Below are 136,872 nucleotides of genomic sequence, written 5' to 3' on the forward strand. Positions count from 1 at the left end.
AAAATACAGAACCGTGTACCCCTATCTCAGCACTGACTGTCATCAGTATTTTGCAATTTGCTTCATAAATATTTATAGAGAAAATAAAACAAGTATTATAACATCTTCTTATGATTGCTGTCTCCTTTCTCCCTCCCTCCTTTCCTTCATTTGTTTATTTATTATTTTTAGTTTTTCGAGACGGGGTTTATTTGTGTAGTCCTGGCTGACCTGGAACTTGCTCTGTAGACCAGGTTGGCATCAAACTCAGAGATCCACCTGCCTCTGCCTCCTAAGTGCTGGGATTAAAGACATTTGCCACCACTGCCCATCTTATTTTGTTTTGTCTTTTTTGAAACAGGATCTATGTAGTCCTGGTTGCCCTGTAACTCCCAACATAGGCCAGGCTGGCTTTTAACTTATGGAGATCCTCCTGTCCCTGCTTCCCAAGTGCTAGGCCCAGGAAGGTAAGTCTTGCACCACATGCATTCATTGCCTGAGAAGGCCAGAAGAGGGCATCGTATCCCCTGGAACTGGACTTCTAAAGGATAGTGACCTGTCATGTGGGTGATGGAAATTGAACCCAGGTCCTCTGCAAGAGTAGCTGGTGCTCTTAATTACTGAGCCATCTCTCCAGCCCCCTCCCTTAATTTTTAGACCATGCTAATACCTCCTACACGCTAGGCAAGTACTCAACACCTGAGCTACATGTCTAGCTGCCTACTTCCTTCTTGGTGTCAGACTGTCATGAATCTAACATGAACCAATTCTCTTTAACTTTTTTATCTTTTGCATAAGCATGTGTCCTTAAGCCTCAATCCTTCAGGGAAGGAGTAGGGAGAAAGCCATTAGATCTTCACTGAAGATTTTCCATTCCCTCCCTCCTTCCCTCTGATACCCACCCCAAGCTGCACATGGCCCTAGGAGATGCTAGAGCATATAGAAGGGGGAGGCAAGTGAAGGAGAACTCCACTTATGTCGCTTTTGGCAGGTCATCATCCATGCTGGGAATGAGTAAGACCAATAAACTCATTGGTTCACCAAGCTGGGCTTGGACGGAATTGTGTCTTTGATCTGTTGTTGGCGCCCTATTTTGAGTGAATAGACGTTTGTTCATGTCTCCTCAGGCAGTCACTCAAGAGTGGGGCTTAAAAATACACACTGTGCGTAATGCTGTATTCTGCAGCTTGCTCTTTTATTCTACATGTTTTTGTGTTCTTTTCATTGTGGGTACAGTAGAGATAACAGTCCTTTTACCCATTGTGTACTATTCCACCAAGCCTCGCTCTATTTGCTAGTCCTAACAAATAAATGTGAGGATGTTGAGCAATATCAGAGGTGACCATCTCATAAGAACGCTCATTGAGTTTATTTGTCCGGTCCTTGGAATTGTTTGTGAATGCCTCTGCAGCCTAGAAACACTGGAATAATTTACTAACTAACGAGGGCTGGAAATCGACCCAGTTGACAAAGAGCTTTGAATCCTCAGTGAGTTTGATGTCTCAACTCGATTCCCTTTTGGCTGCCGGCAGGGACTTGTGGACAGCCACTGGTGAACATCCAAGTCTAGTTCACTGACCCTCCCCCCCGCCACCCCCAAGGCCACAGGGTCAGCGAGCCCTTGAAATACCCTTTTACTTCAACGTTGTTATCCAACTGGGAGACTAAAGGATCTTAAGGCTTCTGCAAAGTCAAATGCCAAAAAGGGTAAAGAGTGTTTGGCCAGAATAGGATGTGTTTCATCACAGGCATCTAAGCAACCTTATGGAGAGACCCAGAACTTCACTGGGCCATACGGAGTACAGATGCATTTTAGGGCGAGCCTAGAGCAGTGGTCAGTGGGGAGGCGGCTGCGGAATGGGCTTCCCCATAATGGGCGTTGCCCCGAAATCCAGGGAGGTAACCGCCAGACAGGCTCCTGGGTTTCCCCGCCGCCTTTGAGGAACTTCTCGACGCTCAAAAACAAAGCGGCGTGGAGCAGCTGGCAGGAACCGAGACCCACTCACAAACTTGCGGCCTCTGCGCCCCTGCGCGGGCCGGGCCTCGCTTCCTGCCGCCGGACGCCTCCTTCCCCCCACCAACCTCGCCTCCGCCCCGGTGCTACTTAAGTCCCCGCGGGACCCGGCGCGCGTCCGAGGCTGCGGCGGGCACGCGCTCTTCCACGCCGGCTCCTTGGCCAATCAGCGCGGAGCCCGAGGCGCCGCCGCGCGCGAGCCGAAGCCCGGGCGGCTCCTCCCGCGGAGAGCCGAACCGGACCGAGCCGAGCCGAGCCAAGCCGAGCCGGGGGCGCAGAGCGCGGGAGGCGGCGGCGAGGAGCCCAGGTGAGCTGGCCCGGGGCGGGCCGGGCTGGGGGGGGGGGACACAAAGCCGCCCTGTGGGTCTCTGGGTCTGGAGCGCGCGCGGCGCCGGTAGACACAGCCCAGAGGCGGGCCCCGAGGGGACCCCACGTGCGCCGCCCTGCGCCCCGCCACGTGGAGGGCTGCGCCCCCTTCCCCAGGGCCTCCGGAGCGGGGCGGCGCTTGGGCCCGGGCGGTAGGGGCCGGCTGGAGTTCCGCACCGAGGTCGGCCGGCAGGGGCGGTCCCGGGTCCCAGCGACGGCCTAGGCCACCCTTGCGCGCTTGACAGGTGCGGAACCTGAGCGCGCGGGAGCGTCCCACCCCCGCAGCCTGCGGGGCGCGGGGCGACCCCTGCCCTAGGGGTTCGGACATAGGTGCCAGGACCCCGAGTCTGCCCTCTGACCACCCCGACCTCACAGGCCGGCTTGATCCTTTTGACCTAAATTTACCTCAGGGCTGCAGCTCGCGGGGCATGAAGAGTGCATGCTCCGGCCCCCCGGCTCAGCCGTGTCTGATGCCCCGGTGTCACCCAGATTTTGCCAAGGTTCTCCCCACCCCCTGGCTGCCCAGTTTGGGGAACGGGGTGTTTTCACAGCTCTGCCAGCCTCCTCCCGGGCTGCTCTCACTTGGAGACGAAGAGGTGGCACTTTGCAGAGGGATGGAGCTGGGGGTGGAGAACATTTGAGGTGCCATGGGCAAAGAAGCAGCCTTCTGATCTGGGGGTGGGTCATGCCGCGCATTCATTACCCTAGATGCAACTTTTACCTTCCTCAGCCTACTCTTTGATTTCCCCCAGTCCTGGAGCAGAAACTTCAGGTGCCCTGGGGCATTAACGATGTCTTCTCCTCCTCCTCCCAACTCTGCCCCCACAGGACTGAAGGGAGGATTGCTGTCTGTCCCCACAGCTCCTTTGTTCTTTGGAAGTGGCAGGGGATGCCACTGTTCCCAAGCCTCCCCACAGAAACTGTGCAGTTTCAGAATAGATTGGTATCAGTTTGCAAAAGCAGCTTCAGTTTGCCAGGTCCTCCTTCTGTACCTTCGGCTGCTCTTAACCAGCTCATCATGGCGATTATTTGATGAGCCCCTACCTTGTATAATCATAGTGACTCTTTCCATCCTTTCTGGGGGTAAGAACCCAGTGCCAGGAGCATGCTAAGAGCACCCTCTACCACAGGACCACATTCCTGCCCCCTAATTAGGACTTAATGAGTTCTTGCTATGTGGAAGATACTGTTTTGTTGCCTGCATTATCTTATTTAATATTTACCCCAAATACTGTTTGTCAGGGAGTTTTGCCACTTTGGTCGAGAATAGGAGATTGAGGTTCTTAACACTCCTTTAGTCTTGAAAGGCTCAGACAGGTTAGTTAACTTATCTGGGATCACATAGACAAGCAAAGCTTCCCTCACCGGCTTGGGGGAGCCCAGGCCTTTTTACTAAGCAGGTATAAGGCCACAGATCTCAGGAGGTCCTGTGGTCCTGTCAGAACTCCAGCCAGTCTTTCCCTCCAGTTGTTAGTGGGCTAATAACTAGGCTATAGTTCTCAGGGGGGCAATTCCATCCTCCTACCGAGCATTTGAAAACATGTGAGAGTAACTTTTGGTTTGTCAAAACGAGACTAAGCACTCTCGGTGTTTAGTGGGCAGGAGCTAGGGAATGCCAAATGTCCTGTAAGAATGTCACTACCCTAAATGCCAGTAAGAAGATGTTGAGAAATGCCATAAGCCTCAAGTGCTGGGGAAATGGAGAGATAGCCACAGGGTGCATTCTAGAGAAATCTGCCAAGCCTTTGAAGATGGGCTAAAAAGTGGAGGGAGTAGGTAGAGGAGATAAGATGGGGTCCAACTCAGCAGAGTTTGTGCATTGGGTTTAGACAGTGGCTCTCTGTTAGCTGGGAGGGGACATCTGGGTGGGGCAGGCCAAATGGCTCAGAATCTAACATGGCCCACTAGTCACCCTTGCCTTACGTGACCCCATCTTAGGAAAGGACTCAGATTGGGAGCCGGTGAGTCACTTGAGACCTCTCTTCCTTGACCTGCCTCCTTCCGGTGGCTCTAGGGCCTCATGGATCTCATTTCTTCTCGCTGTCCTGGGGGTTTGGGCCTGTGCTACAGCACATTTCTCCTTTAGTTAGAGTCTTGGACTAGTAGGCAAGAGAGAGCCCCAAGGTAGCTCTTGGGCTGCCATAACCTCTCTGATCACACCTGTAGCTCTTCCTTGGAGGTTGAGGGGTTTCTCTTTGAAAACTGACTTCTTAGATGGGATGTGACCCGGTAGAGTGCTTGTCTGGCACACGTGAAACCCGTGGTTTGGTCCCTAGCACTCTGTAAGCTGGGAGCGGTGGCGCGTGTTTGTAATCCCAGCACTTGGGAGGTGGAAGCTAGATCAGAAGTTCAAGGTTGTGCTCAGCCGGGCTAGGTGAGGCGCTGTCTCCAGATAAATAAGAGAGTCTAGAGTTCAGATTGTTTGTTGATAGAAATTTGTAAGGGTTCTGGTGGTTTTGACCTTGCTAGCAAGCACTTTACAAGCTGCATCCCTAACTCTGAAGAAAGGGAAAAAGGTGAAGTTCCCTCCAACAGTGTCTGTGTCTTTCCCTCGCTCCAGTGTCGGAGCAGGATTTGCATTGCCTCCCACCTGACCTAGCAGGATCTAGGTGCTGTCTGTAGGATCAGTGTGCTGTGTACACACGAGTTACATCTTATGTATATGGCCTCACTCAGTGTCACCTCTCCTTTGTCTGAGTGGACTGCATTTGGTTTATTCATCCAGTGATGGACGTGTGTGCTGTTTCTAGTTTAAGGCTTCTCTTTCTTTCCCTTTCCTCAGAGACCAGGGTCTCATTATGTAGCCCAGGCTGGCCTTCACCCCTTGGTCTTCCCGTCTCTGCCTCCTGCATATATACACACCACCATGCCTCGCTGAGTTTCTTTTTTCAATTATAGAACATTTTAAGCACAGAAATGCCAAGGTTTTTGTTTTGTTTTGTTTGTTTGGACTGACTTCAGAAGGCAGAAAGGAGGTCCTGGGCGTGACAGGAACTGGACAGGGCATGGGCGTGACAGGAACTGGGCAGCCTGGCTGTGTAGCCTCCATCCCCTGTTTGGGGGTCTGGGGACAGATGTACTCTAGGGAGCTGAGGGGTGCTGGGATTCACTCTTAGCTGCTGGGGAGCCCTGTGGAACAGATGAAGTATATTCTAGCATACATTTCCCTTTCAGAAAGGAGGGAAAGAAAACAAGAAGATTCTGTCGTGCCCCCACACCCACCCCATCCTGAAAGCTGCAGAGGGACTATTTTTGTGTTGCCTCTTTTTATCCTGGTGGCTGTAAATAGTTGAGAGATGGCAGTTACAGAGATAAAAATGCTAATTCCAACCTGGAAAGGAGGATGGATGATCCTGCAGGAAGTGGGGGGGAAGGGAGAGGCCAGGGTCTTGCCCTCTGCCCTGAGAGGTTGTCCAGGAGGCAGAGCTGAGGGAAGGCTAAAGGTGTTGCCCAAGTGTTTCTGTAAGGGAACACTTAAGGGGAGGCCGCGGTTAGATGGGGGGCAAGGCGGGGAGCACATTCCTGTCCCTGTTTAGGTTTTTTGTTTGTTTGTTTGTTTGTTTTTTGAGACAGGCTTTCTCTGTATAGCCTTGGCTGTCCTGGAACTCACTTTGTAGACCAGGTTGGCCTTGAACTCAGATATCTGCCAGCCTCTGCCTTCCTAGTGCTGGGATTTATCTGCCTACATGCCTAGCTCTGTTGCTTTTAAATGTACATTGAGGGCCAGGTGGTGGTGACACACGTCTTTAATCCCAACACTCAGGAGACTGTGGCAGGCAGATCTCTGAGTTCAAGGCCAGTTTAGTCTATAAAAGTGAGTTCTGGGACAGCCAGGACTACATAGAAAAAAACCTTTTCTCTAGTGCGGAGTGGGAGAACGTACATTGGAAATAGAATATTGCATTTAAAGCATCTGGCAAAGAGAGATTGCCTTTAGGTTCTTCTCAGACCTGGACACCCATTCTGGGTCCAGGTGTGGGGACAGGTGGCCCTGTCCTGGCTTCCTGACTTGTCCGTGTTTGGGAGGGCCTGTATGCTTGAGGTGGGAGAGGGAAAGTGATGGTTTAAACAGTCTGTAGACAAGGAGGGCTGAGGAATGGATGAATAAAGAGTGTGGATGGGGGAGACAGGATGCCCATGGTGCCATCTGGGCCCCGGGTCTCTGACTGGCCAGGCTGTGCATCCCTGGAGTGGATCTCTTCCCCTTACAGATTGAAATCTCATTTATTTCTCTGCCTCTTCCTTTGGTTCCGTGGAAGACGGGGAGGGAGTCAGTTGGAAACGCTCAAGGAAGGAAAAAGGTTTCTACTTCTCATCTTGTCTCAAGTTTTGCGGCCCTGAAACCCCCGCACTCATCAGGGGCAGTGCAGCCTGCCAGTTCGGATGGGAAGTTATGTTCATTTTTGATTTGGTAACACATGAGGCCTTGGACTACAGCTAGCAGGGAAGGTAGAAAAGGTTTAGTTACCGTGGTGAGATTAGGAATTCTGATTTGAAGCCTGAGCATTGGTGGCACACACCTTTAATCCTAGCACTCAGGAGGCAGAGGCAGGCGGATCTCTGAAGGATCTCTGACTTAAAGGCCAGCCTGGTCTACAGATCTAGTTCCAGGGTAGCCAGGACTCTGTAGAGAGACTCTGTCTCCAAAGTCCCACCCCCCCCCCCCCAAAAAAGAGAAAATTTCAGAATTGTTTTTAGTTTAAGTTAAAGCCAGTTAAGGAACTTTTATTTTCCTTTCTTTTTTGGGGGAGGGTGGTGTTTTGAGACAGGATTCCTCTGTGACCCTGGCTGTCCTAGAACTCTTTCTGTAGACCAGGCTGGCCTCAAACTCAGGGATTAACCTGCCTCTGCCTCCCATGCTGGGCTTAAAGGCATATGTTACCACTGCCTGCCTTTTATTTTCTTATTTTACATTTATGTTTGTGTGAATATATGCCATCTGTATGCCAGTGCCCACAGAGGCCAGGAGAGAATGTTGAATGCCCTGGAGCTGGAGTTATAGGCAACTGTGGGCTGTCATGTGGGTGCTGGGATCTGAACTCAGGTCTTCTGTTAGAGCAGCAAGTGCTCTTAACTGCTGAGCCATCTGTCTCTCCAGTCTGTGGCCAGGGGGATTGACTGCATACCTGTGGAAGCCTTTGCTTCGCTTTTGTTTAATGCATTCACACCTGTGCCCTCCCCCAAACCCCCTTAGCTGTGTGATCACGGGCACATCACGCAGACTGTCTGTGCTTGTCTCCTCGCTGGCGAAGGAGGAAGTAATAAGGTCGTCATGACATGGCAGCTCATGAGTTGATACAGGCTTAGTGTGATGCCAAGCAGCCAAGACTGCTGGTCTCACGTATTGCCATGGCAGCAGCTGTTACAGCTGTGGTTGTAGGGGTAAAGTGGCTTCAACAGGCTTCTTCTGAGTCAGCCAGCCCCTGGGTCTTCTCCAGCTCCGATTTACTTTTCTCTCTACGATAAACAAGCAAAACATTGACCTTGTAGGTGTTGCCTTCTGCCTAGCCATCAACGTGAAGTCTGCCTGGGTTATTAGGCTGCTGCATGAACGCCTTTGGGTGTAAGGAACTGGGCTTAGTAGAGAAGCTTTTGTCAACCTGTTTGTCACTTGTCGGTCTAAGTCTTTGGTCAGTAATGAGCTCCTTTGGCTCAGGTAGTTGAAAACACTGGGGTCTATGGGCTTCAGGCATAGATGAGCCTGGGTGCCAAATCCGTTTCCTATCCATTGCTCATTCTTGATTCACTTCATGCTAAAGCAGTGTTCTCCCCCTTGTAATACATATTCTTACAGCACTGTTTGACAGAAAGAACCTTTCCACGCTTAAAAAAAAAATCGCAGAGTAAGACCCAGTAGACGGCACTGGGTTACGTATGTTCTCTTGAATCCATCACTTGGCCAGAGTAGTTGATGCCCCATTGGGCAGTTTTGAGTCATAGATGAGACCCTGAAACTGGTGATGGGGTTGACTTTACAGGGCTGCCTCACATAGAAGGGTGTGTTCCCAGAATAAAGGTCTGCAGTTCTCAAGACTAAAGGAATGTAGACTGTAGGCCAGCTAAAGACAGCGTCTGACCTTCTGACTGGCCTTGGGATGTTTGAAATACACACCCTCCAGCTTACATTTGCGGAGTGCCAGCTGTGTTCTAGAAAGTTCTAGGCTTGAGAATTAAGTGATGAATTAAAAACCTCACTCTCCAGTTAGTCAAGCCATGTCTCTCTGCCAAGTCCGGGTACAGTGGGAGGCTGCTGCCTTTGGTGTCCCTCATATAGATTGAGTTCCTAGTAAGGTAGCGACATGGCCTATGCCAGCTTCTTTGTTAAGATTTTGACCCAGCCTGTACTTAACTAGGACACAGTTTGTGAACTTCACAAGGCTGTGTCTGTAAGTTTTTCCCTCCTTGGAAAATCCAGATGAGGACTGTTGGCTGTCGCACCATGGTCAAGTACTTCTCTTCATGTGCAGGAACCCTGAGTTACCCCGCGGGCACCTTGGGGAGACAAAAAACAAAAAACAAAACTGGCCCATTTTAGCTCTACTTGAACCTACTGTGATTCTAGGTAAATCAGCAACTTTTTAAAAAAATTTACATTTGGTGTGTGTGCATACATGTATGTGTGCATGTGTGAGTGCTCATACCATAGTATGAATGTGAAAGTTAAAGGACAACTTGGGAGTTGGTTCTCTCCTTCCTGTAGCCATCTACAGGTTTCTGTTCCACCCAGTCCCACAGCCATTTAGTCCCAAAGAAACACACGGAGGCTTATACTAATTATAAACTGTTTGGCGTATTAGCTCAGGCTTATTACTAACTAGTTCTCACAACTTAAATTAACCCATAATTCTTATCTATTTTTAGCCATGTGGCTTGGTACCTTTTCTCAGTAAGGCATTCTCATCTTGCTTCCTCTGCATCTGGCTGGTGACTGACTCTGTGTTTTTTTTTTAAAATTTATTTATTTATTATGTATACAACATTTCTTCCATGTATGTTTGCATGCCAGAAGAGGGCACCAGATGTCATTATAGATGGCTATGAGTCACCATGTGGTTGCTGGGAATTGAACTCAGGGCCTCTGGAAGAGCAGTCAGTGCTCTTAACCTCTGAGCCATCTCTCCAGCCCCCCAATCAGTGTTTTATTAAACCAGTATGAGTGACAGATCTTTGCAGTGTACAAGAGCATTATCCCACAGCACCTTCCACCATCAGGGTTCCAGGAATCAAACTCAGGTCATCAGACTTGGCTGCAGTCCTTACCCACTGAACCATCTTGCCGGCTCTAGTGAATCTTTTGAGCCTTTGTTTTCTATTGGTAAACTGGAGAATTTAGGGCAGGTAACCATGGAGATGTGTGCCTAGACTGCTAACATTGCCTGACTCTTAAAGCTAGGGTTGTAGGCTCAGACACTTGTGATGGTAAAGTAGGTTATGAGATGTGGGATGTGGGGAAGGGGAGGCCACGGAACATGGCCTTCAGCCTGACCTTGGCCGTACACTGGCAGTTGGCAGTCACACCCAGCTTTTTATGAGGTTGCTGTGGGGCTAAGAACTCTAGGTCTTCATGCTTGTATAGCAGGCATTTTATTGGGGAGCCATCTCCCTAGTCTCCTCCTCGTTTTTCTTTGCTTGACAGGGTGGTTGGTTGACTAACTGGTGGCACAGACCTAGAATCCTAACAGTCAGGAGGCTGAAGCAGGAGGGTCACAAAGCTAGCCTGGGCCACACAGTGCCACATGCTCTATCTCAATTTTTTTGAAAAAAATTTTAATTAAAAGGAAAAGGAAAGTATTTCCCAGGACAGACTTCCTTGATCCCCAGCTTCCTCCTTCTTCATCGTCAGCTGCCTCTCTTCTGTTCTCTTGTGTGCTAGTCTGGCTGTCTACTGTGCACTGTGGCACTGGGGCACCTCCTTTTAAATCTTGTGACAGAAGCCACACAGTAGCTCCTCCATGACCACTTGGAGTTTTTCTTTGACCATTTGGTTTTGTGTTTGTCTTTTGAGACCTGTTCTCGCTGTGTAGCCCTGGCTAGCCTCAGATTTGCTGTGTAGAGTGGTGGTGGTACACACTTTAAATCCAATCCCGGCACTCGGGAGGCAGAGGCAGGTGGGTCTCTGAGTTCAAGGCCGACCTGGTCTACAAAGTGAGTTCCAATGACAGCCAGGGCTACACAGAGAAACCCTGTCTTGTAAAAACTATGTCCTCCACTCCAAATTTGCTGTGTAACTGAGAATAAACCTTGAGACCTTGAACAACTTCTAATGCTCCTGCCTCTACCTCCATAGTATTAGAGCATGCTCTCCTATGCCTGGTTTATGCAGTGATGGGGATTGAAGACAGGGCTCTTACAGGCCCGGAAAGAATTCTACCAATTGAGCTTCAACCCTAATTGCTTATTAAAAGCACAAAGGAATGAATGAATTTCCTTTAGGGCCTCAGTTTCCCCAGGTGAGAGAGGATGTGGCTGTTTAGGTCCTTTTCTGTTCTGACTCCAGGACTGACATCATCCTTAGTCTCTTAGTCTTGGTAGGCTCTTGATCTCTATCCTTTTTTTTTTTTTTTTGGTCCTGGAGTGCTAGGGAAGAAGGGTCTGAGAACCCGGAGGGACTCTGAGGAAGATGTGTCTCTGATTTTGAGACCCACCGAGTTGTCTTACAGCCCTAGCCTCACAATGGCTCAGCTTAGCATTTGGCAGGTGGCAGTTGCTGGTTGGAAATGGCCCCCAGGAAATGGAAATGGCCAGGCATTTCCTGTAGGCCTGTGCCACTTGGCTTCCTGGCACAGGAAGGAACATTTCTCTCATCCTGGCCGGGGACTGGCTCCATCTGCTCCAGGAAGGGTCTGGTGGCGCCACTGGGTGCCCTGGAGTGAGGGGGGCCTTCTGGGCGGGGCAGTGCTTGTGATTTATGGGGAACTGCCAGGCCAGACTGCTGGTGCTTTGCCAAACTCGGGCAGCTTTGTGGGAATGTCCTCTTCAATCCTGTGTTCCGATCACTGCCCCTCCTTACAGAGGGTTTGTCCTGTGGGAATTACACAACCAAGCAGAGTTACTCTGTGCCTAGTGCCTGCTGGGCTTAGTGTGATTTCAGTAGTCTTTTATACTAAGCTACTGTCTTTATGTGCAGTTTTCTGCTAGAGGCATCTTGGTGGCTTCATTAGATTCCCATAGGGTCTCTGGCCCAACAATTCAGAATACTGGCTTAGACTGTGGGAACGGGACAGAATCCTTCTACACAGCCCTCCTGGCCTTTGTTCATCTCTTCCCTAGATCTGGGTCTGCCTGTCTTCACAGGCAGCCCTAGCCTGTGTCTGAATGCTTCTGTTCTCCTTCAGACCTTGAAGGCCAAGCCTGCGTCAGAGGCAGTGGCGAGGGAGGCCCAGGCCAGACACTGGCTGGCCAAAGAGACTTGATTAAAAGCAGCTTTGTTGGGGGTGGACGGCTTGGTGTCCTTGGCCTGGAGTAGAGATCGATAAGCAATTGTTTTTCTGTTGGCAAGAAAAAAAAATCCCCATTGACTCCCGCAGGCACTGCCAAGTCTGGTTTTCTTTTCAGGAACACTTGTAGTCCCAACAGAGGTAGCTCTTGGAGGAAGGTCAGACCTCCTGTCCTGAGCGTGGCTGGACCAGAGTGGTGGAATCCACACGAGAGCAGGTGGGCTCCCTAGGGCAGCAGTCACTCGGGAACATTCTGGAATGCAGCCCCACTGTATTTAGGAATTGTGTCGAAAGGATAGCTTTTCAGCACATTAGTCATGTATTCTGAGTACATGGCTCATCTGCTCTTCATTACCATCTTAAAGATGGGGAAACTGAGGCAGAGAGCGGCTAAAGCAAGCTAGGAAAAGCATAGGTCCAAACTATGGAGTCCAGGGTCCTGCCTTCTTCTTCTTAAAAGATTGTAGCATGAGGGCTGGCTTGATGAGGATCACAATAGTAGAGTAACAGCAGCCAGACTGCAGAGAATGTGGAACTTGGGTAGACGCATCCATTGGCAGGAAGGCCAGGGCAGGGGCAGAGCTAATGATGTCGTCCTTGGTGCTCTGAAGTGTGGCGTATCCGTTCCTATCATGGCTGCTTACTTTCTTCTGGAAATTCATTTTGGGGCCGGAGAGATGACTCCGCAGTTAAGAGCTCACTGTACTCTTGCACGGGATTTGAGATCCCACCTCCCAAGTCTGGTGGCTCACAACTGCCCAATACTCCAGCTACAGGGGATGCCATGCCCTTTCTGGTCTCTAGGACACCTGCACTTCCGTAACACAGACACACATATACACCATAAAATATATGCCTAATACACACCCAGTGAAAATGAGCCATATTCACCATGTACAACCCTGTGGCATTAAGCATGTCCACTGTGTTGGGCTCCTCCCATTCGGGACCTCCTTGTTCTCCTCTCCCCTCACTCTGCTGCTTTCTTTCCTTCCTGTTCGGCGTGCAGGCTCTCATGTAGTCCGAGCTAGCTTCAGACTCGCTGCGTAGCTGAAGTTGATCTTGCATTTCTGCTCTCACCTGCCTGTTTGCCTAGTGATGGAACCAGCGAACACCACCACCTGCAGTTTCTGCAGTGCTGGGGTGGAGCCCAGACCTCTGGGCATGTATTTTGGGCACTCCACCCACTCAGTCCCACCCCAGCCCTGTTCTGTGAATTTGACCACTATGGCGTCTGCTTACCGTTACCAGTTAGTGTTGGCTCATTTCACTTAGCATGTCTTCAGGGTGCTTCTCCACCACCTTGTAAGTCAGACTTGCCTTCTCGTGACACATACATGACCGTACCCCATTCTCTGTGTCCACGCATCCTTTGATGGACATAGGGTTGTTTCCAGAATTCGGCAGTTGTGACTGGTGACGCTCTCACTCTTGTTATGCAAGGGTCTGACTGAATCCCTCCTTTCCGGTTTTTGAGTGCGTACCATTGAGAGGAATTAACTGGCCACACAGGAATTCCATGATTCACTGTCTGAGGAACTGCCAGCGTTTGCTTGAGGTTTGAGTGTGTACTTTCTTTGCTGTTCACTAGGCTGAGTATCTTGTCACATGGTTGAGTTTGTTGTGGTTCTTTTGGGTGTATGGTATGTGCACATGTGTGTGTGCGCACGGAGAGGACGTTGGGTGTTCTGCTCTGTCACTCTCCTTATTCCTTTCGGATAAGACTGACCCTGGAGCTCGGTTGGCAGTCAGGAAGCCTCAGCCAGCCTCCTGCCTCTGCCCTCATAGTGCTGGGGTTACAAGTGCACGTAGGTGACACCTAGCTTTTAATGTTCATGACAGGATTGGAATTCAGGCCCTTGTGTTGTGTAGCAAGTAGTACTCTTACCTACTGAACCATCTCCCCAGCCCCTTGTTTTTCTTTCTTTATTAAAAATAAAGATGATACAATATATTTTTATCATTTTTTTCCTCCCTCAGTTCCTCCCATGTCCTCCATACCCACCCACCTTTATGTTCTTTCTCTCTCTCTTAAAACAAATAAACAGCTGGGCAGTGGTGGTGCACACCTTTAGTCCCAGCGCTTGGGAGGCAGAAGCAGGTGGATCTCTGAATTTTGAGGTCAGTCTGGTCTACAGATCAAGTTCTGTGACAGCCAGGGCTACACAGAGGAACCTTGTCTCAAAAAAAAAAAATAAACAATAACAAAAACAAACCAATAAATAAATAAGTAAAAATAAAAAGAGACCACCACTTTTTTTCTTCTAAATCATGAGAACACATGAACACGAATGGGAATGCCAAGGCTTTTGTGATTGGAGGATTCCCAGCCACCTTGCCTGACATAGTAGATGTTTTGCAAGTAATTCTGAATGGACACTTCCAAGAGGGCCCAGCAACATTATTGTGTCTCTGCTGGGTCCTTTAGGGAGTCCTGACTGTCTGACACTTTTACACCTTCCTCTCAAGATTCTCTTCTACCAGAGTGACCCAGGAGGCCATTTTATGCCTCTGCCAGTACCCACTGTTTTCCCAGCACCTCGAGATCCTCCTTGATTAGCACACAGCTGCCATCACCTTTGTGGATGCACTGACTTAGCTCCAGCTGTGCCTGGGACATTTGTCAAGACACATGAGCCAAAGCTCTGTCCCAGCAATGGTGAAGGTACGAGTCAGTCTGTTCCCTCTCTCTCTCTCTCTCTCTCTCTCTCTCTCTCTCTCTCTCTCTCTCTCTCTCTCTCAAATTGATATAAAAGTTCATGTAACATAAAATTGATTTTTTTGGGGGGGAGGCACAGTGCTGGGGGTAGAACCCAAGGATTCTCAAATCCTAGTTAGGAGGTTTGATGTCAAGCTTCATGCTGCACCCCAGCCTCTAATTAACTTTTTTTTTCTTTTAAATTTGAGACAGTTCTCACTCTGGCTTAGAACTCATTATGTAGACCAAAATGGCCTGGAACTCACAGACATTCTGCTTCTGTCTCTGAGGTACTGGAAATAAAGGTGTGCGCTACCATGCCCGGCAGATTAACCCTCTTAAAATCAATAGTTCATTGCATTTAGTATATACACGGGGTTGTGAAATTACCTCTGTCAGTTCGACGACATCTTCACCAAGATGAAGCCCAGCACCCATTAAGCAGTCACTGCATTGGCCCTAGAGTGCTCCATAGCCTCTGTGGATTTGCCTAGTATGGAAATTTCATTTCCATGGAATTCTGCAATACATATGGGCTCCTGGGACTGGCCTTGCACTTGGCATGCTGTTTTCATCTTTCATCTGTGTTGTAACCATTGCCAGTGCTTCTGGCCCTTTTATGGCTTTGTAGTTTTCCACTATTTGTGTGTGTGAACCACACTGCTCACCTGTTCATTGGCCACTTCCCCCTCTCGGCTGCAGTGACTGGTGCTGGTTGGGTGTGCTCTTAGGAATGGACCACATGGAAAGTCTCTAACTTTCTGAGAAACCACCTGCAGGCGGTTGTCTTGGTTTCTTAGGTGGTGCTGGGGCTTTGAACTCAGGTTCTCGTGCTTGAAGGGCAGTCACTCTTACCCCTGAGTCATCTCCTCAGCCTATTGGCTCGGTCTATAGCCTGGGCTGACCTGGAGCTCCGCCCACTTACAACACAGAGGTGTGACAGCATGTCCATAGTGCTGCCTGCTTCGGTCATGGCACAGTGCAGCGTGGAAGATACAGGCAGAAGGGTTTCATTTAGCCTGCCTAGTATCTCAAAGCTATTCAGTAATTACTAACTCTTAAGAAAAAAAAAACAAAACTGTGTGTGTATGTGTTGGGGGTGAGGCTAGCCATGTACCTGTGGCACCCAGAGGCATCACATCCCTTGGAACTGGAGTTAGAGACAATTGTGAGGTATCCAACATGGGTTCTGGGGAATCAAACTCGGGTCCTTTGCAAGACCAGGAGGTCTCTTAACTGCTGAGCCATCTCTTCAGCACCTGATAATTTTACGAGTTAAAAAAAAGTCAACCGGGCGCTTCAGAGATTTCGGAGCCAGCGATCTGAGTTTGACCCCAGTGCTCTCAATAGCACATGCTCACAAGCCCAGAGCAGGGGAGGTGGACATAGGCGGGTTTTGAGGGCTTGCTCACCAGCCAGCCTGACCTACTTGGAGACTCCAGTTTCTACTGAGAAACCCTGTTTCCAAAAACAAGGTTGAATGGCTTATTGGTTAAGAAGACCTGGGTTCAATTTTCAGCACTCACATGGCACCTCACAGCCGTCCGTAATTTCAGTTCCTATGATTTCAGTGTCCTCTTTTGGTCTCTTGGGCATCCATCTACCCCCCCCCCCACACACACAAGCAAAACAGGCATACACATAAGATAAAATAATTTTAAAGCTGGTTAGTGGTGGTGCACACCTTTAATCTCAGCACTTGGGAGGCAGAGGCAGGCGAATCTCTGTGAGTTCGAGGCCAGCCTGGTCTACAGAGCGAGTTCCAGGACAGCCAGGGCTACACAGAGAGACCTTGTCTCAAAACAAAGTAAAACAAAAAGAACCCTCAAAACCAATAATGCTATTCACCGTTGCTATTATTTAAAAAAATTAAAAACCACTACTACCACCACCAACAAAAAACTGTGGTGGAGAGGGTCTTTGAGTGTTTTGTTTTGTTTTCTATTGTTCAGCCCCTGTAAATCTTGCTTGAGGGAAGGAAAAGTGGGGATTGGGGAACTAGGCAGTGGTAGATTCAGATCCCTGCTGAGCATCACAGCAAGTAGCTGCCAATACTTAAGGACCTATGTGGGATCTCTTGGTGTTCCTTATGCTTGCTTCGTATAGGAACTAAGTTTGGATTCCTTGTTATGTTATGTGAGAAGGAATGCAAAGAAAACATTGCTTTTTTAACTTAAAAAATTATTTTATGTATGTGAATGTTTTTGCTTGCATATGTCTGTGCACCATGTGTGTGCCTGATGTTCTTGGAGATCAGAAGCGGGTGTCAATTCCCCATGGAATTGGAGTTACTGATGGTTGTAAGCCTCCATATGAGTGTAGTACTGGGAATCAAACCCAAGTCCTCTGGAAGAGTAGCAAGTGTTCTTTACCACAGAACATTCTCTCCAGCCTTCAAAGGATGCATTTATTATTATTATTGCATAGACTGGGAGATCACATCACATCCTGTTTTGCAATATTTTCTCTTTTCAAATATAGCTCTTGTTGTGTAGCCCAGGCAGGTCTTGAACTCCTGTTGGCTAGGATTATAGGTGTGGACTATCACAGCTGACTGCACGTTTAGTTTTTGCTTGTTTTGAGACAGAGTCTTGCTCTGTAGCTCAGGCTAGCCTGGAGCATGCTATGTAGCCCAGGCTGGTCTTTAATTCCTGATGATACTCTTGCCTCAACTTTCCAAGTCTTATACCACCATGCTGGGCTGCAGGTGTTAAGGATGTTCGACGTGTGCACAAATCAGATGCTAGCCTGGTCCAGCGGAGCAACTTGTTTTCCTATCCCTGCCTGACTGACCCCTTTTCTCTTTCTGCAGGCAGCTGTGCTGCCGATGGAAGTGCTCCGGTCTGGCGGATGAAGCTGGTACACACACCATGTCATCATGTGTCTCTAGCCAGCCCACTAGCGACCGGGTGGCCCCCCAGGATGAGCTGGGAAGCGGGGGTGGCAACCGGGAAAGCCAGAAGCCCTGTGAAGCCCTGCGGGGACTCTCATCCTTAAGCATCCACTTGGGCATGGAATCCTTCATTGTGGTCACGGAGTGTGAGCCAGGCCAGGGTGTGGACCTCAGCCTGGCCCGGGACCAGCCTCTGGAGGCTGATGACCAGGAACTGCCCCTTGATGCCTCAGAATCCGAGGCACGGCCCCTACTTTCTGGTCGTAAGATGTCCCTGCAGGAGCGATCCCAGGCTGGGCCGGCACCTGGCAGCAGCCTGGACATGAATGGACGCTGTATCTGCCCATCCCTGTCCTACTCGCCATCCAGTTCCCCACAGACCTCCCCGCGGATGCCCCGGCGGCCCACGGTGGAGTCACACCACGTCTCCATCACAGGTTTGCAGGTTTGTGAGCTGAGTGAACTGGGATGGGGCTGGGTGGGGCCGGGAGGATGAGGTGAAGGACAGTGGAGCTGGCAGGAAGTCTTAACAAATCAATCCCTTCGCATTTCAGCTGCACGAACACTAACTCTTCTCTTTGACTACTGCTGGTTGACTGAGGGGTCTCCATCAGCTGTTGAACCATGTTTGTTTGGTTTCTTTGAGACAGGATCACACTGTGTAGCCTAGGCTGGCTAAGCATGGCCCTCTCTCCTCAGCCTCCTGAATGGAATGACAGGTGTGCGCGGCTGCCGCCAGCATTCTGAACTGCTTTTTCTAACGTTTTAGATGAGTTTGCACGTTCTAGGATTTTATGGAAACAGGTCCACTGCCTGTGCACTCTCTTTTAGCTCAGTGTCTTCTCCAGCATAATGATTCTGAGATTCATCTGTGCTGTTGGATACGCTCTTGGCCCCGATAGCTACAGATCCAGCCAACCTTGAAAATATTCTGAAGAAAAAGATTTGCAACTGTATGAGCCTGTGCAGGCTATTTTTTTCTTGTCATTAAATGATAATTTAAATAGTTACTGCCTCTGAGCCGTAGAGTAGAATGACTTACATAACTACTGACATTGTATTAAATATATAAGGACCTTGGAAATGATTTAAAGTATGTGTTTGGGAGCAATGGGAGAGGAATGGCTGCTTTTACAGAGGCCCTGAGTTCTGTTCCCAGCACCTACATGAAGGCTCACAACCACCTTTAACTCCAACTCCAGAGAATCTGTGCCCTTTTCTGACCTGTGGGGACATCTTACACTGACACACACACACACACACACACACACACGCACACACACACACAGATGAACTGAAGAGTTAAGATGTGAGGGAACAGGGCTGGGTGTAAAGGGCTACACCTGTCATCCCGGAACTCCGGATGCAGAGACAGGAGGATCATTGCAAGATCAAGACCAGCTTAAGCTGTATAGTGAGCTTCAGACCAGGCAGGTTGTCTCAACTTTCTAGTGCCAAAATGTAAATGAGAAAGGCTGTATAAAGATTATATTCTGTATTGAAACAGCGCCGTGCCATTTTCTTTAAGGGACTTGAGCTCTCACGTGCCTGGTATTTTCAGAGTTCTGCAACCAATCCCTACAAACACTGAGGGACGTGTGTGTTAGCAATTTATTTATTTATTTATTTATTTATTTATTTTATTTTTGGAAAATGATCTCATTGCATCCTGACTGGCCTCACACTCACCTGCCTCTGCCTCCTGAGGGCGTGATGCCACCATGCCTTGCTGTTGTTGGCTCTTTTTATACCGAATCATTTTCATTTCTCTTGGGTGATCCTAGAAGCAGAATGCTGGGGCCTGTGAAAGGCCTGTGTTAAGAAACAACTGGGGGCCTGGAGAGATGGCTCAGCAGTTAAGAGCACTGGCTAGCGCCGGGCTGTGGTGGCGCACGCCTTTAATCCCAGCACTCGGGAGGCAGAGGCAAGTGGATCTCTGTGAGTTTGAGGTCAGCTTGCCCTACAAGAGCTAGTTCCAGGACAGGCTCCAAAGCTACAGAGAAATCGCGTCTTGACCCCCCCCCCCCAAAGACTACTGGCTGCTTTCCAGAGGTCCTGAGTTCAATTCCCAGCTCACAGCCATCTATAGTGAGATCAATTCCCAGCTCACAGCCATCTATAGTGAGATCAATTCCCAGCTCACAGCCATCTATAGTGAGATCAATTCCCAGCTCACAGCCATCTATAGTGAGATCAATTCCCAGCTCACAGCCATCTATAGTGAGATCAATTCCCAGCTCACAGCCATCTATAGTGAGATCAATTCCCAGCTCACAGCCATCTATAGTGAGATCAATTCCCAGCTCACAGCCATCTATAGTGAGATCAATTCCCAGCTCACAGCCATCTATAGTGAGATCAATTCCCAGTTCACAGCCATCTATAGTGAGATCAATTCCCAGCTCACAGCCATCTATAGTGAGATCAATTCCCAGTTCACAGCCATCTATAGTGAGATCAATTCCCAGCTCACAGCCATCTATAGTGAGATCTGGTGCCCTCTTTTGACCTATAGGCATACATGCAGGCAGAACACTTTATGAATAATACATAAATAAATCTTTTTTTAAAAAAAGAAGAAAACAACTGGTAGGCTGTGGCTTACCTGGTCGAGTACTCACTTAGCATGTGCCAAGCCCAGAGTTCCACCTCTAGCTCTTCGTGGTGATATAGGCAGATGAAGGCAAGAGTGCGCTTCAAGGGCATTCCAGCCAAGTATCAGTCGGGTGCTCGCTCTTTCTCTCTCTCTTTCTTTTTTTTCTTTTTCTTTTTTCTTTTTTTTTAAAGATTTATTACATATACAGTGTTCTGCTTGCATGTATACTTGCAGGCCAGAAGAGGGCACCAGACATCATTACAGATGGTTGTGAGCCACCATGTGGTTGCTGGGAATTGAACTCAGGACCTTCTGGAAGAACAGGCAGTGCTCTTAACCTCTGAGCCATCTCTCCAGCCCTCTCTCTTTCTTTTTAAATTTACTTTTATGTGCATTAGTTTTTGCATACATGTGTGTCTGTGTGAGGGTGTTTCAGACAGCTGTGGGTGCTGGAAATTGAGCCCGAGTTCTCTGGAAGAGCAGCCAGTGTTCTTAACCACTGAACCACCTCTCCAGCCCTGTACCAGGTATTTCTAACAGGATATCTTTTATTTATTCTTTGACAGTTTTATGCATTTCAACGTGGTATCTTTTTGTTTTTGTTTTGTTTTTGTTTTTTCGAGACAGGGTTTCTCTGTGTGACTTTGGAGCCTATCCTGACAGTTGCTCTATAGACCAGACTGGCCTCGAACTCACAGAGATTCGCCAGCCTCTGCCTCCCAAGGAATGCTGGGATTAAAGATGTGGACTACCACTGACTGGTTTAACATTGTCTTAATCATATCCTGAAGTGGCATTTAATTTGTATTTGAATAAATAAAGCTTGTCTGAGGATCAGAAAAGTAAAACAGCCCCACTGGTCAGCCTTACAGATCAGGCAGTGGGACGCACACCTTTAATCCCAGTAACCACACTAGTTGCTATAGAAACTGGGTGGTGGATGCCTTTAATATCAGTGGTGCACGCTTTTAATCTGAGCCCTAGAGAGGATTATAAAGTGGGAGGAGACAGCTCTCTCACTGTCCGATTTTGAGATTTCTGGAGGTAGGATCACCATTTTCAGACTGGTCGAGATAAGAGCCAGTGGCTGGCTGCTTTGCTTTTCGGGTCTTCGGGTTGAACCCCAATATCAGTCTCTGAGCTTTTATTAACCGTGTGTCAATATCCACCCAACATCCCCTTCCTCTCTTTTCATACACTCTCAACACATCCCCTGTTCCCTTCATGTCCCCCCGCTTTGGTAACCCATTAAGTCCAGTTAGTGCTGTCTTGTAGAATATTGACTGATCTTATTGGATTGATCTTGTGTGGGTAACCATGGCTACAGTCAGCTCATGAATACAGTGGCCATGTCATATCCTAAGGACAGCATTTCCTAGCAGTCCCCCCTGCTCTCCGGCTGTTACATTGTCTTCTGTCCCCTCCTGAGATACATTCAGAGCCTTGGTGGAGAGAGGCAGCACAGGTTTCCCATTCAGGGCTAAGCGCTCACGCCCAGCAGTCATTTACTCTCAGCACTTGGACCAGTTATGTGCTGTAGAGAGAAACGTCCCTAAAGTATACCAGGCTGGCCTTGAACTCAGAGACCGCCTGCCTCTGCCTCTCAAGTTCTGGGATTAAAAGTGTGCACCATCACACTATGGCTCTGAGCCATCCACTCTTCATCTAAATATCAGGTTTGAGACCAGCCTGGTGTATACGAGATGCTGCCTACTGACTCCCTTTCTGTTTGGCAGCCATGTGGGAAGTTGTGTGTCCTCTGCTTTCTTCTCAGCACCTGTCTTTATTAGCTGGCGTGATGTGGCTTTCATATGCATTTCCTCAGTGACTCTTCATGTTTATTAACCATTTATCCATCTTTAGAGAAACTGTTGTTCAGATCTTTTGCTCAATTTTTTTTTTCAAGACAGGAATTCTCTGTGTCACAGCTTTAGCTGTCCTAGAACTCGCTCTTGTAGACCAGGCTAGTCTCGAACTCACAGAGATCTGCCTGCCTCTGCCTCTCGAGTTCTGGGATTAAAAGTGTGTGCCACCACCACCTGGTCTTTTGCTCAGTTTTTAGTAATAATCCTCTCTTTAACCCCTCGCTTGCACCCCCAACCTTGCTTTCGCTCTGACTCATGGCCTCTTTTTCTTCAGTTGTTACATATATACATATTCCCAAATAGATAAATACAACCTGCTCAGTCTTTAATATATCATTTTTGGATTCCCTTCCTTGTCCCTCTTCTCCTTCCCCTCCCTCCCCCCCACCCCTCTCTTTCTCTCTGACACAGGACCTTAGCTATGTAGCTGAGGGTGCGACTTAGTGGTGAAGTGTTTGTCTTGCATGCACAATGTGCTGAGTTTGATAATATATATACTCTTTGTATGTTGATTTGTGTATTGTGTTCATGTGTGCACAGGTCCACATGTGTGTGAATACATGTGGAGACCAGATATTAACCTCCTCTGAAGTTACAGATGAGGGCCATCTTGTTTTTATAGAATAGTCTCTCACTGGGACCTAGAGTTTGTTGGTTAGGTTGGCTGGCCAGTGAGGCCCCAGGGATCCTCCTGTCTCCTCCTCCCCACTGCTGGGACTTCAGGTGTACAGCACCATACCTGCCTGCTTTATGTAGCTTCTCAGATCAAATTCGGGTCCTCATACTCGTCAGGCAAGCCCTTCACCACCCGAACATCTCCCCATTCCATGAACTCTTTGTTTTGGGTGGGAGAGCAGGGTTGTTTCTTGGTTTTTGTAGTCATAGCGTAGGTTACCTTCAAACTCGCTAAGTAGCTAGTGCTGGTCTTGAAGTCTGGATTCTCTGCCTCAGCCTCCCAACTGCTGCAGCTCCCTGTGAACTTGAGTCCTGATTGCATGTATGCATTTATTTGTGACATATGTATCTTTAGCTCCTGTGAGAGTCATCTCATTTGTGCCCTTCCTTGCTTTGCAGGACTGCGTGCAGCTGAATCAGTATACACTGAAGGATGAGATTGGAAAGGTAAATGTCCCAGGAGCTGGGCCACCTTAGTAACTTGACCAGGGATGTCCCTGACACTCCAGATGGAACAAGTAGAGCTGGGTGGGAAGAGGAGAGGGAAATTTGGAAGCAAGACTGGTGGAGTGAAAGGGTTTGTCAATAATAATAATTGTGTGTGTGTGTGTGTGTGTGTGTGTAGTATGTATGTATGTATGTATGTAGGCTAAAGGTTGATGTCAGATGTCTTCCTCAGTACCTCTTCACCTTATTCTTTGAGACATGATCTCTCACTGAACCTGAAGCTCATAGATTCTGCCAGACTAGCTGGCCATCAAGCCCCAGGTATTCCTCTGTTGTTGCCCACCCCGACCCAACACTGGGATTATAGGTGTGTGCTGCCACACCTGGCTTTTTATGTCAGTGCTAGGGGTTTGAATTCATGTTTTACCTAGTGAGCCATCTCACCAGCCTTATTTTAAAAAATACCCTTTTGAGACATAGTCTCGCTATGGAGTCCTGGCTAGTCTAGGACTTATTGTGTAGATCAAGATGGCCTCAGACTCACAGAGAACCACCTGTCTTTGCCTCCCAGGAACTGGGATTAAAAGTGTGCATCACCACACCTAACCTTATTTATTTCCTTATTTTAAATATAATGTTAAAATTAGATGTGTTTCTGCAAAAGTTCAGAAAACTTGCAGAGAAATCCTAAATTGTCATGGTGCTCCCCATCAAGAGACCTTAACATCTGTTTTTTGTTTTGTTTTATTTTGTTCTTTAATGTGCATTGGTGTTTTGCCACGGGTGTTGGGTCCCCTGGAACTGGAGTTACAGAGAGTTGTGAGCTGCCATGTGGGTGCTGGGAATTGACCTGTGTCTCCTGGAAGAGCAGCCAGTGCTCTTAACTGCTGAGCCATCTCTCCAGCCCCTTTTATTTGTTTTTGTTAGTATCATTGTAGGAGCTAAAACGTCAAATGCTAACAGAAGAAAGTTAGTGACCTCACTGGCTAAGGTATGCTAACTGTAAGACCGTAGGGAGCAGTGCAGACCAAAGCTTACTGTTAAGTGTGGAGCGTGGCTTCGTGAGGGATGTGGGTAGACATGAAAGCGGGGTGGGGAGGGTGGGGGGTTGGGGGGGTGGTAAATTCTTTTTGTATGGATGTAAGTTCTATGTTTGGACAGGTTATTTTCCAGGTTATTCAGACCTGGGTTTTTATGTTAGTTATATGTTAGTTATGTTAGTTTTATGTTAGTTATGATGTTAGCAGCTAATTTAGACTGCAAAAATGGTAAGTCCCACAGAATGCAATCTCGGGGTACAGTTGCCCAGTGAGCTGCAGTCTAGCTTGTCAGAGTCCTCATTGCACAGAACACCACTCTGGCTACTATGTCACGGGCATCTCTCTTTATGCAGGGCTCCTACGGTGTGGTCAAGCTGGCCTACAATGAAAATGACAGTACGTACTATGTGAGTACCTCCATCCAAAGGAAATTCTCTTTCCTAGCACACCGCTTCCAGCACAGTTTGGGTACTTGTTCTCCCATTCTGTTCTTAGGCCCCCATTTTACAGATGGAGATATGGGGCAGGGAAGGGATTGACCTAGCAAGTGTCTTTTATACCCTTGCTTTGAGCTGCCCTGTCTGCCCCTTCCATAGCAGTGGATGTACATAGTGCCCTGTAGTTGAGGCTTTGGAGTCAGTCCAGTATAGGTTCAAACCCTGATTCCAACATGCATTAACAACATGACTTTGGACAAGCAGCCACCAGAGCCCTTCATTGCCCATCTATCACTCTGGCTCACTAGTCTGACACTGTCCGTGGCAGGAGTCATGAGCTCAGGGTTCCCAGCTGGGTCTGCTGACCAGGAACCTCCAGGGTCGGCACTGTTACGGTTCCAGTACCAGCTTGCTCCTCTGGTGACTATGTTCTCACTGCCTTGTCCTAAGGCACCAAGTCCCGGGAGCTCAGTGAGAGGCTTGGAGAGAAGAGAGCCTAGTCTTCCTCCCTGCTGTCTTTGATTGAACTTGGGGGTCTTTCCTTCTGCAGGCGATGAAAGTGCTGTCCAAAAAGAAGCTGATCCGGCAGGCTGGCTTTCCACGTGAGTGTGGCGGGCTTTGTTCTAAGGTGTGGGAACTGAGGTGAAATCAGAGCCAGTGAATGTAATGTCCAGCAGAGCCACTCGGGGAAGACCACATCCCGCACAGAGCTTCCCCCGAGAGCAGTACTGAACTTCTTACTGTGGGTCCTAATTCATTTTTATTTTAAGAGTTTTAAAGCTGAATTTGAGGACTGGAGAGATGGCTCAACTGTAAACGCTCTTGCCACCAAACCCAGTGACCTGAGTTTGATCCCCAGGGCCCGTAGGGTGGGAGAGAACTGACTCCTGCAGTTGCCCTCTGTCCTCCACATTCATTCTGTGGCATATTCATGCCACAATAAATAATAAATAAATAGCTGAACATGAATATGAACAAAATAAACAAATGAAAAGCTTACCATATGTCTTAGTTTCTTTGCCTGGTGTTCTGACAAAAGGCTGACAAAACCACCTTTAGGCCGAAATCCTTTACTTTGACTGGTGTTTGGGATGTCAGAGAGGCAGGCGTCTGAGGCAGCTGACTACATTATATCCATAGTCAGGAAGCAGAGACAAATGAACGCCAGTGTTCAGTGCCTTTTCTCCACTGACATAGTGCAGGATTCCAGCCAGGGACTGGTGCCACCCACAGTGGGTCCTGTCTCAGTTAATGCAGTCTCAGGTGAGTCTAGATTTCCTAGTTAACAACAGTAGTAGTCATCACACCTTAGGACCCAGCAGCTTCTCTCTAGTATCCAGGAGAAAGAAAAAGAGACAAGGCTCATGCATGCATGTGGCCAGAGGCACTGTTCATGTTCTCCATTGAGTGGAAACATCCTTGGGGGCCCCGAACCGATGAGTAAGTAATTTGTACATGCATCCGGTAAATTCAGGCATCATAGGGTCCTAATTTTTGATATTACTTGGTTGAAAACATTTTAAATGAAAAAGACCAGACATAAGAAGTCACTTACTACTTCGTTATATAAATATAATATATATTTATATAATTTATGTTTATATTATATATATATTATATGTTTATTACAAACATATAATATATGTTTATATTATATAAACTATATATATTCATATAATATATATAGTTATATATATATATAATACTGTTTATATAAAATACCAAGAATAGGCAAATCCATGAGGAAAAAAAGTAGATCAACAGAAGAAAGAATCAGATTTTTGGAAAGAGCAATGAAAATGTTCTGCAGTTACCTAGTGGTGATAATACTAAAATAATCCGGTGCACATGCCGATAACACCAGCACTCAGGAAGTGGAGGGAGGAGGGTCAGAACACAAGGCCAGCCACAGCTCCGTGGGACCCTGTTTTGTAAAGCACACACATGATAAAGAATAAGTAAAAAAAAAGAAAGAAACTGACTGAGTGGTGGGTGGTCACATGCATCTTTGATCCCAGCACTCAGGAGGCAGAAGCAAGCGGATCTCTATGAGTTCTAGGCCTCAACTGGTCTACAGAGCAAGTTGTAGGACAGCCAGGGCTACACAGAGAGACCCTTTCTCAAAAAGACCAACTAACCAAACAAACAAAACTCCACACATTTAAAATATTGAATGTTTTTAACAGTTAAATATTGAACCTGACATGGTAGTGCACTTTTTTAAGCCCAGCACTTGGCAGGCAGAAGTAGGTGGATCTGTGAATTCAGGATTAACCTGGTCTACATTACAAGCTTCAGAAGAGCAAGACTTGCCTCACAAATAAAATAATACGGGAGGTGGGGAGATGGCCCAGTGGATAAGGAGCTTGGCATGGAAGTGTTAAGATGGAGTTCGGACCCAGAACCCACAGAAAAGCTGGGCTCAGGTGGGTGTGGCAGTCACCTGTAATCCCAGCTGCCCCGGGTCTGGCCCTTTTGGTTTGAGACAAGGTCTCTGTACAGGCGCTGGTAAGCCGGGGGTCCTCCTGCTCAGCCTCCTGTGGCCACTTTACAGGCGGAGGCTTCCCTCGCGCCCTTCCTTGCACACCCTTCCAGCAGCCGAGTCTGTGCGTTTCCTTCAGGCGTGCTCACGGGCGCGCTCACGGGCGCGCTCACAGCTGCATTTGTTCTGCTCCTCATCCCTCCAGGCTTCCTCACACAGGATGTGTGAGACAGCGGTTTCGACAGTTGGGCTTCACATTTGACAGCTTTCTGACTGAGAAACACTCCATCCTGGCAGAGTTGTCTCATTTTTCTCTCATTGACTCAGTTTTTTGTTTCTTCTCCTGGCTTTCTGGTACATCTGTACCATTTCCTGCATCGAGGAGAGGAATAATGTTTATGTCTGTTTTATCCAGTGGGCACTGAGCCCCATAGAGAAGTGATTTATTTACATGAAGATTTGTTTGTTTGTTTGTTTTGTTTGAGACAGTATCTCATGTAACCCAGACTGGCCTTTCCTTTCTGTGTAGTCAAGGGTTACCTTGAACTTCTGGGCTTCCTGCCTCTGTCTCCCAAGGGCAAAGATTTCAGGGTACCTCACCACATCCTGTTTTATGCAGCACTGGGGATCCATCCCAGGACTTGGGGTGTGCTAGGCAAGTGCTCTACTCGCTGAGCTACCCCCAACCACTTTCCCAGGATGTTGAGAACATTGAGATAGCTGAACCAGACCATTTTCCTCTGAGCCTTGGTGAACAGGGATGCCTCCCTGATTTCCAGTAGTGGGGAAAGCATGAAGAAAGGGAGCTCCCAGCTCCCAGAAATCCTTTATCCTTTTTTTAATCCTTTGTCCCATTAGCAACTCCCCTCCTCAGAAGGCCTCTGCCCTAACTCTGTGCTTCCTGCAGGTCGCCCCCCACCCCGAGGGACTCGCCCAGCTCCAGGGGGCTGCATCCAGCCCAGGGGTCCCATCGAGCAGGTGTACCAGGAGATCGCCATCCTCAAGAAGCTGGACCACCCCAACGTAGTGAAGCTGGTGGAGGTGAGGAGGGAGGGTGAGGCTGATGGTCTAGCCCCGGCTTTGTTAATATCTAAATACCTACTTGCTAAGATCTCAAGGCTGAGGAACTTGTGGCCTCACATACCCTCACACTATTGCCTCATGTTACTGTCACTTCCCAAGACTTTCTATCACTACCATTTTACAGATGCAAAAGTCGAGGCTGAGAGTTCCAAGGCTTGCCCTTTCCCTACTTCTTTGTCTTTGAAGTTGTCAGTTTTTCTCCTATACACACAGGTAGTTGGAACACAGAAGTAGTTACGCATACAAACAAGAGAAGTCTTGTGAGACAGCTCAGTGGTCTAGGCCCTCGATGAAAGTCTGGCCTAAGTTGGATCCCCAGAACCCACATAAAGGTAGAAGGGGAGAGCTAACTCCACAAAGTAGTCCTCTGACTTTAAACACACACACGATAGCAACAGCAACAACAATACTTTAAACAAAGCAAAACAATAGTTTTGAGTGTAGTGGTGCACACTTTTAATCCCAGCACTCAAGAAGGCAGAGGAGTCAGATCTCTGAGTTCGAGGTCAGTCTAGTAGATATGATGAATTCCAGACTAGCCAGGGCTACGTAGCAAGACCCTGCCTCAAAAACAAACAAAACAGAAGTCACAATTGTGCTCCAGGAGAACCTGTGTAAACACTGGGGGAGCTGGACGCACACTGCTGTAGACAGCTTTGCTTCAGCCTAGTAGGTCCCCCCCCCCCCCCCCCCCCCCCCCCCGCAGGATGGCTTGATGTGCTTTAAATCCGGGGAAACTTTGTGTTAGCTATAGTCATTCTAACATACCTAGAGAAAACAACTTCATTGGAGGAAAGGTTGATTTTGGCTGAAGGCTGTTTTCTGTTCACGTTTGCTGGTTTTGTTGTGTTGAGCCTGAGGCAAAGCAGAAATGTTGTGCCCAGGGAGGAGATGGGGGTGGGAGGAGAGAGAGGAGAGGAGATATCTTTAAGATACACACATTTGAATTCACCTAGCTTTACCACTACCCAGAACAATATACCAGTTGGGTGCAGGGCCTTGACTTCAGCAGACCTCAGAGTGCTGCTGTTCACATTGTTTACATTTATTCATGTGTATCCCATTAACATATAAAACAGAGCTGGACGTGGTGGTGCATACCTGTATTCGCAACGCTTGACGTGGAGGCAAGAAAATCCAACATTCAAGGTCAGCCCAGGTTACAATCGATTGCATCTCACACAAACAAACAAAACCCAAAAACAAAAATGTAAATTGGCAAAATTTTATTCATGTAAAAACAATAACCCTATTATATGTGATAAATAGTAATTTTTATTTGTTTGTTTATTTTTGTTTTTCAAGACATGGTTTCTTTGTGTAGTCCTGGCTGTCCGAGAACTCATTCTGTAGACCAGGCTGGCCTCAAACTCAGAGATCCCCCTGCCTCTGCCTCACAGGTGTTTGCCACCACTGCCCAGCAAGAGTAATATATTTTTTATGAATAGTAACTACTTGTTTGTATGTTTGCATGCGTGTATTTATGTAGGTGAAGGTACATGTGTGTACATGCTTGTGGAGAGCAGAAGTCAGTCCTGGGTGTCTATCCTCAGGAAGTGCTATCCACCTGTTTATTTGAGGCAGGGTCTCTCTCTGGCCTATAGTTCACCTATTAGGCTAGGCTGTTGGGCCAGCAAGCCCCAGACATCTGCCTGTCTCTGTCTCCTCAGCACTGGAATTATAAGCATGTACCACTGGGCTTCACTTTTTAAAAAAGATTTACTATTTCGTTTTTAGTTAATTCTGTGTATGTGATGAGCTGTGTGCGTGTACTTGCTGATGCCAGGGGTGTCAGATCCCCTGGAACTGGAATTAGAGGAGGTTATGAGCTGTATGATATGAGTGCTGGGAGCAGAACTGTCTTCTGCAAGAGCAGTATGTGCTCTTAACCCCTAAAGAGCCATCTCTTTGCCCTGGTACTTTCTTACATAGGCTCTGGGACTGGACTGAAGTCCTTGTGTTTGTAAAGCAATCGCTTTACTGAATGAGTTGTCTGTTCTCTGAAACAGTCAAAACAAAACAAATGGAAAAGGATGGATTTTATACTCTTGCTGCTGCTGGTGGTTGCTGCTGTTGTTATTATTGTTTTTCTTTTTTGTTAATGTTTGGCTTACTAAAGGTATCTGGATTCTCTATCTGTTTTGGCCTTTGCCCACTGTGATACCATTTTGTACCTTCTGGACACTGAATGCAGGTAGAGAAAGAGAGCGGGAAAGGCCAGTGTTGTCTTAGTCTTAAAGTAAGAATAGTTTTCTTCTCATAGCCCCCCTGGAGGTGATTGGGGGATCCCCAGGAGATCCAGATCTGAGTTCCTCTGGCCTAGCTTCTCACTGACCTGGTAAAGACAGTGTTGGCTCTCGGAATGGGGCATGAAAGACTTTGTGGAGAAAGTGATCTCTGAAGTGGCCCTAGCTATCTCCTGCTCAGCAAAGACAACAGAAAAGGACGTTACAGGGAAAGGAACATCAGAACCTCAGTATTGGGGAACATAGCCTTGCCTTCGGGATATGGGGGATACTGTTGCCAATCCTTGCCCGGAGTTCATGGCTACAGAACTTGCTCAGCTGTGCCTGCAGTCTTGTGTGTCTTGAGTGGCTGGGGAAGGTGGGTGATGTGGAAGAGATAGGAGTCCTGCTCGAGGCAGGGGTCTTGCTCATGCCTCTCTCTAAGAGAGAGAGTAGCTGCAAGCTGTTGCCCTCTTTCCTGATGCCATGCTGTGATCCTGATCTCAATTCTCCAATGCTGGAGTTGGCCATTTTAGCAGAGCCCCAGGGTGCATGGTCTGCAGGTACCCCTGAGTCCTCATGGGATCTCTTTTTTCCCTACACCGTGCATCTAATCTTTCCAACCAGTACAGCAAGACCATGTAGCCATTCTGTTTGTTTATCTATCAGGTGTTTCTTGGGTACCTACTTTGTGCCCAGCACATATGAGACATCACCAAGACAATCAAGGTGGACAAGCTTGGGACCTGCACATCGGACAGAGACAGGAGCAGGCATGGAGACATGTCCTGCTAAGGTGGGGAGGTGTGGGTTCACTTTTTGGAGGGGCTGCTTGAGTTCAAGTCGGGTTTAACTTTTCCCCCGAAGCCAGAACATGTTTCCTAGAAGATGAACTGGACTGCCATCCAGGTGTGGGACATTTCTGGGGAGGATTTACTTCTCCTTGCTGTTCTTCAGGATGTTCCAGACCTTGAAGACTGGCCTGGGCTTGAGGACAGGGGGACTTGGCTATCATACTCTGGGAATTTCTGTCTTCCCCCTTGACTGGGAAGAAGGATGGGAAGTGCACGCTCCCGTGGACACACACCATCACACACTCCTACTTCCTCTTGCTCATATCTGTTCTTTTTCTCCTTGCTCCTGACATTGGGCGGCTGTGCCATCAGGTCCTGGATGACCCCAACGAGGACCATCTGTACATGGGTAAGGGCTTTCCTCCATCCACTCTGGGGTAGCTGCATTTGCCAAGGCCCTGGTGTTCCCTCTACATAGCTGTAGCCCTGGAGTCAAGGACAGGTTCCTCTTTCCTGGTCCAGCTAGGCCCCACAGGAGCGCGCACACCTGCGAGGTAGTTCTTGCTGGGATTTAACGTCTAGATCGCCTAGGTCTTCATTTGCGGCTCTTTCGTGAGCACCTGCTGCATATGCAGAACTATTCCAGGTGTGAGGATAGTGTGATAAAAAGAGACCTTTACCGCTGATATCCCAGACAGGAAAGATAGTGTTGACAAATAAACTAGAACTTTCTATATTATAAGAGTAATTAGGGTGATTCAGAGAAAGTGGACAAAGCCCTTCATACAGGATATACCTGAATGTCAAGGATTTGGCCATGTTACATTGGGGCAGGGCATAGAGGAAGAGGGAAAAGTAGGTTGGAAGGCCCCAAGGCTTTAAGAATTTAAAAATGGGGGTGTTGATAAGTAGGGAGAAGAGTCAGGGGTAAGAATGATGAGTTTGGGAAGCCATGGTGGGGCAATCAAAGATCTGGGTCCTGCTCACAGACTAAAGCTCAGGTATGTCTTCAGAGACGTCATTTACAAATGCTGAGGACATCAGGAATGATGGTACATCCGTGAGGCAGAGACAGGAGGACCTGCCTGTGGTTTCTAGGCCAGCTGTCAGAGGCTACGTAGTGAGTGAGACCTTGTCTCAAAAAGGAAGGAAAAAAAATGATAAATTTGAGTCAACTAAGCCGGGCGGTGGTGGTCAAGCCTTTAATCCCAGCACTCGGGAGACAGAGGCAGGTGGATCTCTGTGTGTTTGAGGTCAGTCTGGTCTATAGAACTAGTTCCAAGACAGGTCCCAAAGCTACAGAGAAACCCTGTCTTGAAAAAACAAAAACAAAAAAAATCTCAAAAAAAAAACCCCATTAAATCAACACTAATTTACGTGATCTATAGAGAGAGCCAAATTGAATACATGGCAAGCAAGCAAGTGAAATCTAAATTTAATCAGAAAACTGGAAAATTTATTGGAGCCTAGAATGGTGCTCCTACAGTAATTTTCTCACCCTGAGTTCCAAAAGGCTGTGCCGGAGCAGGTGGTTCATTTATGAAATGCTACAGTATCCACGTCCCTTCTAGGTTTCTCAGGAAACATCTCAAAACATCCTCAGAGCAGTCACCTGAGTGTACTGCAAAGGTGGTGAAGGTAACAGCACTACACAAAAGGAAAATAAGAATAATAGGCCGTTCACGGAGGAAGAAACCGGAGTTCTGGGTTGGTAAAATAGGATGGAGTCCATACACTTGCCAGCCACAGCCATGTGTGCTAAGGACAGAGGGTGGGCAGTGTAGAATCTTTAATAGCAGACCAGAGGCTCAAAGGATAGAAAACATCTGTCTTTCTAGAAGTTAAAAGAAAACAGGTGTAGAGACATGACTTCAGTCAGAGGACTCAAGTTTGGTTCTCAACACCCACATCTGGTGGCTCACAAGTGCTTATAAACTCCAATCTCAGGTGATCTGATGCCTTATGGCCTCCACAGGCTCCTACACACAGCACACATAAACTCAGCCAGGCGCGCTTGTAGACGATGTCTTAGTGTTCTGTTGCTGTGAAGAGATACCATGACCATGGCAACAATTAATTGGGAAATGTTTAATTGGGGCTGGTTTACAGTTCAGAGGTTAAGTCCATTGTCACATGGTGGGAAGCATGGCAGTGGGAAGGCAGACATGGTGCTGGAGAGGTAGCTGAGAGTTCTACATCTGGATCAGCAGGCAACAGAAAGATAGGGAGACACTGGGCCTGAGCATCTTACACCTCAAAACCCACCCCTAGTGACACACTTCCTCCAACAAAGCTACCTCCTAACAGTGTTACTCCCTGTGGACCTGTGGGGGCCATTTTCCTTCAAAATACACAGACAACACTTGGGAGGCAGAGACAGCCACATTTCTGAGTTTGAGGCCATCCTGGTCAACATAGTGAGTTCTAAGCCAGCTATGGCTATATAATAAGACCCTATCATAAAACAAATCGAGAAACCCAGAAAAAAAGCTTGAACTGTTATTATAGAGTATCTGAGTGGTTCTTAGCACCCATGATGGGTGGTTCACAGTGCCTATAACTCTAGAGCCAGGGAACTACGATGCCTCTGGCCTTCAAGGGCACCTGCACACATGTACACAGATCCCACACACATACCCGTAATTAAAAATAATAAAAATTAGCAGAAGCTACAGCTCAGAGCACTTGTGTGGTGTGTATGTGGCCAGGGTTCAGTTGCTAATCACAAAAAAAACAACAGAAGTTTCTGCCCACCGCTCAACCCCAAGAGTGGCTGAACTGTCAATGTGCGAAATAGAGACCTGTTTCAATAGGGCAGCTTCCTCTGTGGCTGGTGGTTTGTGCTCGGATGGGAGAAAAAAGGTAGAGGAGTTTGTGAAGTTGTAAGGTAAGACATAAATAACCAAAGCAAGAAAGGCCAGCACTTGTAACCACAGCCCAAGGCAAGAGCAGATCTGCCAGGGTCCTGGGTGTATCTGGAGACTGTATTAGTCAGGTTTCTCTAAGGAACAGAGCCCATAGAGTGGAGGTATATATCAGCAGTAGATTTATCAACATTGTCAGTGACTTTCAGACTGGAGAGAGCGAGTAGTTGCTTGGCCCGTGAGGCTGGATTCCTCAGCAGCACCAGACTGGCACTGACCATCTGGAGGGTTCCTGTAGGTCAGCTGGTCTTCAGTCTGTATTGGAAGCCTGAACAAGCTGGTTCTAATATCAGCATAGGAATCAGCAGTGGCAGCAGCAGGTAGATGAACTCAGCATCGAGACTACAAGCCAGCAAACAAGTGAGGCACTCCTTCCTCTGTCCTGGTACCAAACAGTGCTGCGTATGTTTAGGTTGAGTCTTCCAACATCAGTTAAAGCAGCCAACACAGTGTTCCCGAAGTCATGCCCACAAGTCTGCTGGCTATTGACAGCCCCTCACTGATGTTCTTTCCAAGTGAGTCTAGGCTGTGTCAAGTTGATGAAGCTAACCCACCATAAGAGCATAGCATCAGTCCTCTCCTGGGTACAAGTGGAAAGATGAGAAGACAGCCTAGGATCCAGGCTTAGTTTCTTTCCCCCTGGTTTTATTTTCCTTCCTGCATCCTTGGCTCCGTGTGTGTGCACGTGTGTGCACATGGGTGCATGCATATACAGTCATCGCACCCTTGGCTCTGTGTTTATGTGTGTGTATGAATACATGCATGTATGGTCTTTCATTGCTGGTGCTCAAACCCAGGGCCTAGTGTATGCTAGGCAAGTACTATATCGTTGAGCTATATCCCTGACTCCCACCCACCCACCCCTGTTTTACTTTTTGAAACAGGAGCTCACAGAGTTGACTAGGCTAGTTTTGAACTTGCTCTGTAGTCCAGACTGGCTTTGAATTTGTGATTTCCCCCTGCCTTAGCCTCCTGTATAGTTGGGATTACAGGCCTTTACCACCAGATACAGCTTTCCAAGTTCAGGTGTAGGGTCCTATGGCTCTCAGGAGGTCCTTTGTCTCCCTGCAGTCCTAGTAACGCTGAGCAGCTTTGGTTCAGTAGACTGTATATGTGTCTACTCAGCCCTTCCAGGTTTCACTTCTGTGCTTGAAATGTCTAGAGGTGGCTAGAGGTGGGATGGAGGAGGAGTGAGGTGGATTTTCAGTGTTTCAATGTGACAGTTTTGCCTCCTTATCTTCCCACAGTGTTTGAATTGGTCAACCAAGGGTGAGTATCCATCTTCCGGGTGATATGCCAGGCTTCCCCTGCAAGCTGAGTGAGGGGAGCCGGGCTCTGAGGGAGACTGTGGGCCAGGGCTAGCAGGATCTGGTGCACACTGTTTACACATGTGTCAATCTTGCAGGCCTGTGATGGAAGTGCCCACTCTCAAGCCACTATCTGAAGACCAGGCCCGATTCTACTTCCAGGACCTGATCAAAGGCATTGAGTACTGTAAGCCATGCCTGTGGGGAACTGCTCTTCTCTGGGTGGTTAGTGACTCAGTTCGTGGGTGGAAAATGGAAAGTACTTCATTTTCCTGCTGGGAACATAGGAGTGTGTGAGCTGCAGGGGTCTCCACACGGTCCTGGGAATGGCAGACTGAGCCTTGGCAATGGAAGCCTTCTCCCTGCTGCAGAGAAAAATGAAGACCAGTGGCATAGTGAGATTTTGTAGATATGGCCGTATATGTACTCATGCATGTGGAGGCCAGTGTCTTCCCTCTGGAGCTCTCCACCTTGTCTTAACTTAATTTTTTTTTTATGTTAAGAACAGCCCTTTTTATTAATATATTAATTGCGAAAGACTACAGAGACAGAAAGACAAAAATATGTGTATATATACATTAATTTATATATATATATAAACTTTTTTATTTCATTATTTTATTATTTTGTAGACAGTCTTTCGTTGACTTGGACCTCACCAAGTAGGCCAGGCTGGCTGGCCAGTAGGCCTGGTGATGCCCTCATCTCTGCTTCCCCACACCACCATGCTCAACTCTTTTTTTTTTTTTCCTAATTGGTACTGGGGACCAAACTCAGACCCTCTTGCCTGTGGCACTTTACTGCCTGAGCCCTCTCAGTGAGCTTTAAAAGTCCAGCGCTCTCTGTGCAGACCGGGCACAGCGAGGGCTCTGCTTGCATCATCTTCCTAGTCCAGCAGCCTGGGGTGGGGATCGTCTTTCCTCCCGGCACCCTGGTTTCCTCATCCATGAAATAAAGTATCTCGCCAGGGCTGGGATCAGCATGTCGCTATCAGTAGTTCTGATGGGCTCCCGTTGGCTATTGTGCCTTTTACCCCTGCCTGCCATGGGCAATGGTCGTGACAGTTAATCGGGATAAATGAGAAGTATTTAACACAGAATGAAGTCCTGAACTATTACTCTTTTTACACCACCAAGTTCATCATTACCCCAGAATTGGCACTTGCGACTTCCAGACTATAGGATTGTGTGATACTTATATCCCCTGAGGAGCCAGGACCCCAGTTCTGCTTTGTGGTTCATACTTCAGATGAGCCTGCTCTGGCTTAGTTGACTTGCTGACCATGATGAGCATTAGCCATTGGTAAATGAAAGGCTGTGTTTGACTGTCACAAGTCTCAGTGTGCCTGTCTGAAAGTCAGACTCAGCAAAAACTGTTTATAGGCCATGACAGGTGGTTAAAAATTGCCGTAGTCAGTTGGTGTTTTGAAAATGCTGTAAACGTCCTTAAATTCACTTTCCCCGTATGTCTCTGAGCATGTATGGGCAGGGGGTCTGGGGCTTGGAAGATGAGGCATCAGAGTGACCAAGTGGAGATTCTCATGGAGTTTTCCTGCCCCCTCTCTTCCATTGTTGTCCTCTACATCCAGTACACTACCAGAAAATCATCCACCGGGACATCAAACCTTCCAACCTCCTGGTGGGAGAGGACGGACACATCAAGATAGCCGACTTCGGTGTGAGCAATGAGTTCAAGGGCAGTGATGCCTTGCTCTCCAACACCGTGGGCACACCTGCCTTCATGGCACCTGAGTCGCTCTCAGAGACCCGCAAGATCTTCTCTGGGAAGGTAAGGTTGGCTCTGCTGAGTTCTGCCTGTCTCAGGGTTCTTTGGTTCGAAGTAGCAAAAATCTGACAGAAGAGATGTACAGAAAGCAAGCCCACTGGGTGTGTAGCTGTTGAGTCATCAGCCAGTTAGAGGAACTCAAGCAAGGTCAGTATCTCCCCATCTTTGTCTCTGTTCTGCTGAGCTGGTTTCCCTGTGGGTGGGTCAGGCACCAGTACCTGCAGGCTACTTTCCATAAGGTAGTCAACTTAAGTAGCTAGACTGTCTTCTCGGAATAGCCACTGCAACGAACCTGTGACCAACCACTTTGGCTGGGGCGTTGTGATTTCAATGGTCATGCCAGAGTGCATGTCCCAACTAAAAAGGCTAGGATTCAGAGTTTGCTCTACCCCAAGAGTCTGGATTAAGAAAAGGTAGTTTAGCCTTTATTCCCAGCCCTCTAGAGGCAAAAAGGCAGGTAAATCTCTGTGTGTTTGAGGCCAGCCTAGTCTACTAAGCAAGTTCTAGGACAGCAGAGTAGTTGTACAGAGAAACCCTCTTGAAAAACAAAAACAAACAAAAAAACCAAGGGAAGAAAAGGTGGTTCCCAAGGAGGTTGGAGACTTGATTATTGGACCTGCAAAAGCAGGTGTTGAGTATCACACTGATCTCTCGTTTCCTTTCAGGCCTTGGATGTTTGGGCCATGGGTGTGACTCTGTACTGCTTTGTCTTTGGCCAGGTAAGAGGGTGGCGTGTTCTGTCACATGACTGCTGTGGGTGATGAGACAGTTCTTATGTGCAGATTGTATCTCCACAACTGAATGAATAGCTAAAACGGATCCTTTGTAACATACGCATCTCTGACGATAGTCTCATCTATATAAAAATGGTTGAATGGAATAGATCAGCAGAGGCTGTGTGTAGATTCTAGATAGTTGATGAGTTTAGGGCACAGAGAGCAAATATTCCACCTCTCTCCGTTCCTGAGCCTGAGACAGACATCACTAGTCAATCATTGTGTTCCTTGAAGCTTCCTTAGTACTGTGCTCTTTTCATCAGAGTGATCCTAGCCACTGTTGCTGGGGGTAGAATGGGAATGGGAATTAGTTCAAAGATAATTATTGATTTAGGGAATAGTACTTTTACTTCTTGTTATGTTTCTTTATTCTACTGTCCCAACATTATTCATGTTCAGAGGCACCTCTTTTTTTCTTATGTGTCCCCCACCCACCCAGACAGAGTTTCTCTATGTAGCTCTGACTGTCCTGGAACTCCCTCTGTAGACTAGACTGGCCTTGAACTCACAGAGATCCACCTGCCTCTGCCTCCAAGTGCTGGGATTAAAGGAGTATACCACTATACCTGGCAAGGCACCTCTTTTAACTGTAAAGTCTGTGAGCAATAAAAACCTGGCTCCTTCCCAATTTGAACTTGTGTTGCTGTGGAGGAAGGTTTAGGAGTCTTGTTTCAAAACCAGCCATAGACAGAGGCAGGTGAATCTCTGAGTTCGAGGCCAGCCTGATCTACTTAGTGAGTTCCAGGACAGCCAGGGCTACACAGAGAAACCCTGTCTCAAAAAACAAAAAAAGGAAGGAAAAAAAATCTTGTTCTATGTAGAAACAAAGGAGTTTTTTTGTTGTTTGTTTGTTTCGTTTTTTAACTATTTTCCTGGAGTGTTTATTAAATTTTTTTTTTTTTTTGAACTAGTGAGATGTCCTAGCAGTTAGGTGCACTCTCTGCTCTTGCAGAGAGAACCCAGGATTTGTTCCTGGTACCCAGTTGACTGCTCACAAAGGGCTGAAATTCCAGCTCCAGGGAATCTCACTCCCTCTACTGGTCTTCAAGGGCACTCCATGCAAACAGCACATACTATACTTACTTGCATGTACACATACACACAAGCATATATATATATACATGTAAAATCTTTTGATATATATAAAATCTTTTGACTTCTTCGGTCTTTCAAACAATTTTAGTTCAGTATAAAGTTGAGAGAATTCTACAGTGAAAAGTCAAACCCTGCCACCTGGAATCTACCATTGTATTATAGTAGTATCCTTCTATCAATTTATCAACATGCCTGCCCCCCAGCTAGCAATCAAACCCAGAGCCTTGTTTATAATGCTAAGCACTATTTGTACCACTGAGCTGCACCTCCAGTTCAATGCTTACATTTTACAACCCCTGAGAAGATAGAACCAGTTTCAATTTTCATTAGTTCAGCAGATCTTACTGTGCCAAGGACTTTCTGAGAAAGAGCCCGCCAGGAAGCCCTGAGCTGGTGTTGAGGCCCCAGTGGAAAGGAGTTACCACTGGGTTAGGGTCAGGTGCCCCGCTGAGGTATGGTGGTTGGCAGGAATGAGGTAGGTCTGCTGTAGGGAAGCCTGGGGAGGCCGCACATAGGTAGCTTTGGTCAGGTGTGACTGGGGAGAACAAGCCATGCTGTTGTTGATGGGGAGCTCATTCCAGGTAGAGGGCACCATGGATGGGTGACCGCGGGTCCTGAGCCAGACTAAACTCTCACAATCTTTCTCTCTCTTTCTCCCTCATGCACGCACGCGTCCACTCACGCACACCCAGACACCCGTACACCTGTTCTAGTCTTAGCTTCCTTACTGGTCTCTGGGTAGGAGAGTGGAGAAGAGTGTTTGCTTTTGTGTCAGTAGGAAACAAAGCAGGTCAGTGGTGCAGTTGGGAAGGGCTGGAAACAAGCTTGGCATTCCTGTTCCTTCGTAGATTTGGGGGCAGAGTGAAGGGCAGTGGTTCCTGCTTCCTCTCTAGCCTGGGCCACTGCTGTTCTTTTCTCTGCCGTGGTCCCTGAGGAGTGGCACAGCACAGACAGCCTCTGAAGGGTACAGGCGGCAGCCGCTGACCGCCATCCTCCCTGGCTTCTCCACAGTGCCCATTCATGGATGAGCGGATCATGTGTTTGCACAGTAAGATCAAGAGCCAGGCCCTGGAGTTTCCAGACCAGTGAGTAGAGCCTGTCTGTCCATCACCTCCTTCTGATTCCTTAGTGGTCAGGGTCCTGAGTTGTCTGTGACCTGTCCGTGATGTGTCACCACCCCTAGGCCTGATATAGCTGAAGACTTGAAAGATCTGATCACCCGAATGCTAGACAAGAACCCAGAGTCTAGGATTGTGGTGCCCGAGATCAAGGTATGTAACTGCTGCTGGCTAAGAAGGCTTGAACTTGAGGCCTGTGGTCTGTGCTTGGAAATGTTTGGCTCAGCCCTGTCCACAGCACCACACCCTCCTGGCATCTCTGCCTTCCCATGTCCTGGAGCCTCTGGGCTGCTGGGTGCTGCTGGGAGCAGGGGCGAGTGTTGATGGTTGTGAGCTGTGGAAGCTGTGACCATCAGCGGGGCTGCCTGCGCTTGCTCCCATTGGCTTGTGCTGATGGTGTCCACCCTGGAGAGCGATCCAAGGCCTCTGTGTGCTCCACGTTCTGGCTGCTGAACCTCAAGTCCTTTCTTTGGCCCAGTCAAAGATGTGGGCCGGTCCCTTCGAGAAACTGCGGAGAGGGTGGGAGGAAGTTCGTGGGCAGTTCAACCTCTGCCTGCTGAATCCGACCCTGGTAGAAAGTGCTTTCAGCAGAGGCCTCGTCCACCACTTCGCATTCCTGTCAGTGCCCAGTACACACTTCTGACCCTTAAAAAAATAAATCTCAGCATGATCTGGGGATATCACTCAGTGGATAGAATGATTGACTGGCATGCATGAAGCCCCAGGGTTCCGTTTCCAGTACTGTATAAATTGAACGTGGTAGTGCATGCCTATAACCACAGCATGTGTGTGTGTGTGTGGGGGGAGGGGGCCAGGATCAGAGGTTTAAGGTCATCCTGTACAGGCCAACTTGAGATGTGGTCATGTCGAAAGAAGGGAGGGAGGGAGGGAGGGAGGGAAGGAAGAAGGAAAGGAAAGAAAAGGAAAGGAAAAACAGACATTTCGAGATATGTTCAGGGTTTCTGAGACGCCTGACTCACTTGAACTGGAAGGGTGTCTTTAAGAGTGTTCAAAAGTCACAGATAAGGACTTGGACCCCAGAGAGAGGACTTGGGTGCTCTTTGGAGTGTGCCATTCCACCAGGCCCCTCCATAGCTCCTTGTTTCCTCTTCTGTGGATGGGAAAATGCACTTGTCCAGAGCACGGCCTCTTTGTTCAGGAAGAGTTGGTGGGGACCAGTGACTGCCCTGAACAGCGGGGCAAAGTTGGCCAGATTCTGGTTGCTCCTGCCATGACCAGGAACCAGACGGAGACCCGCCCCTGCACTCCACAGCTCTGCAGCGCTCCCACTCTGTCTCCACCCTTTCTCCTTTCCTCGCTTCTCTCTTGCCTGCCCTTCCTGCCGGGATCACTGGCTCTGCCGCATGCCTGACCCCCCGGCCCTAGCCTCTCCTTCCTGCATGCCCTCCTTGGCACTGCTCACTGGCAGGGCCTTGTGGGAACCAGCGGCGCCTGTCCCTCACCCCTCCTGTCATTCGTTGAAGCTGCACCCTTGGGTCACGAGGCACGGGGCCGAACCATTGCCATCGGAGGACGAGAACTGCACACTGGTCGAGGTGACCGAAGAGGAGGTCGAGAATTCAGTCAAACACATTCCCAGCCTGGCGACTGTGGTAAGGCGGGAAGGTCCACTGACCAAGAGCAGGAACTGAGAGCGCCTGAGGCAGGGCTAGAGAGGACAGGGCTGGACACACGCCAGATGCCTGGGAAGCAAGCAGATGTGGGATCTGAGAATCAGGATCCTGTTGGAGTTACTCCTGACTCATAGCCACTCATTGGGCCAGGTAGCCCTGGGGCTCCCAGATTTCTGTAGAGGTGAGCACCCCCCACCCCCAGGCATCTGGAACTGGTGCTTTCAGAGCATGTTAGGGGAGAGGAGCCAGGAAGGTGAGGACTGGGGCCTTGGAGTTCAAGGCAGGGTTCTCAGCTGCTGAGGGCTCCAGAGCAGCTAACTTGGCATGTCTCACATCTGCCACGTGGGTAGTTCTCACACTGCAGAAAGTTCTTCCCGATCTTGTGACATAGGGTTTCACGAGGGAGACACCGGGCTCTTTTTTGTGACCTTGAATCTGGGTCCTAGCTCTGGGAGAAGGAAGTAGTCTTCAAGCCTCAGTTTGGAAACTCTAGGAGCCACCCCATTGCCAGCCCCCAGGAGGGTGTCTGACTCCAGGAGGGAGATGGGAGGCTCAGGGGTTCAGGCTCCGAGCATCCACAGACTTCTCGGGAGCCCAGGTTATGTTTGGCCAGGCCCAGCCCCAGCAGAAAAGCAGCCCCGGTCTCAAGGGCCCTTTTGGGAGTCTGGGAGTTGGCCCTGCTCTCTTTGCTTGCCTGCTCTCTCGCTCACTCCACGCTGTCTATTGCCTCCTTTAGAACTTAGGCTCCAGGGCCGGGCACTCATCCATGCCTCCTCTTTTCCCACCCGGGGCTCTGCATGACCTCCACTCACAGACTCACCCACCAACTTCCCTCTCCTAGTCTACCCTTCACCCACTCACCCTGTCCCGTGCCTTTCTGTTTCCCCTGAACACTGGAGGGAGAGCGCCTGGCCCGGGGATCTGGAGTAGGTTACTATTTGTAAGTGGTTCCTTAGGGCGGGGAACAGCTGTGAGCACAGCACACGTGTTCTCTGGCTCCAGCGGGAGGCAGATGGTCATGCCAAGGAGCACGTGTCTGGTGTAATAGAGGGACTGACAGAGGGACAGATCCTGTGATGGGTCAGAGGGGGCTGGAGAGAGAGCTCGGTGATTACAGCACCTGCTCTTCTTCCAGAGGACCCAGGTTTGAGTCCCAGTACTCAGAGCTTATAGCTGGCTGTAACTCCGGTTTCGGGGGATCTGAAACCTCTTGGCCTCTGTGGGTACCAGGCATGCAAGTGGTGCACAGATATACATGTAGGCAAAACACTCAATCACATAATATAAAAATTGGAAAAAAGAAATGAATGAACACAGAATGGCAGGGTGTAACCTGCTGAGAGAGCGCACAGGGAGTGAGAGCAATATCAAACAAGAGACTCCCAGAAAGCCCACACTGCTGAAGGATGAAGGTAGAGGTTTAAATCTCCACCCCAGCAGCACAGGAAGAGAGGTAGCAGGTGCTGGGAAGTGTCTGTGTTGGGAGATACGTGGTTTGTCCCTGTCGTTACTGAGTACCTGTCGTTACTGAGTACCTGTCGTTACTGAGTACCTGTCGTTACTGAGTACCTGTCGTTACTGAGTACCTGTCGTTACTGAGTGCCTGTCACATGCCAGTCTTGAGATGACAAAGTTGAGCTGGTACCAGTTCTCACAAGCTCCAACCTTGTGAGAAAGATGGACCCAGAGAGCAACCTTCCCATGCAATCAGAGGCCAGTGCAGGGTGCTGAAGGGGAGGCTGACAGAAAGCGCAGCCAGGGCACACCACCTACCAAAGCCCAGAGGAAGGGGCCAGTCAGTCACTGTAAGCCTCTCTGGATTAGACTTCTAATCTCCATTGGCTTTCCTTGCCAGTCTTTGGCATTTGGGACATTGACAGTACCGCACAATCCTCACCACCCTGCTGTGAGATGTTCTTATCAAGTCAGAAGAAACAGTCATTCTCCATGTCGTTCCCCCCTCCCCCGTAGATGCTCCACTTTTTGCCTCTCTTGATCTGTGCTGGACATTTGGTGTCTGGAATCCTGCGCTGTGTGGCTTTTACTAGTGTCAGGTTTCTGAGGTTCACCCTGTGGTAGCTGTGTGGGTGCGTCATTCCTGAGTACTCAGCAGTACTGATGTGCTGCAGTTTTTACATTTTGCAATTGATGGACATTTGAATATTTCTACTTTTTTATTTTTCCCCTTACATTTGAAGATTTTTTAAAAATTCTGTGTATTTGTGTGTGTATGATGAATATGGATGCACATTCATGCATACATGAAGGCCAGAAGAGGGCATCAGATCCCTCGGAGCTGGAGTTAGAGGCATGCTTGGGATGCCACACAAGCCCAGCAACCCGAGTGCAGATCCCCAGAACCCATGTAAAATGTCAGACTAATCTCAGCACATCCTGACAAGAAGACGTGAGGCAGGCAGGAGAATCTTCTGGAAGCTTTCTTGCCAGCTAGCCCGGCACACACAGCAGTGAACAGCTAGAGAGACCCCTCTCACACAAGGTGGAAGGCAAGGCCCAACAGCAGGGCCTGTCCTCTACCTCCACACATGTGCGCCCTACATACACACACCGCACATGTGCACCCTACATACACGTACCACACATGTGCACCCTATATCTACACACACTGCACATGTGCACCCTACATCTACACACACCACACATGTGCACCCTACATACACGCACCACACATGTGCACCCTATATCTACACACACTGCACATGTGCACCCTACATCTACACACACCACACATGTGCACCCTACATACACACACCACACATGTGCGCCCTACATCATTTACACACACCACAAATAAAAAGTCTGAAAACCATTTCAGGGGCTGAAAAGATGGCGCAGCCATCTACACCCACATAGCAGCTCACAACTGTCAGTAACTCTTGTTCCAGGGGATCCACCACCCTCTTCTGGTCTCTATACATAGGAAATATTTAAAAACAAAACAAACCAGGCCATGGCACGCTTGCCTTTAATCCCAGCACTCAGGAGGCAGAGATAGGTAGATCTTTGTGAGTTCAAGGCCAGCCTGGTCTACAAGATCTCATTCCAGGACAGCTAGGGCTGTTATCCAGAGAAACCCTGTCTCAAAAAACAAAATAAAACAAAACACAACAACAACAACAAAAGAAACTCTTTTAGGGTCTGGAGAAGTGGCTAGGAATACTCACTGCTCTTGCAGAGTACCCAGCACACATGTGCAGTTTATAATATCTACCCTTAACTTCCATGGGAACTAGCACCTTCTTCTCACCTTCAGGTATGTAGACAGTGCACATACATACATACAGGAATCATTCATATACATAAAATAAAAAATCTAATTTAAAAACAATTAGACACAAAAGGCTAGTAACAGTATGGTTCTGTGTGTAGGAAATGCCCAGAATATGTATGTGTGTGTGTGTGTGTATAGACAGGAAGATTCGTAGTTACTAAGGGCTGTGTGGGGAAGGATTCGGGGAATGACTACTGAAACTGGATTAAGGTGATGTGAATATACTAAAACCCACTCAGTGTATACAGTTGGTTTCCACATCTATAAATTCAGCTAACCGCCGATCAAAAATACATGAAAAAAGAAAATTGGGTTTACACCAGACACATAAACCTGACTTGTTGTCATGCTCTAACTGATTAGCTTCAGCGATCAACAAAGTGTTTGTATTATGTTCTGTGTTCTGGATTAGCTCAAGATGGTGTAAAGTACACTGGATAATACGCAGACATTATTTACAAATACTGAACTCCTTTCTATAAGAGGCTTGAGCATCCATAGGTTTTGGTAGCTCTGGACTCTTAAAATGGTGAGTTTATCTTGTGTGAATTCACTCACAATTTTGAAAACACATCATCTCTTCCCTGAGAATTGTGATATAAAATAGCTTCTTTCTTGTGGGATGGAGTAGGATGATCTCAGGTGTCTTTCAGCGGTGGCTAAGGGACACATAGCCAGCTCTCTGGGAACACAGGGTCTTGGGCCTGGGTAGGCTGGAACTGGATCACGACAGCCACTGTCTGAGCCTGGACCTTAGAGCAGCCAGGGAGTGGGCTCCAGGAAGTTAGCTGCTCCTAGGCTCAGGACGGCTCTGGCTGGTGGCTCCTGTGTAGAAAGGGCCTGCAAGAGTCATGAGCCCTGGGAGCTGGCAGGGGCCAAAGAGAAGAGGGTGTGTGGAACTTCCTGTGGCCCAGCCATCACCGCCCCCTCTTCCTTCTCCCTCAGATCCTAGTGAAGACCATGATTCGGAAACGCTCCTTCGGGAACCCATTTGAGGGCAGCCGGCGGGAGGAACGTTCCTTGTCAGCACCTGGAAACCTGCTCACGTGAGTGACCCCCACCTTCTTTCCAGTCCTGGGGAGGGAGACTATAAGTTAGGTCTGGGCCACCCCAGGAGAGACATACTGGGGATGTCAGTCGACCCTGGCTTTGCTCGTATAGCCTCCTTAGCTCAGCCAGCATCCATCTGTTGGCAGTGTACACACCCTGAAACTTCAGCCTCCCCCAAGAACTTGCTCTTTCACTGGGGCATTCTGGGTTGCAGCAATCTGTGGCCCCGGAAACATGAGTATTTTGGGGCATTATGATGGATGCGTCACATGGTCTCACTCTGGGACTTTCTGTGTGAACACGTGTGCATTCACCTGCTCACATAGACTACCCTGGTATAGGTTCTGTGTCAGATGCTGGGGTCTACTGTCTCTGGGGTGTGGGGCATCCCCAGGGTCCCGTCTCACTTCCCTTTTCCCTTCCTCCGGCAATTCCAGCAAAAAACCAACCAGGGAATGGGAGCCCTTGTCTGAGCCCAAGGTAATGCCTGTCTGCCTGCCTGTGCCATCGCCTCCCCTACGCTGGGGCCTGGGGGCGGGCATCTGCAGAGCACGTGGGCATCTCCACCAGGCAGATGTGCCTTCAGCCTGAGCTGCTGTGCCTGGTTCACCGAGGGCCTCTAGGCTTACAATAAGGGGCATCTAGGGGCTTGGGTCCCATGGCGTGTCATGCATGTGGGCTGGGCTGCGGTGCATGGCGCTCCACCCGGAATGCCTGTAAACTTACCCAGGTCTTCAGGCCCAACTGGATAGCTGCGTAGCTCAGCACATCAATGCCATTGAAGGTCTACTGTGGCCCGGGACTGTGCTCTAAGTGTGCACACATCAGGCCTGCTGCACTCTGGCTCTTCGCTAGGGCTCTCTCTGCAGCTCTGGTGGGTTAAATCCTAGAACTAAATCCATCTGTCTGTGACCTTAGTCAGGTCGGAGCTTTCTCCTACCTGCCTGCATATCTATCAGGCAGTGTTACCTACAACTTCCAGAGCAGATGAACACTTTTGCTGGGTAGACCCGTTTGGTAACCCTGTTCCAAGTGCCTCCTTCAGGACACTGACCCTGATGAGGCTGCCTGACTCTGTTGGGAGCCCCTGTCAGCCACTTCTCTTGTTAAAAGTAACTTTATTGGAGACAGGGAGATCGTTAAGTTGTTAAGAGTGTTTTCCACACAAGCATGAGGACTTGAGTTCAACCAGAACCCATGTAAAATACCAGGTGAGGTAGCATGAGTTTTCTGGGGAGGTGGAGACAGGCAGATCCCTAGAGCTGACTGTTTAGTCAGCCTAGCTTCAAAAAACAAAGTGGATGGCACCTGAAGTTGACCTCTGGGTTCCATGCATTTGTGAGCATTTACATACACATACCATAGCTTTATCAAAGGTGGGACTGGAGCTCTTCAGTAGAGTACTCACCTAGTGTGCCCAGCGCCGTGCATCTCATCATCCCCAGCACTGCAAACAAATGAAGAGCTCAGTTTTACTAATGTAGCCCCATAGCTCATCACTGTAAACTGTGCAGTACAGTCCCTGTGTAGCCATCAGGACAGTTCCAGCCCAAGAAGGAACCTTCCTCCTTTGAGCTATCTCCACTCAAACCTCTCGGTTTCCGGTATCCACTGATGCACGTTCAGTTTTCTACAGATTTGCCCATTCTGGAGGGTTTTGTAAGTGGGATAATAGTACAGTATGTGGCCTTTCATGTCTGCCTTCTTTGTCTCAGCAGCATGTTTCCAAGGCCCATCCACAGGGCAGCATCTGTCAGTACTCCTTGCTGTTCATAACCAAGTAGTATTTATATGGGTAGTAATATTTGGGTCCATTGGTGGAAGGTGTTTCTCTCTTGGCTGTCACAAATGAGTGAGCCTGCTGTGAACTTTGTATGCAAGAACTATTTTCTTCTCGTTGGGTGTTGGTTTATATGAGGATGTTCATTGGCCACCTGTATCCTAGGAGCCAGGGGCTCGTGTGATGTAGGAGAACACCTGTTGTTTGGAATAGTGTTTTTGAGATGAGAGCCGGGGAGGTGTGTCCAGATTAGCATTAGACAGGTGGCTGCCTTGTCCCCACCTTGTTCCCAGATGACCTGCAGCCTCACCCTTGTGTTATGAGAAATGGACCTTGTCTTCTTTCTCTGGTAAGGCCAAAACCAAGGCTGCCTACCGACTCCGAGCAAAGTTTTCTCTACGTTTCTTTTTTTGTTGGTTTGTTTTTCACTGAGATCAGAATGGCGTGATATCAGCAGACTAAGACTGCTCGGTGCTCTCGTGCTCCTTCATTCCCTAGGCAGCAGACACAGCATCACCCTAGGGCTGCCTGCCAGGGCTGGGCATTTGTAGAACTTACTTGTGGAAGATCCTGAGCCAAGGTCTGTCTGCAGCGAGACCTGGCATGCATCAGTTGGCAGCTTTGAGGGCAGGCATTCTTCCCAGGAACCTCACCTCTGGAATATAAAAACCAAAGAGCAGATAATGTAATTCTCAAACATAAGTGTTTCTTCCTTAGGGACACAGGGACACCACAGTTTACCTTCCCTATGTAGGGACAGAGGCCTCTGTTTGGGTCGAGCATAGAGATCGTTGCTGAGAATGGACAGCAGCCCCGAGTGGCAAGGCCAGGGACTCTTCCTACAAGGGGCTCTGCTTGAAAGAAGCCTGGGGCCAGGTTCCCTCCTCAGAACCCCCTTCTGTCTGCTGAAACTCCATCCCTGCTGGCCTCCAGGCAGGTCTAGTGGCTGTAAAGGTTCTTCTGAGTGGGGAGCGGGTAGTGGGGATGAACTGGGTGTTGTAGGCTTTTCCTACAGTTCATATAGGCCTGGCGCTGCCCCAGCAGCTCACTGTGGAGTGACTGGGAAAAAGTGTCCCAGTGTCCGCCCTACAGCCACTTCTAGCCTAGAGTAAAGATGGACCTCAGAGAGCACGCCCCACTGTAGACCCTGCCGTGAATTGGGCTGTTCATAAGTAGTTTGGTACCAGTTTTATAGTTCTTTGCTTTTTGGGGTAAATCTTGCTCCTCCATTTATAGAGGAGGTAACGTCGGCTTTGAGATATTTAAGTGAGCCAGTAGAAATGGGGAGCACATCTAAGAGCGGATGTGACCCCCAGGGGTAGAGACCTGCAAAGGTGGGAGACCGGCCAGGGCCCCGCCATCATTTCTCCAAGTCTTAATGTTGATTTTCTGTTCGGTGAGCAGGAAACAAGGCAGCGAAGACAGCCTACGGGGCCCCGAGCCAACCCCTGTGGGGGAGGAGGAAGTACTCTTGTGAAAGGTGGTCCCTGCGTGGAAAGTTGGGGAGCTCCGGCCCCTGGCTCCCCACCACGCATGCCTCCACTGCAGCCTGAGGAGGCGGCGATGGAGCTGGAGTAACTGCCTGGATCACCCGACCTCGCATGCCTGGCTGTGTGGCCCTGCACGGGTCTGCTGCACCCTGCGTTTCCATAGCAGCATGTCCTACGGAAACCAAGCACGTGTGTAGAGCCTTGACCGTCATCTCTGGTTATCCAGGTTGTTTGTGTGTTTGTTTTGGGATTTTTGGGGGGGGTGTGTGTGTGCGTGCGTGTATGTGTTTGTGTGTGTATGTGGTTTTTCTTTTTTTTTTTTTCTCCTTTGTTGTCTAAGGGGACAAAGAAAAAAAAAAGGACATGACTCCATGACGTCGATTTTGGCTGCTGGTTGGCCGGACCGGCGGGTGAGGAGTTGCAAACCAACATGCATTTGGGGACAATTGCTTTTTAAAACATTTTATGCCAAAACAAAAAAAAAAACCTTCATTGAGAATTCAGAACCATGTCGGATGTACCAAGTGAATGTGTGTGGGGTTTGAGCTGCGTGGAGAATCAGGTGGAGAAACTCCTGCTGGCTGGGGCGGCACTTGAGAGGGAGTGGAAGGTTCAGCGTGACCCTTCCGGGACTATGGGAGAACAGGGCCGGCCTCAGGAGCTGCAGGGAACTTCAGTGTGATTTATTTGTAATGAGGACTTTTTAATTTTTTTTTTTTTTTATGGATAAAATTCTAGTCAGGAAAGCTAAAAGGGCTTGCAGTTGAAGTGCTTGAGGGGGTTCTGCTACCCTGAAAGAGCACTCGGCAGCTGTGGTGGCAAAGGCTCGTCTAGAGAACTGAACATTCCTTCACATTCGCTGCTCGCGGTGGGTCTCTGAGGTTATCAGCTCAGCTCATTTTCTTTGTAAACTGGCAAAGACCTCAGGGTGAAGGCCTGCACTTTCATGTACATTACATGGCTTAGACTCTGCAGATGTTCCCATGTCTCTAACTAGCCTGGACTCTGGAGACATCACAGGTTACATATTGGAGCTTCCAGGGTCTGTCACCTTCCGCCATGCCATTGTGTGATGGGGACTGAGCGCCAACGAAACCTGTGCCTGTATATTAGCAGCTTTGCTTGTTTGTTACCTGTGTATTCTAGAGACTGTAAGGTTTCTCCTCTCTTAAATACTGTCTGGTTGACACAGTCAAGGAAACATCACTTTCCCGTGGGCCACTTTCCTGTGGGCAATACTGTCACTCAGCTTAGGCACAGATGGCTATCCTTAGGATCAGAGCTTTAGTGTGACCCACACAGTGACATCAGGGAGCCATTGTACAGAAAAGCGTCAAAACCCAGAACGTTCCTCAGGGCAAAGGACGTTTTTTTGTTTTGTTTTGTTGTTTTGTTTTGTTTTCTTTTTTTTTTTTTTTTGTGGCCAGAGGCCTAGAGAGTAAACATAGACCTTTTTGACTTCCAGCCAATATTGGAAGTTTGATAGAGGTTTGGGTGAGTACCCAGGGCCGCAGAGGAAACCATGACGTTTAAGGGGCCTTCCAGACTCTGCTTTTCATGTTTTGGAACGATCTGGTAATGATTGTCTTGTCAGTAACCGGGCTCAGAAGACTGCTTTCTGGGAGTCTCTGTCTGGTGAGCGGCCGTGCAGGCCGTCCTGCAGAGGCCGGAGCGAGGCCTGTCCCCACTGCCTGGACACATGCAGAGCCCAGGCGTTCCTGGCGTCCAGAGGTTTTCTTAAGCTCTCGACTGTAGTATGGCCAGGCCTTTCTTGTTGTCACATAAGCAATTAGAATTAGAGCAAAGACTCCAGGGTGGGTGGGGTGGGTGGCTGACCCTCTCACCGCTTGCATTGTCTCTGTGACCAAGGACTTCCTATCAGTTTCCCTCTTTTAAATTTAAGGAGAAATAACCCAGTAGCTTTAACCCTTCTGGCCACAGATGGGGTTCCCCTAGTTTGCAATAAGCACCTTGTGGTAGTTAAAGCTAACAGGCCCTGAGGCTCAGTCCCAGCCTGTCTGCCTGGACTCTGGCTTGGCCTAATGGCCGCCTGGGAGGACAGGCATTGTGTGGAGCTCTCCAGAACTCTTCTTGTGTTTACACAGCCCTACTGGGCAATGCCCTTTCTCCCGCCAGGGAACTTCCCTTCCGAGGTGTCGGAAATGGGTTGCCGGCAGTCAGGCAGCACCGGGGTTGAGAGGTCCACATTGGGTAACTTTTTTCTTAAACAATGAAACACCAAAGAAAGCTGTGGAAAGGAGCGCCCCTCTCGCTCCCATCCTGCCTTGCTGCCTGCCGTGGAAAATGTAAGAAAGAGGTCTGGCCATGACTGGAGCACTAGAGCACAAACATTGTTTTCAAAAGCGTTGTCAGGCTGCCTGGCAACTTTTGTGTGGGCAGATACAATGCCTGCACTTCCTTCTGTGCTGGTTCATCCATGGTTAATATATAGGCAACCCTGGCCCGCACCTACGCCTTGAAGGAAGCACAAGTCCTCCCCCCTTTTTCTCTGTCTTTTCTGCCTCCCCCATCCATCCCGCAGGCTACCAGTGGCCCCTAGACACCTTACAGAGCCCCTCGTCACTTAGGGCTACAGAGGCCAGCTCCCTACTGGTCTGGCCTTTCCAGGGACAGAGCTCTTGTCCCCGAACCTTCCTAGAATGAGAACATTTGTACCAGTTGACACCAGGTTAGGCCCGTGCCCTCGCCCATCTTCCTGAGGGCATCTTTACATTGCCAGTGCAGAGCCAGAGCCTCCATTGCTCCCAAGGTGCTAGGGAAGATTGCTGGTCCCCTCTTCTCCAGCTTCGTGAGCTGAGTGTCGTGGGACTTTGGACTTTTCCGTTTGGTGACTGATGGCCTCTGCTTCTGTTTGATTGCCCCGGACCCTCTCTACTATGCATTTTCCTTTTATCAGGTGTACAGAGTTAAATACTGTGTATTTATCACTTACAAGTACATGAACTGAAGAGAAAAGACAAGCTTGCGGTTGTTTTCCCACAGGTGATTAAGCTTCTCTGTAAACTTGAAATAAACAGACAGCAAAATGGTGCAAAGCCTGGGCCTGCTGGGGTGCTTCTATCGGTGACTGTCCTTTTGTGGTGTTTCTGCTTATGTTGGCATTCCAGATCCCCTGATGTAGGCATGGCATGAGGTGTCCCTAATCAGCGTGATTTGTAGACCAACTGTATGCACAGTTCTTGGAAGCAGGGCAGAGTGCGTATTCCTGGGTCCCATGTAACTGCTCTGCAGGTCCGAGTGTGGAGGTAAGGGTAGCATTCTGGGAGGTTGGACAGGTGAGCACATCGCATTAGGTGCATGTCCTATGGCCTGACATTGTTTTCCTGGCTTTGAACTTTACTTTCAAAAAAGTCCTATACCAAACTACAGAAATGGGCTGTTGTCAGGCGTGGTGCTCGTGCCTCCAGTCCCCATACTCGGGAGGCTGAGGCAGGGGGATACCAAGTTCCAGGCCAGGCTAGGCTGCATAGTGAGATTCTATCTAAAAGTAAGACATAGAGGCTCTTCAGACTCAAGGGGAGGTTCCTGAGAATCTGAGGCTGTGGAAAACCCATTCCTTGGGGTTCATCACTGTGCAGGCTTCAGGGAGTCCTGAAAGCCCACTCATGCACGTACGGTTGAAGGATCCTGTCACCAGCTCCCATTGAAGAGGTGTGCCAGTGAGTAGAGCTGCAGACGAATGCAAGGTGACCCGGGTGAGGGAAGTGAACGGTGCCCCAAACATCCACTCTCTCTCCCTACCCGAGGAGGCGCCAGCACTCGCAGCCTTTGCAGCCGTGAGCAAAGCGTTTGTCTTCTCCTTACGGAGCTACTGGAGTAGAGTGCCCCAAACTGGGCATTTGCAAATAGAAATCTCCAGATTTCTGGTGGCGGGGAAGTCCATGATCACCATTCCAGCAGATTCTGGGTCTGGTGAGGGCTGCCGACTTCCTCCAGGACCGACCACAGGATGAGATTCTCTGTCAAGCCTTCTGATAAGGCACTTGAGAAATCCCGTTCGTGAAGGAAGAGTGCTCCGAGAGGTCTCCACATCCTGTCACGTCAGAGATCCAGTTTCCAAACGTGAATTTTGGGGGACGTACTCTAACTATGGCAGCAGCTCTAAACCTTCCAAGTCCGTAAGATTTGTGTTTAAGTAGCGCCTAAGAACTCATTCTTTTTTGTTTTGTTTTTCGAGACAGGGTCTCTGGAAGTAGCTCTTGTAGACCAGGCTGGCCTTGAACTCACAAAGATCCGCCTTTAAAGGCACACGCCACCACCCACAAGAACTCATTCTAGTGTGTGTGTGTGTGTGTGTGTGTGTGTGTGTGTGTGTATGTGTACACGTCATGTGGTTGCCTGTAAAGGCAAGAGGCTGATGTCAGATCCCCTAGATCTTCAGTACAATCATTCATGACCCTCCTGATGTGGGTGTTGAAAACTGAACTCATGTCCTCTTCAAGGGCAGCAAAGGCTCTTAACCACCCAGCCATCTTCAGCCTTGATGTGAACTCTTGGGGGAAGAAAAGCCATGCAAACCAGAGTTTTGCTAATACCATTTCATAAATCTTGTTTCTCCCTCCTCTCCACACACCTACTCAAAGCAAAAACCCAGGCTGGCGATTAACCGAGAAGAAACAGCATTACTCCCGAAATGAACTGACTAATGGCAAAGCGGAGGGATGAGCCGCTTTTCACAGTTCAGAATTGAGCCAATGTGATGGTGTGAACCTGCAGGCTGGCAGTGGCACCAGTGTGTACCTGTAGCAACAGACGCAGGAGGTCCTGCTTCGAGCTGGAGAAACTAATGAGGGGGACGGGAAAAGCCACGGCCCTGAAACTGTTACCTGTAGACCAGCGGCCCCTCTTATGATAGTAGCTGTTTCGTATGAAAACATTGCGTACGTTCTGTGGGAACACAACCTGATGAGGATCACAGTTCGTGGGCTTGTAGGTTATTAGGGGGAAAATGCTGAAGTCCCAGGAACAAGTCTGGGGCTGTGGCTCAATGGTAAGAGCATCTGCAAGACCCAGAGTCTAGTTCCTAGCACCACGAAACCATAGCACCACGAAACCAAAACTTCCCGCCAGAAGCAAGCTGAGTCCTCTCCTGAGCATGGCAGCTGGCCCACAGAAGAATTTACTGTGAAGGTTGTCACAGATACTGACTGGAAAGTGGGGTCCCCAAAGAAAGCTGTTTATTCAGAGATGGTGGAAGGGTGCAGTGGTGTGTCAATGCTGTGGGCCAGGGCAGGATAGAGGTGGTAAATGTGGGTACTGCTAAGAATTCTGCGACCAGGGCTGTTACAAACCACAAGTTCTTTGGTTTCTTGTGGGCAGTGACAAGAAGGTGATCAGGAACTCCAGCTGGTCCTGAAGTGACCTTCGCAGCAGGGTTGTGCATAGGAGTAATCTTACTATCTGGACCACGTGAGGATCTGCTGGCCCAGCCCCTTCTTATCTGGGGACTCCATTTGGATGTTGACGACTTTCATGATGGAAGGAGCGCTCCAGCTCCCATGCCAAGAGACCACACAGACAAGGATTTTAATGTCATTTAATGTTTGGTCCTCAGTCATTTCAACATAGCCCTTCTGAAAGGGAAAGCTAACTCTGCCTTTGTCACAAGGGGCAGAGTCTAGTTACAGGGAAGAGGAGCCGTGCCCCAGGCCTGCCAGCGACACCTGGAGAACCCCCTCCTTATAAAGTGCTTGGACAAAGCCGCTGTGCCTCAGAGGACCAGGACTTCCGAGGGAGCCGGTCCCGGAGACGCTGGAGAAGGTGGCAGCCCCACAAGTCACAGCAGTGCCTCAGCTCTCCGACTGCTGTATTTCCTCAGTATGCTGATACTGTATAAACACCCCACACCTAGACATCCACCTCTGGGACCAAGTCCCTTGGCTGGGGTCCAGCCTGGGGTCACTGCAGTGAACAAATGAGCCCTCCACACAAGGCGAGGTTAAAGGCTCTAGAGGGTGGAGGAATGTCTAGGCTTTGAGGCCAACCTGAGGTACGTACGGTGAAACCGTAAAAGATTTTTTAAAAAAATGCCAAACCCACAAGGAGAAGGGTACTGTGAAGTACCTCTGTAATTCCAGCACTCTTGGGGGCTGGAGCAGAAAGATCCTGAGTCTGAAACTCAGCTGAGCCACAAAGCAAGACCCAGGCTCAAAAATGACAAAACCAAAATGATACAAGACCCACTAGGCAACCCTGAGTGTGGAGTGGAGGAGCAGAGTTCAGCAGCCGTTTCTCCCTTCTCACTGTTTTGATGAGAGCTGTGTGGGGCTGAAGTGTACGGTCAGGCATCACTGGTCCATCTCGCCCGCGAGACCCTGCAGAGGTGTGGGGGGTAAACACATAACTACCCAGCATGTGTTGCCACCAGGATTTACCCAACCACCAGGGGCAGGAGGAGCTTGGTGCTTTCCTTTGAGGGTTTCTGGAAGGATTTTAACAATAGAGAGGCCTCAAGTTGGTTCTGGAAGGTCTCACAGTATGGTATAGAACCCTTATTCTTTAAGATGAATGTACCATGTTGATATAGATACTACTAGCTGCTACCACAATCCAGGTGTGACTAATTAAAGCTGGGTTAGCCGGGTGGTGGTAGCGCACGCCTGTAATCCCAGCACTCGGGAAGCAGAGGCAGGCGGATCTTTGTGAGATTGAGGTCAGCCTGATCTACGGAGCAAGTTCCAGGACAGCCAGGGCTACACAGAAACCCTGTCTTGAAAAACAAAAACAGCTGGGCTTTAAAGAATCCGAAGAAAAGCTGGAAGTAAATGCTATCACAGGTCAGTTGGACAGGTCAGTGCCAACCTTTGAGAAGGGCCTTGTCTGGTGTTCTCCGCTGGGACAAGAGACAAGACAGGGTGCTCAGACCTATGGCCTGCCCGGCCCAGCTGCCTACCTGCTCGTAGTCTTCCACATACTTATATTTCTTGTCCCGGTAGTAGTATCTTTTCTTCATGCAGTAGAGGACTATGACGTCACATAGCACAGTCGCCTGGTTTAGCACAGAACGAACCAGAATGTGATTAGCTGTTGCTTCGTGTAGACCCCTTCCTTTCAAACCTAGCCTGCTGAGGAGGAAAGGCATCTCCATTCCTGAATCAGGCTGGACCCCAGCCAAGGACTTGGTCCCAGAGATGGGATGTCTAGGCTTCTCTCCTCACCCCTAGAAGTGTCTAGTCTAGGGACAAGTCTGAGGGTGTAGGGAAGGACAGTGCTCGCTATGCTCCTTGCTAGTAAGAAAGATCCAGTTCCCGAAAGGATCAATTTGCCACTCACCACCCCCAGCAGTGCCAAGCCAGAGCCAACGTTGATCATGGTAGGGATGATGTCAAACTTCCCAGCCTGCATAAGATAGGAAGAGAACCAAAGTGGGGTGACGGCAGAAAATAGGGTGGTGGGAGGCTCCCTCTCCCAGTGGGGTTCAAGGGAGGGCCAACCTTTCCAAACACGATGATGTCAAAGCGGATGCCATATGCCTTGATGAGTGTGCGCTGCTCATTACCGGCGAGGTCCCTGTAGTACTTGGCAAACCTGAGGGAGAAGACGGTGGGTTAGGGAGAAAGCTGTTAGGGCGGGACCCGAGGCCCTGGGCACGGCTGGTCGTGGCCAGTGCAGACTTAGCAGACACTAAGCACCCCAGGTCAGCCTGCCAGCTAATGTGACACCTCTGTCGTCACCATCTCCCGCAGGATGGCAGAAGCCTCTTGCTCTGAATGGCCTTCCTGATACAGCCAAGACACCTGCCTCTCTCCAGGGGCCCTTGGCGACCAACAGAGAGCTGGTCAGCCAGCAGGGATTTGCAGGACCGCAGGAAGGATGAGGGCCAAGCCAGCCACAGCACTTGCTTCGGCCCACGATCTTGGCTCCAGGTGGATGTGCCACGCCTCAGTGGTTCTGCTCACCATCTGTTTTTTGTTGTTTATATGCCTGGGTTGGCATGTACACTTGAGCTGAATACAGTTGCACCACTCGCCCACCAAACTACAGAATTCAAGTCAGGGGAGTCTGTAATCCCAGAGCTCCGGAAACTTAAAAGATCTATCGGTTGTTCTGAAATATACAATTTTAGAATTTCAACACCTCCAAAAGAAACCTTGCCTTGATTACTGTTCTACCAGACCCCAGCCTTAGCATTCTACCAGGATCTTAAGCCTCGGATTTATCTGTTCCACAGCTTCTATGCTGTGGTCCAGGCTTGGGACTGTCAGGTGAGGTTAGTGCCGGCAGAAGCCAGGAGCTGGGTGTCCTGTGGGATCCATCAAGTTCTCAGCTCGAGGATTCCAACTCAGGCTTGAGGTCTCCACAACAGTCTCTATTAGAACCGTGAAGTAATAGAAGTGGAACAAGAGAAATCGGACTCCCAGTCTGGGTAAGCCTTCACACAAATCTGATACCACAAATTACCACTAGAGGGAGTCAAAGGGCAACCTTTTTAAAGACCCATGCAGCAAATACACATTAAATGTACATAGGATTTTGCTGCTTTAAGAAAATGGCAGAGGTGTCCCCAGGCCTCTCATCAGGTTCCCAGTGTCCTGTATTTTAGAGTGCCCCCTTCCCAAGCTCTTATTCACCTAGGGCCCGCAAATGTGACCTTATTTGGAAAGACGGCTTTGCAGACGTAATTAGTTAAAATGAGGTCATGCTAGATTACAGTCCACCCTAAGTCCAATGTTCAAGAAGAGGAGGAGAGATGGGACCAGGCGTGGTGGTGCATGCCTTTAACCCAGAACTCAGGAGGCTAAGGCAGTTCTATTTCTGGAGCTTGAGACCAGCTTGGTCTACACAGCAAGTTCCTGGTCTGTCTAAAAAAGGTGGATGTGGAGGTGCACACCTCTGATCCTAGCACTTGGGGTGATGGCAGGGGGATCAGGAGTTCAAGGCCATCCTCAGTTACATAGAGAAAAGATGCGCAGAGGTAAGAAGATCATGTGACTGCAGAGGTGGTGACACACAAGCTAAGGATTGCTGGTAGCCAACAAGTGCTTGAAGAGGCCAAGAAGAATCCAGTAACAAAGCTTGTGGCAGCACAACCCTGCAGACACCTTGATTCTAGACTTCTGATTTCAAACTACCAAAAAATAAAACTCTGTTATTTTGAACCATTCAGTTTTGTTACTAGAGTCCAGGGAAGCTGGTATTTTCAGCAGGCAAATTTGAGCACAGCCCTTTGTTTTACTTTACTGAGATGGCCTCGTGAGGCAGTCAGGCTTGCCTCAAATGTGTGCCTCTGCTTCAGTCCCCCAGGATCTGGAGTTAAAGATGTGTGCCACCATGCCTGGCTTGAGCAGAGACAGGCCTCTCGATAGGTTACGCCTGTAACCCCTGCATGCTTACATGATGGGGCTGCATCTGTTACTAAAAAACCATTTCTGGACCATTGGCCTTGAACAGAGTTCATAAGCTCATCCTGTTCCTCACAGTAGTCAGCAGGGATGTGGCAAAAGATGGCCCTCAGAAGCCTAAGATGCTGGCTTCTCTCCTCTGCCCTGCAAATCTCAACACATTAAAAACAAAAAAGATTTTATTTTTATCTGATGTGTATGAGTGTTTTGCCTACATATAAATGCATCATGTATATGCTGTGCCCAAGGAAGCCAGAAGAGGGTGTTGGATGCCCTGGATCAGGAGTTGTGACAATTGTAAGCTGCCGTGTAGGTGCTGGGAACCAAACCCTGGTCCTCGGGAAGAGCAGCAAGTGATCTTAACTGCTGAGCGCTTGTAGCATCAAAGAGTAAGGAGAGCTCTCGTGGGCCTGGACATCCCCTGAGCAAGGCCCTTCCCATTCCCTGGGAGTGTCCTGCCAGGTTCCTGGCCTTCCTGCCTGGAACCGGTGATACACAGCCTGTCCCGTGGGTACTGTCTTGGTGGGGGGGCGGTATGAATAACCTCATAGTATCTGCTATCACCCCTCTCCCCAGCATGTTTGTGGCAAGGCCCAGGCTCACGTACCTGAAATTGTAGCCAGGGGACACATTGTGTTCCAGGTCCCGGGTGTCGAGGCGCCGGAAGGAGTACCTGGGCAGGCAGAGGGAGGCCGCTCTGTCCAGGTTACAGTCCCACTTGACCTGAATGCCCATGATGCCTCCCTATGGGGGAAGCAAGGGAGACACAGCCAGGCTTTCAGAACTTGGGTTCATGCTGGGGTCAAGGAGGTGTGTGAAAAGCCGTGCTAGCTCCTACCTCAACTGCCATGTCCTGGAAGCTGTGCCCTGCGTCCTCCACGATTTTGCCAAGACGGAATATGGGGCAGAAGGGATCTGTCTGCGCGTCATAGATGCACGACTTGAGGTAGGAAGAGGTGACGTTGGGGAGAATGTTCCTCCTGAAGCCAGGGAGGAAGCAGAAAGTGTGAACGAGAGGGACCTCGGCGAGGCAGAAGCTCTTTAAGAGGCTTATGAACACACACGCCCGGCCCCCACTTACTTGCTGAAATTAAACTTGGGGTACCAGATGTTGTTCTTTACCAAGAGGGTGAAGTTTTCCGCAGCATTTAAAAAAGCAGGCCTGGAAAAGAATTATAGTGGTTACTAAATACATACACACGGCTGCATGTCCCAACAGGTCCCTCTGAAGGAGAAACGGGAGCACCTAGCATTTTCTACTCTCTTCTCTGTAGCACTAGGTCACCAGGCCTTCCTCTGAAAAGGTGGGACTCCTGGTCCGAGGCACCGGCCAGTGAAGAACCTGAGCATTTGCTGAGGAGGATGTTGGCCATGGCCGCCATGATTCCTTAGCCGTCTGCTGGCCTCAGGTTTGCCTTTTCAGGTGTTTGTGGGGAACGGATGCTCCACAGATGTGGTTTATGAGTCTGAGCACAGGGGGTTCACCTTCAGGTACGTCCTGGCCTTGCTGAAAAGGAAGCCATACCACCGCAGGCTCTGAAGGGTGCCATGTCAGCTTCTGGCTGACACTCAAGCTGAGTCTGTTTTCAAGGGGACTCATTTCAGGAGTGGATTTTTCTCAATGAGAATCCAGAAATGCAGGACTGACCTTTCTGTGGAGGAGGCCTCCCCTGAGGCAGACAAGAACTTTGAAGTTATAAACAGGGTCATTCATATCAGGTCTGCCTTAGCAGCAAAGCCACTAGGGCCACATGATGAGGGGAGCTGAGCCCATCACCGCTGCTGCTAAGTGAGGGCCTGGAGCTCTTTCAGGCTCCAAGTCCGCATTCTTATCAAAAGGAAAGGATTATAACGTGGGTCTCTGTTTCTGCCATTTTCTGTATCATACACCAATAACCTGCACAGCCCATAGGCAGTACTTTCCAGTAAGATTACCTCACTGTTCTTTTCTTTCAAAAAAAAAAATGGAATGGAATTTAAATAAGATTAGCCATTTTAAAACTGAGTCCATTTAGTCAAGTAAGTGGTGGCTTTCAGTGTTGGTTCACACCTGTTACCCCAGCACTGCAGAGACTGAGGCAGAAAGGTCTGTTCTTTAAGGTGGAACACCATCCATTGTATGGACATATCGCAGTGTGTATGCATTCATAAGAATTGTGTTGCTCTCAATTTATTCCCAAAACAGCGCTATTAAAACTTGTTGTTGAGCTTGGTGGTGGTGGCTCACACCTCTAGTTCCAGTACTTGGGAGGCATAGGCAGGTGGATCTCTGTGAGTTCAAGGTCAGGTTGGTCTACAGAGCAAATTACAGGACAGCCAGGGCTATGCAGAGAAACCTTGTCTTGAAAAACCAAAACAGGGCTGGAGAGATGACTCAGGTTAAGAACATTGTCTGCTCTTCCAGAAGTCCTGAGTTCAATTCCCAGCAACCACATGGCTCATAACCATCTACAATGAGATCTGCTGCCTTCTTCTGGCATGCAGGCATGAACCCTGTAGACATAATAAATAAATAAAATCTAAAAAAAAAGTTAATCTTAAAAAAAAAAAGGAAAAACCAAAACAAACAAAAACTTGTAGTCTGCCCAGGGTGTGTGCTCTGGGGCTTGTTCTATGTAAAAAATACAAATCAGCAAGTGATAACCAAAACACCCCGAGTCAGGGCTTCCTCCTCTATGTAAAGGAAGAGACTGAATACGAATGGAAACATCTGTTTTCAGTGCCTGTGTGTGATACAGATGATATGCCTGTGTGCACACCTGTGTGATACAGATGATATGCCTGTGTGCACACCTGTGTGTGTGATGCAGAGGTTATGCCTGTGTGCACGCCTGTGTGTGGGGGGCAGAGGTTATGTCTGTGTGTGAAGCAGAGGTTATGCCTGTATGCACGCCTGTGTGTGAGGCAGAGGTTATGCCTGTGTGTGAAGCAGAGGTTATGCCTGTGTGCACGCCTGTGTGTGAGGCAGAGGTTATGCCTGTGTGTGAGGCAGAGGTTATGTCTGTGCGCACACCTGTGTGTGAGGCAGAGGTTATGTCTGTGCGCACACCTGGAGGCTGGAGTACAGTCTTAGGTGGCTTCCTCATGAGCACAGCCCACCTCCTCTGAGACAAGGTCTCCTACTGGCCCAGGGTGAGCCCCAGAGCTCCCAGAGCTCCGGTCTAAGTTGCCCACCAGCTTGTCCTGCAAAGCACTGTCCAATATAAACACATTGTCAAATACATCTTAAGGCACGCTGTGATTTGTTTTCTTGTTTCTTCAGATACAGTCTCCATATATAACCCAGACTGGTCTGGTTACCACCCTCCTCCCGCCTAAGCTTCCTGAGCGCTAGGATCACCATCGCTGCTCCACACTGTACCTTTAAGTTTTTACATCAAAAACGTCATTGGTATACACGCATAGAGGCCAGACAGCCATGGCAAGCACTGGTATACACGCACAGAGGCCAGACAGCCGTGGGCAAACACTGGTATACACGCAGAGGCCAGACAGCTGCGGGCAAGCACTGGTATACACGCACAGAGGCCAGACAGCCGCGGGCAAACACTGGTATACACGCATAGAGACCAGACAGCCGGGAACAAGCTGCTCCTCTCCTCCCACCATGTGAGTTCTAGGGACAGAACTACAAGTACCCTTTTCTGCTGAACCATCTTCCTGGCCCAGCAGCCACTTTTGTTTTGTTTTGTTTGTTTTTTGAGACAGGGTTTCTCTGTGACCAGGCTAGGCTCGAACTCACCTGTCTCTGCCTCCAGAGTCCTGGGATTAAAGGCAGGCATGAGACACTACCGCCGGCCCAGCAGCTACATTTAAAAGTCAAAGAAGGTTAACACTAAAATGACCGAGCAGGTTGGATTCGTATGTTTATTATGCCTGTGTGCGTGTGTGCAAATGTGTGTAACAGAAACATGAAGCCATGAATTTGGGAGGGAGTAGGTATGGGGTAACCCATATAGACAGAGTTGGGTGGAGGAAAGGAGGGAAACACTGTAATTATATTTTAACTTGAAAAACTTTTTTTTTATATATAAGTAATGGGAGAGGGTGAGAGATGGCTCAGCAGTTAAGGGATCTCTCACCCTATGTCATGTGAGTCACAACCGCCTCTAACTCCGGCTCCAGAGGATCCAGTGCCCTCTGCTGGCCTCGTGGGCACCACAGGCACTTGGCAGAACTTGGCGGACATAAACATGTAGCTTTTTAATTTTTAAGAAATTTAATTAATTACTTAGGCTTTAATTTTTTATTTTATATACATTGTTTTTTCTGTCTACATCTATGTCTGAGTGAGGGTGTTGAATCCCCTGGAACTGGAGTTACAGACAGCTGTGAGCTGCCCTGTGGGTGCTGGGTCTTTAACTGCTGAGCCGTCTCTCCAGCCTCTTGGGTTTTTTGAGGCAAGGCTTCTCCATATAGCTCTGGCTGTCCTAGAACTCACTGTAGACCAGGCTGGCCTCGAACTCACAGAGATCCACCTGCCTCTGCCTCCCGAGGGCTGGGATCAAAGTGTGTGTGTTAGGGGTGGATGTATGTGTGCTTGATGCTCTAGCTGTCAAAAGCCAGTACTTGGAAAACCAAAGCAGGAGGCCAAGCATTCAGGGCTGGGCTGGGCTGGGCTGGGCTGGTGACAAGACCTAGTGGGTAAAGGCACTTGCTGCAATGCCTGAGGGTTTGAGTTCCATTCCTGGTCCTAAACAGCAGAGAGAGCTGATCCGCAAGTTGTTTTCCAACCTTCACATGTGCTGTGGTACACTTTACAAACACACACACACACACATATACACATACACACACACACACACACATACACACAAATTAAAAATTACTTAACAACAACAAAAGAGTTCAAAGCTATCTCTGGCCACCTAGTGAGGCTCTTTCAAAAAAACCAAGACGAGAAACCAAGAACTGTTTCCTGTTGGTTATTCGCACCCGACAATGCTCAGGCACACGTAAGTCACCTGCACCCTTATCACAAGTGACAACCCTTGTGGTCTCCTTGCTCTGTGGTTGACAACCACTCTCCCAGGGTGGAATGGCCCCACTCCCAGCACCCAGGCTCACGGCACCCTCTCAGTCACCTCCCTCCAGGCCTTGGGGAGGACTCACGTGGGCACGCCAGCGTCGTTCTCCACTGGGCACCATGCTGCTACCTCACAGGTCTTCACGGACTCGTTGAATGGGACACATTTTCCTGTCCCAACTCCTGCGAAGACAGAACAGGTCAGGGTCCATAGGGGTCTTGTCGCCAATCTTTTACCTTTGTGTTGTACAGTATGAGACTCCCGAGGATCCTGGGCAGTCAATCTTTAGTAAACTATGGGATTTAGATAGTGTCTAGAGATGGAAATAGAACAAGAAGGCTGCCTCAGGACTGGCCACACATCTGCCAGTGATACCAAGTCACAGAGAGGGGCAGCACCTGGGGTGTCTGCCACAGCACAGGTGAATGAATGCTAAGAGGGCTCCAGTTCTGCTCTGACACCAGATCCCCTAGGATCATGCAGCACTGGGGCGGGGTTCATCCCTGATGGTGGGCTAGAACTGAACCCAGGCTCATCCAAGCCAAGCTTGTGCTCTGCCATCGAGCTGTATTCCAGGTGGGGCGGCCGGGGGGAGGGGCGGCAGGTTTTTATTTCCGCAGTTTCTCTATCGCAGATGGGCCACAGCAGGTGTGATGTCATCGGGAGCCCTGGTCCCAGCTGCTCAGTCACCCACTCCTACCGTTGCTGTGGGTGCCTGTGGAGCCAAGAGTGCAGTTCAAGTCTGAGTTACAGATGGTGGTCTCATCAGGAACCTGCAAAAGGGAAGAATGAAAGCGGTTCCATGCGGTCTAGCCCCACACAGTTTGCCAGGAGCAGATGTGGGTGTGAAGCCCGAGGGCTTTCCCAAAGAGCCACCTACTTCTGGACAGGTGCTCTGTGTCTGGTTCACAGTGATGATCATGTTGGTCATGATGAAGAGCGAGTTTTCCTCCTGCAGAGAGGACAGAACCCTGTTGAGTCCCCCTCAGAAGTGAGTGGGGCGGGGCTGGAGAGAGGGCTGGAGAGGTGGCCCAGCGGTTAAGAGCACTGGCTGCTCTTCAGGAGGAGCTGGATTTGAGCACCCACATGGTAGCTCATAACTATCAGTAACTCCAGTTCCGGTGAACCTGACCCCCTTTTCTGGATTTCACAGGCATTAGGTGCGAAGTGGCGTGCAGACATACATGCAAGGGGAAATGCCTATACAATAAAGTTAGGTAAAATATGTCTAAAAAAGAAAGCATTTGGGTATGTAAAAACCAAAAACTACAGGTCAAGAAAACATTAAAAAAGAAGAACTGGTTGGTTTAATCCTAGTACTCAGAAGGTAGAGGCAGGAGGATCTCTGTGAGTTCCAGGCCAACCTGGTCTACAGAGTAAGTTCCAGGACAGTCATGGCTACACAGTGAAACCCTGTTTTGAAACAAAACAAAAACAAAAAGAGAAAGAAAAAAAAGAAAGAAAGGAAAGGAAGAAAGAACGAGCCAGATGTCCCCTTTTTGTGTGTGTGTGGGGGAGTAGCAGCTGAGATGGGGTTTCATGTAGCCCAGGCTGGCCTCGAATGTATACAGCCAAAGCTGCCCTTGAACTCCTGATCCTCCTGCCTCCACCTTCTAAGCACTGGGATTACAGGTGTGTACTATGAAGTCTGTCCAGAAATTTCCTTAAGAATACAATTTCAGGGGCTGGAGAGGTGGCTCAGAGGTTAAGAGCCTGGCTGCCCTTCCTTCAGTTCCCAGCACCCACATCCATGGTGGCTCCCAATCTGCAGCTCCGGTTCCAGGGGATCCAGTGCCCCTTTCTGGCCTATCCAGGCAAAACACTCTAACACATAAGATTAATTATTTCTCAGAGCACAACTTAAAAAACTGATCTGTGGTTCCCTGTTTGTCTCCACGGAGCTAATATAGCAACTGAAACAGATCACTGCACATAAATATTCCTGACGGGCAAAAGGTGGGAACAAGGCAAAGGCCTTGTGAATGGAAAATCTGCTGTGGCCAATGCGGGCAGTGGAATTAGCATTCGGTCACCAAATGGATACTGATACATGCTTGTCACACACACCAACCTCAGAAACATGCTACAGAGGGTGGGATGTAGCTTGGTGGTAGAATATTAGCCTAGCAGTCATAAGGCCCTGTGTTCAATTTCCACTTCCACCAATACACACGCACGCACGCGGGCTGGAGAGATGTCTCAGTGATTAAGAGCACTTACTGCTCTTCCAGAGAACCTGGGTTCAGTTCCCAACACCTACAATGGTGGTTCACAACCATCTGCAACACTAGTTCAAGGGTTGATGCCCTCTTCTGACTGCTGCTGGTACTGCATGTACATGATGCACATACAGATGCATTCAGGTGCACACACAGACACATAAAATATATTTTTTAAAAAGAATGCTAAAGGCTAGATATGATGGCAGACGCCTTTCATTCCAGTACACAGGAAGCAGAAACAGAAGGATCTTTGTGAGTTCAAGGCCAATCAGCACAGTGAGACTGTCTCAAAAAAAAAGCAAACAAATAAATAAACAAATAAATATTCTAGAGAAGAGCCTGTCAGCCAGTAACAGACATTTCTCTCTTTGAAGTGATTTTGCTTTTTCCTTGTAGATACGAAGGTACTAAGCCAGAACCTCTAGAAGCAATTCTCTGCAGACAGCAGAGAGGAATTGCTAATTATGACCTCCTCACACAAGAATAACAGACAGTGACCCCAGGAGATTCTAGTTAGATGTCCCCCCAACCTCCACTGGGTGCTTGGAATTTTAAAGAGCTACTAGAAACTTCAACACTTCATACTCCTCCTGAAAAGGCAGAGTCGGCCCTGGGAGCCATGTCGGGGAACAGGTCTGTGGGCACCCCATGTCCAGCTCTCTATTGTCTTTCCGTCCCCGTTGCTTATCTCTTCATTTAGGGACACTTCAATCTAGAGATGCATCACAGAGATGTGGTGGTTCTTTTCCGCCCGTGGAGACAGCTTAGGAGGAGAGCCCAGGGAAGCCCTCGCCCCCGATTCAGCTGCTTGACAGAACACAGCTGCTGGCTGGCCCTTCCCATTCAGTTCCAGGAGCAGGGCTTATACCCTCCCTTGGCTGCAGCAGGTACGCTGGGCATGACAGTCCCAACGCTTGTTAGGATGGGGTTGGAAGCCACCACCACTCTGCAGAGACTGGCACATACCAAAGAACAACCCAATTGCAACCACGTGCTCCACTGGTTTTAAAAAAGTTGTTTCCAGCCGGGTGGTGGTGGTGCACGCCTTTAATCCCAGCACTTGGGAGGCAGAGGCAGGCGGCTCTGTGAGTTTGAGGCCAGCCTGGGCTACAAGAGCTAGTTCCAGGACAGGCTCTAAAGCTACAGAGAAACCCTGTCTCGAAAAACCAAAAAAAAAAGAAAAAAAAAGTTGTTTCTAAGTTGTTCACTGTGTACGCTAGGTTGGCCTTGAAAATGACAGAGATCTGCTTGCCCTTGTTTTTTGAGTGCTGGGATTAAAGGTATGTCCCACCATGCCTGACAGTCCATTTTATTTTTTTGTCTCTTTAGCTCTGGCTTTTCTCCCGTCAGATCCTTCTGAGGAGGCCAGGGAAATGAACACTCTTAGAGGGAATATCTGAAGTCCTTGTTTTCTCTCTCCCAGCTCTAAGTGCTCACAGCTTAACTAGTTTGGCCGCCATACACACCAGGCCAGCCCATCAGACATCTGGAGGAGACACCAGGCCAGGGTTTGGCCAAGAGGTGCTTAGCTAAAGAGTCAATGTTTAACTTGCAGCGTTGGAGCTGGAGATTTGGCTCCATAGCAGAGCGCTAGCCTAGCATGTGTGAGCCCTAGGCTCCATCTCCACGTCTAGAAAAAGAAAAAATGTCAGCTGGTGTCTGTGTGGACTAACATATAGTTGTAGGTTAGGATGCCCAGCGCGGTATTTCTTCCTTTTTGTTCCTGATGGATCTGATCGTTTCCTTTTAGTTTGGGTGTGTGGTCTTTAACTGCTGGTTTGGTTTGGTTTTTAATATACCCTCTGACAAACTTTACCTTGTGGGTGTAAAACAGGAAAGCAAACACAGCCTCACTCTGCCCAAGACTAAAGACCTTTGCTTTCTCATCCTTGAGAGCTCAGAGAGATGAAGGTGGGGGAAAGACAGGGCTGGGTGGAGCCAGCCACACTGGAGCAGCAGGTGAGCTCTCCAGGGTTCTCTGTTAGAAATGACGTCCCAGAGATCTGACTGCACTGCTGTCTCAGGCCAAAACACCCTGGGCACAGAGGTGGCCAACTCCGGCCACTCAGGAAGAGGCTCTAGTCACAGCGAGACATACCTGGGCTGGAATCACATAGTCTGCCACATCCCAGATCCGGAATCCGAGTTCAGAAGTGTTGGTCACAGCCACGCCTTTGGCCTTGGTCGTCACCGAGCTGACCACAGAGTCAGTTTCCTGGTAGCCCTTTTCCCACACAAACACCCACCTAAAAAACACAGCAGGTCACTGTCCTTGGTAAACTCGAACTGATGCCAGGGAGTCTCCGATAGCCACCTGGTGCGAGTGTGGCAGTCACTAATCACATGACCGGCAAAAGCTGTGAACGCCTATTCCACTCCACTGTATGAAATGGGCACAGTCGCCCCACTGGTTATTCCTAGCTAGCACAGTTGGTCATCGGCACATGGGAAAGGCTCAGCTAATGTCATCTTTATCACTGGATGTCTGAGCAGGCTCAAGACACTGTGGTTCATGGGAATCACTAATAATAGGATATTCTAACAATGGTTTCCATTTGATGTCCATGTAGTAAGCTGTTTTCATAACCACTTCATGAGTCACATAGCTTTATTAGCTACAGTTTACAGAGATAGGAATAGAGAAAAAAAATGGTTAAGTCACTCACCCAAGGTCATGCAGCTAGAAAATGGCCAGAGCAGGAATTTGAACTCTTGAGCCAGAAACCTCTGAAGCCTCTACTGTCTTTAGACAAGAGAATTCCATCTTCTAGGCTGGTTTTTCCTATGTGGCCCTGGTTGGTCTGGTACAGGCTGTGTAGCTCAGACTGGACTCAAATTCTGAGGTGGTAACCTTCCACCTCAGACTCCCAGATGCTGGGATTTTAGCTGTGAGACACTACACCCATCTGGTGCATGTGTGTGTGTGTGTGTGTGTGTGTGCATGAGCTGGTGTGTTTGTGTGTGTAAGTGTGGGCTCACATGTAAAAGTCAGAGGACAACTTTTAGAAGTTGATTTTCTCCATCGTAGATTCTGGGGATCAGATTCAAGTTGTTGGTCTTGCATAGCAAGTACTTTTTTGTTTTTAAACTTGTGTGGTTAGTTTCTTTGAGACCATGTTTCTCTTTGTAGCTCTAGCTGTCCCAGAATCCATTCTGTAGACCAGACTAGCCTCGAACTCAGGTATCTGCCTGCCTCTGCCTCCCAAGTGTTGGAATAAAGGTGTGTGCCATTACGCCCAGCTAGCAAGCACTTTTTGAGACATGGAATCGCTATACAGCTCTGGCTGGTGTTCAATACAGAGCCCAGGCTGGCCTTGAACTTAAGATGATGGCCTGCCTCATTCTCCCAAGCATTAGGATTACGGGCCTGTGTCATGTTCTGCTCAGGGAATTTATGTTTGTGTTCTTGTGTGTAAGTCTGCATGTGTAGGCCAGAGGGCAGCCTCGGAGACCCTTCCTCAGAACACGCCTATTTTGGTTTTCATACATGGTCTCACCATGATGTCCTGAAACTTGCTATGCAGATTAGACTGGCCTTGGACTCCAAGAGATCTACCTGCCTCTGCCTCCTGAGTGCTAGGATTAAGGACATGTGTCACCCCTACAGTTGGCTCCCACCTTGTTTTTCTGAGACAGGATCTCACTGACCTGGGGTTGGATGATTAGGCTGGTCAGTGAGCTCCAGGGATCTACCTGATTCTGTCTTCCCAGTACTGGGATTACAATTATGTGATACTGCACTAGTTTTGGGTCTCGAACTCTGGTCCTTATGAGTTGAGTACTTCACCATCCTGGCTGTCCCTCGGCCCCCGGGGAAACTTCTACAGTACCATCCTAGGAATTCTGATCATCACATCGCTACTCTCCTTCAGAAGTAAGGGTGTTAACTGCTGGGCTAGATAATTACAAATCTAAAGTGTGCCGGATACTGGACATGAACTGGAGTCACTGGGTCTCAGTTTTGATGCAGTCACTGTTCCTACCATTACACGGAGGAGGCCAGCAGAACACCTGAGGATTGCGCGAGATAAACCGATAGGCGAGGCAATGTCCTGAGCGCCAGGCAGCAGTCAGAACGCTGCCCCCCAAGAGCTTAAACCTCCACGGGACACCAGTCTGGCTGTGGTTTCAGAACCAAGAAATGCTAAGATCCACCTCCTTGGGAGACACTCCTCCCCGGCCAGACTTCCGAAATTGGTGTTTTCTGTTACCTTTTCATGGGTTTGTTTGACATGAGCCATCCCCAAATCTTCTGCCCATCCTAAACTTGGGTTTCTCTCTCACCAAGTCCTCTTCTGCAGGGCATCTTGGCACCTGCTAGCACTAGAGCCCACATAACCCACTTTGACACAGACCTTAGGGCACAGACCCAGAACACTGAGTTGCCGACTGGAAAGAGAAATGGCGCCATCATCGTGTGATTAGCTACTTCCTCATCACAGAAATAAGATCACTGGGGACTCTGAGGTCAGTGTCTTTTTGAGGAAGGATTTGCTTTATGCAAAAAGAGATTATACTTTCACCAAGATTAATGAAATCAGGAAGCTAACAAAGAAGTTTAAAAGCCAGGAGGTGATGGATCGTCCTTATAATCCCAGCACTCAGGAGCCTAAGGCATGAAGATCACTTCAAATCCCTCTGCCAGCCTGGACTATGTCACACAAGTGCAAGGTTACCATGGGCTGCATAGTAAGGCCCTGCCTCAAAAAACAACAAAAGTTTAAAATAAGTCCTGAATTTATATCCTGAGTCGATTCTGACCACAGTAAGATGAGCGAAAGCAAACATGGCTTGTTTTTGTTGTTTTAATAAATGATGGGATAGATATTACTATACAAGGAGATGCCATAGCTAGGCTGCCCAATAGAAATAGAACACCATCGGGGTGGGGCGTGTAGCTCAGTGGTAAGAGTTCATGATTAGAAATACATTGTAAGCCAGGTGTGGTACATGCTTTTAATCTTTATGAGTTCAAGACCAGCCTGGGTTACATATCAAGTTATAGGCCAGATAGTTAGAGATCTTGTCTCAAAGAAAAGACACAGAAAGAATTAATGACATATTTTTATGTGGTCCAATATAGATAAAATATTTTAACATCGTGTCTACAGTGTCGGATTGGGAACTGGACATGGTAGTGTACCCCTGTCATCCCAGCACTTGGGAGGTAGAGGACCATTTGGGAGTCCAAAGTCATCATCCTTGATGAGACTGAGTAGGACATCCTGGGCAAACACAGACCCTGTCTAATCTGAGCCCCCCCCCCAATCTCCTCCCCAAATAAAGGCTGGAGATGGTCTCCCAGCTTGCTGTGTGAAGGACCTGAGAGTCATCCCCAGACCCCACCCCACCGTGGAAGGAGAGAACTGACTCCCAAACGTTGTCCTCTGCCTTCCTCATGTGCTACGGCATGTGTGTACCCTCACTCATACAGAGATACCCACACACTAAGAAATAAGATCAGCATTTAACGAAGGCTACAGCCCTCACGAACACAAAGCGTGCCTAGCGTGCACAGGCCTTTGGTTTGATCTCTGGGACCTCAGGGGAAAAGGTACTTTTTTTTTTTTTGAGTCTGATATCCAAACAATCTTCCAAATCTAGTGTGTGTTTTTCAGTTTGAGTGCATTTTAATTTCGAGACAGCTCGAGCAGTCTGCATGTGGCGCTCTTAAGATAACGGCAGCCACAGACCCTTCACGGTACAGAACATCAACACTGAACACATCATCCCAGGAAAGCAAACCGAGAGCGCAAAGCCCCATCGGCGCTCTGGATTCCAGGTAATCCTAATCCAATAATCTAATCTAGCGGCTAGTTACTCTGTCAGCTAGCCGCCCGTCTCAGTACTCCAGCACCTTAACAAGTCCAAACCTGGATACAGGCCAGGTGTTCTTCAGGGACTGGGGCAGGACACAAGGCCTCATGCATGCTAAACACACTTTGATCTATATAAGACTTTCAGAGACAGGGTCTCGTGTAGCCAAGACTGGGTTTAAACTTAGCGTCCTCCTGAGTCAGGCTCCTGAATACTGGGATTGCAGGCACATCCACAACTCCCGCACCAGACTTCGGCAGGTTACCTCTCATGCCTGCTGCTTCTGCGCTGACATATGTTGGAAAGGAACCGGGCCATCTTGTGAATTCCCTTAGGCAGTCTGAACAGATTCCAAACTTCACACCAAAGCAGGGGACCTGTTACTTTACTGTTTATTTCTGAGACAGGATCTCACTATATATAGTTCTGGCTGTCCTGAAACTCACTTTGTACACCAGGCTGGCCTGGGACTCATATTCTCCTGCCTCTGCCTCCCCAGTGCTAGGATTAAAAGTGTGCCTCAGGCATTCTTAACTACTGGGCCAGCTCTCCAACCTCCTGTTTACCTATTTTATATACCTGGGAGGGGAGGTTCACAAAGATTTCTCAGGTGCGTGTGGACAGGAACAGAAACTTCGGCAAGCCCTGCTTTACAGCTATCTAAGTAACTGAATAAAGGGTCAGCTTGTGAACTGGCAATCAGCATTTTTCTAAGGATTCCTAAAAGGTTCCAAGGTTTAGATAAGGATCCTTGCTTTAGGCCCTTTAGAAAGACAAGAAAGTAGATCCACCTGTCAGACCAGCAGCTGCTGACACTAGAATGTGGGAAAGTGGGTCCAAGAGGCAAGGTAACACCCACCTTCTCTCCTGGGTGCATTAAATTCTTACAGTGCATCCAATTAAAATTAAATATTTAATAATACCTAATGATGGCAGGGTATATAAGACAATAAATGGGGAGCAGAGGTTAGAATCAGAATAAGGCAGGTACCCATATTCTAAACAATCCAACAAAACAAAGTTAGTGACCTCAGGACATTTTTGAGAAGCGTGACATCTCCAGGGTATTGGATTATCAGGAGGTTCTTAAAGGGCCGGAAACCACAGACCCCGAAAGTACCGAATGAAAATCACAAGGCTTGCTTTTTGTCAGCAGATTTAAAAATGGAAACGAAGAGAGAAGATTGGGACTGGGTAGGGAGTAAAGTCCCTCCACCAAGTCAAAGGGTGTCACGGAGCAAGTTGGAAGATAAAGATGCAAGAAAAGGAGGGTGCCAGTCTAGCCAAGTTTAGCTCATAGGACATCCAAGTATTCCCCTGGTTCCAGGTGGTTAGAGCCCGGGAGGGTGTGTTGCCCCTTGGACTCGGGGTGGAGGTCCTGGGCAGCCCAACGGGTGCCCCAGGCCCGGGGTGGGGGAGTGAGCAAGGGGCACTGCCAAGGCCCCCGGCCGTCTGGGTCCCCCCAGCCGCGGCCCCTCCCCAAGCCCGCTCACCCGATGACGTAAGCCAGGATGAGCAGCTGCACCAGGCGGTTCATGAGCCCCACTTTACGGCTGCGGATGAGCACGATGCGCGGCGTGTCGTACTCGAACAGGAAGGCCCGGAGCACCGAGCAGCAACCGGCCATGGCTCTGCCGCCCGCTCCGCGGAGTGAGCACCGCGGGGTCGCCTCGTCGCAGCTGGGTCCCGGCCGCAGGCCCGCCCAGCAGCTCGGGCAGGCCAGCCGCGGCGCCCGGAAATAGGCGGCGCGTGGCTTGAGGTGCGCGTCTCCTCCCCCTCGGCCACTCGAGGGCGACACCCCAACTGATGACCCCCTCAAGGGGCTGGAGTTTGAAGAGCAAGAGTGGCTTTGCCCTCAGGGATGAATTACCTCTGGAGCAGGACTGGGGAGTACTGTCAACTCGAAAGCGACAGGGTAATGACCCCCACCCCCACCCCCAGGCCTAGGAGAAGCGAGCAGATGGGTTCCTCCCTGTTGCCAAGGACAGCTCAGCGAGTTCCACGCAGGATAATGAGCCACTCCCCTGGGGGAATTTAGTGTCACATTCCTAGAGGACCTGCATGTTGCGGAGAACAGCTACCCCTGAGGGAGCCAAACTTGCTCTGGCTCTAATGCAGGAAGATGTGCCATGTGCTTTCTGACCCTATAGGGTGCAGTGGTAATTTTTAGTAGTAAGGGGTGGGTGCAAATATCTGGTGTCCTGGGTTGTCAGCCACAAGTGCCATCATATATCCCTTCTAGAACTGAAGTCAGGCCATGTCTCTGCCCCATAACTGTCTCAGTGCCTTCTGAGAGGAGGAAGCAGCCAGGACCAGGAAGGTGTTCCTGCAGCCACCCGGCCATTGAGAATGTCTTATCACAAGCTTAGGGAGACCACCATTGTTAGATGCCACATACAGCATTCCCTGCCATGTTTTCACAGGTGTTTCATATTTAGTGTATCAAATGCACCCGAGAAGGACCTTCCGCCAGGTACGGTCCAGTGAACAGAGCAAGGACAGCATATGCCTTGTGCGGTATAAATGCAGTAGGGAATTTATACGACATTTTAGGTTCTCTTCACACCTCCTGGCTCTTCTCATTTCCTCGACATTTTAGGTTCTCTTCACACCTCCTGGCTCTTCTCATTTCCTCTTCACGTTTCTTTGATTCCATGTATGTTAGCGTTTGATTACTGAGAGGAAACCAAAGGAAGGAAGATGTATCTGGGCTCATGGTTTCAGAGGTTTCCATCGTAGCCATTTGATTTGTCCTGAGTTGATGGAGCAGACCTTCTCAGCCCCTAGCAGCTGGGAATCAGACGTGGGAACAAGATGTGTCTCCCAGGACTAGCTCCCTACGACTTACTTATTCTAATGAAGCTTCACCTTCGACTTTCTACAACCTCCCAATATTGTGATTGGCTATTGATAAGACAGGTCCTTCAGGAGATCATGTCAGAGATCATGTCAACAGTTTGGCTATGCCATGTTACCACAGATTTATCATGGTCACTAAGTCTTAACCTATGAACTGTTCTAAAAATATGATAGCCTGGGGTGGTGGCACACGCCCTGGAATCCCAATCTCGGAAAGCAGAGCTGGAAGGATTGGCACAAGTTTAAAACCAGCCTGGTCTACATACCTGGTTCTACTGCCACCTGGACTATAGAGTGAGACGCTGCTCCCCTATCTGGTCAGGGAGCAAGCATACTTGCTGCCAGACTTGACAGCTGGTGTTCAGTCCCTGAAACCTGCGTGGTGGAAGAAAACAGAGTCCCACAATTGTCCTCCGACCTCCGCATGCACCGTGGTGAATGCCTGCACTCCTTCCCATAAGTCGTTAAAGAAAAATTCTAAAGCACAGGAATAAATACAAGCAGCGTGACGTGTCCTTAACTCCTCTTGTCTCTTGCCCGGGTCTTGCTGGGGTTTAGATCCTGAGTTTCTCATGTGCGGGACAGATGCTCTCTCTACTGCTGAGTTACAGAGCAAGGACATTCCGATCGCTTATATTGTGATACCTATTTGATCCTTTTTAAAAAATACTCATTTTTAAAGGTTGTTTTTTTTTTTAAAAAAATTACAGGTACTTGTGTGAGTATGGGGTGTGTTATGAGCATGTGCAGGCAGACACTGGATCCTGTGGAACTGGAACTCTGGGCAGATGTGGGTGCTAGAAACCAAACTTGGAAGAGCAGTACACGCTATTAACAACTAAGCCACCTTCTCCAGCCCATTGTTGTTGTTGTTGTGCATGGTGGGGGTGTGGAGAGCTTTGTGTATGTGCATACAGAGGCTGGACAGATGGACAAGGGCGTCAGGTCCTGTGGAGCTGGGATGTTGGGAGTCACTGCGGTCCTCTGCAAGAGCAGTATTTGATCAAGCACCAAACCATTTCTTCATCCCTACAAACATCTTAGTTTGTTTCCTGGTTGTGAGATTGCTAAAATACATGGCTTGGATTTTTCAAACAACAACAACAACAACAACAACAACAAAAACGTTAGCCAAGTGTGATGGTCCACACCTTTAATCCCAGCAGAGGCAGAGACTGGACAACCCAGTCTAAATAGCAAGTTCCAAGTCAGCCAAGATCTCAGACACTGTTAGTTAGAAAATCTGCATCTGCCTCTAGAGATAGGATTAAGTTAGAAGGAGGACCACCCCAGGAAAAGGAGGTGGCGGATGGGGTGGTCTCCCTCACGTGAGGGATATTTACTGAGGTCCTGCTTGCGATGTTGCTGATGCTGGGGCTGTAGGGGCGAGAGGCAGGCTAGCGCTCTGCTGCAATGCGGGCATGCAATTGGGAGGAAAGGGAGGTAACTTACAAATGCTTTTCCTTGAGAATTAAAGTACATTTCCAGCCCTACGTAACCCTACCCCACAGGAAGGAGTGGGCCCAGCCTTTGGAAGTCCTGACTGTCCCGCTGGGCTGCTCGCGCTTTCTTGTTTGATTTTGTTTGTTCTGAGATAGGGTTTTTCTGGGTAGCCTTGCCTGGGGTGGAACTTGCTCTATAGACCAGACTGGTCTTGAATTCATGGACATCTGCCTGCCTCTGCCTCCGGGTTGCTGGGATTAAAGGCGTGCACCTCCACTACCTGGCTTTAGTTGATCTTTCTAAAACCAGCTTTAGGAGCTAGGGATGAACCTGTGAAAAAGAGTTTCCTTTGCATGCACAAAACCCTGAGTCTGACCCCCAGCGTCATATGAACAGATTTAACTAAATGTGTGTGTGTGTGTGTGTGTTTGGAACGGTCTCTATGTAGCTGAGGTTGGCCTCAAATCTATCGTCCGACTGCCTCAGCAGCCCAAGTGCTCGCGCAGACACAGCACAGGCTGCACCGGCTCATAGCGCAGATCTTAATCGAGTTCAGTTACTTTTGTTGTTATGTGGTTGGTATTGGGTAACCCTGGGACTTTAGTAAGACTGTTTTTCAGTGAGGGTGCCAGCCAATCCCATGAGGAAAGAGTAGGCTTCAACAAACGGCACTGGCCCCTCAGTATAACTACATGCAAAAGAATGAAGCTGAACTCCAGCCGCTGCCACACAGCTATAAAAAGCGTAAGTATCTGAGCTCACATTATAAACCTCTTCAATAAAGACAAGGTACCGAACTTTGAACCTTGAATTAGGCAGTCTTTTTTTTTTAATTTAATAGAGAAACATGTAAAACAAAAGGAGAAAGTAGTTTACTTTATCACAACTTAAATTTTGTCCTGTAAAAAAGCCGGTCACTATAAAGACCCCACAACATGGGGGAAGTCCTGGTCATAAGAGCCCAGAATCTGGACTGTCTCAAGTACTGTTTCTTACAATGACAACATGCTATAGAAATAGGCAAAAGAAAAAAACAAACAAGCTTTTCTTTACCCAGGTAGTCTGTGCACTTGGAAGGCAGAGGCACAGTGGGTCAGGAGTCAAGGTCGTCTTTGGCACATAACAAGCTCAAGTCCAGCCAGGGTTACATGAGGCCTCATCTCAAACCAAAATGGCGAGAAGTACATTTTATTTGAAACTAGAAGTACATTTTTTTTGAAACTATGTAAATGGTTAGTAAGGAGCTGAAAAGATACACAATGTGATTAGTTTTTAGACAAAAACTTCAACTCAGTGTCACAATGAAATACCATTTCATCCACACAAGCAAGGCTTATGAAAAAGATATTCAGGCTGGACAGTTGGCTCAGCAGATAAAAGCACTGACCAGTTTGATTTGTGGCAGATCATAACCATCCGTAACTCCAGTCCCACTATATCTGACTTCCTCTTCTGGCCTCAATGGGCACTAGGCATGCACATGGTGCACACATATGAAGGCAAAACATACAGGCACATAATAAAATTCAGTTAAAAAATGGTCAATAAAATGGAGGCTGTAACTCTAGTCCCAGGTGCTCTGATGCCCTCTTCTGGCCTCCTGGGCACCAGGTAGGTACTTGGTTTATACACATGCGTGCAAACACAATGCCTATACACATTAAATAAATAATTTTTAAAACATGGATGACTGAGCCAGGCAGTAGTGGCACACACCTTTAATGCCAGTACTCGGTAGGCAGAGGTAGGTGGATCTCTGACTTGGAGGCCAGCCTAGTCTACAGAGTGAGTTCCAGGACAGCCAGGATTACAAAGAGAAACTCTGTCTTTAAAAACAAAAACAAAAAAACCCAAACTACATGTGTGCGTATGCTCGCACACACACACAAACACACACACGGATGACTGGAAGTAGGACTCAGTGGTAGTGGTAAGCATAGAATTACCATGTGGCTCAACAAGTTCAGTCCTAAATATATATTTCAGCGCTACTTTGTTATTTTGAAATGGGGTCTCACAGTGTACCCCCGACAGGCCCAGGATTTGCAGGGACCTCACACTGTAGCCCCGACTGGCCCAGGACTTGCAGGGACCTCACACTGTAGCCCCGACTGGCCCAGTATTTGCAGGGGCCTCACACTGTACCCCCAACTGGCCCAGGATTTTCAGTCATCTTCCTCCTGCGGCCTCTTGAGCACTGGGATTGCAGATGCCACACCCTGCACTTCAGAGATTTTAAAGAAAGGAGATCGTTTCTACAAAACCTTGTATGAATGATCATAGCAGCACGTGTAAAGGCCAGGAAGAAGATAACCTAAATGTCTCCCAAGAAACGAAGAGAGAGTGGCTCCTACAGGAACCCACCTCACCTGCCCCCACTGAGATCTCTCTGCTCTGCATTCAGCCTCTCCACCCAGCCAGCCCTCTCCCACCCCTCTCCAGGGTCTAACCCAGTGACTGTGTGGATCACACTGAGTGAGGTAGCCCGGTCCCAGAAAGATTAACGTCAGGTGTCCTCTCTCATCAGAGGCTTCTAGCTCCAGCTCTTCAGATGTAAGTGTGGTTCTTGTTCCTCATCAAGGAAACTTCTCTTTGCAGTGGATGGAGACCTTTACAGAAAGCCACAGCCAATCAAAATGCCGAGCTGAAAAAAAAAGCCCAGTCCTAATGGATCCATCTACAACTTCTGCACCCAAGACTTGGGGAACTTTGCAGGAGAGGGGGCAGAAGGATCGTAAGAACCAGAGGATGGGGAGGTGGCCGTGAGATTGTGCCTCTTGGGAACATCAGAAGCTACACCCATACTCTCACCAACATGGCTGCCCAAACATAAGCTGGAAACTGAAACAATAACAGGCGTGTCAAAGTGGATGGGGAAGACCAGGCCTCATTCTACACAGAGAGCGACAGGCAGTTCAGGAAGGCTGGGGTGGGAGGCATGCTCCTGGGTGTCTGTCAATAACAGAGGGTCAGCCCTGGAAACATGCATGTGAGTAACACTATACAGACTGATTAGGTTGTATGTAATATATATGATGATTTATTACATGTGTATATATCATATACATTCCTAATATTATGATATTAAGAACAAACATATACATAATACATGATATGTATTAGTAAGATAATACATATACAATATATTAGGAATGTATATGATATATTTCTCATTGTTATGTGCATATATATGTGTATACATATGTGTGTATATATATGTTCATGTAACAATAAGAGGCCATGAATTTGAAAGAGATCAAGAAGAAAGTTTGAAGGGAAGAAAGAAAAAGGGGCTGTGATATAATTATATTATAATATCAAATAATAAAAAAGAACAGATAAAATGTAGCATATGCAGCCAAGCATGGAGGCTCATGTCTTTAATTCCAGTACTTAGGAGACAGAGGCAGGCAGATCCCTGTGAGTTCAAGGCCAGCCTGGTTTACAGTGTGAGTTCCAGGTCAGCCAGGCCTACACAGTGAGCCTGTGTCTGGGGAAAGAAGCAAACCCTATCTGTTAGAATCGTACTCAGATACAAAAGGGGATGCCTCACAGCTACATGGTACGCCGTATGTGGAACTCGCAGACTTTATACTGAAATAATCTACACGCAAACTCCAAATCATATGGTTCTGTTTATTAGTCATCCCAGGCTGGGCTAAAGTATAGAAACAGAAAGTAGATTGCCAGAGGTCAGAGGCCAGGGGAAGGAAGCAGGGGCAGGGACTACGGCTGGGTGGAAAGTTTCCCTTTGGAGAGGTGAAGAGACTCTGAAAATGAGCGAGCGACGATGCTGAGTTGTTCACTGCTGGCTGGGGCAGGAGGGCTGCAAGTTACAGGCCAGAGTGTGTGTGTCTGTGCTCAGTACATGTTTGTACATGCTATAGTACATGTCTGTACACGCTATGTTCCTGTCTATGCCTGTATCTGTATGTATACGTGGAAACCAGAAGTTGACCTCAGGAGCTGTCCTGTTTATATTTTCAAGTCAGGTTTCACTATGTAGCCCTGGCTGTCCTGGAATTCACTATGTAGACCAGGTTAGCCTCAAACTTGCACAGACCTGCCTGCCTCTGCCTCCCAAGTACTGGGATTAAAAACACACACCACTACTCCTGGCTTCTACACTCTGGTGGGTTTTTTGTTTGTTTGTTTGTTTTGTTTTGTTTTTCGAGACAAAGTCTCTCACTAGAACTAGGGGATTGCCAGTTTGGCTAAGCTAACTGGTCAGTGAGCCTCAAGAGTTCTGTCTCCACCTCCCAGAGCTAGAATTACAGGTGCATGTTGTTTGTTATATGTGTTTTGGACCAAATTACAGGTGCATCAAGTTTGTTATGTGCATTCTGGACCAAACTCAGGGCTTATTTCTAGCATTCAGACATTTACACTGGCCTGCTCTCAGGGACCTAGCAGGTCAAGTCAGCTGCAGTCACTAAATAGAGCACTCCCTATGCGCACACACTATACCCCCTCTGAAAGGCGAGCCCTTCCCGCCCCTCACAGGAACCCCTTCTCACTCCCATTACTAAGTCCATCCTGAAACCCCAATATGCCCTCCCCTTCAGACCCTAGCACTACATCTCCCAGACTTAACTGGGATATGCCCTTGGGGTCCCAGGCCCCCAGCAGGGGCCTTCCTTTGCATACCTGTCAAAAAATAGGTCTTACCACCCAGGGATGGGCGCTCTGCATACAGCCGCTAAGCTCCTCATTCGTGAATCAAAAAACCTAAATTTTGGGTCACCCACCACTACCTTCTCCTCTCACAACCTGTCCCATCTCTTAATTTATAAGGACTTGCAAACTCTGCCTTCTTCCCAGGTTCTTCCTCTCCAGGCGGCACTAGTAGCAGAGGCCACACTTCCTTTCCAATCTTCCCACCCCTCCAATATCTCAGATCTTCTTCCCTGACCAAGCACGGATTACTCCCCATCTCATCCTTCCCCTGAAACCTTAGAGGAGCTCCTGCCCCATCCCTCACACACACACAGGAGGACACATCGCCTCAGGCCACCTATACCTGGTACACAGATGGTAGCTCCTTTTCACAGGCTATGCCGTAGTGTCAGATACTGAGGTGGCCGCACTGCCCACACCACTAATCAACAGGCTGAACCAGTGTAACTCTCACCCATGTCTTCCATGGCACAAGGACAACCACTAAACATTTACACAGACTCCAAATAGGCTTTTCATAGCCTTCCAAGGCCCAGACTCCCCTTCCCCACCTCAGGGCATCCTTGCACTAAAACCCACGCCCCCAGTGTCACCCCTGACACCTGACAAATTCTGCCCTATCTAAACCAGCTCTTTCACCTAATAGCCAAGCTTGTCACTTTGTCAATGCCCATTGCAGCCCACCCCTGAGGACTTACATTCTTACTTTTTTTTTTTTGAGACAGTGTTTCTCTGTAGCTTTGGGGCCTGTCCTGGAACTCACTCTGTAGACCAGACAGGCCTCGAACTCACAGAGATCTGCCTGCCTCTAGGCCTTATATTTCTTAGGGACTATTACTGCCTCTTATAAAATCTGTCAAATGTCAGACTCCAACTCCAGATACCACAGCTCTCCTTTTCCTACCCACCAGGCTAGAGGCTCTTTCCCGGGAACTGACTTTATTCACATGCCCACAGCCAGTTGAGTTAGGTATCTCCTAGTCTTGGTGTACATGTTCTCAGGGTAGGTGGAGGCTTTTCCCAGTTGGGAATCCCCACCTCCCTCCAGTCAAACAAGTCCTGAATTTAGATCCTATAATTTCCCAAAGCCCTCAGCATTCCTGGGCATTTCCGTATTCCATAACATCCCCAGTCATCAGGAAAGATAGAACAAACTAACCACTCCAGTCAAGCGGGGGCAGTGGCTCACGCCTTTAATCCCAGCACTTGGGAAGTAGAGGCAGGAGGACCTCTGTGAGTTCGAGGCCAGCTGGTCTACAGAGTGAGTTCCAGGACAGGCCCCAAAGCTACAGAGAAACCCTGTCTCGAAAAACAAAAAACAAAACAAGACAAAAAAAAAACCCACTCTTGTGAAACTATCACAGGAGCTTCACCTCAATTGGGTAAAGCTCCTGCCTCTGGCTCTTCTCAGGCTCCAGGCTCTCCCCAGTGGACTCTCCCCATGAGCTCATGTACAGACGGCCAGTTCTAATGGCCAGTCTCTCACCCAAACCCTCATCTCTTCCTGATCACATACCCTCTTAGGCTGTCATCTCTGCTCCCTCTATGGAACTTTACTGACCACTCCTTACTCTGACCATGTGCCGACTCCTGTCCATCAGGGATCAGGTCCTTCTCTCTCCTCCTGACCAACGTCTGTCCCTATAGCTGCTAAGCTTGAGGCCCTCCCTCACTGGATTCACCTATTTCACCTCAAGCCCTATACTCCTTCACAGGACAATTTTCCTTTGTATACATCAACCCCAACAGGCCCTCAGAGGACACCGAGATCAACCGCCTTGTCCCCACATCATCAACAACAGCCAAGACGTGACACTGGAGCTGCCACAGCCACAAAGTAGAGGACTTCCTATGTGCACATGCGCTATATCCCCTTATAGACGGCAAACCCTTCGCGCACCCCCTTCCTTCTTCTCTTGCTCAGAGGCCGCCTCTGCACTCCTCCCCCCGTAAACCTCCCACATGAGTTCTGTTGCATGATGTGACTTTGTGGTACCTGTGTACCTATTAGGAATTTTTCCTAACGCGAGCTCTCTGCCGACACAAAAATCCCAATCAAGCCAAATCACAACTCTCAACCCAGTAAAGGTGGTGGGCAAGCAGGTATCCCTAAGAAAGAATGAGAGAAAAATTGTCCTGCAAGAATGCAGGGCAGTGGCAAGTTTTAAGTGGGGAGGAACGGGTCCCGTCTACCCCCATAGCTGAAATTGGTGAGGGAAACTTAAGTCCCAAGTGAGATGTTAGAACAGAATAGGTGTTCAAAATAAAAGTAATGGACTTACCCGCTACCTGGAGCTTTACCCTAGGCTCAGATAGGGTTACCAAGTCTGGGCAGCGTCAATCCTCTTCAAGGCTGAGAAGTTCGAAGGCTGGCACAGTTTCACTCGCCAATGTTGGTGAGGCTGGACTTCTGTGGCATGGCATAGAGGACAAGCCCACCCAGGGGCGTTGTGATTTCCAGTGTCCAGGTTGCTGGCAGATAGGGCATAACCTCGAAGGAGGCATGGTACAATATCATGCCACATGACCATGTAGGCCACACTTGAAACAGCTTGCCAGTGAGGCTGACTTAGGCTGGGCTCTATCAGGGTAGAGCCTTGTGGTTGGCTTCCCTTGTCCCGCATAAGGTGTGGGTCTGTAGCTTAGCTGCCTGCTGTAGCCATGTAAAGGCCATTTTTACCAATTTCCGTATAGGGGTTTGGGGACCCTCCTCAACCTTTAAGCAAAAGGATTAGTAGAAAAAGAACCCAGCCACTTTTCTATCTGAGAGAGATCTGGAAGAGATCAATCAAGCCAAATCACAACAAGCCAAATTAAGAAATATCCAGGTTGGGGCTGAAGAGATGGCTCAGTGGTTTAAGAGCATTGCCTGCTCTTCCAAAGGTCCTGAGTTCAATTCCCAGCAACCACATGGTGGCTCACAACCATCTGTAATGAGGTCTGGTGCCCTCTTCTGGCCTGCAGGCATACATGCAGACAGAATATTGTATACATAATAAATATATATAAAAAAGAAATATCCAGTTTTAATGGGATTCCTGTGCTCTCGGGTGGCCCCAGTGGGGAACCAGGAGGCCACGAACTTGACCCAGGGGGTGGGGTGGGGGAGAGGAAAGAGACCACATGTACCTCTTTTGGGAGCTCACTTAAATACCCTGTGGGAGTGGTCCTGACACCTCCACCCCATGCTAGGATTTGGAGTCCAGACCAATACAACTCAGGCCTGGGGGTTGGGTTGAATGCGAGGGGCTGGAATCTATGCTCTCAACTTAACAGTAACCCTGGGCTCTAACCCGTCAAGGTTGCCTTCCTCTGTTAAACTATGACACTTACGGTTTGGAGCATCTGCTTTACAAACTGAGCTGTCTCTTTGCCTCCAAAGTAATCTTTTTAAAGGTTGATATTTTGTTTGAGACAGGAGCTCATGTAACCCAGACTGGCCTTAAACTCGCTATATAGCTGAGGATGAATTTGAATTTCTGATCTTTCTGTCTCCACCTTCCACGTGCCAGGATTACAGGTACATGGCACCACACCTGACCCAGCAGTACATTTTAAAAGATCAAATGTCATGGCATTGTGTTAATAAAGGAATCAGGAATAAGCAGTCAAGACCTAGGAAAAACAAAAGTAAGTAACATAGAACACTGGCCCCAGAACTTGTGTTTGCTCCCAGGGCCTTACAAAGACTGTATTTATTTTAGAGAAAGCAGTCAAATAGTACGATTATCTGGAGTCTATGTCAGTGGTTTAGCAACTTCTTACCTCCCTTTTCTAGTCTGTCCCTTTCCCAAGGGTGGCCCAGCAGCCATTTCCTTGATGTTTGACCTCATTCCCCCAGGCTGGACCACAGTTGGCAGCCTGCCTCAAGCCCAAGGAGGCTGAATCTCTGCTTGGGTATAGGCAGCTCTTTGTTCTCCGAGGACATAAGCACCACCCACTTAAAGACCTAGACAGGCTGCCTGCAGAGGCCAAAACGAAACAGATTAGCCTAGGAGCGAGCAGAAGGCTGAGAATAGGGCTTCCTGGCCCTGCTCTTTTGGTTCACTTTTGTCCTGGAAAGAATTATTTTTTTCTAAACTTAAACAAGAAACTCTTTTAAAATTGGAATTGCCAAAACATGGTGCTGGCCATTGTGGCGCACATGTCTGCCCCCTGACACTTAGGTAGAGGCAGGAGGATCAGGAGTTCAGGATCAGCCTCAGCTACAGACAAAGTTTGAGGCTATCTCGGGCTAAGAAACCTTGTCTCAAAAACAACAAGAGAAAAAGCATGGTTGTGGTGCTAGGATTCCACAGACTGAAAATGTCACCAGTGATGTAGGCACCAGAACAAACGCTGGCTTGGGTGCAGAAAATTAGAGAGAAGTGGGAGGCACAGCCCGAGGCAGCTAATACTGAGCGGCAGTAAATACGTTAGCAGTCCATAAAAAGAAATGAGTGTCTATAAAAAGCGGAGCCAAGAACTCCAAAGAGTTCATCAGTCTGGGACCATTTAGTCAAGAGGCCAGTAGCGGCACACCCAAGTGTGCCTTAGGGTGTCATTTGGTTATAGAGCATAAGACCAGCAATCACCACAGTGGCATTCCGTCTCAAGGGCCTGTCCAATGAGACAATAGCCTTTGTTCAGAAGCTCTCACAACATAATATCTAAATGTCTAGGCATTTAAAGATATAAGGTTCACATAAAGCAAACCAGCCCACAAATCACAATTCCAGCGAACCTAGGCAAGAGGACTCTAAGAGAGACATACATGGATCTAATCTACATGGGAAGTAGAAAAAAACAAGATCTCCTAAGTAAATTGGGAACATGGGGACCTTGGGAGAGGGTTGAAGGGGAGGGGAGGAGAGACAGGGAGGGGAGCAGAGAAAAATGTAGAGCTCAATAAATATCAATTAGAGCTCTTCCTGGCTAGTCTCTATGGTTGCGCCGGCGTGGGCCGTCTCGGCGCCTGGTGAGTACTGAGGCTCCCAACTTTGCGGCGGCTCTGAGTGCGGTGGAGCTGGGTGCGGCGTGATGTCCGAGAAGAAGCAGCCTGTCGACCTGGGTCTCCTGGAAGAGGACGACGAGTTCGAGGAGTTTCCCGCAGAAGACTGGGCTGGCTTAGATGAAGATGAAGATGCACATGTCTGGGAGGATAATTGGGACGATGACAATGTAGAAGATGACTTCTCCAATCAGTTACGCGCTGAGCTCGAGAAGCATGGGTACAAGATGGAAACGTCATAGCATCCAGGAAGCAAGAACCTCAGCATGGACTGTGGGCTAAATTCTAGGACAAGGAGCAAGGAAGGAATACTTTAAAGTTATTTCATTATCTGCTTGGATTTATTTTTGTTTTTATAACAAAATAAATGAATGTTTTGATCTAAAAAAAATAAATATCAATTAAAAAAAGCCAAATACAATAAAACCTCAAATAACAACAACAACAACAAAATGATGTAAGGTTCCACTCACTTGGCACAAAGATGTTAAACATGTCACCACTGTGTGACACCACTACCGGTGTGTGATGTAGATGTGTATCTGTATACACACTCAGGACATCCAAGTAGAGGGTAAGTGATAGCAGGGAGGGATACTCTGTATTTTCCTTGTCTCTTCCCCCATGCACAAAACCATGGCTCTTCTGTGACCCTAGTCTTGGGGGCATGGCTCAGGAAGGATACCCTGAGCTACTTAACAAGATCCCCATCTCAAAAAGACCCCAAACAAGACAAATCAAAGTCTGTCTCTGGTTATAGATAACTGTGTGTCATTGCCCCTCAAGCACTAATATCCCCTTAGTTGCCGTGAAGTAAAAGAACATGACATAATCTACCAATACTCAGATATGTATGTGTGCATATGTTTGATTTGCATTTTCATAGTGATTGATGACATCATAGGACAGACACATGGAGTTTCCTTTCGTGTGCTTACTTGTCATGTGTACATTGTTGCAATGTCTGTTCAGATCCTTTGTTGTCTTTTTGTGATGTGAAAGTTCCCTGTATACTGTAGGCAGAAGTCTGTCATCAGATTTCTAATCTGCCTGTGTCCTCGCTGTCTGGTGAATGGGGAATTACAGACTGGAATGGAGAAGAAGAAGCTCCCAGAGGGAACATTCTAGGAACAAAGGCTTTAGACTCACCTTGAAAACTTTGTGGAATATTTGAATAATAAAAAAAAGGCAAAACAAGACCATCCGAGGTGTGCCTCTGTAGTAGTTCATCTCCTTATAAAAACCCACTTAAGATACAGACTGTGTTATTCTTTCTGGTTCGTCCGTCCGTCATTGTTATCTGAATAAACAGCCTCCAGCAGCCCTGAACTCAACACCCTGGGAACCCAGGCCTTTTGGCTCTGAGCAGCAGTTTCTGTTTGCAAAGCTCCATGGGAGTGGTACCCAGTATAGACGGAATTCTCTGTTCCACCAGCCCACTCTCAAATAACCATACAGAGACTTACATTAATTATGAATGTTCGGCTGCTAAGTATGACAAACTTGAGCTTGTCATTAACTAGCTCTTATAACTTGAGTTAACCCATCTTTCTTATCTATCTTCTGCCATGTGGTCGTACCTTTTTTCGACACGGCAAGTTCACCTTGCTTCTCGCTGCATTGCCTCACATCTCCCGAGACTCCACCCTCTTCTTCCCAGAGTCCTCTTAGTCTGGTTCAACCACCTAGCCTTATCCTACCTAGCTATTGGTTCGTCAGCTTCTTTATAAACCAATCACAGTGGCATATATTCACACAGTGTAAAGGAATATTCCACACCCCGGAATCCTTCTTCACAGTTGAGTAAAAGCCCCTTTATACTTGAGTTTTGGGGGGTTTTTTGTTGTTTTTTTTTTAAAGATTCATTTTTTTTATTATGAATACAGTATTTTCAGTATTCTGTCTGTGTGTGTGCCTGCAGGCCAGAGGAGAGCACCAGATCTCTTTACAGATGGTTGTGAGCCACCATGTGGTTGCTGGGAATCGAACTCAGGACCTTTGGAAGAGCAGGCAATGCTCTTAACCGCTGAGCCACTTACACTTGAGTTTTTATGTGAGTTCTTAGAATCCAAATTCAGGTCCTCTGTTCATGGCAAGTGCTTTACCAAATGAGATGCCCCTGAGCTCCTCTTTGTTTTATTGGAGATAAAAATCTTACTCAATAGCCCACACTGTCTTAAAAATCACTATGTAAGCCAGGGTTGATGGCACATGCCTGTAATTGTGGTACTCTGGAAACAGAGGCAGGCTGGTCTCTGTGAGTCTGAGGATAGCCTGGTCTACCTACATACAGAGTCCAGGCCAGCCAGAGCTACACAGTGAGACCCTGTCTCAAAGAATTTTTAAATAAAACCACTATGTAGGTCATGTTAACCATGACCTCCAAACAGCCCCCCCTCTAGTCTTCTGAATGCTGGGGTTTAGGCAAAAGTCAAGGTTTTCCCAATTCTTTTCTCCCCATAAGGGTAATCACTAAAAAGGTGGAGGTCACTCTGCTTGTTTGTTTTTGTTGTTGTTTTTCTGAGACAGGATTTCTCTGTATAACAGTCCTAGCTGTCCCGGAACTCGCTTTGTAGACCAGGCTGGTCTCAAACTCACAGAGAACCGCCTGCCTCTGCCTCCTGAGCGCTGGGATTAAAGGTGTGCGCCACCACCGCCCGGGTTAGAGGTCACTTTACATCTGAGTATTTGTAGACCTCTCAAGTGTGTGGTGTGTGTACAGTGTGAGCTATCTGAGATACACGAAAAGCGTGATGTTTAGTTCTGATGGCAGCAACACCTTCATGTTCTCATTAGTTGCTTCCCTTTTCTGGTTTTTCCATCCCCTGAGTTCCATTCAGTGGGAAAGGGGAAGTGGGTGACAGCAGCGGGTAGCGACTCTCTCTGGGTCAGTACAGGGTGAAAGTGCCTCTTCTCTGTCAAGAGGATTATTAGTTAGACTTGCTTATCTCCCCACAGCCCCTCCCGAGATCTCTGTCTCTTGTCTCTGAGAGTAGAATACAGTCAGCCTCAGTTTCCTTTTGACCCAGATTATCAGTTGACTTTAAAAGATTTTGTTGTCAGCTTCTGGAGGTCAAGTGGTCCCAGGCCTCTTTCGCATGAGCTCTGGTGTCTAACCTGACGGGGTCAGCGGTTGCACCACCACGTAAATAGCCAGAGCACGCGTGCCGGTGACGTGAGAGAGGCTTGCTGTTAGCATCTTGCTGCTCACTTTGGCATTCTGACTGTGGCTGGAACAGAACAAAAGAGCTCAAATACCTACTATGTTAAAATTCTGTTAGTAGTTGTGGCCTTTAGATTTTTCTGTTGGTGAAATAGGATAAAGTGGTCCTTAATTGGAAACTTTTTTCAAAACAACTAGGATCTTTCAAATACTTGGAAGATCCAATGAATGGACTTAGGAAAACTTAGGTTCTAGATCCTGGCTTCTTCCTTTTTTTCCCCCCGATTATTGATATTGATTTATACTGATCTACTATGAATATGGCATTTTGTCTGTGTGTCGGTCTGCAGGCCAGAAGAGGGCGCCTGACAGACAGTGCTGAACTATGTGCATTGGCCGGGAATTGAACTCAGGACCTCTGGCAGAGCAGGCGGTGCTCTTAACCTCTGAGCCATCTCTCCAGCTGTTTAGATCCTGGCTTCTTAAACTGTGGGTCATCATTGTACAGGGATTGCAGAACTCAGTGGGGGGTTTGAAAAAAAATGACAACAGTGAAAAGTTTCTGAACACACACGAACTCAACTTCGAAAGAAACCCATGGTGGATCCGCGGTGTCTCTAGCAGCTCTCAAGCATGCTGTGCAGCACAGCATAGAACAGACCTGGTTCTAGGCATGCCCTTGTACCACATGGTACCCATGAACAGCTGCCTGAAATACCGCAGATGCCAGGTTCTTTTATGTCATAAAGTGTAGTGTTTTTATTATATATTCAAAATTCTGCTCTTAAAGAAACAAAACAGGAAATGAAGACGAGTGTTTTCCTACCATTCAGTCCTCAGAGTGTAAGTATTAAATTAGTCTATCTACCCATTTTTTTGAGACAAGATCTCCCTATCTGTCTCTGGCCTTGAACCTAAGGCCTCTGGTTTTAGCTTCTTCCTGAGTCCTGAGATGACAAGTGTGTACCAGCATGCTAAGCCTCATTATCCTACGCAGAAATTTTATTCCTGTGAAGCAGCCTCCATTTTCCTGTGCCCTGGGTTCTGGCAGCTGTCTCTTTGGTTCTGTGGGTTTACCTATTCTGTATTTTTCCTACACACAGACCCATGGTATGTGACACAATACGTGACATTTCGTGTTTGTGGTTTCTTTCAACACTGTGTTCTGAGATTTACCCACAGTTCAGCATTAACCAATCCTCTGCCCTTTCCCTGGCTGTAGCTACATCACACGTTTGTCCGTTGATTTGCCAATAGACACTGGCCTGTTTTCCCTGTGGGTCATGCCGCTGTGAACACATCGGGCAGGGTCCCTTCAGTCTGCTTTCCGTTCATTTCAGTATCTGCATAGGCATATATGTACTGGATTATATGGTAATTCAGTGTTTAAAAATGTTCAGAAACCTCCTATTTTTCTTCTTTGCTTTTCTGACCTGATATGTGCCGTTGTGGCTCTCTTAGCCAGACATTCAGAGTTCTCTGAGTGACTCCAAGCAATAACCAAGGTTTGGTGACAAAGAGCCATTGATAGGCCCAATCCCTTGACTTTCCCAGGATCCACTGTCTCTCCCAGCTGGGCGGAGCTGCCAGAAACAAACAGAAATATCTCCTTTAGGAAGAGCTAGCTGTCTCCGGGGCCAAGGAGACAAAATCCTTGCTTAGTGAGCGTTTACTCCAGTGCCAAGATGCAGAGAGCAGACAATGCAGATAAGTCAGATGCAGCCAGGGGAAGCGCTCCGGTTCATTACTGTGTTTATAACAGTCTCGGTACTTTAAAAATCTTCTGTGTGACATTGCTGTTTTTCCTTAGACACATCTCTATATTAATAATCTTTTTATATGACCAGCTTTGTAGTTTTGTTTTCTCAAATTTTCATTTCACTGATTTCTACCCTAGTATTTCCCTTTTATTTCTTATAGTTGGTTCTATTATTCTTCAGTATGTTAAGCTGAATGTTTAACTTATTTTTCCCCATCTTTCTAGTTCCCTGATGAATTATTTAGAGCTGTGGGCTTCTTTCTGTTTGAAGTACCTCTTTAGTATGTCTACCTGTTTTGACTTGCAGTGTTTTCATTATCTTTGTTTCTATTTTTTTCCAGGAATCATTTAGCAATAACTTATAGGGGCCCCAAGTATTTTTTTTCAATACGTCTTTTGAAAATTTATTTTTAGTTTCATTGAAATGTACTTGAAGAACCTGTCCTGTGCTATATTGAACACTGTGATGTACGTGACAGCCTATTTTTATAAATGCTCCATGTATGTCCTAGAAGAGAAAGTACATTCCTGGCAGGGTGTTGCATTCTCTGTGTATCTGTTATTGCGGAAGAAGCATGTTTGAGTCATTTATTCTGATAATCTTGCGTGTGTTTGTGTGTGGGGGGGTGATACTTAGGCAAAGAGAACAGCAAGGATGAAGGTCGTGAGCAGGGATGAGCTTGCTGTGTTTCAGGAACAGAGAGAGAATGAGCTGAGCACAGTGGGCTAGGAAGGAAGTGGTGGTGCTCAGGTTCTGAGGGGTCATCAGGGGGCAGAGCGGGTGGGGCCTTTGAAGCCATGGTGTGGACTTTCGCCAGCACAGCAGATTCTTGACTGTTTACCAGGTGGCGCACTAAGCACTTTGTGTATGCTTAATGTCAAGCATAAATCAAATCCATTTTATACAACGGAGAGAACATTTTGAGATTAAAAGGGCCCAAGAGGTCCTGTTCGGTCCAGTCTTTTCCTTTTGCAAATAAGAAAACTAAGATGAATTCTAGACAGGTTTCTGTAGTTCAGGGCAGAGCTCTGGATGGATAGCCCCCCGTCTTTGGAGTATTATGAGCTCTAGACCAGTTTGGGCTACATAACAGGTTCTAATCCAGCCTGGGTTAGATGGCAAGACCTTGTCTCTAAGGACAAAGAGTGGGTGTTCACAGTTTTCTGCAGATGCTATTGAAAGGAATCCGTCTTGTGAACGCCATTGTAAAACAGAACCCACTTACCCAGCCAGGTATTTATTTTACAAATGTAGGTTTTTGCAGATCCAAGTTAGTTCAAGTCAATTTCCCAAAAAGGATTCCCCCTTCTTCTAAAATGTTATACTTGCTCTAATGTCACCCTTTTCTGCTTCATTTCTGCGTGTGGCTCTATTTCTCTGAGTTAGCCGCTTCCGCCTTCCGCTTCCGCCTTCCGCCTCCGCCTTCCGCCTTCGCCTTCCGCTTCCGCCTTCCCGACATTCCCCGAGGGGCCATGTTCATTTCCAGAACAGCCTATCCCAGACCTTTTTTGATGACAACATTCAGAAGTTGTCACCTGGCAAAACATGGTACTAACCCACTGTGACCACTGGTGCAGCAGTTTTCCCAACCTGCCAAGCAAGCAAGCCAGGCAGGCACCTTCACGGGCAGCCTCTGGTGTTAATGCACCTGCAAATAGCCTTTCCTTGGTTACACCTAAGACTTTCTAACATGGCCAGAGGGATGAATCAACGGATACAGGTACTTGTCACCAGGCCTGGGGACCGAGTTCTGCTTCCAGAACCAACATGGTGAAAAGAGAGAGCTGACTCAGAGTGTTATCCTCTGACCTTCACATGTGTGTACACCATGGTACATGTGCACCCAGTCACACACACACACACACACACACACACACACACACACACACACACAAAGTAAAATAAAAATGTTAGAAAACAAGCAAATCACCAAGGGGTGGAGAGATGGCTCGGTAGCTAAAAGAACTGGCTGCTCTTAAGAGAACCCAGGTTTGATTCCCAGCACCCCATGGGAGCTGTCAAGTGGCTGGAACTTCAGTTTCAGGAAATCCAGCCCTGCTCACTTTTGGATGCATGCTCTGCTTCCACAGGCACCAGGCACACACATGGAGCACAAGATATACACGCAAGGCAAATACCCACATACTTTTTTTTAAAATGTAAAGGAAAACAAAAGCAGGAAAAACAAAAATAAGGCTGGAGAGATGGCTGAATGGTTAAGAACACTTGCTATTTTTGCAGAGGACCTGGGTTTAGTTTCCAACACCCACATGGTGGTTTAGAACTATCGGTAACCCTAGTTCCAGAGCATCTGACCCCTTTTTCTGACATTGATGGCACCATGTGTACAACACACACATGCATATACACACACACACATGCACACATGTACACGCACACACACGTACATGCAGGCAAAACACTGATACATCATATAAAATGAGACAAACAACCCCGCGCTACAAAGTGCTGACACACACACACGCTCAGCCAGAGGCACTGCTATCCATCACTTTGATCTTTCACACGAGTTCTCCATGACGCTGAAGTAAGTGCACCCAAAAGTCCTTCTGCTGTCTTTTCTTTTTTAAACTATGACCTTAAACTGAGCATCTTCAAGAACGGACTCCTTAACTCAGTATGCTCAGGAACAGACTCCTTAAGGGAGCATGCTTAGAAATAGGCCCAGCCCTGTGTGATGTGTAGAGATCTCATGTTTTCTCTGTTCCACAGGTTATTTATCACTTTGGGAATAACCCTGGTCTCCTTGCCTGCTGCAGGCAATACACCCTCCCACCTTTCATGCTTTGGCTGTGTTATTTTGGCTTTACACTCACCAAGATGTGACTCCATTATGTTTGGTTACAGAGCAACTTTGCTCTTACAGGGATAGAGTAGCCAGTCCAGGTGAACCTGAGCAAGCAAAACTATTCCATGTAACACCCAGGAGTCCTGGGCCCTGTGGGTGGGTACCGGGCACATCTGTTCACCTGCCTACCAGCCTGACTCACGTTCAGGGAGCTGAACTCTGTGGACTTTACCCTTAGTGCCCTATCTGAGGAACTGCTGGATGAAGACCAAATCAGTACCCCAGGCAAGGTCCAGCCTGCAGTCCCACACCAACAAAGCCAAGAGTAAGGTTGATGCCTTCCCCACCACTGGTCTATCCCACCTCTGTAAGCACCTGCTCTTAAATTCCTAAAATGTCTGATTCTCCCCTTTTCCTGGCTTCCTGACCAAGGGGTAGTTTCCAGTAGACTATTTTCAAATGAAATATGTTAATATGCAATATGCAGAGTATACAAGCAGAGCCAAGGCCAGGATTGAGGCTCAGAAGGAAAGATAACAAGATTCTGAAAAGAAAAGGAAGCCTGGGGGTGTTGCAAGGAGGGGCTGCTTGTTCGTCCCAGCTGCCTAGCTAGCTTAGCCCCAAAATAACCACATAGAAACTGTATTAATTAAATCACTACTTAGCCCATTAGCTCTAGTTTCTTATTGGCTAATTCTTACATCTTAATTTAACCCATTTCTATTAATCTGTGTATTGCCACGTGACAGTGACTTACTGGGTAAAATTCCCAGCATCTGATTCTGGCGGATCCATGGCATCTCTCTCTTACTCTGCTTTCTTCCTCCCAGCATTCAGTTCTGTTTTCCCCACCTACCTAAGTTCTGTGCTATCAAAAGGCCAAGGCAGTTTCTTTATTCATTAAGCAATGAATGCAACACATAAACAGAAGGACCTCCTACACCATGGGAGAGAGGGTAGGAAGAGGAAGAGGAGGTAGTATCCTGTGAGTTGGAGGCTAGCCTGGTCTACATAGTGACTTCCTGTCTCAAAACAGAAAGAAAATCCCCTCATTCCTTCAGGGTTTTTGTTTTGTTTTCTTTTTCCTCCAAGACAGGTTTTATCTATGTAGCCCTGGCTGCCCTGGAACTCACTCTGTAGACCAGGCTGGCCTCGAACTCACAGAGATCGGCCTGCCTCTTCCTCCCAAATGCTAGGATTAAAGGTGTGCACCACTACAGCCCTGCCAGGTTGTTTTTACTTTAAAATTCTTACTTATTCTTTGAGAACTTTATACAATATATTAGATCAGATTCTTTCCCTTCCCCCAACTCCTCCTGGATCCAGTTTGTTTTTGCTGGATTTACTGTGTCAGCCCGAAGGGTGTGTGCCTAGCAGAATTGTCATAGGACAATTCTGCTTTCATTTCTTTAAGGAACTGTTAAACTCAGGTATTAGATTTCCAGAATTATTTGTCACACAACAGACCATGATGACACACATCTGCAATTTCAACATTCAGGAGATGGAGTCCTGAGGAGCTTGAGCTCAAGGCTAGCCTGTGATACACCTTGTCTTTAAAAAAAAAAAAAACCCAAAAACCTAAGGACCGGGGACTGGAGAGGTGGTTCAGAAACTTTGGGCTTTTTCTGAGCAAGTGTGAAGATCTGAGCTCAAATCCCCAAACCCGTGCAAAAAGCCAGGCAAAAAATGCAGGTCAAAAAAATATTAAAAAGAAGAGCTGGGCAGTGGCAGCGCACACCTCTAATCCCAGCACTCAGGAGACAGAGACAGGCGGGTCTCTGTGAGTTCAAGGCCAGCAAGGTCTTAGGCTCCCTGAGAAACCCTGTCTCAAGGGATACAGTGGAGAGTGATAACGCAGGACGTTCAGCATTAGTCCTCTGAGCTCCATGAGCACCTGCGTGTGTATATGTGCCACATATGTGTACCCATACACATGAGCACACACAGAAAAACAAAAACTAAGGGCTAAGGATGCAGCTCAGGCATAGAATGTTTGTTCAGCACAATTTCGTTGACCTACCTCAAACAAATCCATATTGGAAAACTTAAAAGAGAGCCTTTGTTAGATTTCTGGATACAGGAATCTGCTAACCTTTTCTGAAATCTCTCAATGATTGAGTTTGTCCTTATCCATGATAAATTCATATTCCAATGAAGAGCTAGGCTATTCTTTATCTACCCAAATGTGTATTCAGTGTTGTATTGGTCAGGGTTCTCTACAGTAACAGAACCTACAGAATGACTTTCTCCTGTCTGTCTGTCTGTCTGTCTGTCTGTCTATCTATCTATCCATCTACCCATCTATCTATCTGTACATATGGGGTTGATTAGAATGATTTATAGGCTGTGGTTCAGCTAACCCAACAATAGCTAGATGAGAATGGAAAGTCCCTGGGGAGGAGACATCACTGAGAACTCTGGGATCACATGGGCTGACTCATAAACCACCTGGTGCTACTGACAGAAAGAAAGAGAAGAATCTGAAAATACTTTCAGAATATTTCTTGCTGGGCATGGCAGTGCACACCTTTAATCCTAGCACTCAATAGACAGAAACAAATGAATCTCTGTGAGGTCAGAGTTCCAGGACAGCCAGAGCTACACAGTATGATCCTTTCTCAAACAAATACCAAAAAAATCAATCAAATCTTTTCTTTTCTAAAGATTATTTACTATGTACAGTGTTCTGCCTGCATGCCAGAAGAGGGCACCAGATCTCACTGTAGATGGTTGTGAGCTACCATGTGGTTGCTGGGAATTCTATGTAGTATTTTTTTTTCTTTCAATACTAAGTCTTGAACCTGGGGCCCCAAACACAAAAGACAAGTTTACCAGTGAGGTCTAGCCTCAGTTTCAGAATAGCTTTTCATTTTTATTTGTGTGTGTGTGTTGAGATAGGGTCTCATTATATTCCCCTGGCTGCTCTGGAATTTTCTATGCGGACCAGGCTGGCCTCAAACTCAGAGATCTGTCTGTCTCTGTCTCTAAGTACTGGAAGATGTGTGCCACCATGCTCAGAGTGAGCTTTTGTTTTCTTTAAAAAATAACTTTTTATTTTATGTGCATTGGTGTGAAGGTGTCAGATCCCCTACAACTGGATCTTCAGACAGTTGTGAGTTATCATGTGGGTGCTGGGAATTGAACCCGGGTCCTCTGCAAGAGCAGTCAGTGCTCTTAACCACTGAGCCATCTCTCCAGCCCCCTCAGAGTGAACTTTTAAATAGTAAATGTGATCTTACCAGGCTCTTGCTTACAACCCTTCATGGCTGATTTTAACAGAACGGCGTGCTGTCTGTGAAGAGCATCATGGTCCCCGCCCCAGGTCCCACCACTCCTGTGCAGGTCACATGCTGTTCAGCACTACTTGAAATGCTCTACCCTGCTCCACTTAGAGTTCCTCTGCATAGTTTAGCTAAACTGTCCCTTTCTCAGGTAGAACTCCTGATGTCCCCACATAGGTCAGATGCTCCCATTTAGGACCTCAGAGTATCACTTGCCTTCTGCAACATGACAGGCACGATAGGCTGCAAGTTCCCAGTGCTCAAATCATTGACCGCTATCTATATCTATATCTAATTATATCTATATCTATATATCTATCCATCCATATCGGTCTGTCTGTCTGTCTGTCTGTCTATCCTTGGGAGGGGCAGTCTCATCTACTGGGAAAAATGAATGAAATCATTAAGACTCAGGACTCTTCTAGAAAAAAGAAAAGAAATCAAAGAGAAGACTTAAATAAGTGAATTTAAATCAGTTTTTATTATTCAAACAGTTAAGAAAGCTTACATTGCCAACCTGAAATTAGGAAAGGCTTAGAAGATGGTTCCCTTTAAAGAGAGAAACAAATCCACCTCGAGTTTTACATGAAGTCGGCCATCTGTGTCAAGAAGCGTCTCTCCTGTCGGAGGAAAGCATGAATACCAGGTAGTGGACAGAACAGAATGCATCTAGCAGCAAGGAACTGGATCCTGCAAAATGGGCTGCTCACAGCCCCAGACCATGGCCTCACCTGCGCAGTAAGATCCACACATCGGCACAGCTGCAGAAAGTGTCATTTTACACACACACTAGAGAGTCCCCTTACCAGGGCACCAGCGGCCAAAGCAGAAGAAAACACTGGCAAGGCCCGGAGATTAGTCACTGTCTGAGGCCTCCACAAGGTGACGTGAGGACACTGGGAAGGAGGCATCGAGACAAAGGCTGAGGCCACAGAACCGAATGCCTGTGGTATCCTTAGCCTAAAAAGTTCAACTCTGAAGTCAAATACAGCCCACTTCTTAAAAATATCTCCAAAAAGGTAGGAGAGATGACAATCGAAGCTAGTGCAGCTGGTACGATCCCTGAGTTTAAAGCCAGATACAACTCTGGGGTTAAAAAAATAGGTTTCCTCCGTGCCGTTTTATAGTACTACAGGAAAAGTCTCTGTTTTCAAAAGCTACATCGTGTTTTAGGGGCGGTCACATGTCAGTGTTCGCAGCGGAAGTCAGAGGACAACTTGTGGGAGTCGGTTCTCTCTGTCCACAGAGTGGCTCAGGCCGGGCCCGCGGCTGTCAGCAAGCACCTTCATCCATTAAGCCTCTCAGCCCCACCCTTCCAACTTATATTTATTGTGTCTAGCTTTTAAAAGTCTCAACACGGTAAGTCTTGGAGTAGACGTAAAGGTCTCAGACCATCCTCACAGTTCCTGTCCTGCAGAAGGCAGGCCCCCAAACCTGTGTCTGTCCTCGCATATCCTTGGCAATGGTAGACGACAGGGAAGGGGACCCACTTCCTTCAAAAATTAAATGTATTTTATTATTAGTACATGTGTGTGCGGCACGTGTGGAGGTCAGAGAACAACTTTTAGGAGTTGGCCCCCACAGGTTCCAGGGGTTGAACTCAGGCTGTCAGATTGTGTGGCAAGCTTCTCCCCCTCTGAGCCAGCTCTTTACGTGGACGCTGTGATGCCAATGGAGGTCTTCATTTTTGTGCAGAAAATAATACTTTTACCCTCTAGCCCCTCTCCCCCCTCTTTTTCATGATTACGATTATTATTTCTTTTTAAGACATAGTTTTGAAGCTGGAGAGTTGGCTCAGAGGTTAGGAGCCCTGGCCGCTATTGCAGAGGGCTCAAGTTCAGTTCCCAGCATCCACCTGGTGGCTCACAACCACCTGAAATTCTAGTTCCAGGGGATCTGACACCCTCTACTCACCCCAGACATCAGGCATGCACATGGTGCTCAGATACACATGCAGGAAAACACTCGAACATAAAAATAAATCTTTTAATAATAATAATAAAAAAAGACGTGGTCTTGCCATGTGGCCCAGGCTGGCCTGGAACTCCCAGCCTTCCTGCCTCGGCCTTCTGGGCTCTGGAATCACTCTGTCCTGGACGTCTGGGCTGCTTTTGAAGGAAGCTCTCAGACAGCCTCCACACTCAGTGGCTGTAAAGTCCAGGACGTCAGAGACACAGAGGTGGCTTTTACCAGTCTCTGATAACAGTCACTTGGAACCCTCGGATAGCAATGAGGATCAGACTATACCTTGTATAAGTTAGATTTGATGACTTCTAAATTGAGTTAATGAATTCTCTTACAACTGCCCAAGAGAGCATTGCATTTTGCAGTGACTCCAGGTCTCAGTGTCCTCCTCTTGTCCCATTGCTGGGTGCCAACCCCTCTCCCCCAGACTTAATGACTTAAGACGGAAAGGTGCTCCTCTGGGTTGATCGGGCAGTTGGTGCTTAGCGTGTCCCCTGCAGTTTCAGTCACACATTAACAGGGTCTGGAATCACCTGAAGGGAGCTTCTCTCCCTGTGTGGTGACCGGGCTTAGAGGCGATGAGCTGGCAGTGTCAGTACCTTTCTGTGGAGCTGCTCGGGTTTTCCTGCCGCAGAGGTGCCTCCTACAGCCAGACTCTCTACTTGGGCTGGCTTCCCCTCAGCAAGAGTTCCAAGGACAGGAAGGGGGAGATGTTAGCCTCTTAAAACAAGGTCCTAAGATAGATGCAAGGACACACCCACTACTGGATGGAGCCACCAGAGCTGCCTGTAATGGGGAGGGGAAAACAATGTCTTTGAGTCTTGAGGGTTGGGTTGGTTTGGGGGAGGGGATGTCAGAGAATTGGTAGCCATCTTTTACCTCTCTGGGCATTCTCAAATCCCAAAGGGTTTGTTTTTAGGGTTAGACCTTTGCATCCACAGAGCTATGTAAACTTTTACAAGACATCCACCTACACCGGACTCAGGCTAGTTTAGGGAGAGCAGGCTGGGAAATGAGGAGCCTATGTACACTTTAAAGCCCAGGGTCAGACTCCAGACTCAGATCTGCGTCAGGTCCTCATCCATGTGGAGAGGGCTTGTGCGCTTGCGGGTTGGTCTAATCGGGGTCTTCAGCACACAAAGACCTTCCGCGGGAGGAAAACTAAGTTCCCTTTGTCTGAAAATGTGGCTCTAGGTCTGCAAAGAAAAGCTGCTCTGAGCCACCATAATGTGGCAGCCATGTCAGTAGGGGTACTTGAAGCCACTGTACTGCCCCTCAGTCTTGGGGAACTCCTTCCGGATCCGCCAGCGGCAGCAACTGGGCAGGATGGCAAAGTCAGCCATGTCCTGGGAGCCGAAGCGCCAGATGGCATAGCACCTGTACGCACAGTGTCGTAGGCGGCGGTTGGTGGCCTCTTCCTCCAGCACCAGCAAGGGCTCCTGGTAGAGCAGGAGGAGCTGCAGCGCCTGTCTGGACAGCAGGAGCTTCCGGAAGAGCTCTGAGGTGGTGATGCAGGGTCCCGGCTTCCTCCGGCAGCATAACTCCTCCAGGGCCCTGCGATTCTCTGGGAGCCGCGACGGGAGGCAGTTTCCACACTGGCACCAGCCTGGGCTGTCCTTGGACCCGGGGGCCACCTGTTTACACAGCAGCTGCACTTCCTCAGGTTGTCCAGGAATGGGAGGTGAGTCGTGGAGAGAGAGGGACAGCCTAGACAGGTTCATAATATCCGCCTGAGGCCTCTGAAAAAGTCAACAACAACAATCCCTTGGGGTTTAGGTTCGAAAGCTGTATCAACCTATGCAATCATATTTAATATTACAGCGACTGGAGCAGCTATTGCTTATTTATCTGTATCAGGACTAGGCAGCTGCTTCTGCCGTTGAGTGTGTTATGAACCTCTTGTAAGACAAATGCTTGTCTCCACTTTATATATTTGAAAATGGAAATTCAGAAAAGCCAGGTATCAGCTGGGACCTGGCCCCTTGCTCTGGCTGCCTTTGGAGGGTGTGTCTCCTCCCGGGTGCTTCCATCACTCCTAGACAGTGGACAGCCTCTCCCTTCTAAACAGATCTCGCTAGTTAATATGTTTCTTTGGTGACTGTTGTCTTCCAAGGGAAAGTAGGAACGATGTTTACTTGTTACATACCGTGGGGCCTGGGGCAGTGCCCAGTACACAGCAGATGGTATCTGTGGACTCATTCCTACTATTACCGTGCCTGCCAGACCCTGGCATACCCATTTATTATCTTCTAGAGCTGCCCGAATTGTCATGCCTAGTCTCTGTGACATGTGCCTTTATTCTGGGTGAAGACCTGAGTCAAGTCACTCAAACTGCATAGTTCGAATATGTGAATGGTCACAGGAACACCACTTACGAAAGGCCGAAACAACCGCAGGATCCACCAACTAGTGGGTAGAAAAACAAAAGGTGACCTATGCAGGCAGGGTGTCTGGCACACGGCTGAGCCTGGAAAGCACAGTGCTAACTGAAAGAAGTGCGACACAAGGCTCTTGCAGCTGCCACCCACCTTGTGCAAATGTCTGGGGCAGACAGACCAACAGGAAGCAGGCGAGTAGTTATCAGGGGCAGCTGGAAAAGGGGCAGGGCTACATGACGGAGTGGGGTTTCTTTCTGAGAAGATGCAGAATTCTGGAGTTGGTGGCATTGACCGGTTGGCACTGGAGCACACAGAACATCACTGAATTATGTACCATCACATGGCAAATGGATAGCGTCTCAAAGACTAAATATTTTTTTTTTGTAGCCCAGGTTGGCCCCAAACATACTATCTAAGGCAGACCTTGAACTCCTGATATTCCTGCCTGCACCTCACAAACACTGGGATTACAGGGATTTATCACCACACTCAGCCAAACAGTTCACTTTCTATCCAAATTCCTCAAGGACATTATAAGAAATGAAAATTTTGACCAGTTCCTCCCAAGAAGAGATACAAAAATTCTAACTATTAACCAAACCTATGAATAAATACGAAGAATAGCACATCATATTAAAATGGAAAGTTGTAAAATAAGGAGCTGGCTCAGTGGGTAGAGTGCCTGTCACACAAGCATGAGGACCTGAGTTAGGTCCCCAGCACTCATGTAAGAAGCCGCCCTGGGTGTACCTCAAGTCCCAGTGCCAAGGACACAGAGACAGGAGGCTTCCTGGAGCTCACTGGCCAACCAGACCAGCAGAGTTAGGGAGCTTCAGGGTCAGTAAGAGACACTGTCTCAAAACAATAATGGCGGAGAGTTATTGGGGAAGACAAGTAGTCTCAACTTCTAGAGTCCATAGACACTTACACACACATGCATGCACATGAACAAAGTGCACACGTGCCTACACACATTCCTAGCTGTGGGGGAATATTAGTTGAAGAAGTGTTGAATTTGTTTATGCTGTGGAACACTTGTTTAATGGTGCAAAGATGTGTTGCATTCTTTTATGTTGCATTTGTTAACTTTGTGAAGCTGTGTTACTTTGTCTGCCTAAAACACCTGATTGGTCTAATAAAGAGATGAAGGGCCAATAGTGAGGCAGGAAAAAGGATAGGCAAGGCTGGCAGGCAGAGAGAATAAATAGGAGGAGAAATCTGGGAAAGGAAATCTAGGAGCAAGAGAAAGAGGAAGAGAGGAAAACTCCAGGCGTCAGCCACCAGCTACACAGCAAGCCACAGATAAAGAAGTAAAGAAAGGGCTACAGAAGTAGAGAAAGATAAAAGCTCAGAGGCAAAGGGTAGTGGGATAAATTAAGAAAAGCTGGCAAGAAACAAGCCAAACTAAAGCCAGGCATTCATAAGAAAGAATAAGCCTCTGTGTGTGCATTCATTTGGGAGCTGGGTGGTGGGTCCCCCAAACGTAAAAAAAAGTAAACACAGCAATAATGACAACAACACCTTGCCTTGGTAACCAGTAAGTTCCGGCAGTTTGGAAAGCGGAGGATCCTCCCTGGCAGCTCACCAAGACTTGGGCCCGAAGTCACATGGGGTGTAGTTCTCAGTAGTGCTACATTTGCCCAGATATTCAAGGACCTAGGTGCAAACTCCAGTATCCCCCAACTTAGATCAATCATTAAAATTCACCGCATAGCAGGAAAAAGAAAAACTCACAAATTATTTCAAAAGAAGGAGAAAAATATTTTAAAATTCCACATCCATTCATGATAAAAACAAACAAACAAACAAACAAAAAAACCCCACAACTCTTCACAAGCTAAGCACAAAAGGGAATTTTGTTGAATCTAATAGCCACATTCTTAAAAGTTCACCAAAAACCTGTGGCAGAGAATGAGCTAGACAAGCTGGCTGCTGAGACCGGAGATGAGGTAGAAGTCTGTGTTTCTCACAATGGTGGCTCAGCTAGGGCTGCGGCTGCTGGCTGGCCGGAGGGTTCTTCCCCGAAGCCTCCAGGGGGAACCAGAGCCCTGCTAACACCTTAACCTCAGCCTGTTAGCTTCCAGACTGCAGTGCGAACCAACTGTTTAACCACCCAGTTTGTGGTCACTGGTTGTGGCCACAGGAAATCAATACAGCTGGCAAAGGTGCCCAGTGACCGGAACTGTGGGGAACACAAACAATTACAGCCACTTTGATTCTTGGTATCGTCTAACACTGAAACATATGCCGTGACTCCCAGGCAATCACCCAACAGATGTTTGTCATCATGGCATGATTGGCATTTGCCCCCGTATTAGAAACTTCCCAAATAACCTTCCATGCTGAAATGGGTAGATAAGCATAATGTTTATGAAGCAGAAATTATACAAAAGTGAGAATGAACTATCACCATATGCAATGTCAGATAACTCACTAAAAGTATGAGTGACAGGAGTCAGATTTTCAACAGACTCCGTCCACTCGGAGTCTTTACTATACAACTCAGTTTTCTTTAGCAATAGGGTCTCATTGGGTTTCCCAGCCTGGTCTGAACTCCTGGGTTCAAGTGTTTTCCCTGCAGCCTCTCAAGTGCTGGAACCACAGGTGTAGACAGCTGTACCTAGCTTGGACTTTTATACAAGTCTAGAATCAATAAAACCAGTCCTTAAATGTTGTGGCACACCTTTAATCCCAGCCCTGCCCTCAGGATTCAGAAGCAAATAGGTCTCTGAGTTCCAGTCCATCCAAGGCTGCATACTGAGACTTTACCTCAAAAGAACAACAACAAAAACCTGAAATCTAACCTTTAGATGTAGGATGAGGGACTGTTTATAAGGGAAGATGGCAATTCAGGAGAGGCATAAAAGGGACTTCTGGAATATTCAGTCTCTCTCTCTGTCTCTCCTCCTCTGGATAAATACTGCTAACTCCCAGCACTTAGGAGGCAGAGGCAGGTGGATCTCTGTGAGTTCAAGGCCAGCCTGGTCTACAGAGTGAGTTCCAGGATAGCCAAGGCTATACAGAGAAACCCTGTCTCAAAAAAACCAATAACCAAAACAAAACAAACAAAACCCCAAAACTCTACTATAGGCTAGCTATACCCCTAGCCCAAAACATCTAATTTTAAATAATTTTATTAGATTTATTTTTGTGTGTATACATTCTTGTGCATGCGTGTGTGTGTGCATATGTGTGTATGCCTGCACACGTACCACAGGAGATCAGAGACTATCTTGCCTGAATTGGTCCTTTCCTTCCCCATGACTCAGGTCATTAGCCTTGGCAGCAATGGCTTCACCCTCTGAGCCATTTTATCCTCTCATCAGTTCCCAGACAACTAATTTTTCAATCTCGGTGCTGGTTCCGTATGTTCACTTTGTTAAAATTCATCAACTGTGATTTATATAACTATCTACAAGTGTTTATATTTAAGAGAAAAATCTCCTAAAAAAAGACGAAATGTTTTCACTTACTGGAACTTCTTGGCCTTTGACAACTTGCAGACTCTTCCCGAGCAGCTGCTGGTCCACCATCCGAATGTGGGGCTCATCCACAAAGGACACATACTTTAACGTCTAGGAAAAGAAGGCTAAAAGTCTGTCCTGTGCAGGTTACAGGAATCACCGGTGCTGACATACACGATCTCATCTGCTCACCACACTGACCACATGACAAGCAAGCTAACGAGACCTAAAGGGGAGTCAGAAATGGAACCCCACGTGTGCTAACTGGAGAGCCGTCCTGGCCTCAGTCCAGCGAGGCCCCAGCACAGTGTGAGAGCCTGTGCTGAGCTCTCCTGAGTTCAGAGTCTGCAGATGCTGGGGGGCTTGTTGTCCTTAAATTGTTTACATGTTTGTTAAATTTTACTCATATAGGTGGGGCCATGTGGAGTTTTTAATTACAAAGGTGAACTAAACTTCCCCTTCCTTCCTTCCTTCCTTCCTTCCTTCCTTCCTTCCTTCCTTCCTTCCTTCCTTCCTTCCTTCCCTCTCCTCACCCTCTCTCCCTCCCTCCCTTCTTCCCTCCCTCCCTCTCTCTCTTCCTTCATACTCCTCCTCTCCTTCTCTCCCCCCTTCCTTTCTTCTTTCCTTTTTTTCTTTTTTGAGGCAGTATCTTATTCTGTAGTCTGGACTAGCCTCAAACCCGCCATCCTGCTGCCTCAGTCTACCTACTGCTGGGATTGCAGGCCAGCGTCACCACTCTGAGCTTGGCTGGACTTTTATTCCCATCATGAGCATGAGGACAAGGGACAATAAACAATGAACTGTGCTTTCCACTGCTGGAAAAGGACAGCGATGCTCCCGGGGTGGGGGGCGGGAATAAAGTAGCCTTCTTTGTTTTCAAGGAGCTCGCAGTTTCTCGTGGGGAGCAGGCAGGTGAGTGGGGTGGACCCGCCTCACAAAGTCAAAGTAATAAAAATCAAAACAGGACAGGCATGGCTTCTCCCCCACCTTAGGCTCTTGTGGAGAAGCCACCAGCACCCACTGCCGCCAGTACTCTTGCGTGGGTCCAGGACACACATGTGCATATATCCATCTATAGTATAAATGTACATGTAGAGACTGTACAGGCGGAGACTGTGTGTGCAGTTGTCTTTTTTAGCCTATAAACTGTGATTCTTTTATTCGCTTTGTGGACAAAGCATCTTGGATTTTCGCTGATGTCATCACCTAAGCTGTTGTGACAGATTCAGAGGCCGGCTAGCCTCAGGAGCAATCCCAGCTCCACCGTGTACTCCGCGTGACTCCGAACAGTAGTGGCCAGTCTCAGCCTTTCCCGCCTCCCCCATCTCTCACTCTGTTTGTATGAATGTATGGTTTTTGTTTTTTTGAGACGAGGTCTTACTCTGAAGCCTAGACTAACCTTGAACTCGTGGCAATCCACCTGCCTTAGCGTCTCCAGCGCTAGGACATGAGGCACCACATCTAATTTTCCAGGTGTGTTTGTTGCTCTTGTCTCCAGGTTGATCTGGAACCCTTATTCTTCTTGCCTTAGCCTTCTATACAACGGAATTAATTACCTCACTGTTTCCAGTGAGTGATGTGTGTGTATTTAAGTAGCCAAAGGCTTTATTTTCTTTCTTGCTAATAATACCTGAGTGACAAGAATTGTTTACTATGGCTTCTTTCACCATTCACCCAGGGGACATTTGGGTAGATGTTGTTTCTTTCTGTTAGTTATCCATTTATTTAGCAATATTGTGGATCAAAACCAGACCTCACACATGCTGAGCAAATGTTCTATTCCTAAACTATTCCTTAATTATTAGTAATTTAACAAGCATTATCAATAATTTAACAAAATTTAGTGATCATCCTAAACACATGTACCATGTGTGTCTTGTGTAAAGGTTTCTCTAGAAAAGTATGGAGAAATGGAAAACCCAGGATATTAAACACTCCCATTTAAATATTATTAGTCACTGCCAAATGATTTTTCTCTGAAGCCATTGTATTATATGGGGTCAAGAAGGGGCTGTGCCAATTTAATAAATGACAAAAGCCAGAACATAAAAATTTGCCTTCCCTGTGTATCTAGCTTCTCCATTTTTGCTTCTTTTCTTTCTCAAAACCAAAGAACTCATCAGAGAGACAGCTCTTTGGGGTTACCAAGGAACCTACCCACTTAGGGATGAATGGTCTAATTTTTTAGCCACCTAGAGGAATCTATGTGTGTGTGTGTGTGTGGGGTGGGGGTGACTGACAGGAGCAGCATGCCTTACCGACTTTGGCTCCATGACCAGCTCGTACTTCTTCCTGTAGTAGTACTCATTGACCGCACAGAATTCACAGCACTTACAGCAGGGGTAGACGCCGGACCTGCAGAAGGCGCTTGAGTATGTATTGATGAGCAAGTCGATGAATACAGTGGCCTGTGGACCCAAACACTGAGCCAGTGAGACTTCTCCCGCCAAATCAACATTCTCTCTCTCTCTCTCTCTCTCTCTCTTAAAATATTTTTATGGTTTATTTTATGTGCATTGGTGTGAAATGTCAGATCCCCTGGAACTGGATCTTCAGACAGTTGTGAGCTGCCATGTGGGTGCTGGGAATCGAACCCGGATCCTCTGGAAGAGCAGTCAGTGCTCTTAACCACTGAGCCATCTCTCCAGCCTCCTCTCTCTTTCTTTTTTTGTTGCTATTTCCAAATATTTCAAGACTGGGTCTCATCGTGTAGACCAGGCTGGCCTCAAGCTCACCGAGATCTGCCTGCCTCTATCTCCCAAGTGCTGGGGTTAAAGACGTGCACCGCCATGCCCAGCCTGAATCAGTTTGGTAAAGGATGGGGAAGAGAATCTCTTACCAAGCCAAAGTAGGACAGTGTGGATCCAATGTACACAACCAGCTGGATGATGTCGAATTTTCCTCCCTGAAACAGAGCAGGAAGCGGTACTCAGCTGAACTCAGAGCGGCGCCTGGCGCCTTCTCTTGTTGACTTGCAGCACAGAAGATGGTGAAGGCACTGAGGCACACATCCGAGTGCTCAACTGTCACAGAGACCACAAGACATCATGCCTCCCCTTCCTGCCGTCTAGAATGCTCTAGAGAGATGTGGTCAGTAAGGGGAGAACCTCCATATGAGATGAGGGTTTCAGACAAACTCTCCCATAGTGTGGGGATAACTTGGGGAGTAGATATGGCCACACCATATGTCTTCTTACTGGACCTCTGCAAGGCCCACACTCAATGGCCTTTCCATTCACTCAGGTATATTTTAGTAGTTCTTGTTCCTTCCTTCCTCCTTATGTATTTTGAGACAGACTCTTAGTTATGCAGCCTTTCCTGGCCTGAAATTTGGTGTGTAGACCATGCTGCCTACAAACTCACGAGATCACCGGCCTCTGCCTTGAGTGCTGGGATTAAAAGCAATGCATCACCACACCCAGCTTTGCATTTCACTGGTTCTTTTGTTACAATGTGGCATCAGTCACATGATGGAGATCAAAGCCAGACTTCTCCTTCCTAGGCACACATTCTACCAGCTGAGCTACGCCCCAGCTCAGTATCAGGTGTTGCTTATTTATTTGGTTGGTTTTATTTGCCTATTTACTTTAGTGTGTGTTTGGGGGGGGTATCTGTGATGTGTGCATGTATATGTACAGGTGTGCTTGTCCATGCAAATGTGTAGAAGATGTTCATTTTGGAACATCTTTCCACATTCTGTGTGATTGCTTTTGTGATGCGTGTCTCAGTGGACCTGCTGGCCCAGGTCCCTGGAATCCTCTTCTCTCTAACCTTCAGTATGAGATTACAGGCACGCACGCCCTGCCATGCCCAGCCTTTTCCCTGGGTTCTGGAGGGTCTGAACTGAGCCCCTCATGCTTGCCCTTCACTCTCTGAGCCATCTCCCTAGCTCAGTATTAAAGTATCTGAAACGTTGAATTAGGTGTAGTGATGCACACCTATAATCCCAGCATTTAGAAGGATGAGGCAGCAGGATTGAAAATTCAAGGCCAGCTGGCTTTGTAGCAAAAGCCTGGCCTGGAATAGTCAAACAAAGATTGGATATTTGAATTTTTCCTCAGTCATATTCCATGTTTTTTCAGATGGTTTGTTCATCAGAAGAAGCCCAAATGCATTTCTTTCTCCTGTCATTCCACAAGTGAATTGCACGGAGCCAACTCCTGATTGTGGCTGCTAGCTTTCACGCCTCACTGCATCCACAATTAGACAGTCACAGGAAGGAGAGACTTACCGTGCCAAAAACCAGGATGTCAAAGCGGATCCCAAAGGCTTTGATCAGTGTCCGTTTTTCCACGTTGTTTTCCTTATAGTACTTGGCGTATCTATGGGAGAAAAGCAGCCACATTTACAACAGTATCGCTGAACATGCTGGTATCTTCTGGGGAGAAGGAGCAAACCAGTAGCCAATCCGGTCTTCCTCATGGGCTTTTGATGCCTGCCACAGTTGGCAGAGGAGAGAGTACAGTCCGGCCCTCTAATTACTCTCTGACCAATTGAAACCAAAGAGCGTCTTCAAGTTACCTCACCTGCTTCCACCAACACAAATGAACAAAATTTGGCTTTTAGTTTTCTATGCAAACATCCAACATTTAAGTCAATAGAAGATCAACAACAATAAGCAAAGAAACGTTAAAGAGTAATTTCAGGCAATGTGTTTATTTCTCTTTTTTTATTTTTAGACAAGGTCTCTCTCTATGTAGCCCTGGCTTCTTGGAACTCGTTACGTAAACCAAGCTGACCTCAAACTCAGAGATCTGCCTGCCTCCAACTGCTGGTGTTAACGGTGTGTGCCATCATGGCAGACTTTTATTGCCCTGTCTCCCTCTGTTCTGGTTTTTTAAGACAGGGTTTCTTTTAGCCCTGGCTGTCCTAGAACTCACTCTGTAGACCAGGCTAGCCTTGAACTCAGAGATTCTCCTGCTTCTGCCTCCCGAGTGCTAACAGGCATGGCTTCTAGAACAAAGCAGGGAAGGACAGCGTGAGCCTCAGCCCTCTGTTGCCTACCGGGGAGAGGTCAAGGATCTGTCCTAACTGTGCTGTCTTAGATCCTGCATTCATCTCTCTGCCAATCATTAGCCCCACAGGCAAACCAAAGGTCTTCTTGTGAGCCTGTGAAGGTCACATCCAAACTTTCAGGCCAATTCTGGCTATCCTGCCACCGCCTTATCTATCTAATTCTCATAGCAGGCCAGAATTTCTCTATCCTCAGGAACACAGCAGCAGGCAGGGCCAGGGCCAGACATATAGTTCACCAAAGTTCCTGTAGCCCAGTGCCTGATGACAGCGTTCAAACCAGCAGCTCTCAGCCCTCTCCCAGCCTGCCTCGCCCTTTCTCACAATCTGGGCCTCCCCCTCCCCTTGCTCTGTCTCTGACTAAACCAGTTCTTCTCTTGCAGTCCTGGATGGGGTGGTTTGCTCCCATCCTCTGGGATTTGTGGGCATTAGGCTTAAGTCCAGGGACAGTGATTTCTCCATGTCAATCCCCTTAAGCTAACCTGGCACAAATCACAACCATCCCAAACAGGTACAGAAGTTGAATGTGTGTGTTTGTGTGTGTGTGTGTGATATTTTATTTTTCATAAATAATCAGGAAGATTTAAACTACATGATTAGCAGGGTATGGTGGTACATACTAAAGAGTCCAAGAATAAAAATATAAAAATGTAGATTCCAAAAACAAGTAGAAATAAAAAAAATATAAAGTTGTAGACCTAGGAGAATGAGAGCAGGCTGTCAGCAGCTTTCTCAGCAGCTTAAGGATTAACTGTTAACAGTGGGTTACTCCGCTTTACAACCCATAGCTCTGTTTGAGAGGCTGAAGCGGCTCTCTGCAAAATTAGGGTCGCTCAGCAAACTGAGGGTCAGCTTTTAGATAAACCCCTGGCCACTCATGACCAGCAACTGATGTGAGCTGAGTTAACCATGACTTTTGATTTTTTTCGTTTTATATTTTCCATACCCTTTCCCGCTATGCAAAACTGGCAGTGTCAGGGGAGGTGCAGCCTTATAAACTAAAGGGATGGAAATGAGACTCAAAGACCATAGAGAAAACACTCAGGGACGAAAGCAGAGATTGCAGTGGATCAGCTGTAAGGTGAGCGATTCTTGGAGCTGACAGAGTGGGAGAGGCAAGAGAAGACCCCTCCCTAAGCCCTCTGACACCTGCTCTCAGACTTCCCTTTAGCATGGAGTATAAATGTAGCAAAGATTTATCATTCACTACATCTGGCCTTAAGCTGTTTGCGGCCATCTGTTTCAGTAGCCACAGGAAACTAATCCTTATCCATACATGCTCTGGATCTGAGAAATACATCCCCCCCCCTTTTGGTGGTTTTTCGAGACAGGGTTTCTCTGTAGCTTTGGAGCCTGTCCTGGAACTAGCTCTTGTAGACCAAGCTGGCCTCAAACTCACAGAGATCCACCTGCCTCTGCCTCCCGAGTGCTGAGATCAAAGGCGTTCGCCACCATTGCCTGGCCTGAGAAAGGCATCTTATACCCCAGTATCACACATATAAATCAGCGAGGGTTAGGCTCACCAGAGGAGGATCTTCTGTGTGTCCTCTTTATTTAGTGTGTGTGCGCGTGTGCATGTGTGCATGCGCGTGTGTGCGTGTGTGTGTGTGTGTGTGTGTGTGTAGACCAGGGGGATGCATCAGGAGTCTCTCTCCACCACTCCCTATTTTATTTGGTCAGGCAGGATCTCTCCCTGAACCTGCTGCTCACTGGTTTGGCTGGACTGCCTACCCAGCAACTCAGGGATCCTCTTGTCTCTGCTTGCCCGGCACTGGGATTCGAGGCAAACACCACGAGGCCTGGCATTTTACATGGATGCCAGCGAGCCGAGCTCACGTCCTCTTGCCTGCACAGCAAGCTCTTTACTGACTGAGCCATCTCTTCAGCCCCCATAAATCTCTTTCTTGAGGACAAAGTTATATAATGTGAACTTTTTAACTTCCTGTAAAAAAGAAAGCTATATTTTTCCAAATACCTCATATAGCCTGTAATTTCCTTCCCTTTTGTGATGCTGTTTGAAAATAACTTGTTCTCTTGCCTATCAGAGCTCCGCAATTTATTTTTGGTCAAAGAGTTCTCCTGGTGCTCGTTCAACAACAAATTTGCTAGCACCCTATTCTAAAAGAATACTGACGTCATAACCCTTCAGGCCTCTAGAGAGCTCGATCCCACCAGGAGCGGATGTTCTTAGGTTCAGCTCAGAGAACAGGAGGACATTGGCCAATGTCTGATTGGTACATTGCCCTGCATGCTTGGGCTGACTGCTAACTGAAACCGCCCAGCACAGCCAGGGGGCCACTCATCGTGTCCTGTCTTTCTTGCCAGTGGCCACAGCCTTTTCAGAACTTCGGCGAGAGAGATCAAAAAGCTACCTGCACTGAACCTCTTCCTGAGCCCGGGATGAACACCACTGACCCAGAGCAGGCGAAAAGCCTCAGCCAGTTTGATGCTGAATCAAGGCTCTCCACCCTGGATCTCCACAGGGGCCAGGCAAAAATATGCAGGTCACATTGAAGGACATAAAGAAGTGGCAAGGGCAGTGATACCGCCCACATACACGCTCTATGCAGCTCCAGCCAATGCTGTCACATGGCATATGGGCCCAGTGTTTTTAAAGTTTTTAGACTCTGTGTTAAATGCTTTAGCGTTTCAGGAAAAAGAGAAAGCCAGATGTTTGTGTAGAATATCACAAGGTTTAAAATATTCTACAGGGACAAAGAAATAAATGGATAATATAATAATAAATAAATATCGATATATAGTATAGTATATAATTAATATATAATATAATATCAATGAATATGTTATAATAATTGATAAATAAAAGTCTCCAGGGGACCTTGTTCCAGTGTGGGTGTTTGCTAAGTTGGGGTGAGAGGCTCTGTGATGCTCTGCACTGTCGCAAACCCCCAGCGGGTGCCAGGAGGGGGGATAGGCGTCCTCATCAGCAGTGTTCGGATTCGAGTGCACAGCAGAGCGCCACAGAGACTTGTGAAAACGCAGACCACAGGCCATGCTGTCCAGTCTGAATCGGGAGGTCTAGGCCGGGCCCCGGAATGTGCATTTTTGAGTCACTGTGTGATGCTGGTGTTGAGCGCTGCATTTTGATAATTGCTAATCTAGACTGCATGGGAAAGGAACTTACAGATGTGAGTTTATTTTCCAAGTTTCTTCTCAGAGCCCAGGCCCCTGTCCTCCTTCTTAACTAGAAAGGGGAGCCAAGCCTGCAGGGTCCCTGCCTCCTGCTTGGAGAGGCTTCCCAGGCACATCTTCTCATCACAGTAACTTGCTTGTTTTTTTTTTTTTGTTTTTTTTTTTTAGAGCACTTTACCCCCATTAGAAATGCTCTACTTAGATTTACCTGTTTGCTCTATTGAGATATCATTTACGTATCTTACAATGCATGAGTCTTAAGGGTTCTGTTCAATGGTTTGTTTGTTTGTAGGCAAGGTTTCTATAAGTGACTCTGACTAGCTTGGGACTTGATGCACCAGGCTGTCCTCAAGCTCACAGAGATCCACCTGCCTCTGCTTCCATGTGCTGGGATTAAAGATATGCACCACCATGCCTGGTAATGGGTTTCGACAAATGATTATGTTTTCATCAAAATTCCTTCGACTCAAAGTGTTCCTTTTCCAGTCCAGAACACACTATTCTGTCTTCGCTCATCTTAGTCAAGTCTTGTCTACTCTTTTTTAAATTGTTTATTTGTGTGTGTGTGTGTGTGTGTGTGTGTGTGTGTGTGTGCGTCTGTCTGTGCTCACGCGATGGTACTTGTGAAGAACGCCAGGAGATTATTCACAGGGAGTGGTTTCCTCCTTCCATCATCTGGATTCTGGGGCTTGAGCTCAGTCACTGGGCACAGCAGCACACACCCTCCCCACTGAGCCATCCCAACAGCCCATGTTTTCCTATTGAACTTCATCTAAATAGCATACCATTTAGGTCGACCTTTCAACCTAGCGTCTGTAGATGATACCTGTAACTCTTCCAGATATCCCGTGTATTGATACTTGGTTCCTTTCTTAATCATAGTGAGTAGCTCTCCACTGTACACATACCCTGCAGGGTGGCCATTTCTCTGTGCTTGACATTTGGCTTCTCAGGGTTTTTTTTTTCCTGCTATAAGCAAGACTACTATGAATATTTGTGTGCAAAGTTTCTTTTGCTTGATTTTTAAAAAATTTATTTACTTTTAAAACAAATATAGATTCATTAAGGACAAATGAGAGAATTCCTGAGAGTGGGAGGGGTCCCAGGAGAATTCTTTTCCTTTATGCTTTTTAAAGGATATATCTTTATTTTATGTTTAGAGTGTTTTAACTGTGTGTGTGTGTGTGTGTGTGTGGTACTGTGTGCAAACCTGGTGCCCACAAAGGTCAGAAAAAGCTATTAGATCGATCCCCTAGAGTTAGATATATGGATGGTTGTGAGCCACCATGTTGGGTTCTGGGAATCAAACCTGGGTCTTCTCAAAGAGCAGCCAGTGTTCTTAACTGCTGAGCCATCTCTCCATCCCATCTTGTAAAATTCTAGCCATTCTAGTGTATCACAGTTGTATCACTTTTTTCAATTTTAACATTTATTTATTGTGTGTGTGTGCGCATGTGTATACGCATACACATGGCCTACATATGTAAGTCAGAGGACAGCTCGTGAGAACCAGTTCTGCCTTTCCATTGTGCGTGTTCTGAGGATCAAACTCAGGTCTCTGTGCTTAGCAGCAAGCACCCTTCCCCACTGAGCCATCTCCTTGGGCCTACAGATTTATCTTATTGTGGTTTTATGCATTTTCCTAATGACTAGCAATGTTGATGATTTCCTTACATCGCCAGTGTGCTGTTATTGGTATAGCAGCGACCTTGTCTTTTCTGTTTGCTCATTCTGCCCACGGCACATTCGGCACTGTTACCTGAAGTTGTAGCCAGGGATCAAGGACTTGTTGGTGTACTTGTCATCCAGGCGGCGGAAGCTGTACTTGGGACGACAGCGATGGGACCAGCTGTCCAAGTTGCAGTCCCAGTAGATCTCAATGCCCATGATTCCTCCCTTGGGGAAAATCAACAAGAAAAGTCACAAAGTCTGTTAGGTGGGGGCTATGCAACCGTCAAACACTGTCCCACTCAGTAATGTCTCCTCGAGGAAGATTTTCTCTCTGTGGGGAAATACTCATTAAAAGGTTTCAGTGCAACTGGGCAGTGGTGGTGCATGTCTTTAATCCCAGCAGAGGCCAGCCTGGTCTACAGAACGAGTTCCAGGACAGCCAGGGCTACACAGAGAAACCCTGTCTCAAAACAAAACAAAAAAAAAGTGGAGGAAGGGGCCGTCAACCAATAAGTGAACGCAAGAAGCACCCGTGGGGAAGGTAGAAATGCAAGCATGCATCCTTCCCTGCACCTGCTTTGACACCGCCTTCAGCTCTGGCGCTGGACTCCTGCTCCAGGCACAGAAGCAAACGTGTGCTCTTTTAAGCTGGCACATTAGTGGTGATTTGTTCCTGCAGCCACAGGACCCTGGGATTCCCTGAAGCACTAGGTATGGTTTACCACATACAAATAAATGTGAGCCATGACTTTAGGAGCCAGACTGTCGGCCTCTACCACCAGACACTGTTATTTGACATTTGACAACCTGGACCCCTTGACACACGTATAAATGCTCCACCAACCTGAATTGCTACCTCTGAAAAGTTCTCTCCTGCTTCTTGGAAGATGTCCCCTAGTCGGAAAATGGGACATTGAGGGTTCTGAGTTTTATGAAAGGTACAAGGGATCTTCAGATCTGGAAAAATGTTTTTCCTGTGCAGAATGGCAAAGAAACATGTTTTAACAACCATCTCTCTAAAGGGAAAACCAATGCCTGCTAAGAAGTGCTTACTGATTACCGTGGTATAAATGCTTTCATCACTGCTGGTGTAAAGCTCCCAATGGGACATTGCTGAACATGACATTGATCTACTACTCATCGACGTGAGCTGTGTGGCAGCTCCCCTGCCCCCTGCGGACCTTTGTAGAATGTCCTTTTACATTGTGTCATGGACAATCTTTGTGACCAGCAGCATATCGCAGAACGGGTTGGGAATCACTTCCAAAGACTGTGGCTTCCATCTCAGTTGCCCTTGCCCATCCACTATGCAGACGACTTGCTCTGGTGATGCAGCCACCAAGTCCTAAGGATACTCCCACAGTCCTTGGGTGAGATGACCATGGTGAGGAACTTAGCCTTGCTGCCTCAGTCACGAGGGTAAGACTGGGAAAGGACTCAGCCCTAAGCAAACCTAGAGCCAACAGAAGCTCTGACTGATAGCTCATGACTGGAAAGACCATGAGCCAGAACCACCCAGCAAAGACACTGCCAGATTCCCGATCCACTGATGGGAGAGAGATAAAGCTCTTGTAATTTTCAGGCTCCCTAGGTTTGGGACCTTTTGTTCCACAGCCGAGATAACTGATGCATACAGCCAGGTGTTTGAGATGCTTACGTCGTATAGTTGTGGCCGGGGAAGTCAATATTGTTTTTGATGAGCACAGTGAAGTTTTCAGCGCTCCCCAAGAGTGCAGGCCTGAGAGAGAGGAAGGAGAGTCGGTGACCTCAGGGACAAAGAGTCCATGGGACCAGCGGGTATGGCTTTGTGCTTTTGACTGAAAAGAAATGAATACAGCAAAATTCTCCATAAAGCCTGTAGCTTCCCCCAGAAGCCTTCGCCCTCCTTGAGACCCCCCACGGCAATTACGGTGTCACATCCAACACCGACACAATTGCATGCCCGCTGTTGTGCGGTGACATGTTAACATCTGACGTGACACGTGGCGCTAGCTGATTACCATGCCATAAATCCTTCCACCGTGGCTGGTGTCAAGCCCCCATCCACCAGTAAACTTGAAACTGAGACCGAATGAGCATGGTTGGCTTTTAGTCAGCGCCAGTCAGCTCTTGAGCAGCCATGTTCGTGGCTTCTGGATCGGCCTGAAGTCCCTGCAAGGCTGAATGGCAATCTATTTTGGTATGTCCAGCCTTTATCACAGGACTACACACAGAGCTATCTATATCATTCACTCATTCATTCGTTCATCAGAGGCGCTGGGTAGGCTTTAGTTGTACACTGAGTTAGAGGAACCAAAATTCCAGGCCACCGGAAGGCCACCCACCCACCCGCCAGCCAGCCATTCATTACCAAATAATGAATGGACACGGAGCAGGGCCCTGGCATACAGTGGTGAACAAGAACACCAGCAGTTGGTGATCTATGAAAGAGACAGGATGAAGGTTAAAAAACAAAAACAAGGCACACACCTTCAATCTCAGCACTTGGGAGGCAGAGGCAGGTGGGTCTCTGTGAGTTCGAGGTCAGCCTGGTCTACAGAGTGAGTTCCAGGACAATCTGGGCTACACAGAGAAACCCTGTCTTGAGAAACAAAACAAACAAGCAAAAAGCTATTTTAAACTTCATGCTTTGGGTAGGCATTAGAAGACATGAGTTATTAAGTAAAAATTTAAATGAAAATCTCAGTGCCAGATGTGGGATACTTCCCTACGGGAAAGTGCTGGGGGTGGGGATGGGGGTCCTCAAAATGAGCTATTACCATTGTTCTTGGTTCTTATCACACAGAGTTGATAAGACCGTATTTCTGAAGTCGTAACACACTTGAAGGACGTGAGGGAATCAAGCTGGAACTGGGGATTTCTTCCTTGCCTTCTAGTGCTGGAAAATGCTAGGCAGGCCACTGGGGGAGAAAAGCCATCAGCGGTATTTTTTAACAATATCATGCTTAATTTTAAAAAGGGGTTGGGGTACCATGAAGGTTGGAGAAGAAAGTATTTGAGAAAGGGACCCAGAAAGAGTGGGAGGGAAAATCTGAGTTAGATATAATCAAAATACATTATATATATATATATATATATATATATATATATATATATATATATAAAGTATGATAGATATATATAGTATGTATGAAAGAGTCAGAGTAAGTTTTAAAAATATATGTGCGTATATAAAAAATAAGTAAATGAAGTCTAAGAGTCAGAGGCTACAGGATCCTCTCACTTGACATTTGTAGCTTTTTATTTTGAATTACAGCTTTCTCTGCATGGCTTGTCTCTTCCGACGCAGAGCAAGAGGCTGAGTAGCCACTCCCTGTCTGGTCATCTGATATTTTAGATTTTATGTCATATGAAGTGACACACAAGGAAAATCACTGACGAACGCCAACTTCTTGGTGGCTGTGTTGGATGAACCATTTCACCTGCTTCACATACCACGAGAGGAGATGGTTTGTCCAATCATATCAAAATGTGCTTTATGCCTGTAATCCTAGAACTCAGGAGGCTGAGCCAGGGGGATTACAAGATGCAGCCAGCTTCATCTCCACAGTGAGACCTTGCCTCAAGAAGAATAAAAGTGACCGCAGGTATTGTGGCGCACATCTTGAATCCCATGCAGGAGGCAGAGGCAGGTGGATCTCTGTGAGCTTGAGGCTAGCCTGGTCTACTTAGAGAGTTTGAGGCTAAACCCTGTCTCAAAGACAATGACAATAAAAACAGCAGAAAGAATGAAAAATAAAGCTCAGGACCGGCATGTGGAGACACACGGTATTCATCTGATGAATGAGGTGGCGGCAGAGCTGAAACTGGCAACCACGAACTCCTCTGTGTGAACCCAAGCGGTCCAGCGGTGGAGTCCAGGGTCTCACCCACAGCATAGTGCCTTCTGCACACAGAAACTTCCCTACCTAGAAGTGAAACTGGTCTGACAACCGAAGGCCGAGAGGGTGGTACTGCCTCCCGCCTGCACCCTGGCACTGGAAGGCAGGATGGACCTTGGCCTGAGCCGTCTGCGGGTCTGTTTGGCCAGCCTTCTCTCTGTCCCACATACAGAGTGCTCCTGAGGCCTGCTTGGTCTGGGAAGTGGATATGGAGATTAAAATTAGGGCCAGTGAGGCGGCCCAGGGTGAAAGATGCTCGCCGCTAAGCCTGGTGGGACCCACATGGTGGAAAGAAAGAACCAGTTTCTGCAAGTTGTCCTCTGAGGTTCTGATGTATGTGATGGCTCACAAGCACCCACATACACAGGCAAGCAAACCCATGTAAATGCAAATAAGTATAAAATAGAAACATTTGTTTGTTTGTTTGTTTGTTTATGGGTTTTTCAAGACAGGGCTTTTTGTGTAGCTCTGGCTGTCCTGAAACTCACTCTGTAGACCAGGCTGGCCTCGAACTCTCACACTCATAGAAACTCACCTGCCTTTGCCTCTTGAATGCTAGGATTAAAGGCACGTGCTGCCGCCTCCACCCAGCAAATATATTTTCAATTAAAATTCCATTTCTTATTTTATGGGTTCAGTCATCACAGGTAGCTGGTGGCTGCCATGTTGGACACCATGGGTACCAAACATTCCCATCACTGAAGAAAGTTCTATTGGACAGAGATGGTCTAGAACCACTGTACTTCTAGGAGCAGGCTGTCTCTCTCTGTCTCTCCCCCTCCCCTGCTCTGTTGCATGCTGTGAATATAGGTGCACAGCCCTCAGAATGCTCATGTGTGGGGAGGGTAGCAGTTGGTAGCATTCTCCACCTTACACTGTGAAGCAGACTCTCTCTGAGCCCGGAGCTCACCAATTTGGCTAGACCAGCTGACCCGCAACCCAACTCTGCCTCCTCAGCTGGGACTACCGTGTCTGTTGCTACACCCGCTATTTGTGTTGGTGCTTGGGATTCAAACTCAGGTCCGCAGGCTTGCCGTACAGGCACTTAATGCCCTGAGCCACCTCCCCAGCTCTGCTTCTTCATATTCTTTGTCATTTCCTATGAGCACGGATGGATCAGAGCAAACCCTGCTGTAGCTCTTGGGGAGGGTTTCCAGAGCAGCCCTGACCAGGGTGTTCCAGGTCACAGCTACATGCCAGCTGGCTCAGGCCAACTATAACATATTAAGGCTGGCATAGCCTTCCCAGAGATGGCCACGAGGTCTCCAAGCTGGGACTTGGCAGTCAGGGCTATGCTGATCGGAGAAGCCCAGGAGCCCTGAAAAGGCCACACCTGGCACTGCCAAGGCCACTGTTTGTGCCCCCCACCATGGAACTCACCGGGGGGCCTCTTTCCCCTCCTCAGCGGGACACCAGGCAAAGATTTCACAGGTCTTCCGGTTCTTATCGTACTGTACACACTTGCCAGTCTGGATTCCTACAAGTTTTAAGGGGTTGAACAACCACAGATGTGAATTACCTGGAAAAGAAATGTCTCTAGGGGGTTCTGTGTACTAAGTCCACAGAGACACTACACTCTGAAGCCCAAGCAGCTCCCTCTTCTGTGAACCCCACCCTCAACACATAGGTCCTCCAAGTCAAACAGAACACTTGACGATATGTCCTTAGAGAGGCCCAAAGACAGCACAGGGGTGCTGGAGTCTGCCTGCCCCTATTGTTTTGTTTTGAGGGAGAGACGCCTGAGAGGAGAGTTCAATGTATACTCTACATGAACGAAAGTATGGCTTTTCATGTGGTATCTGGGTGCCTCCAGGGGTACACAGCTCACCTGGGGATGTGTAAAGCCACATGATGGACTTGGGAGCATCTTTATGAAGTGTCAGAAAGAGACCTTATAATGATCTCCGTGGCAACTCACATACACATGCTATGAAATGGAACCAACACTCAGCTGCTTTCCCGAGTGTGAGTGTGGACTCTACTCTGTGATTAGCACTCAGCTGCTTTCCTAAGTGTGAGTGTGGACTCTACTCTGTGATTAGCACTCAGCTGCTTTCCTGAGTGTGGACACTGTGATCAGCACTCAGTTGCTTTCCTGAGTGTGAGTGTGGACACTGTGACTAGCACTCAGCTGCTTTCCCGAGTGTGAGTGTGGACACTGTGACTAGCACTCAGTTGCTTTCCTGAGTGTGAGTGTGGAGACTGTGACCAGCACTCAGCTGCTTTCCCGAGTGTGAGTGTGGACACTGTGACCAGCACTCAGCTGCTTTCCCGAGTGTGAGTGTGGACTCTGTGACCAGCACTCAGCTGCTTTCCCGAGTGTGAGTGTGGACTCTGTGACCAGCACTCAGCTGATTTCCTGAGTGTGAGTGTGGACTCTGTGACCACTAGTGACTCTTCCTTGTTTTGAGACAGGGTCTCTATTTAAGCTCTGGTTGACCTGGAACTTGCTATGTAGACAAGGCTGGCCTCGAACTCACAGAGATCCACCTGCCTCTATCTCTGCCCTATGAGTGCTGGGATTAAAGACATGCCCTACCAGATCAGAGTCTTATGCCTTTTAAAATTAAAACACGAGGCAATGTCTCTTTGCAAGGTTGGGGCTGTAGCTCAATGGTAGAGTTCTTACCCAGCCTGCAAGAAGGCCTGGGTTTGATCTTCAGTATCAAGAAAGAAAAGAAAAAAAAAGCAAAAAGGAGGGAGGAAGGAAAAGAAGGACAAGTAAATGAGAAAGTTAAACTCCCATGTCCTTGGAAGTTCAAATTCCCTGCCTTTGGGGAAGTTCCAACAATTAGACCCTGAATCCGCATCTCTCACTGGGGTATTCAAGTCACACTTACAGGCTTCTGCTGGTCTGCTGGGGACAAATTGGGGAACAGACACAGCCTGACCTGTGACTTGGTGGTGACCTGTGAAAGGCAACTGCCAGAGGCTAAGGACTGGACATCATGAATGCCACAAAGACACCAGCTCCCCGTCCCCCAGCAGTCCAGAGTAAGACACAGAAGAGTACCTTTGCTTAGAGGGTCCATCCATCCCTTTATACAGTCCCTGTCGGATTTACACTTTGCACTGGGGCTGGTGGGAAACTGCGGGAGGAAGGGCAGGAGGGCAGAGAATGAGCAATGCATTGCCAAGATACCACAAAGCCCTGCTCACCGGTGGTCACTGCAGCACCAGTGGCCAGAAAGTGAAAACAGATCAAATCCATCAGTGCGGAGCAGGACAAAGAAAAGGTGGTTCATTCATATGTGGAGCATGCGTGTGTGTGTGTGTGTGTGTGTGTGTGTGTGTGTGTGTGTGTGTGCGTGTGTGAGCCAGAGGTCAATGTCAGGTGTCTTTTTCTGTCACCTTTCATTTTGTTTTTTGAGACAAGGCCTCCCACTAAGACTGTAGCTCACCATTTGGCTGGGCTGGGCTGGCAGGTCGAACATCGAGGTGGATAGGGACTCCACCTCTCGGCCTCCCCAGGACTAGGATCGCAAGTGTGCACTGCTTCAGTGTGGATGCCGGGGATCAAACTCAGATCTTCATGCGTGAATGGCAACCACTTTAATGACTGACTCGTTTTTCCAGCCCCCATATGTGGAGCCTTGGTCTGACAGGTCCTGACACATGCTACGTCATGGACCAACTTCAAAACATGATGCAATGTGAAAGGCACCAGACACAAGAGGCCATGTCCAGTATGGTTCTATGTGTAGGGAATGTCCTAGATAGACGAATCCCCAGAGAGGGAAGGCAGACTGCTTGTCCATGGCTGTGGGGAGAGAGATATCAGTCAATAATGGGGGCAATTTGTTTTGGGTGTCAAAGTTTCCTGGGGTGGGGGGAGAAAATGTTCTGGAATTAGGTGATTATGATGATGGTCTGCATGATGTTGCAAAAAAAAATCACTAGATTGTGTATTTGGAAGCCATAGATTTTAGAGTATATGGATTTTATCTCAAAAATAAGACTGAATAGAAATGTATGAGTAGACGTCCAGGCAGCCAGGAGGCACTCTCGGGGACGGCCTTTGGGGTAGAGAGGAGGTGGCCCCGCCACCACAGGACCGAGAAGCTGACAGATAGATAGCAAGGAGTAGCAGGCCACGTGGGAAGAGAGGACATGGCCAGCACACTCCTGCCTGAAGAAAGTGGGTCAGCTGTGTCTGGGACTGAAGGACAGAATAAGGGAAGAGAGAAGAGAGGACTGGTATTCACACAGGCCCTTAGACTGAGGCAAGCAAAGAGCTCTTTCCCAGAATGCATCTCCCCCTTGACCACTCTGAAAGGGTCCCCTACTCACCTCAGGACAAAGCTTCTGTTCTTGGCCTTCTGACTTGAGGTAGTTTGTCATCACAAAGAACGAGTTCCCCTGCAGAGAGAAATGAAGGAGCAAATGCGGGGCCTGGGGGAGCAGAACTCCTTAAGCTAAGAACCGGGGTGGAATGGGGGCGGGTTGGGGAGGTGGGGGAGCAGTCTTTGTACTCTTCGAAGCCTCTAGAAATCAGCCGTGGGCAGCATGGACTTTGCCAAGGGCTTAACATCAAAGCTGCAGGAGCTGTCTCACCAGGCAAGGGGGAGCAGCCGAGCTTTCAAATGTGGGGAGCAGTCATTTTCCGAGCCAACCTCTCCAGCAGCTGTACCAATTCTCCCACAGTAAAAATCTCATTGAGACTCTGGAGAGCTGGGGAAGTGGAGGTGGGGTGTGGGCTGCACCCTGGGCAAACTGTTCGCATTTCTCAGGGCTTAATGGAAGGCCACAGGGCTTCCCACTACCTGGGCAATCAGTGGCTTTTATGGTTTCTAGCTAGAAACAATAGCAGCTTGGGCCTGATGGTTTTGCCAAGTGCTCTGGCTCCCCAGGGTTGCAAATGGACTCTTTTGTTCCTCCCACCCCCATCTGTTCCTAACTCCTCGGCCCCTCTTTTATTTCTCCTTTTTTTTTTTTTTTTTTGGCTAAGTGCTTTGCAGACTCAGCTAGCCACACAGCTCTCTGTGACCTGCACCTTTTCTCTTTGTCACGTACCCTCTCTTTAGAAAGACTCAAGAACCATCTCCTGGAGATCTTTTCAAAGCTAAAAGGTCACACCAGCCGAGCAAAAGACAGGAGCTCCGCCCTTTTGAATCATGGCTGCGCCTGCCCCGCCGTGCAGTGGCCCTGCCTCTCAAGCCACTTGCGCACCAGCGCCAGTGAATCAGACCGCATTTGGAATGTGCCAGGATGCGCTGCTATTTCGGGCAGCCCGGTAGGACTTGATAAAGCAAAGACGCATCTTCTTTGAGCTGCTGGATGTGACCCAGTTTGGCAATTTTTAGGTTTTCTCAGTTGGGATTTTCGCAGGTTTTAAATAGGGCCAACATTTTTCATTTCTGTTAAGACAGGGTATTATGTATTCCAGGCTGGCCTCAAACTCACTAAGCAGCGGAGGGTGACCTTGAACTCCCAATTCTTCATCCTTGACCTCCTGGGGCTACAGGCTTATACTGCCAGTGGTTTTATGTGGCACTAGAGCTATTGAACCTAGGGTTTCATGCATGTTAGTCAAGCATTCTACTGTTTGAGCTAGATCCCTAGTCCCTAACCAACTTTATTTTTTTTAAATGAGTCTCTAGACCCCTAAGTATGGGGAGAGGCAACGGCCAAGGAAGAGCCCTGGAGTCGGCTGCCTGGTGCTCACCTGCAAAGGGAAGGTGTAGTCTGCGGTGTCAAAGATGTTGCGCAGTGACTTCATCTCCCCACCCTCCGTGATGTTCTCTGTCACCTCTGCGATCCCTTTGACCTTGGTGTGCACAGAGCTGATAACAGGCTCCTTCCGCTGGTACAGCTTGTCACTCACTAAAGCAAAGCTGAGGACAGATGAAGGACATCAGTGGTTTTCTCACTGCCCGGGGCAGGGTTTGGGCTGCAGCCTCTGAGGTAGGGGTGGTGGGAGCAGCTTTCCTTCATAGCCTGCTTGCCCAGCGACCTGCTTCTGCCCAGCGACCTGCTTCTGCCCAGCGACCTGCTTCCTTGTGCCTCTCCCTCTCTGCAAACCGGGACCAGCAGCTATACCTCTCCCCACCCCCTTAGTATAACCTACTGAAGGCAGAATTTCTACTCAATTCCGTTCTTGGGTGGTTGAATGGCTCTGTCCCAGGGTTCAGTGACACCTCAGTTCTGCTTGCTCTTATTTCAGGTCACTAGATTTTTTTTTTTGAGACAGGGTCTCTCTATGTAGTCTTGGTTGTCCTGGTATAGACTAGGATGGCCTTTGAACGCACAGAGATCCTCCTGCCTCTGTGGCTCAAATGCCGGGATTCAAGGCATGTGCTACCACACCCAGCAGGTCATCTCATTTATAAGAAATCTACAGGACAGATGGACAGTTGCCGGAGAGAAGAAATGGGGAATGGCAGTTAATGAGTACATTATTTCCTTTAAAGATGATAAAAATATGATGGCGGATAAAGGCATTTCCTATATAATACTGAGCACGTGTTAAATAGCACCTGTCTGTTCACTTACAAATAAGCCCTTTATTCCTTTCTCTTTAAGAGATCAGTTTTATGCTACACAAACTTTACCTTGATAGGTAAGATAAAAATCACACACACCTTTAATCCCAGCACTCGGGAGGCAGAGGCAGGCAGATCTCTGTGAGTTCGAGGCCAGGATGGTCTACAGAGTGAGTTCTGGGACAGCCAGGGTTACACAGAGAAACCCTGTCAAAAAACAAAAACAAAAAACAAAACAAAACAAAAAAACCCAAACAAAACACACACACACACACAAAATTTACACATTTTTCTTGATATAGACATGTATATAGAAATATCAAAACAAGGGAACAAACATCAAATTCAGGATGATGTCTACGGGGGGAGAGTGGGAGGAGGGATGAGTGTGCAGGTGGTGGAGTGGATTAGTGTGCTTTGGCTCGTCAGCTGCACAGTAGCACGGAGGTCTTACTTTAGGCACCATACATGTTAGCATTTCTCCAGCAGTGATTGAAGAAGAAAGAAATTGGTCCAGCGAGATGGCTCAGTGAGTTAAGACACTTGCGACAAGACTGACTGTGTTTTTAATAAGTAAAGCTTGCCTGGAGATCAGAGAGTAAAATAGTCACACTGGTCAGCCGTACAGGCCAGGCAGTGGTGGCATACACATTTAATCCCAGTAGCCACACTAGGTAGCTATAGAGGCCGGGAGGTAGAGGTGCACGCCTTTAATTCCAGCACTAGAAAGGAATATAAGACTGGAGGAGACAGTTCTCACACAGTCTCATTCTGAGATTCCTGGAGGCAGGAATGCCATTTCGGTCTGAGGTAGAGGTAAGAGCCAGTGGCTGCCTGCTTTGCTTTTCTGACCTTTAGACTGAACCCCAATATCTGTCTCTGGGCTTTTATTATTTGTACGATAACTGACGGCCTGGGTTTGATCCCAGAACCCACACGATGATGAGAAGAGAGAACTAACTTCCAAAAGTTGTTCTCTGACCTTCACATGCTCAACACGGCACATGAGCATGCACACTCACAAAAAAATGCAAACAGTTAATTAAAAAAAGGTACTGGTGCTAGAAATAGAGACTCAGGACCCACTCAGCACGTGTGGTGCACAGTCGGGTAGAACGCTGCAGGCGAAACAATTACAAGTGTTCAGTCTCACTCCAGCCTCAAAACACAAGCAAAACACTTGCAATGTTCTTTCAGTTATCCATTGCAACAGCCTCCCAGAAGAACACATGCTTAGTTGTTCAGTGGGAAGCTCAGCCTGATGTACCATGTCCTTTCTAGAATATGCAACATAGGATCAGCTTACTAGACTCCAGCCCTGTCAGGTACGAAGGCTTTGCAAACATGATGGACCTTTGTATCATAATGAAAATGAAAATTCTTTTTTGTTCTGTTTGTTTTGTTTTTTAAGACAGGGTTTCTCTGCATAGCTTTGGCTGTCCTGGAACTCGCTCTGTGAACCAGGCTGGCCACAAGCTCACAGAGATCTGCCTGCCTCTGCCTCCTGAGTGCTGGGATTAAAGGCGTGTGCCACTGCCGCTCTGTGAACATGGCAATTCTATTAACACTTCCTAGAGATGCATCAAAAGAGAAAAGAGGCAGAGGCTGCAGTATCTTCCCCTTTAGGAAGAGCAGTCTAATGGTCAACCCAGTCATAAACTCTTGACCTTGTGTGATGACTCAAGAGAAGCCAGGCTTCCCCTCTGGGTCATGGGTTCAGTCACGATTCTCTAATCTCTAACTCTGATGACTATTAGCTCTAAGAAACTGATGTGCAATGCATTCAGGTGTACTCAAAGTCAGTAGCCTCTGGAGCAAGCACAGGATTAAGGAGCCAGGTATCTAGCTGAGCCTGGTAGAATAGGTAAGATTGAGAAGTGGGGAAGGAAGAGCTGGAGAACATGGCAGGCACAAGAGACCTGCAACAGGAGAAGCTAGGGCCATCCAGAGACCCTTGCAGACCAGTCTGGCCAAAGAGGAGGACATGGAGGAGCCCGGATAGAGCCGAGGTGGAGAGGGAGCTTTGGGGCCATGGAGCCCTGAGACTGGCTCTCGCCTAACTCACCAAATGTAGATGCAGATGATCACCAGAAAAGTGATCTTCAGAGTCCCAATCCATACGCTGTGGATTTGAAGGACTTTCACAGATTTGTGACTGCATAACTGGACCATTGGCACCTTGATGAGAAAGTTCTCTGAGCTCCCCAGGAAGGAAGTGCTTCTCAGCAAAGTCTACCTGTCTCCTAGAAGGAATGCCTAAGTTCTGAGCAAAGGTAACTCTGAAGTGAAAGACAAGCTCTGAGGAGACCTGCCCTAACGTTTGTTTAATGCACAGCTGGGGCACCTGGGGCCTCGCTCCTGCCTTTGCTGCCTGTACATCCTCACTCATGTTGCCAGGAGCATTTGTAGGAGCCTCTTCTCCCTGCAAAGGCACTTTCTCTGCCTGAGATGAAACGCCAGGTCAAAGGGCAGGCACATTTATGGCTCAGTTCTTTGGGTCAAACTACAGAAGTCTGCTTTGTTTCATGCAAAGCAAACGTGTACACCCTGCCTTTCACAAAAGTCTTGACGGACAAAGGGCATGGTTGCATGGCGTGGCTGAGACAGTGAGGGGTCTAGGCGACACCTCGGGCATCGGCACAGAGATGCGGAGAGATGCAATAGTGAGAAGCCCTCTGAAGGAGAAGGGCACAGAATGGAACTGTGATGTGATTACACAAAGAAGGGGGCCAGGCAGGCTTTCCCTGTGGTTGCGAGCTGGTGCCGGTGCAGATGACTTGATGGTGACGGTGGTGGTTTTTCATTTATGCCACCACTTGCCCCCCTTCCCCCATCTCTTTTCCATCTGCATTTAAATACAATTTCTCATCTTAAAAATAAACCCTCCCCCCATCCCGCATTCTCCCAGCACCGTGCAGGGCCTGACTCCTCCTAGCACCACACAGGGCCTGGCTCCTCCCGTGGAGCCCAGTCTTCTGAAAGAGTGAGTCACCACATCCATTTCCGCACCTCCATTCACTCCTCCACCCACTCCAGTCTGGCTCCCACCCCCACCCCTTCTTCAGTGCCGCCCCTGCCAGCTCACTCTCTTCCAAGTCCAGCAGACATGCTGCAGATGCCATGGCCGACTCTGGTGGCCACGGTCCACTTCCTTCTCGTTCTTCCCTCAGCCTCGAGAAGCCTGCGTTCTCCTGACCTCTCCATCTCAGAATAGCTTGGAGACTTCTGCATCTCTCTGCCCCTTGAATGTTGGTACCATGTGGGGCTCTGTTCCAAGCTTCCTACTTTCATTTTCCTGCTGATCAGTTGAAGATGTCCATGGCTCCAACCACCATCTACAGACTGGTGATATGTAATCTATCCTAAAGCTCTGAAAGCAAATATCTACGCAATCAGTGTGCCCAGTTAGGAGCCTCATAGCCCATCCAAACTCAAAGCCTTAAGCTCTGAACTTAGCCTTTGGCTCCAATTATTTTTTCCCCTGAACTCACTAACTCCAGAACGGTATCCACCAACTTCTCATCAGTGGCCCAAGTCAGGAATGAGGCACATTCTTGACCCATTCTCTCCGTAAGGGTCATACATGGTTCATTTATGAAAGCTGCCCAGGCAGCTGGCCCCTCTGCCACATGGAGCCCCAGCAGAGCTGGGTGGACTGGTGCCTACCCATGGCTTCTGGTGTCCACGGGCTGGTGCTAGTGTCTCAGAGGGGAGGCCCAGGGGACTCCCTCATCCATCCTCCTCCTCATACATGTCCTATTATTGAGCTGTGCAATGGAATGCAATCCAAGTGCAATACTTGGGTGGTAGCAGGCAGCGGTAGGAGGTCAGGAGTTCAAGGTCAGGTGCAGCTACATATCGAGTTACTTGAAACCCTGTCTCAGAAAAATGAAATTAAAGAAATTCTGCTATTTTATCTCCCTGGTATTACTGCTATTGCTAGGCTCCACCTATCCTCTGTCACTGTACCTCCTCCCACAGATCCCCATCAGTTCACAGCTGGGTGATCCAACACTGTTTGATCTCCCGCCGGGCCTGGTCCTGTCCCCTCCCCTCTCCAGTCTGAGCATGAACTCTGGGTGAGATGTCCAAGTTCATTGTCAGCTCTGCCTCTGCCTGGCTATATGACTTTGGTCACCAAAGAGATTTGTAAAGGTTGTTAGACAAGTCATATGATCTGTCACATGGCCGAAGACTGGGTTCACTTAGATCCTACACAGTAAGGAGGCAGACTGCTCTAGGAAAAAGATGTCTGGGGACCATTGCTCAACGTGAACTCACAAACCCACAGTCCTTCTCGGCGGCAAACAGGCACCAGGACCTCAGCTGTGGCTGTCCCCTAAATGATCTGGATCCCACCAGTTCCCCAGCCTGTAGCATGTTCCCAGGGGTTGCCGATCCTGATCTCTGTCAATGGTACCTTATCAGGGAAGAGTCTAGACACATGACCGAGGACTTTGAGATATGAGATTACTAGGTTATTTGGGTGAGTTCCAAATGCCCACGTGTCCCTGTCAAAGAGGCAGAGGGCAGCCTGACAACGCATGCAGAGAAAAAGAGGCATTCTGAAAACGCGGCAGATAGAGCAGAAGAGGCTGCCTCCTCTTCGTGTTTTCCAGCACCCTCGAGATAAAGCTCAATTCTGTCCAGAGGCTGGACTGGGCGCTGTTGGTTTCTGCAGTCCCCTGGGCCTCCATTCTGAGACACAGCAACAGCAGCCAGGTGCTGTTAAACCATAGCCCAGTGCTGTGGAAACAGCCAGGGAGGCTGGGCTGGAGTGGACACCAGAAGCCATGGGTAATGCACCAGTCGGCCCAGAAGCCTCTGCTGTGGCACCATGGAGCAGAGGGGCCGGCTGCCTGGGCAGCTTTCATAAGTCTAAAGAGAAGGGGATCATGTTCATTTTCTTTCTTTCTTTCTTTCTTTCTTTCTTTCTTTCTTTCTTTTTCTTTCTTTATTTCCTTTCTTTTCCTTTTCTTTTTTTTTTCTTTTTTGAGATTATGTGTTTCAGATTTTGTTTTTTAACAGTTTGGGGCTAGACACAAATAAAAGGATATCACAACGGAAGTAGACAGAACATTCTAGCTGCTTGCTCAATATCTCTACCAGTCCTGACCAATAGGTCAGCGAGCTTGCCTCTCTTTGCTATTGCATGGCTCAGACAAAGGCGTCCTTACCCTCAGGACGCTGAGCCATCTCTCACCATAGCAGGTCCATCTTAACTTGGTCCATATCTCTCCAACTCCACCGCCCCATTCTAGCCCATCCGGGTGACTCCAGAAGTCTCTTAGTGGCACTTGTACCCCATTCTTGTGCCACAAGACCCATTCCCCTGCACAATGGCACTGGAGCCTTTAGATACAGCAGTCAGATGGTTCCACTCCCCAGCGATAGACAGGCTCTTCAGAGAATCACAGTGGAGCTCTTACCCACCTCGGCTCCGGCTCCTCCCTCCTCCCTCGTGTCTGTGTCTTCGCTGCCCCTCCGGTTTGCTATCTCAGTCTTTGCAGTTACTGGCCTTTGGGTCCTATGTGTTACGTGGCCAGATTCTTCTCCTACAGGTGTCTCCTCCTGAGAAGGCCTTTCTAATCCTCCAGCTGCCCGAACTCTATCACACCATCCAGGGCCAAGGTGATGAACAACATGGTTCGTGTCACCTGGAGCCATAGACACTGCACCTGACTTGGGCTCAGTGTCTGGTGTCTTCTCCACCTCCTCCATCGCACCTGGCGTCACAGAAGAGGCCAGTCTTCCAGGTGGGAGGCTACCCTTTGGGGAACAGCCAGTCAGCCTGGGATTCCAATGTAAAAACCATACATAAAGTACAGGCACATCCTCTCCCCAGCAAAAGACAGCCTGGGCCTTCAAAGGCCAACACTGTGTGCTGGTGGTGGAGGTGGGCTGGGCTGGGCTGGGGGAGAAGCTGCCATAAATGAGATCAGCCCTCTCAGCTCTTTTCTGGCCACTGAAGTATTTCTGAGATCCATCTCCGGGAAAGAGGAAACAAAATTCACAGTAGAAAGCAAATATGTTTTACCTCTCTGCCCCGAAGCGTCCTGTGTCTTCTCAGAACATGGAATAAAATTCAAGATGGTGACATTACAGATGGATTGGTTCAAACAGTATTTCCCTGGTCATAGCAAACCAGAAAGAATGGCACTAGTGGGAATCAGCTGTTGCTGTGGGCTCCTGCCGGGACTGAGGAAGGGGCTAGCCTCGGCAATAGCCAGAATCATAGTCCATAGCTCTTTCAGGGCTGAGGCTATACAAATGAAACAGTACTGCAAACAAGCCCCAGACTCCCCAGAGATCTCTGACTTGTTTATTATTTTTATGTATGTGTGTGTGCCTGTGTGAGTTTATGTGTGCCATGTGTGCAGAAGCCTGCCGAGGCCACAAGGTTTCAGATTCCCTGGAACCGAGTTACAGGTTATTATGAGTCATTATGTAGATGCTGGGAACTGAACCCATTATAAGGTCCTCTGTAAGAGCAGTCAGAGTTCTTAATCTCCAAGTCATCTCTCCACCCCCAATCTCTGGCTTTTGAAATGACCTTATAATAAATGTTCTGTTTTTGCCTCTCTCTCTCTCTCTCTCTCTCTCTCTCTCTCTCTCTCTCTCTCTCTCTCTTTCTCTCCCTCCCTACTCCCCCCCCTTTCTTTCTTCCATTTATTTTGGTAACAGACTTTTTTCCCTTTGACATAGGGTTTCACATAGCCAGACTGGCCTCAAATTCTATTACGTAGCAGAAGCTGACTTTGTTACTTTGGTGAAATCTTAAATTTTCCAGAAAGCAGAGCCAAAGGCCGTCCCAGCTTCCAGTGCAGCCACTGGAGCCATTTTCCTCCAGCTCTGAGATAAACTGCTGTTTTCCGGATTTTACCGGAGGTAAAGGCGGGCTGACTCATTTTAGGAGCCCCACTGGGTGGAAGGTTTCTACCTAGATGAGCAGCAGGGACAGGAAAGGACTCATTCTGAGAAGCATGAAGGTTGATAGAGGGATCCTTAGAGCTGCTGACCCCTCATGCTATGCCAGACTCTTAACTGCGGGTATCTACACTATTGAAATCGCTCTCCCCTGTGGCATCTGCACAGCTGCATCTGCGGGTATTCAACACGTGTAAGGCATTCAACACGAGTCCACCACATGAAAGGAACGAGTTAATATTTTTAAAGATTATTTTTTTTAACTTTTTGAGACAGGGTCTCACTATCTAGCCCTGACTGACCTGGAACTTGCTCTGTAGATCAAGCCGTTCTTGAACTCACAGAGATCCATCTGCCTCTGCACCTGCCTCCCCCATGCTGGGATTAAGGGCGTGCGCCTCCACACCCAGCTGATTTACTTATTTTTGTTTTCTGTCTAAGGTGCTCTCCCTGCACTTACATATGTGCAGCAGGTGTATGCAGTGCCCCTGGAGGCATTGGGTTTCCCTGGAACTGGAATCACAGGTGGTCGCCAGCAACCAGGTGGGTGCTGGAAACTGAACCAAGGTTCTTAACCTTTGAGCCATCTCTCCAGGTCTGGAACTAAGTATATAAAGTCTTTTCAGAGTTTTCTGTCTGATCTGTTTTGAAGGAATCGTGTGCTGGACAGGGGTAGTGATGTATACCTCTCATCCCATCACTAGGCAGAGGCAGGCTGGTTCCAAGCAGGCCAGGGCTACACAGTGAGACCCTATTGCTAAATAAATAAAACAAGGAATTGTGTACTGAACCTAATAATGCCTGCCACAAAGTCACAATGCCGGAAGAACCGAACATACAGTGAGCATTTACTAACCGGTACTCTTTGCCATATTGGCCCTGCGCTAGTTGACAAAGGAGCACCTTACATTGTAATTTTGGCATATGTTTTGTCAATGACATTTATTGGATAGTAAATACATAGAGCAAATATTAATACCCCTAATAATAATAACCAATTATAAGCCAAATGAGGACTTGCCAAATGATATATAGTTCCCTAATAGCTTTGTTATTAGCTCACTTAATAGTCTCAATCATGATTGTTCCCATTTTATAGATGAGAAAACTAAGATCCAAAGAGCCAAAAGAGGTTGGGGAAATGACTCAGTTGGTAAAATCCTTGTCACAAGAGCATGAAGACCTGCAATCTCACATGAAGGCCAGGTTTGGTGACATGCGCAGTGCTGGCAAATCAGAGAGAAGGAAACCCCTGGAACTAATTGGCCACCAGCCCAGCCAGATGGGTGAGCTCGGGTTTAGGAAGAGATCCTGTCTCAAACTGTAAAATAGAGAATAGTCCAAGAACAGATCTAAATTTCAAACTGTAACATCTACACACACGCATGTGCACGTGCACATACAGACGGACACCTTTAAAAACATGCACACGAGAGAGAGAGAGAGAGAGAGAGAGAGAGAGAGAGAGAGAGGGAGAGGGAGAGGGAGAGGGAGAGGGAGATGGAGATGGAAAAGGTTTCTGAATCCACATTTCTAATCTCAAACCCAAGCATGATTGTGGTTACTATGAGACTCAAAATAGAGGATGGATATAAAATACTCCTTCTGCTCACAGAGACGGTTTTCTAGAAATAGCTACCATATATGGTCACTCACATCACAGCCATGATAAGGAATGCACTTCTTCTCCTCTAGTCCAGAGCTTGTGTGAACTAACACAGACACAGAGGCAGGCTGGTTAAGTGATTTGGCCGAGAAGATGTATTCAGGATTATAGAACAGGCCACCTTTGAGCTGGAGAAATGGCTCTGTGGGTGTTTGCCAGGCAAGCATAAAGACCCAAATTCAACCTGCTGCCACCTTGTAAAAATTGAGCACAGAAGCAGGTGCCTGTAATCCCAGCCCCAGGGAGGCAGAGGAGGATCCAGGCACTCAGTGGCCAGCCAATCTGAGCTTCAGGTTCCGGGAGGAGAGTTACTGAGGAAGTCGACCTCTGGCCTCACACACACTTACGAGGCCATGCTCCTGCTCAGTAAACCACAGCACGCCACATGCTGTGTCAAAAGCTCCATCATTACCATAGTTAGAGAAACACAAGTCAGAGCCACATTGAGCAACCACTTCACAGCCAGAGAGGTTAGTTATGATCAGAAAGTCACAGCGTCGAGTGTTGGTGAGGATTGAGACCGGAACCCCGACACTCCAGTGCTGTGGAAAGATGAAATTGGTGTGTGAAACAGTCCGGCAGTGCCTCCCAGGCTGACATGCAGTTGCTGCCGTGAGATCCAACAAGGCCCCTTCGAGGTAAACCCAGCAGAAATGAGGGCATAGGTCCAGATGACAAAATTGGAAGAACCCAATGTCCATCATCGGATAAGTGGAAGCAGTTTATATACAGGGGACTGTTATCCAGCCATGGAGAGCAAACAACAATAATACACGTGATAACAGAAATGAACATGGACCAAATGCTACATGATTTTGTTTATATGAAATGTGAAAACAGGTGAATCCATAGAAACTAAGGGACAGAGGTGAGGTTGAAAATGATGACTAGAAGGTAGAGAGATTCCTTTTGGGTTGATGAAAATTCTTCTTTCTTTTCCCTCAGTTTTTCAAGACAGGGTTTCTCTGTGTAGCCCTGACTGTCCTAGAACTTGCTTTGTAGACCAGGCTGGCCTTAAACTCAAAGATCCACCTACCTCTGCCTCCACACCTGGCTGAAAAAGCTCTAAACTTATTTATTTATCTATTTATTTATTTACTGTCATTCAGCTCAGTGAACACACTGAAAGCCATGGATATGGACACTGTAAATTGGTGAAAGTCCAAGGTACACACTGTAACTTCATAAACTGTTTTAAAAGGCCCCCTTGATGCTCTAGAATGACTTTTCCAAGCCTGGCTCTATGTTTCCTAAGCACAAGGATGACTCAGACTCACCTGGGGGAATCCCCACCTCCTCTCTGGGAGCCCAGGGTGTGTTGTTGGCCTGTGTCTCCCAGGTTCCTCAGGCATGCCCTACCCTGCTCATCCTGGCAGGCCTCTGCCGCAGTTGAAAAAACGGAAGGGAGGCAAATAGCCTGCTACCCTTTCTTTGTGGCTTCCTCCAGCTGCAACCAAGGGCAGCTTCTTCCTACTGTTTCCTCCCAGGCGCCTATGAGAGCAGGGTTCAGATTTAAAAACCACACGGAATCTAGCAAGTGCACTAGCAGCTGCACCCTGGGGGAGTTGGTGCTGTCCAGTGCTGCCGAGATCTGTCCATCCCACGCCCCACTTACCTAACATAAGAAAAGACGATCACATGCAAGACCCACTTAATGGTGCCATAATTCACACTCTGGATCCGGGTGACTTTGTTTGTCTCATATTGCAAGACGTCATTCCAGCTGCAGCAAGCCGGCATGGTGACAGGCTCTCTCTCTCTGTTCTGGCTGGACCTTGGCTAGACCCTCCCAGGCTAGACCACAGCAAACACCCAGGTAGGAACAGTCAAAGAAAATGTTTCTTAGCAGGAACATTTAACTTCCAGTTCCTGCAGTGACTGCCATGGGGGCGGGTCCTGGCAACTGCCCCAAATGTGAGTAGAATAAACAAGAAGCAAGTCTTACAGGCCTGGCTGGCAGATGACCCCGCCCTGACATCCTCCCCCAGACGCCCGCACAAAGATGGTGTTCAGAAGATGGGCATTTTTTAAATTCCCCCTCCCCCTTTTCTTTTGTTCTTTTGAACCCATTCCACTTGGGAGAAAGCGGGCTGCCCTTCAGATGTCATAAGACCCTGTGTGACTCAGAGAGGGGCCTAGATACTTCCATTGCCTCTAGCCCATTAAGACACATCCATTTTGTTTTCTCTTGTTTGTCTGTGACAGGCTCTCAAGCATCCAGGCTGGCCTCAGATTTTACCTGAGGATGGCCTTGAACTTCTGATCCTCCCACTCATACCTCCTGAGTGCTGGGATTTATAGGAAGCGGCACCACACCTCACAGAAACTACCTATTTGTTTTCTGCAACCCTTTGTTCAGTCCGTGCGCAGAAGTGCATGTGCACGGGGTAAATGAATGGTGGCTTTTGTCCTTCCCCACTCCTGGCAATAGGCAGGGGATGGTGGGCGGGATCAGGTTCAGTACGAGCTGGGAAGACTATATAAGCACGGCATCTTACTCCATTCTCTGGATCCTGTCCTGCACCGTGCCCTGGGCAGTCAGTCAACCCATGACTTGGGCCAGCCAGTCGCAGGCCACCAAGAGCAAAGCTACCGCCCAGCAGAAGTAGCTCTCTTGACCATGCGTGACAGAGACTACCTGCTGGAGGGCCGAGGATGTTGCCAGACAGGAGAAGAGTAGGGTTCCGAGGAAGGTGGAGTTGATTTTTTTGGTTTGGATTTTGTTTGTTTTTGTTTTATTTTGAAACAGGATCTCATGTAACTAATTCAGGCTTCTTTTGAACTTCCTAAGCAGTTGAGACTGACCCTGAACTCCTAATCTAAATTCTGGGATTACAGTGGTGAGCTACCATGCCCAGGCTGAAACCCCACTGGGCAGGCTGAAGGAAAGCATGGTGGATACAATGGACAGCTTCCGACACGGGCTGCACAGCAGAGCCAAGACCCTGCGTAACAGACACGGTTGGCACTGGACAATGCACCTGCGGAGCCCTGTGTCTGAGGCTCTGTGCTGACGTGGACATGGCAGCTGTTTCTCTGCCTCAAGACTTAGGACCCTCCAGGCACAAGTGGACTGTTTCATTCTGAGAGTCTGACGTCAGAGGACAATGCTCCTCACTGAGAAAGAGTGGCTGGAGTGTTTTCACTTGCTAGCTAGAAAGAGCAGAAAAGAATCTTCTCTCTGCAGCCAGCTCGAACCACTGCTGTCTTTCCACCGCAATAACTGGCCAGGCAGATCTGCACGTTTCCAGTCTGAGCCTGTACTTTCTCTTCCCTATGATCTCCACCCCTGCTGGCTTCAGTTCAAGAGACTGGCAGGCAGGGAGGCTGGGCGAGTGTCCCAGCCCTCTCCATTCAGAGGCTTACTTGGTTTTATCATTTAGGCTTGGGAGTGGTAAGGGCTTCCCTCTGTAGCCAACTGCAGGCAGCACACCATCTGCTTTCTCCTAATTCTGTCCCCACCTTTGTTCTGCTATTGGTTTTTTTTTGTTTGAGGATGTCAGTCACATTCCCAAAACTCTATGGAATATAGCAATTTTTATTTGTAAATAGAATAGATGGGGCCAGTGAGATGGTA

General features: G+C 48.0%; 4 protein-coding genes and 2 long non-coding RNA genes across 10 annotated transcripts; 4 read left to right on the forward strand and 2 right to left on the reverse strand.

The window, feature by feature from the left end:
* The first annotated feature begins 2,150 nt into the window (after positions 1-2,150).
* Camkk2 (calcium/calmodulin dependent protein kinase kinase 2) lies at positions 2,151-49,791 on the forward strand. Of its 4 annotated transcripts, XM_085679543.2 has the most exons (17): positions 2,152-2,300; positions 17,307-17,832; positions 22,923-22,970; positions 24,364-24,417; positions 24,998-25,049; positions 27,837-27,970; positions 31,404-31,440; positions 35,203-35,224; positions 35,361-35,449; positions 36,851-37,050; positions 37,713-37,766; positions 39,930-40,003; positions 40,102-40,189; positions 41,521-41,649; positions 45,908-46,008; positions 46,450-46,492; positions 49,197-49,791. In XM_085679543.2, the coding sequence occupies exons 2-17, from the start codon at positions 17,365-17,367 to the stop codon at positions 49,368-49,370; spliced, it is 1,767 nt and encodes a 588-aa protein (XP_085535669.2). In that variant the 5' UTR covers positions 2,152-2,300; positions 17,307-17,364; the 3' UTR covers positions 49,371-49,791. The 4 variants fall into 4 exon arrangements, with proteins under 4 accessions (XP_085535670.2, XP_085535669.2, XP_085535676.2 ...); XM_085679544.2 differs by lacking the exon at positions 41,521-41,649 and having other exon boundaries at positions 2,151-2,300; XM_085679550.2 differs by lacking the exon at positions 46,450-46,492.
* A 5,032-nt stretch (positions 49,792-54,823) lies between these two features.
* On the reverse strand, positions 54,824-73,337 carry P2rx4 (purinergic receptor P2X 4). The gene is made up of 12 exons (XM_087903657.1): positions 73,204-73,337; positions 67,992-68,139; positions 64,552-64,623; positions 64,372-64,444; positions 63,757-63,853; positions 59,726-59,806; positions 59,483-59,624; positions 59,252-59,388; positions 56,737-56,830; positions 56,576-56,641; positions 56,196-56,291; positions 54,824-55,617 (listed from the first exon to the last, which is right to left on the reverse strand). The coding sequence occupies exons 1-12, from the start codon at positions 73,335-73,337 to the stop codon at positions 55,591-55,593; spliced, it is 1,167 nt and encodes a 388-aa protein (XP_087759783.1). The 3' UTR covers positions 54,824-55,590.
* Positions 73,338-73,493: 156 nt separating this feature from the next.
* LOC148123157 (uncharacterized) lies at positions 73,494-75,250 on the forward strand. Its single transcript, XR_015737308.1, has 2 exons — positions 73,494-73,625; positions 74,376-75,250. It is a non-coding gene; the product is annotated as an uncharacterized LOC148123157 (long non-coding RNA).
* Positions 75,251-85,607: 10,357 nt separating this feature from the next.
* Positions 85,608-86,074, forward strand: LOC148123158 (26S proteasome complex subunit SEM1). Its single transcript, XM_087897633.1, has one exon. It carries the CDS (start codon positions 85,709-85,711, stop codon positions 85,919-85,921), a length of 213 nt encoding a protein of 70 aa, XP_087753759.1. The 5' UTR covers positions 85,608-85,708; the 3' UTR covers positions 85,922-86,074.
* Positions 86,075-97,153: 11,079 nt separating this feature from the next.
* Positions 97,154-135,206, reverse strand: P2rx7 (purinergic receptor P2X 7). 2 transcript variants are annotated; one of them, XR_015737309.1, is made up of 14 exons: positions 134,911-135,206; positions 123,886-124,054; positions 122,511-122,579; positions 121,234-121,309; positions 119,601-119,697; positions 115,997-116,077; positions 115,184-115,313; positions 114,428-114,564; positions 108,734-108,824; positions 107,342-107,407; positions 106,761-106,910; positions 104,512-104,613; positions 101,189-102,705; positions 100,281-100,399 (listed from the first exon to the last, which is right to left on the reverse strand). XR_015737309.1 is itself a non-coding variant. In XM_087903658.1 (13 exons), the coding sequence occupies exons 1-13, from the start codon at positions 135,033-135,035 to the stop codon at positions 99,902-99,904; spliced, it is 1,791 nt and encodes a 596-aa protein (XP_087759784.1). In that variant the 5' UTR covers positions 135,036-135,203; the 3' UTR covers positions 97,154-99,901. The 2 variants fall into 2 exon arrangements, 1 of the variants encoding a protein (XP_087759784.1); XM_087903658.1 differs by lacking the exon at positions 101,189-102,705 and having other exon boundaries at positions 97,154-100,399; positions 134,911-135,203.
* LOC146895401 (uncharacterized) lies at positions 100,216-105,662 on the forward strand. Its single transcript, XR_015737310.1, has 3 exons — positions 100,216-100,341; positions 104,308-104,407; positions 104,542-105,662. It is a non-coding gene; the product is annotated as an uncharacterized LOC146895401 (long non-coding RNA).
* Positions 135,207-136,872: the final 1,666 nt, after the last annotated feature.

Source organism: Myodes glareolus, chromosome 2 (genome assembly GCF_982192425.1).
Source record: "Myodes glareolus chromosome 2, mMyoGla1.1, whole genome shotgun sequence".
In the NCBI taxonomy this organism is placed as follows: domain Eukaryota; kingdom Metazoa; phylum Chordata; class Mammalia; order Rodentia; family Cricetidae; genus Myodes; species Myodes glareolus.

Coding starts and splice junctions, on each gene's coding strand:
- Camkk2 (XM_085679543.2), top strand. CDS start 17,365: ATGTCATCATGTGTCTCTAGCCAGCCCACTAGCGACCGGGTGGCCCCC. Junction 25,050..27,836: donor CCGGCAGGCTGGCTTTCCAC/GTGAGTGTGGCG, acceptor TGCTTCCTGCAG/GTCGCCCCCCACCCCGAGGG. Junction 46,009..46,449: donor GCACCTGGAAACCTGCTCAC/GTGAGTGACCCC, acceptor CGGCAATTCCAG/CAAAAAACCAACCAGGGAAT.
- P2rx4 (XM_087903657.1), bottom strand. CDS start 73,337: ATGGCCGGTTGCTGCTCGGTGCTCCGGGCCTTCCTGTTCGAGTACGAC. Junction 64,624..67,991: donor ACTATGTGATTCCAGCCCAG/GTATGTCTCGCT, acceptor TCCTCTCTGCAG/GAGGAAAACTCGCTCTTCAT. Junction 56,642..56,736: donor ACATCATCGTGTTTGGAAAG/GTTGGCCCTCCC, acceptor TATCTTATGCAG/GCTGGGAAGTTTGACATCAT.
- LOC148123158 (XM_087897633.1), top strand. CDS start 85,709: ATGTCCGAGAAGAAGCAGCCTGTCGACCTGGGTCTCCTGGAAGAGGAC.
- P2rx7 (XM_087903658.1), bottom strand. CDS start 135,035: ATGCCGGCTTGCTGCAGCTGGAATGACGTCTTGCAATATGAGACAAAC. Junction 122,580..123,885: donor ACTACACCTTCCCTTTGCAG/GTGAGCACCAGG, acceptor TTCTCTCTGCAG/GGGAACTCGTTCTTTGTGAT. Junction 104,614..106,760: donor TGGTCATGGAGCCAAAGTCG/GTAAGGCATGCT, acceptor TTCTTTTCCTAG/ACGTTAAAGTATGTGTCCTT.